Genomic DNA, 144,179 nt, shown 5'->3' on the forward strand with positions numbered 1-144,179 from the left:
GGTAGGTAAATTATTTATATTCTAAGTGGGTACTGAGACAACCCGTCCTTACAATTTTATAAGTTTTTAAAATGTGAATTTACGAGAATGCCCTAGAGGCGAGGGTATTAACTTTCGTCGACCACTGTATAGTTAGATATACGAAATATTCCTTTATCGTACTCCAGAAGTACTCGACATTGTGAACGCATAGACGCAAGCATAATTGAAATCGGAACTACGATAGAGGTTTTGTGGCACTAAAAATTCGAAAAGTACTTTTGTAAAGATTACTATATATTATTTTATATATTTCTCATAATTATTATATTATTATTTTTAAAATTATTTTTGTGAGATTTGGGGGTAGTAAGAGTATTGGAAATGAGGGGAAACAGAGCAGAGGAAAGGGAGGGCGACATTGGTTGCCCAATCAGGAAATGAGAGGGAGGACCAATCGGAGTAGAGAGGGAAGTGAGGAACCAATCGCTGGGGAGATCAGGGAGGGAAGGGAGAGAGATGAGTGGCACCCAACCCAGACCTTCATTCCCTTGACCTGTATACCCAAAGCCCAACCAGCGGCGCCACTGGTTTCAAAGCATTTTCTGGTGGTTCTCCGGCAAATTAAGACTCCTCGTCACTTGGAATCATCTTAGGATCCTTCCCTCTACCCTTTTTCCTTCCAAACCCGAGGCATTTTGGCTCTTATTTTGTGAAGATCGAACCATGGATTTCATGGGTGATCGGCGGCAATCCACCCATTTCTAAAACACTTACCTTCAATCACCACCACCAAAACACTTCTCTAGAGGTTAGGAACAAAGCACAAACAGTTTTAGGGGCGATGGTGTTGCGGATTGATCGAATTGAAGAACACTCAAATTCTAGGGTTCCGTGGCGATTTGAGGCTTTTTCTGGCCAAATTGGACTTGGCCACATGTATAAACTTGTTCTAGTCATTGGGATCTTCATTTCTGTGAAATTTTAGAATTTTAGAAATAGTTGATTTTTTCGGCGAGTCGGGGTGGCCGACTACCGTGTGCATTTTCTAGTTTCGAAGCATTTTCTGGTGGTTCTCTGACAAATTAAGACTCCTCGTCACTTGGAATCATCCTAGGATCCTTCCCTCTACCCTTTTTCCTTCCAAACCCGAGGCATTTTGGCTCTTATTTCGTGAAGATCGAACCATGTACTTCGTGGGTGACCTGGGGCAATCCACCCATTTCGGAAACACTTACCTTCAATCACCACCACCAAAACACTTCTCTAGAGGTTAGGAACAAAGCACAAACAGTTTTAGGGGCGGTGGTGTTGCAGATTGATCGAATTGAAGAACACCCAAATTCTAGGGTTCCGGGGGGTTCGTGACGATTTGAGGCTTTTTTCTGGCCAAATTGGACTTGGCCACATGTATAAAACTTGCTCTAGTCATTGGGATCTTCATTTCTGTGAAATTTTAGAATTTTAGAAATAGATGATTTTTTCGGCGAGTCAGGGTGGCCGACTGCCGTGTGCATTTTCTAGTTTCGAAGCATTTTCTGGTGGTTCTCCGGCAAATTAAGACTCCTCGTCATTTGGAATCATCCTAGGATCCTTCCTTCTACCCTTTTTCCTTCCAAACCCGAGGTATTTTGGCTCTTATTTCGTGAAGATCGAACCATGGACTTCGTGGGTGACCCGGCGGCAATCCACCCATTTCTGAAACACTTACCTTCAATCATCACCACCAAAACACTTCTCTGGCGTTAAGAACAAAGCACAAACGATTTTAGGGGCGGTGGTGTTGCAGATTGATCGAATTGAAGAACACCTAAATTCTAGGGTTCCGGGGGGTTCGTGGTGATTTGAGGCTTTTTTCTGGCCAAATTGGACTTGGCCACATGTATAAAACTTGCTCTAGTCATTGGGATCTTCATTTCTATGAAATTTAAGAATTTTAGAAATAGTTGATTTTTTCGGCGAGTCGGGGTGGCCGACCGCCGTTTGCGGTAGCGAGTGGGCCAAGGCATCCCCTGACCTTCCTAAGCTAAGTTTGATGCCCCAATTCTATATGTGAAGTCCAATTGATGAAATCTCATCATTTGATCCTTATATGAATCGACGATCCGACCATTGGATCATCACCAAACTTTAATACATTATATTACGTAATATTTAAGGACAATAGGAACTTACGGATTAGGAATCCGACGTACGAATATTCCTGAAATGGATTTGTAAGTTCGTAAAATAAAATGTTGGCCACCACTTAATTTTAGCAATTGGCGGAGATCCGACCATTGGATCATTTCAAAACTTTAGGATGTTGTTCTATAAACTTATTGAAAATCTTGGGAAGTTACAAATTGGAAATCTGAGATGCAAATCTTCCAGATCGTGTAACGTAGGGTTATGGACCTTACAGTCGACCTTTCACCAACGGTTGACTTTTGGTCAATGGGTTTCAAACCATTCTAGAACGTACTTGAGGATGTGTTTTATGTAAGTTACATGTTCTATTGATAAGAAATCTGAGACGTGATTTGATAATTGTTTTAGGCGCTGATCATTCGTGACACCTTAATATTCGTGCTAGGGAGTTGTAGCGCGGACCTCAGGTGAGTGGGTCTTTTCCTTTTTATAGTATGTATATATGATTGATAGTTTCCACAAATGCTTTTGAATTGATTCATGCACTTCATGCCATGATTAAATTATGTTATAAGAAATGTTGCACTGTTGTGAAATACCAAGATGATCCTACGGGATGTGCAGGTAAGTTCAGGTAAGTTTATTATGATAATTGAATTGTATGGCATGCTCATATTCATATAGTTCGCTCATCATTGCTACACCGGTGTTCGTGCTCACCTCGGGCCAGGGTCAGTCCTTCACGTGATGTTCACCTCGCACCCCATGCTCGCCTTGGATCTAAGTAGGTGCTAGTCCTGTTGTATAGGTCGCATTAGGCGACTCCGACTCGTAGGTGACGCGCATAGCGCTAGTCTTCACGTGATCGTAGCATTAGAGCGTATATCATTACACCTTGCCTTATCGTACATGTCACATTAGGTGACTCCGACACGTGTGTTAGCATAGATGGATGAGCAATAGGTGCAGTCGTACAGGTCACATTAAGTGACTCCAACTTGCATGCTAATATAGATTGTTGAGCTTATGATTATATTCATATTGCCTTTGAGATATTATGTTGTGGTATATTTTTGGATTTATTGATGGCATGCATTTGATTTCATACTTATACGTAGTATGATTTTCAAGAAACTATACTTGTTTTACGGCGATGGGTTACAATGTTTTCAGAAAGGTTTTTATAAAATTTTATTTTCAGGCTCACTCACCCTTGTTTTTAGCCACTCTAGGTTTTAGCAGCTGAACTATCTTATCGACGATGATTCTTGGAAAATCTCAATATAGGTGGCTACCTTTGAGGATATAATCCTTATTCTATCTTACTGTATTTTACTTATTCTTTGACATCACGTGTAAAATGGGTTCATTCCTACTCACAACGCACTCTTGTATTTAGACACTTTTATGTTTAAATTTATTTACATTTTCTACATCACTACACTTTATGGCTTCGTCACCTTCTAAGTGTCGGCCAGCACAACTCAATTCGGAGTCCTAGTGGATATTTTGGGTCCGGGTGTGTCAGGTACTAACATATAGATAGGTAAATTATTTTCTATGAAAAGAAAAAAAACAACCATTATTTTGTACATTTTTTTTACACAAATTATTTGTCCATGTTTCAACGTAAAACACCATAACATTTTTATTTATATTATATATTGCATGATAATAAGGTAAGTTAGTATCACGATAAAACAATTGTTATTAAAAAAACATTGAGATAAGAAAGCCTAATCAAATAATAGGTTAATTGGCATTTAATTGCATCGAAAACAATAAAATGAAAATTTTATTATTAATCATAAGTCAAACCTAACTCACGTTACACTCTATGAGGGTATTTTAGGAACATGAGAATTATAAAAACTGACATACCAAGCTTGTTAAGGAAATTTGCTTTGTTGGACTCTTGTAAATGGGATTTAAATAAAAAAAAATAAAGAGGATGAGTATTAAGTGAGAGAAAATAAGTATTAAGGGGGAAATTGACATTTTCAGAAAGAAAATACGGTTAACGTTGGCAATTAAGCAATGCCAAATGCCTACTTTAATGTGCTTCTTAAAATATTGCTATGAATCTCTCTTCTAAAACTATAAATGATGTATTTGATTATTCTTGCAAAAGCAGCAAAATACACTTGAGGAGCATAAATCTATTGCAACAATAGCTTCACTTGATGCACAAATAAACATTACGAAAATAACTGTGGTTAGTGGAAGCTGTAAATGATAATTGGGAATAAGAAAAAATCATCTATGAAAAAAGAAATTTAAAAAAAATAATCATGACATCCCTTTTAAAATGGATCATGGAATGGGATTAGGAAAAAAGGAGGATTCTCTTTGTGAGGATTTCCAGGATCACTTCATCGTGTTCGTTCATCATACATCGTGCGATCAGTACTATTTGTGTTCAATTTTAAATAAAAGATTCAAAATGATTTCTGGCCACATGATAATAGATGAACGGACACAGAAGTAACCTCTAGAATCCTTACAAAGAGAATTCGACTAAGATCCCATTCCAGGAAAAAAAGCCTAAAAGCTTAAAAGGTGAAAGCAAAGAAAGAATGGCGCAGACAAGGATGACAGTCCTTTGGATTCATTGTGGTCTCTGTCAATTGAAAAGGGCGTGAAGTGAGATGAGTAGACATATCCCATGCTGCTTCTCTCTGCTGGTTCTCACCATCCTCTACTGTTTTCATTATTCATTCCAACACATGTGACTGGTGTCCTTGAATCTATTGAAGGTACCTTCCCTTTGAATTCTTATTTGGGTAACATTGTCACTCCGATATGTATTGGCAAACTACTGATTTAACTCATGCAGCTAGACGATAATGTTTTATCTTATAGTTATAGTTATACTCTCTTGTTTTGGTTATCAAACTTTCATTGGTGAATGTGAGGTGAATACTCAATACTAAACTATCTGCTTTGAATCCCTCAAAGCTGATACAAATCCAAACCCAAGTACACGGAAAAATGACAAGTTCAAAAGGCATATTTATCAAGATGCTCTCAAATAATACACTAAGCATCTCTGTACCTTATATTTTGTAACTAATTCGTCAACTTTGTTCATTGAATTATTAACTTTTGAGTACATGATACTCGATATGTACATATTATTGATATTATGTCGAGTCGATGTCATAGAGCAAAGATTATAGCCAATGGACGAAAGTTGGATGCAGTACAATAGTTAATGTGATAGATAATGTGAGATCTGAAATGAACATTATAAAAGTAGGAGCAAAGTCTTATAAAAGTGGTTAGCTATAAGTCATAGTCATTAATTAAAAGTCAAATTTAACTAAATATTTAGCTTGGCATTGCTGAAGATGCTCTTAAACAGTTCGCCAGAATGTTGGAAATAATTGAATATCTAATACTTGGGAATTGGATCCACTCCTGAGCAGGAGATCAGGATTCTCTTGATTCAATAACACAGGTTGTTGGATGTTGATCCAACGGTTACAAATAAGAAATTCCTCTAAAAGTTATAATAATTATAATCGTTTGATCAAAATCCAACTGCTTGTGTTAGTGAATCAGGAGAATCCTGATCTCCTACTCAGGAGAGGATCCAATTCCATACTTGAGGGCTTCTGCCAATGTTCCTCCTGTCAAATTCAAGTATAAGTGTAGAACCTTGTATTCCTGCAGCTTGAAGATAAACTTGTTCGTTTTCATTTTCTTTCTCCCCATGTACGTATAAAATAAATCATATATATCAAAACTGATACTGGATGTGACATCAGTTGTGAATGATATAGAGAGGATTACATAAGCATATATATATATATATATATATATATATATATATATGTGGACCCATTATTCTCTACAGCTTCTTACATGTGAACTCCCTTTTTCACCTGTGCACATGCAATAGTACTCTTGCTAGTTAGGTAATATGCACTACATGTGAACTTTTTTATTTCTTGTCTTTTTTACCCAGCTCCAATGGTAAAGGCCATTTTTTGTAGAGGACAGATTTTATTCACAGGCTCGCTGACTCGCTGACTCGCTGACTAGCCAGTTCTGTTTTTTGTGGTAATTGGTAAGACATATCACTCGCATTTGGATTACTGGGTACCACTGATAATTGCAACCAGCTGCCATCGGTAATAATATATTTTGCATAATAATGTGACATACTGTCATATATAAGTTACTACAGCTAGCTCGTTATCGATAGGCACCTACTTCATTCGTAGGACAATACTATGAAAGTAACATGCACATCTTTAGAGCTTACCAAATTCGTAAGGGATACAATTTAATGGACTATGATTAATCTATACCTACTCCGATCTGAAATATATTTACCTAGTAGTACAAGGTTGAACTTGTAAATTTACATATAGAAAAGTCTGTTTCTTTTTTACAACATATTGACAATACATATAACATTCACGCACCAGACAATCTAATAAGAGGACTGTAGGATTCATTTTACGGGATAAATAACTATCAAACGTTATTCCACTCACATGGGGATATTAACCTTTTAATTCTCTATGTGATAATTAGATGAAAATCAAGAGATATTCATATTAAAATATACTTGGGATTGGGCTTTTCAGTCTTTGTACGCTCTTCCCAACCACTATATTAGGAGGCTTTGGAAAAGAGAGAAAACACACAAAAAAACACAAACTTTTCCACAGTTCAAATATTCTAGTTAGGTCTTTAGGGCTATCACTTTCAGCCCTAGGTCTTGGGTGGCGAAAACCAAGGGCCAACTCGACATACCGTAGCCAACCCAACGACATGCGAGGTTCTAGATGTGCACGAAGGGTCAAAGCCGTTGTTCATGTTTGTAGGAGCGTGTTGAGATTCAAGCTTCCGCATAAAAGGTACACACGTCCTTCCAAATTTATTTATAGTCTTCCAACAGTGGAATCAGAGCCACTCACACACTCCTCGCATGAAAGCATGAGATATATATATATATATATATATATATATATATGAATATGCCATGTATAAAAACCATGAAAGCATGAAATATATATGAATATGCCATGAATGCTCGTCTTTAAAATTTTCGTTCTTGCCATGCTTATTTTTTTTTTGGGTTTTAATGCTTGGGTTATGTTCTTTACATTCATATGAGACTATGTTTAAAATTTGGTAAAGAAAAACCAAGTGGTTAGAGAGATATGCGAAACCCTAGTTACGTAATAGCATGAAAAACGATTTTTTTCAAGGTTTTTGCGACCCTTATTTCGTGTGGTTAGAGTTGTTTTTGAAATTCGCCAAAGAATACTTAATTGTAGATGGTAATCTGATCTTTCTAACAACATAAAATATGCATAAAACGGATGTATATTCGCTAAGTTATGGCCTCTGTAAACAGGCCTCGCAAGAGTGAAAAATCTGGAAATTCCATATTTCTTGGAGGAAGATGATGAACAATGGTTCATCTTTTCCACTCTCGACCTGAGCAAGTACGAGTACAACACAAGGCTTTTGTGGATGTTAGCTATACCGTTGAATTCATCTCAAGGAGTTCAATCCAACAGAGGTCAAAAGAACTGCATCGGACCGTCAGAAGGAGGCGTGTGTATGTCACGCGGCACCCACGGCAAGTGGGTTCGCGCAACATTATATTAATTAATTAAAAAATAATAATTTTTGCACCGCCGCTTTGGGCGACGCGTGGGCCATGTTTTTGGGACACGGCTGGCGAGTGAATCATTGTGGTTCACTGACCTATATAGGTGTATATTTAGGTTTGGTATTAGAGATTGTTGATGCACAAAATTAGTGAGGACTTTGGTACAACAGAAAGTATTAAGTTTGTAATCTTCGCTAGATTGCTCCGGTCACTAGTATAGATAAATATGTAAATTGATAGAGATAGGGAAGCAAACACAAGATGTACGTGGTTCACCCAGATTGGCTACGTCCACGAAGTAGATGAGTTCTCATTAATTGTGAAGGGTTTACACAAGTACATAGGTTCAAGCTCTCCTTTAGTGAGTACAAGTGAATGATTTAGTACAAATGACATTAGGAAATATTATGAGAGAATGATCTCTATTTATATAAGAGAGTTTCTAGTTTCATTCTAACATTGACACATGTCATGTTGTGATTGGCTTCTGATGTTGACACGTGTCGCGCTATGATTGGCTTATGATGTCGACACGTGTTGCATTGTGATTGGCCTCCTGGTTGGAGGGAAACTCTTCTGGGTCCTTGATAGTATAACGTTGACCGGTGCTCAGTAGTTTCGGGATTTGTCAAGTATGGTACAAACAGTGCTCCCCTGAGTTCCCGAGTGAGGGAAGCTCCTCGGTTGGGGACTTGGAAGATCCAAGCCATTGAGTAATCACGAAACTTCAAAGTACCAAAGTGTGGTATCATTTTCACTTGCCTTATCTGTCTCATATGTAGATGTGGTATCTTCTCTGGAAGTACTTTTTCTTCATCCAGGGGTGGTATCTTTAATCGATGAAGATGTACAAGGTAATGTATCAATTTCACTTGAAGCTTACTTGTAGTTTCAGGCTTGGTCAAGTACGATACAAAACCCTATAGTAGGAGTCCCCCAAGTCGCCGAGCTAGGAGATTTGCTGAAAGAGGTAACAGACAAGGTAAGCAATCAGACTTCCAAGCAAACAACCTGGATCGGAGGTTCGACTTCAGCTTCCGGTTGATTGTTCTCCTTCTTTTTGTGTCGTAAACAGCAACAAGGATAAGGATAAGCAAATGGAGAAGAGATGATATGAGATACTTTTGCTTTTGAAGAAGTAACTTTCCACAGGCTTATTCTTGAACTGGGCTGGAGGCTTTTCTGGTTTCCTCCAGAGTATAAGGCCGACTCAAGAATTTGAGGGTCAAAACAAGTCCATTAAATCTTGAGTACGTTTGACCCTGATGATATGGGATACTTTTTCTTTTGACAAAGTAGTGGATGTATCGGCACGTGTTCTTTTATGCTTGTCTCCACATGCTTCCTTGTATCCTTCTCACTTGCCCTATATGTTCCTCAGGCAAATGTGGTATCGTCTCTGGAAGCATAGGATGTTGAAGATGAGTACTCGAGAGCAATGCCAGGTAAGTAATCAGGCAAGGGGTTCTAGGCAGTCAGTTCCTGACTGGAAGCTTGATTCCAAGTGCTGACTGATTGCTCTCTTTCTCCTTGTCTTGCAGGTAAGAACAAGGCCAAAGGAAAAGACAGGGAAAAAGCATGATATGGGATACTCTTGCTTTTAACCCTGACGATATGAGATACTCTTACTCTGGTGTGGCTGGTTTGCATAGGTATTATTGGGAGGGAAGAAAGCTAAGTATTTCGAGAGGCTTCGTTGGGAGTGCCCTATCAGATATGAGGAAGGGTTGAGCATTTTTGCAAGTCTGCCTGTCCGTAGAGGATAGAGGTCGACATATATAGAAGTCTCCCTAACAACAAGTAGTAATGTTATTCTTTTACCCTTCTTGGTCATAGTAATGTAATGGGAGCTGCAAGCTTCACGTGTTTTAACTTTGTCAGAGCACTTTGAAAAAGTGGTATGTGGTATCTGGAAACTGATGTTGCGTGTGAAGATTGCAGACAAGCTTTATCCAAGGAAATCTGGCTCTCGAAGTTCAGAGAGCGATGCCTCTTCGGTTTTCGAACAAGCAATCCTGTCGGGGATCTGACTCTCGAGATTCGGAGAACGGTACCTCTTCGATTTTTGAGAAAGCAATCCTGTTGGGAGTCTGGCTCTTGAGATTCGGAGAGCGTTGCCTCTTCGATTTTTGAGAAAGTAATCCTGTTGGGAGTCTGGCTCTCGAGATTCGAAGGGCGGTGCCTCTTCGATTTTTGAGCAAGTAATAATGCTATTCCTTTACCCTTCTTGGTCATAGTAATGTAGTGGGAGCTACAAGCTTCACGTGTTTTAACTTTGTCAGAGCACTTTGAAAAAGTGGTATGTGGTATCTGGAAAGCTGATGTTGCGTGTGAAGATTGCAGACAAGCTTTATCCAAGGAAATCTGGCTCTCGAAGTTCGGAGAGCGATGCCTCTTCAGTTTTTGAACAAGCAATCCTGTCAGGGATCTGGCTCTCGAGATTCGGAGAATGGTACCTCTTCGATTTTTGAGAAAGCAATCCTGTTGGGAGTCTGGCTCTTGAGATTCGGATAGCGGTGCCTTTTCGATTTTTGAGAAAGTAATCCTGTTGGGAGTCTGGCTCTTGAGATTCGGAGGGCGGTGCCTCTTCGATTTTTGAGCAAGTAATAATGCTATTCCTTTACCCTTCTTGGTCATAGCAACGTAGTGGGAGCTGCAAGCTTCACATGTTTTAACTTTGTCAGAGCGCTTTGAAAAAGTGGTCCGTGGTATCTAGAAAGCTGATGTTGCGTGTGAAGATTGCAGACAAGCTTTATCCAAGGAAATCTAGCTCTCGAAGTTCGGAGAGCGGTGCCTCTTCGGTTTTCGAACAAGCAATCCTGTCGGGGATCTGGCTCTCGAGATTCAAAGAACGGTGCCTCTTCGATTTTTGAGAAAGCAATCCTGTTAGGAGTCTGACTCTTAAGATTTGGAGAGCAATGTCTCTTCGATTTTTGAGAAAGTAATCATGTTGGGAGTCTGGCTCTCGAGATTCGGAGAGTGGTTCCTCTTCGATTTTTAAGCAAGTAATCTTGTTGGGAGTGTTTTCTCGAATGTGAGTAAAGGTTGGGCATTTTTGCCAGTCTGCCTTGCCACGGAGCACGGAGGTTGACACATATTGGGACTTTTTAGTTATCAAGCAGTGGTGTTGTTCCTTTACCCTTGTGGGTAATAGTAGGGTAGCTGGACCTTCAAAATTTATGTGTCTAAACTTTGTCAGAGATCTTTGGCAAAGTTATCTGTGGTACCCAATGAGCTAATGTTGCATGTGGAAAATGGTGCCTCTTCGAAATCCGGAGAGTGGTGCCTCTTTGGAATTCGGAGTGTGATGCCACTTCGATTTTTAAATCAACGGCCCTGTTGCCCTTTCTTTTATAAGGGCATCAATTGTGTGCAAAGAGTACATTCAGAGAGTTATTGCTTGTAGGAATTTTCCCCTTACTTCAGAGATTTATTGCACCTCATTTCTCCTTCATCATTTCTAAGAATGTCTGGCCCATCCGACCGTCGTTTTGACTTGAACTTTGGTGAAGAGGCAGCCATGCCTTCTCAAGACAACATAAGGCGCTCATCCTTCTTATCCCCTACTGGTCATCTTACCGTTGGGGACTCTGTGATGAAGAATGATATGACCGCTGCGGTGGTGGCCAGGAACCTTCTCACTCCCAAAGATAACATACTACTTTCCAAAAGATCTGATGAGTTGGTTGTTAAGGATTCTCTGGCTCTCAGTGTTCAGTGTGCAGGTTTTGTGTCTAATATAGCCCAACGCTTATTTGCTCGAACCCGCCAAGTTAAATCATTGACGGCTAAAGTGATAAGTCTCAAACAGGAGATCAGAGGCTCAAGCATGAGAATAAACAGTTGCACAGACTCGCACATGACTATGCTACAAACATGAAGAGGAAGCTCGACCAGTTGCAGAAATCTGATGGTCAGATTTTACTTGATCATCAGAGGTTTGTGGGTTTGTTCTAAAGGCATTTATTGCCTTTGTTTTCTGGGGCTGTACCGCGTAATGAAGCTCCAAATGATCAACCTTCGGTGCCTCCTCCTTCTGGGGTTCTGCCTAGTACTGAGGCTCCGAATAATCTCCCTCTGGTGCCTCATCGATCTGGGGTTCTGCCTACTGCTGAGACTTCTCCTAAGCAACCTTTGTGAAGGCTCCCTCTTGTTTGTTTATTTTGATTCATGTATATGTACATATTTGTAACTTATCGAAGATATCAATAAACAAGCTTTGCTTCATTTCAACGTATTGTGTTAAATACATCAAGGCCTTCTTCACTAAGTTCTTTGAATTTTTCCTTTTGTTGAAGCTTGTATGTTGAAGCTTTGTGAGTGAAGCATGTAGGTTGAGGTAGTGCTCCCTTAATTTCCCGAGTGAGGAAACTTCTCGTTTGGAGACTTGAAAAATCCAAGTCACTGAGTGGTCGTGAGACTTCCGAGTATCAAGGTGCAGTAGCATATGGTAGGAGTTCCCCAAGTCTCCGGTCGAGGGAGTTGACGAATGAGGCATTTCCTTTCTAAGTGGCAGCCCAAATTCTTTCTTCATATATATTTGTTATGAAAGTTTTAGGCCCAAAGAAGAGGAGGCCTAGGAATTTTTTTTTTTTTGAATTTTTGAATTTTTGAATTTTTGAATTTTTGAATTTTTGAATTTTTGAATTTTTGAATTTTTGAATTTTCGAATTTCCAAATTTTTGAAATTTCGAATTTCCGAAAAAAAAAATTATATATATATATATATATATTTTAAAGCTTTGTAGGTGAAGCTTTGGTGTTGAAGCTTTGTAGGTGAAGCTTTGAGGTTGAAGCTTTGTTGGGCACCATGAATTGATTTTGCTTCACACTATCTTGATCAAGATAGTGTGAAGCTTTTGTAGGTGAAGCTTTGTAGGTGAAGCTTTTGTGGGTGAAGCTTTTGTGGGTCAAGCTTTTATGGGTGAAGCTTGTGTAGGTCAAGCTTTGTTGGGCACCATGAATTGATTTTGCTTCACACTATGTTGATCAAGATAGTGTGAAGCTTTTGAGAATTTGTAGTTGTCCTCCATTGATGAAGCTTTTGTTGGTGAAGCTTTGGAGTTGAAGCTTTGTAGGTGAAGCTTTGGAGTTGAAGCTTTTGTTGGTGAAGCTTTTGTTGGGTACCATGAATTGATTTTGCTTCACACTATCTTGATCAAGATAATGTGAAGCTTTTGAGAATTTATTGTTGTCCTCCATTGATGAAGCTTTTGTTGGGTACCATGAATTGATTTTGCTTCACACTATCTTGATCAAGATAGAGTGAAGCTTTTGAGAATTTGTAGTTGTCCTCCATTGATGAAACTTTGTTGAATTTCCCTTCTTTTTTTTTTTTAGGAAACTAAAAATTTGAAAATGTGGGAGAGACAACATATACAAATTTTGCTTCCACACTGTTGAGCAAGAGATTGTGATGCAAGCCACACCTTGTAGTAGTCGAAGGTTTGGATGAACCATATAAATATGAATTTGCTTCAAAGGTCTGAGAATTGTAGTTGCCTTCCATTGATGAAGCTTTTGTTGGCACCATAAATTGGTTTTACTTCACACTGTCTTGATCAAGAGTGTGTGAAGCTTTTGAGAATTGTGGTTGAACTCCTTTGATGAAGCTTTTGTTGGCACCATAAATTGGTTTTGCTTCACACTGTCTTGATCAAGAGAGTGTGAAGCTTTTGAGAATTGTGGTTGCCCTCCATTGATGAAGCTCTTGTTGGCACCATAAATTGGTTTTGCTTCACACTGTCTTGATCAAGAGTGTGTAAAGCTTTTGAGAATTGTGATTGAACTCTTTTGATGAAGCTCTTGTTGGCACCATAAATTGGTTTTGCTTCACACTGTCTTGATCAAGAGTGTGTGAAGCTTTTGAGAATTGTGGTTGCCCTCCATTGATGAAGCTCTTGTTGGCACCATAAATTGGTTTTGCTTCACACTGTCTTGATCAAGAGTGTGTGAAGCTTCTGAGAATTGTGGTTGCCCTTCATTGATGAAGCTCTTGTTGGCACCATAAATTGGTTTTGCTTCACACTGTCCTGATCAAGAGTGTGTAAAGCTTTTGAGAATTGTGGTTGAACTCCTTTGATGAATCTTTTGTTGGCACCAGAAATTGGTTTTGCTTCACACTGTCTGGATCAAGAGTGTGTGAAGCTTTTGAGAATTGTGGTTGCCCTCCCATTGATGAAGCTCTTGTTGGCACCATAAATTGGTTTTGCTTCACACTGTCTTGATCAAGAGTGTGTGAAGCTTTCTACGAGTTGTAGTGTTTGCATTGTTACAGAGGGGAAATGTTTGAAGCAGATGCAAGAGAGCTGAATCGCTTGATCTTCGTATGCCATGCACTGAAGTTGCTATTGGCTTGCAATAAGACTTTAATGGCAACTATAACTCTTGTTAGGCATAAGTGCTCCTCTAGTTGAGTTGTCAAGCTTGGGGGTTTTTGATTATTTGTGAATGCTAGGAGTTCACATGTACAAGTTGTACCACTCGTCTTCTAGTAGGTGGAATGAATGGTGAGTTGTTTTCATCACTTGGTTGGTGGTACGAAGGTGAGTTCCTTTTCCCCTGGTTGGTGGCATGAATGGTAAGTTGCCAAATGATATTAGAGTACGGGTTGTACATTTCATCACCTGGTTGGTGGCATGAAGATGAGTTCCTTCTTCACCTGGTTGGTGGCATGAGTGGCAAGTTGCCAAATGATATTAGAGTACGAGTTGTACATTTCATCACCTGGTTGGTGGCATGAAGGAGAGTACAGGTTGTACATTTCATCACCTGGTTTGTGGCATGAAGATGAGTTCCTTCTTCACCTGGTTGGTGGCATGAGTGGCAAGTTGCCAAATGATATTAGAGTACGGGTTGTACATTTCATCACCTGGTTGGTGGCATGAAGGAGAGTACGGGTTGTACATTTCATCAACTGGTTGGTGGCATGAATGGCAAGTTGCCAAATGATATTAGAGTACGGGTTGTACATTTCATCACCTGGTTGGTGGCATGAAGGAGAGTACAGGTTGTACATTTCATCACCTGGTTGGTGGCATGAAGATGAGTTCCTTCTTCACTTGGTTGGTGGCATAAGTGGCAAGTTGCCAAATGATATTAGAGTACGGGTTGTAAATTTCATCACCTGGTTGGTGACATGAAGATGAGTTCCTTCTTCACCTTTCATCACCTGGTTGGTGAGAATAAGGGCAAGGTGTCTAGGCACATTGTAACAAGTGTCGAATGACACAAAATATGTTGAACCCTTTCAAAGCACAGTTGGCTTATGTATGAATGTGTTAGAATGTATGATTAAACGAATATACTATGAAGCTGTTCGTTTATTTATATAGTCTTGTTGACATATACTTAGGCTTTGTTTCATGTTGGAAGCATTCATGTTGAAGCTTTGAACCCGAGTGTTTCATTGCTAGGAATGTAAGAGGATTAGGATCAAGTTGTCTAAATCATCTCTTTATTGAATTCATGCCAAATAGTCTTCGTTACATAGGATGCCGACCGGCTGAAGCTTAACACTTGTACAATGTGAGTTTACTTGTAATAGTACTTCAAGTGATCAGCGTTCCATGGATGGCCAAGGGTCTTGCCATCGAAGCTTCTAAGCTTGTAGGAGCCAGGGTGACTGATGCCAACAACTTCAAACGGTCCATCCCAGTTTGGACTAAGTGTTCCTTCACTCGGGACTCTGTCGCAGAGTAATCTTTTCTTCAATACCCAGTCCCCCACTTTGAAAGAACGAGGTTTGACCCTTGAGTCATAGTAGTTGGAGATGCGCTACTTGTAGGCGATATTCCTCAAGTGAGCCTGGTTTCCGTGTTCCTCGACTAGATCTAAGTTAAGGGTAAGTTGTTTGTCATTTTCATTTTGCACGTAGTTTTGGACTCGGAACGTTGCTTGCTCAAGCTCAACTAGGACAAGTGCCTTTGTACCAAAGGCAAGTGAGAATGGGGTTTCTCCTGTTGATGTCCGATACGAAGTGCGGTATGACCAAAGAACTTGGTGTATAAATTCTAGCCAACAACCTTTAGCCTTGTCCAAGCTGGTTTTCAAAGTTCGCTTGATTATTTTGTTGATGGCTTCAACTTGTCCATTAGACTAGGGATGAGCTGGGGAGGCAAAACATAAGTTGATGTTGAACTTAGAGCAGAACATCCTGAACTTATTGTTGTCGAACTGTCGCCCGTTGTCAGTGACTATGGCATTGGGAATGCCAAATCTGCAAAGGATGTTCTTCTATACGAAGTCTTCTATTTTTTCCTCAGTAATGGTTGCCAAATGTTCTATTTCGGCCCACTTTGTGAAATAGTCAACTGCAACAATTGCATAGCGAACCTTGCCCTTCCCTGTAGGCATTGGGCCGATCAAATCAAGTCCCCATTGGGCGAAGGGCCAAGGGCTGATCATAGGAGTGAGCGGCTCGGGAGGGGAATGAGGAATAGTTGCGTAGCGTTGACACTTATCACATGAGCGGGATATTCTGATGGCATCTTGGTAGAGTGTTAGCCAGTAATATCCTTGGCGAAAAGCCTTGTGTGCTAGGGATCGAGATCCAGCATGATCTCCGCAGACTCCTTCATGTATTTCCCGAAAGACAGTTTCCGCCTCTGCTGGCGTAAGGCATCTTAGGTATGGTAGGTTAAAACCCCGCTTGTAGAGTTGGTCATTAATGATCAAGTAACAGGTAGCCTTGTATCGAATCTGCTTAGCTTGAACTTTGTCATTTGGAAGGATGTCATGAGCAAGGAATCTATAAATCGGGGTAATCCAACTATCTCCTTGTTGTAAGTTGCACACTTCCGCAGCCATGGTGCTTGGTGCTGCCAACAATTCGATCTGAATTTTTCTCCTAATCTTGTCTTCCATCGCTGAGGCAAGGCGAGCCAAAGCATCTACATAACTGTTTACCACTCGAGGAATTTGGGTGATCTGGTAGTGGAAGTGCTTGAGCAACAATTGTGTTTGTGCTAGATATGCTGCCATGGAGCTATCCTTAGCGTCAAAGTTGTTGGTGACCTGGTTAACCACCAATTGGGAGTCACTAAAGATATCAATTTGTTTAACCCTAAGGTGTTTGGCCAAACGTAAGCTTGCTATGAGGGCTTCATATTCGGCCTCATTGTTCGATGCCTGGAATTTGAAACGAAGAGCATACTCCACAACCCTTTTGGTTGGACGAGCCATCAACATATAGACTCCATGCTGGGGCTGTTGGTTCTATTTTCTGAGCTTCCGAGGGTAATGAAACCACTTTTTTAGGCATAGAAACAATGTCAACAGGATATGTGAAGTCGACGATGAAGTCTGGGACTTCTTGGCCCTTTTCAGCTGGCTTTGGTTGGTAAGAAATGTCAAACTCACCCAATGCTATCGCCCATTTGATCATTCACCCGGAGGTGTCAGGACTTTGGAGTATCTGTCGAAGAGGATGATTGGTAAGCACGATGATGGAGTATGCTTGGAAGTAAAGGTGAAGTTTTCGAGCAGACATGACCAATGCTAGAACCAATTTCTCAATGTTGGAGTATCGTGTCTCTGCATCTTGTAAGGCCTTGCTAGCGTAGTAGACAGGCCGTTCAACATTACCATCCTTTCGAATGAGAACGAAACTTACTGCTGAAGCCGATACCGACAGATAGATAATGAGAGTGTCACCAACCTCAGGTTTGCAGAGCAAATGGGCTTTACTCATGTAGTCTTTGAGGTTCTTGAATGCCTCAGCACATTCATCAGTCCATGTAATGTACTTTTTACTTCCCTTAAGTGCTTTGAAGAAAGAAGCACATCTGTCTATGGCCTTAGAGATGAACCTAGTTAAGGCTGCCACCTTGCCAGTAAGGCTCTGGATGTCTTTTGAAGTTACCGGTTCCTTCATGTTGAGGATTGCTTTGATCTTCTCGGGATTAGTCTCAATGCCTTGTTGGCTTATCATGAAACCTAAGAATTTGCCAGAGCCTACGCCGAAGACACATTTATTGGGGTTCAACCTCATTCGATACTTCTTCAGAATGGTGAAAGTTTCAGATAGGTTGGTGATGTGTTGGTCATCATGTTTGCTCTTAACTAGCATATCATCAATGTAAACTTCTATGCTTTTCCCAATCTGTTCGACGAACATTGAATTGACCAGTCTCTGATAAGTCGCTCCTGCATTCTTTAGGCCACAAGGCATGACTTTATAGCAATATAGGCCTCTGTCAGTAGTGAAGGTTGTGTGTTCTTGGTCTGGAGGGTTCATGAGGATTTGGTTGTATCCTGAGTAAGCATCCATGAAGCTTAGAAGTTCACATCCTGCCATAGAGTCTATAAGTCTGTCTATGAGAGGAAGAGGAAAACTATCCTTTGGGCATCCTTTGTTTAAGTCGGTGTAATCGACACACATTCTCCATAAAACCTTTTGGAGCAGGAGACTTTCCTTGGTCGGATTCTTCTTAACAAGGACAACATTTGCTACCCACGTTGGATAATTGACTTCGCGGATGAAGCCTATGCCTTTGAGTTTTTCAACTTCTACCTTCATTGCCTCGTACCGTTCAGCGTCATAAGATCTTCGTTTCTGTCTCATTGGCTTGGTTTTGGGGTCAATACTTAAGCGATGACAGATGATATCGGGAGAGATGTCTGGCATGTCCTCGTATGACCAGGCAAAGACCTCAGTGTTCTCTTGCAAAAAAGAGATCAACGCCAACCGAATGGGTGGTGACAAGGTGGTGCCAAGCTTCACCATGCAATCTGGATAATCTTTTGAGATAGAGACCTTCTCCAACTCTTCAGCGGGTTGTGCTTGCTGGGTGAAAAAGTCATCTCGAGGATCGTCGGGTTGACTGTTGCCACCTTGAAGATCCAAGTTGGCTTCGTCTGGGCTGGTCTTTATGACTTGGTCATGTATAGAAAAAGGGTTTCCTTGGGCACAGGTAGGTGTTGTTGCTTGACCGAAGTGTTGTAACATGATCGTGCACTAAGTTGATCTCCTCTGATGTAACCATTGCCATAAGGGGTTGGAAATTTCATCAACAACATATGTGTAGATACCATGGCCTTCAGATCATTGATGCATGTGCGTCTGAAGATGACATTGTATGCCGTTGGGCAATCAACCACCAGGAAGTTAGTGGTAATGGTAGCTGTGTAAGGGCATATACCAATGATGAAAGGTAAGTGTATGCTCCCCAAAGGTTTCACGATATCACCGGAGAAGCTTATCATAGGGGAAATGGAGCGATCGAGTAAGTGTTCAGCTACATTAAGTGCCCTGAAAGCTTCAGCAAACATGATATTGACCGAAGCCCCCGTGTCTACCAGGATTCATCGTACTTCAAAGTTGGCTATATGAGCTTCCACGATGAATGGGTCGTTGTGAGGATAGATGATACCTCTTTCTTCCTCAGGGTATAAACATATTGGATCCCAGTTAGGCTTTTGATGCTTACCTCCCCTGATGTCTTCCACGTGAAACACTTGGTAGCTAGACCTTAAAGCACGATCGCTATTTTTCATGGCCCTGTTGGAAGATTTAGAAATGGGTATGCCACCACTTATGGAATATATCACATTCACCTGGCGTTGGTTACGATTACCCATTAAAGGGTGAAGGAGGAATTGATCAATTTTTCCTTTTCGTGCCAAAGCTTCAATATGATCACGAAGGGTGATACACTTCTCGCCGTCATGGCCGTTATGCTCGTGGTAGCAGCAAAACGTGCCCGTGTTCTTCGTGGGCTTATAATCCGAGTGCCTTGGCTTTGGCTTCGATATCAGGTGTGCTATGCTGGGGTAAATGGCCACGCATGTGGCGTTCAAAGGTGTGTATGCCTCATACCTCGGGGTAGGGGTTGTCCTGACACGTGCTTGACCCACTGTGTTGACTGCCTGGGGTCGGGGATTATCATGGTGATACCCTTGGTTATCGTGGTAGTGTCCCTTACTCCTTTTACTAAAATGAGACTGGTGAGGATGGAAATCTTTCCTTTTGCCCTAAGATTGATATGTCTGTTGACTTGGCAAAGTATTAAGTAAGGCAGGGGAAGGCACCGCTGCCGTTTGGAAGGTCGAGGTCTTCTCATTTGGTTGGATCTGGCTTCCACTCCCTACTTGCTGATAAGGGGTGGTTGTGGGGAGTTTCCATTGATATGTCCTTGCCTCGGTGGAGGCATGGTTGTAAGCCTGTGCCATCACCTCAGAGTAAGTCTTCCAAGTGTTGGCACTGATCATGTACTTGAAGAAACAATCACGTAGGCCTGCCGTGAAGGCCTTGAAGGCGGTCTTGTCATCTGCCTCAGCGCAGCGATAATACTCATGGCTGAAATGACCAGCATACTCTCGTAGTGACTCGTCCGGCTTCTGGCGAATAGTGTACAAGTCATCTGCAGAATGCAAGCGATCGGTCTGGAAGATGTGTTGAGAGACAAATAGTTTCCTCAGTTCCTCAAATGAGTCTACTGTCTCAGGTGGAAGAAGGCAATACCAGTTTAGAGCTCCGCCAGATAGGGTGGAGGGGAAGAGAAGACATCGCTCTTCGTCGGTATGCATCCGATATGCCATGGTGGACTCAAAGAGGTTAAGGTGTTCAATTGGGTCCTCCCTTCCAGTATAGAGTTGTAAACCAAGCTTTTGTTTTGTCTTAGCTTGAAGGGGGGTGTCGAGGATCCTCCTTGTGAGAAAGCCAGGCCTGGGTTGGTTCCAGTCAGGTATCTCGGCCTGACGTTCGGCCTTCAACTTGTTTACTTCCTCAAGGAGCTGTAGGACAAGGGGATCTTGAGTGGAGTCATGTACCACTGGGGTTTTCTTTCGTAAATCTCCATCGCTTCTTGGAAGTAGGAAAGTTTGAGCAAGGGCGTGTGATTTTTCCTTGGACTCGCCGTACTGACTTCTAAGGCGAGTCTATCGGAATACCTCAGAGTCCCCTGTACCTTCATGTTCCTCTAGGACATGTCGTTCCTTCCCTAGATTAGCAGCTGGCCTGGGTCATGGGAGGGGACCGAGTCTTTCAGAAACCCTTGGGTCATTGATCTTCGAGCATATGTGGAAGGGATTCTCTCGACGTTGTTTTAGGAAGTCTCGGCAATCACGATAAACGGCTTTCGATCCTTCCAACCCTTCTGCAAGGAGGTGTCTTCCTCCACTTCTCCTGCTTCGGGTCAAAGCAGCTAGGTTGAGAGAAGTCTCATGTTGATCAATGTTTTGATGATTAGCTCGCTCCTCATCAGGGATACCCATGTCGAAGGAAGGTGACCCTCTGTGTTGGGGGGCACCCAAATGACGGTTGATGTCCACAGGGGCAACGAGCTCGTGTGTTTGAGTACGCCTAGTTTCATGGAGCTTCTCATACTGCTCCTGGAGCACCTCATTCTTCATTGCTATCTTGTTGTTCTGAGCTTCTAGCTCATCGACTTTAGCTTGAAGAGCAACCATCTTTCCTTCTTTCTTTTATTGTTTCGCACTAGGTGCAAGAGGGGTGTCATTCTGTGTGCTGTGGCTTCCTTCGCTCCCCATGTTGGAGAGGGATGCCTAGTTAAAAGAGAGTGTACGAATGGTGGAAACCAGCTTGACAAAGCTGAAGAGAGTGGGAATAAGTGTCTTTCCCACAGACGGCGCCAAATGTTGATGCACAAAATCAATGAGGACTTTGGTACAATAGAAAGTGTTAAGTTTGTAACCTTCGCTAGATTGCTTCGGTCACTAGTATGGATAAGTATGTAAATTGATAGAGATAGGGAAGCAAACACAAGATGTACGTGGTTCACCCAGATTGGCTACGTCCACGGAGTAGATAAGTTCTCATTAATTGTGAAGGGTTTACACAAGTACATAGGTTCAAGCTCTCCTTTAGTGAGTACAAGTGAATGATTTAGTACAAATGACATTAGGAAATATTGTGAGAGAATGATCTCTATTTATAGAAGAGAGTTTCTAGTTTCATTCTAACATTGAAACGTGTCGTGTTATGATTAGCTTTTGATGTTGACACGTGTCGCGCTATGATTGGCTTCTGATGTCGACACGTGTCGCACTGTGATTGGCCTCCTGGTTGGAGGGAAACTCTTCTAGGTCCTTGACAGTATAACGTTGACCGGTGCTCAGTAGTTTTGGGATTGGTCAAGTATGGTACAAACAGAGACGTTTTTAATTTACTAAAATTAAGGAAACGTTCTTATTTAACCTTTAAAAATATCCAACACATGCCAAGATTCTAGGAAAATAAAAAAGAGATAATGTCGATCAAATTTGCTCATGTTGATTGAGCATTTTAAATTAGAAAGGAATATTCTTTAGGAGAATATTTAAAAATGATTACCTAATTAATAAAAATAAAAAACTAAAAAATTATACTGGGGTTCACTAATAGTCACCTCTTATTAGATGTGATGTCTAGAAAAAGTCTTTAAGGAGACACTTTGGGTGTCAAAGAGGTTTGGTTTTTAAATGCTTTGCGCTGCCACCCATCTCGGATTTTACCTGGCCACACTTACGGGAGCCCACATGTCGAGCCCATTGTCTAAAAACCCTAATCGTTGTGCACTCAATTGGATGTTGCATGAAAAATTGATAAGCTTAAAACATAATAAAGTTTAAATAAGATTTATTTAAAAAATAATTAGAAAATATGATCTTGACTCTTAGAATTGAATGGTAATTACGAGTGACTTAGCGGATTTTTCAATTTCAACCTAGGAGAAAAAGTGAAATATTTTCTAATGAGTATTTTGAAATAAATCAATGTAAGATGTGTAATTAATAATTCCAAAATTGTTTCTCCCTTGTAAAAAGAAATGGTTGCCAAAAATGTTGTTACTGATTTGACCAAAGGAGAAAAGCTGGTTGGAACTGGCATAAGAAGATCCAATATCTTCTCAATGAACAAGAGCTCTTGGAGCCTTTGGATGATTCAATGGATAAGCTTGATCTTGAGAGAGATGGAACCACCGTGACTCAGCATACGGCTAGAGTAAGGTCTTATGAATCTTGGTTCAAGAAAGATCAAAGTGCACGCTTTACTATGTTAAGCAACGTGCATGATGATCTTATTGGTGAGTATGAAGGGTACTTGACTACTAAGGAGATGTGGGATCAGTTGGCAAAGCAGTTAGAAAGCTTTTTGGAAAGGTTGTTTGAGCTACTCAACCGTTAGAGTTAATCCACTCTGACATCTATGGACCAATGAGTGTGAAGGCCCATCATGGCCTCTTATTTTCTGAATTTGATTGACAATTACACGCGATATTGTTATGTGTACTTGATCGCTCATCGTTATGAAGCTTTAGATTGTTTCAAATGCTTCGTAGCTGAAGTTGAGAATAAAAAAAGTGAAGACTGTAAAAACTCTTCACACTAATCATGGACGCAAGTATTTGTCTGACCAATTCAAGGTTTTTTGTGAAAGTAAAGGGATACGCACACAACTTTCTGTTCCTTACACGTAACAACAAAATGACGTTGCTGAAAAGAGAAACAGAAATGTATTAGACATGGTCAGATCTATGATGGCGCAGGTAAATCTCCCCATACCTTTCTAGGGTGATGCATTGTTAATTGCGACGTATATACTTAACTGGTCCTTAACAGGTTGGGTCACTTTACCCAACGGGAAAAGTGACCCGACCCGTTATGACCTGTTATGACTCGTTAAGAAAAATATTTATTTTTTTCTTAAATTTGCACATACCACACATTGCCACATAAATATTACTTCAAAACATTAAAACACATTTATCATTTAAGTACTACATCTACACTCGAAAATAAGTGCCTAATAAAAAAATAATACATACACTACTATTCTATTACAAATATTAAATGTGCAAGGATATGCAAAATGAAAAAGTTTTTATGTCCAAGGTTGTGAAGTCTTTCTCAAAAGTTTAAACCTCAATTTACAAAATCCTCGATTTACATCGGTCATCATGAAATTGTATTGGAACTTTGGCTTGATCTCAGCCGATCCAATGGTCATCAATTTTTTAAATTTAATTTAATATATATATATAATTATATTATATAATTATTATAGTTTTTAGGGGTATAAAATTGTTAAATTAATATATATAATTATTATAGTTTATTCCTACTTTTATTTAAGTATAACATAAGATTTTGTGATATCCACTAGTGTAAATATTTTAAATTAAAGATCGAATTCATTCTTTGTATTCATATAGGGTCAAGGAGTGTAGCTGTAAAAAATCATCAAAATCGGAGTTAAAATAACCGTTAAATCGTGATTTTCGTTTTATAACCGTTGAAAAGTTTTGTCCCGTTACTTGATCTCTGAATGTTTGTTTTTTGCAATTTTTGGCGTATGCGATTTCGAAGTATATACAAACATGTTTGACGGTTGGATCTAGTTTCGTAGAATGCGTGTATCTCATCAAAATAATAGATTTACTAACACTTAAAAGTTTATTCGTACTTTCATTAAGTATAACATAAGATTTTTTTGTATCCACTAGTGTAAATATTTTAAATTGAAGATCGAATTCAATCATTGTATTCATATAGGTCAAGGAGTGTAGCTGTAAAAAAATCATAAAAATCGGAGTTACAATGACCGTTAAATCGTGATTTTTCTTTTTATAACCGTAAAAAAGTTTTGTCTTGTTCCTTGATCTCTGAATGTTTTTTTTTTGCAATTTTTGGCGTATGCGATCTCGAAGTATATACAAACATATTTGACGGTTGGATCATTGAAACTAGTTTCGTAGAATGAGTATCCTATCAAAACAATAGATTCACTAATACTTAAGAGTTTATTCATACTTTCATTAAGTATAACACTAGTGTAAATATTTTAAATTGAAGATCGAATTCATTCATTGTATTCATATAGGGTCAAGGAGTGTTGCTGTAAAAAATCATCAAAATTGGAGTTAAAATAACCGTTAAATCGTGATTTTTCGTTTATAACCGTCGAAAAGGTTTGTCCCGTTACTTTATCTATGAATGTTTTTTTTTTGCAATTTTTAGCGTATACGATCTCGAAGTATATACAAACATGTTTGATGGTTGGATCATTAAAACTAGTTTCGTAGAATGAGTATCCCATCAAAACAATAGATTCACTAATACTTAAGAGTTTATTCATACTTTCATTAAGTATAACATAAGATTTTGTGATATCCACTAGTGTAAATATTTTAAATTGAAGATCGAATTCATTCATTGTATTCATATAGGATTAAGGAGTGTAGCTATAAAAAATAATCAAAATCGGAGTTAAAATAACCGTTAAATCGTGATTTTTCGTTTATAACCATCGAAAAGTTTTGTTTCTTTACTTGATCTCTGAATGTTTGTTTTTTGCGATTTTTTGTTGATACGATCTCGAAGTATATACAAACAAGTTTGACGGTTGGATCGTTGAAATTAGTTTTGTATAATTTGTATCCCATCAAGTTCAATGGTGTGTGTATATATATATATATATATATATTTATTTATTAAGTAGATTTAAATCTATTTATTTTGTATGTATAATTGACCGGTACACGGAGTAGTACATCACGTGTCATTATAAAAATAGTGGGATATGTCATATGTGTGATAAAAAGTTAATAACTTAAAAAAAAAAAAATTCTCACCACTTTTATTAATTTTCATTTTTCCCTCCCTTCTTTTTCTTCAAATGGCAGCAGCCTACCCATCTTTCCCTTTCTTTTTTTGTTTCCTTTTCAGGTTTTCTTATAATTTTCATTTCCTTCCCTTTTTCTTCAAATGGTGTGGCAGGAATGGAATGGAATTATGGAATCAATGGATGCATATTAATTAATAATTATTATAGTTTTTATAAAATTTAATTTAAAATTTAATATATATATATATATATATATAATTATTATAGTTAATATTTTGGGGGTATAATTATTATAGTATATATAATTATTATAATTATTATAGTTAATTTAATATATATATATATATATATATATATTATAGTTTTTAGGGGTATAAAATTGTTAAATTAATATATATATATATATATATAATTATTATAGTATTTTTTTAGGGTTATAAAATTATAAAATTAATATTCTGCTTATCGTGTGTCGTGTTACCCACGTGTATACCCGAATCAACCCGTTATCTTAACAGGTGCTATCAGGTTACCCGATAACGACCCGATTCGTTATCGTGTCGACCCAAACACTTATTAATTTCGTGTCGTGTCGTGTCGGGTTATCGGGTCGTGTCAGGAATTGCCAGGCCTACCTATGCCTCTACAGTAGGAAGTCTAATGTATGCGATGTTTTGCACGCATCTAGACATTTGCCATGCTGTGGGCATGGTAAACCGCTATCAAAGTAATCCTAGACAAATTCATTGGCAAGTCGTCAAGAGGATTATGAAATACCTGCAAGGAACAAAAAACTTAGACCTACGTTACCAAAGAGGAGATATGAAGTTGAGAAGATATAGTGATGCAGACTGGGCAAGCGATTAAGATGAATGTAAGTCCACCTCAGGTTATGCTTTTGTCCTTGGAGGTGGAATTGTTTCTTGGTATAACAAGAAACAAACTTGTTTTGCTCTGTCCACAATGGAGTCAAAAAATGTTGCCATTGGATAAGCTGTTCAAGAAGCTAATTGACTTAGGAGGTTTCTTCGATAGACGAGAGTTACAGCTTATGCTCAATAAGTTGTACTTGTCTACTGTGATAGTACTTTGGCCTAAGCATATAGATACATGATATCATTTCTTTAGGAACAAGGTTACCAAGGGTGAAGTAGTGTTGAAACATATATCAACCAACAATATGCTTACTAATCCCATGACTAAACCCATAATTAGAAACTCATTTATGACTCATGTAAAGAATATGGGTTTATGTAGGGTTTGGTGTGTTTTTTCTTTGTATTTGACATTATTATTGAATAAAAAGGCATTGAAGTTTTTCATTTCATATTTATTTATTTTTGAAATGTTTGTTTACACATCTTTACGAGTGTCACCAAGCTAGAATCGATTTTTTACACGCACGATTGGCCCTAGTGCTGAGATAGCGAGTAGGATGAGACATTTGTATCCTCATTGCATTGGACTGCGAGACCGAACATGTGTATGTTGAACGTACCAATATGCATAAGGTAAACGTCACCTTAGAAATGTCTAAGATGAGACTAAACAGAAGTCGAACATGAAATTTGTTTCATGTTGAAGTTTGTAAAGCCAGATATAAGTATCTAAGTGGGCACGGAGAAGGTGACTAGGCTAGAAGACTTAGGTTAGGCGCTTGTGTAACGACTAGACCAAGATCCGTATGGTGTATGTCTAATGGACATGTGACACACTCACTGAAATGAAGATACACCATAGCATACAAATCATATTGTATATGCTACAACCGACTAATAGTGAGAGTGATGAATTGATACCTGCTTCAATCACTGTGTGAACCACAAGGAATCTATTCCACCTTTATGCCTTTTAGCATGTTTATCTAAGATGATCAAGTTAGCTACTGTCCTAAGAGGTGTGTCTTGGCAAGCAGTTAAACCAAATTAGACTGACATGAGAGCTTAAGGAAGACAGTTCAAAGATAACACCATGTCATGTGATTCATTAGCTGCGCGGCGTCTTTTGATATATGTTATCAAACATAAAACATGGATACATGATACTTGTGAAACATGACATTGTTTTTTTATTTCATAACGAGGGATAACAAATGTTAAGTCTAGTGTGTGATGAACAGTCTGGGGTATAAAACGATGAACTTCTGAGTGATGCATTGTTGTTAGTTTAGTGATAGCTTAATGTCAATGCTCCTGGTTACGTATGTTCTTTCTTGCAAGGTCGCGCGTCCTATTTCCTGTATGAGGAGATAAACTATAATGGATGTGAACTAAGTGTGTTGATTGAGACTATGCCACACCATATATGGGTGAGTGAGAGATGTAGGATTTATCTTATGGGATAAATAAATATCAAAGGATATTCTACCCACATGAGGATATTAACATCCTAATTATCTATGTGATGATTAGATGAAAATAAAGGGATATTCATATTAGAATATACTTGAGATTTTCATGGGCTTTTCAATCATTGTAGTCTCTTCCCAACCACTATATAAGGAGGCTTTAAGGAAGAGAGAAAACACACAAAAAAGCACAAGCTTTTTCACAATTCAAATATTCTAGTTAGATCTTTAGGGCTATCACTTTAGGCCCTAGGTCTTGGGAGGTGAAAACCAAAGGGCAACTCCACATACCGTAGCCAACTCGATGACCTGCCAGGTTCCAAACGTGCACGAAGTGTCAGAGCAATTGTTTATGTTTGTAAGAGCGTATTGAGATTCAAGCTTCTACATAAAAGGTACACACGTCATTCCGAATTTATTTATAGTCTTCCAACAAGAACATTTCGCTTATTTCATATGGTTTTTGTATTTGTATCACAAATGAAACCCGATTATCGACATAGAATGGTTTGATTGTCTTCCATAACAATCATGTACAAAGTCAAAGTCACAAGCAGGCTCGGGGTGACTTAACAACATTTTTAGCGTGTGATTACATTAGGGAAGATCTCGGATCAAAGTAAATTGGGAAAGTACTAAAGATTAGTCTATGTTCATTCACAAGCTCATACAGTAGTATATGCAAGAGGGATACAAACGCAAATGACAAATGTGTGTGTACAATTGTCAATGAAAAGTGAAGTGAAAGATATTTATCCCTCTTAACAAATCTTACATTTGTCCATTTGATCATATGCTTTAGGTTACGGATGTGACGACCCATCCCTAATTTTCCTATGTAATTTCTCCCCGAATATGTAATTTGACGATTATACCCTTAGTGGCAAATGATGTGGACGTGTTTATTTCTTCCTTGGTTATTATCTTGCTATCACATTTAAATTTTACACTTTATTACGAGGGTACGAGCATTTTACCCTTGTAAAATATACTATTTCTGATAGTTATAGATTTCCTTTTACTATAGGAAATCCAAAACCCTATCCCTAGTATCCTATTTCCAACCCGTGCACCCCATTATTAAACCAACCAATCACTTCTCATAATTTACTCTTCAATCCCGTCAGTTCCCTCCTACATTCTACCCAATCAGAAAAAGCAAAGAAAATTTCAAAACCTCTCTCTCTTATTTATCTTTCTTTCCCGTGAACTCTCTTTTCCTCTACAACTCCATGAGTGAGCTCTAAAGCTCGTAGATCGAACGAACAAACTACATCATCATGCTCATCTCGGTCCCACGATCCCTAGTTCGCGTGTTGACCGAGTTTTGGACGTCCAACTCAGAAGGTCCGACTCGGCGAGTTCAATACAACGATTTTCAGGCCATTCATGGCTTAGGTAAGCTTCAAGAAACCCTTAGAGCCTTCATTTCACTTCTATGGGTTGTTGTTGATCCTTTGTTTGTGCTTTGAACATGTGGTTTTACCTAGAAACTCGAGGAGAATGTGAACCTGCACATTTTTCATTCCAGAACCGTGGCCATTTGGTCACTTTCAAACCAATTTTCTGGTCAACCTCGACCACAACTGGACTTCTTCTAGGTACAAACTTGTTCTCTACATTCCTAACTTCATAATGTCTTTTGAATCACTGAGTTTGGTTAAGTAACGAGTTAGAAATCAACTCTGGAAGTTAGGAAGAAAATTTACGTTTCTAGAAAAATTGTAACCGTGGTTGTTTGACCACTTTCAGGCCAAATTTTTTATTAACTCGGACTATATTGGAACTTTCTATGAATTGGGATCGGTAGACCACATTTCTAGCTTAAATTTGCCTTTTGTAGAAGTGAATTTGGTTGAGAATTGAGCTCGTTAGGAGCTCTGGAAGTTAGGCTAAAAATCTACAAAACTGTAGATTTTCGCGTGGAAGACGAGTACAATGTACTCATGGGGCGCGTGGACTGCGCGTGGGTTTTCTGGTAGCCACTTTGGGTGGCAGGTGGAGGCGCATCGGCCTCCGGCCTGCGCGTGGTTGACACGTGTGAGTTAGTGTCGTCGAGTAGATCGATTTCATATATTTACACCCTAGGTTTGAGCAAACTATGGGGGTTTTCTTTAGGTTTCCGTTATATGTTTTAATTAATGTTATTTTAGTTATTTAACATATAGGGGAAACTTATCCCGAGGATTTTCGAGGTCAAGCTAGGCTCGGCGGTTACGACCCAGCGACGTACTTGTGAGTGGGCAGTTGTTTTATACCTATATATATTTATAATTTCCATAAATACGTATTTACTTCACTTTTACGCCTATATTGCCTAGTATCATTATTGTGATATAAATTGTGAATAATGCTGCTATATGGTTGTGATAATACTGTCATGGCATTCATACATATTTGTACATGCTCATCTTGCTGCACCCGGTATTAGTACTCGCCCCAAGGCCAGGGCCAGTCCTTCATGTGTATGTTCACATCCGCACCGTTCGCTCACGTTGGATCCAAGTTTAGGTGCCAGTCCTGTCGGGTAGATTGCACTAGGCAATCCGACTTGTATGTGATGTGCTTTTGCACCAGTCTTCACGTGATCGTGGTACTAGAGCATATTGATTACACCCAGTCATGTTCGTGTCAGAAACCATATGTTTGAACTTGTGCGTCAGCTTAGATGGATGAGCACTTAGTTATAATTGATTATCATATGATTATTATTGTGGCATATGATACATCATTTACTTGGCATATTTCTGATTATTATATTGGATTTCATACTTACGTAGTATGTTTTAAGGAAACTATACTTGTTTTATGGCGAGGGGTTAGTATATTCAAAGATAAAGGTCTTCTTATAAGCATTGTTTTGCTGACCCACTCAACTTTATTTTTTTTTTTCGCCCCTCCAGGACCTAGATAGCTGTACTCTTTGTGGCATTCGAGGAATCCCGGCAGTTTTGACATTCCCTTCTATTTTAGACGTACGAACTTATCACTATCATGTAATAAATGTACTTTTGTTGCTTTGACTACTCTTCTGTAGTCTCACTGTCTATTACGCTCTGAATAATTGTAGTGGGTTCAACCCATGAATTGCGCACTCTTTCACTGTTTAGTTCTAATTAGTTTTAATTTTATTCACTTTTTGCATCACTTACCCTTATGGTTACGTCACCTCACGATGATGGTCAGCATGCTTCGACCTTCCTAGGTCGTGGTGTATCAGTTTGGTATCAGAGCATAGGTTTAGACAGTCATGCACTTCCTAGTGTGTTTTAATTCTTGTTTTCTTATGTTAGAGCCATGCCACCTCATAGAGAGCCACGTTCTCCAGCTGAGAATAACTTTCCGGACTTTGGGCAGTTTGGTGAAGCTATCGCCACTGCTATTCAGTCTTCACTCCGTCCTACCCCAAGGAATACTCTGGATATTGTATCTCGCCTGAAGATTAATGATTTCTTTGGTAATGAGGGATCAGAGAAGTCAGAGATATGGTTCGATCATGTGGAGAAAACTTTTCGAGTTATGTACAGAGAGGGTAATCTTTCCCTAGAGAGATAGGTCGAGACAGCGACCTAGTTCTTTCGATTGGGAGCAGAATCTTGGTGGGATCACGAGAGGAGATCATTATTTGCTGCGGATGCTATAGATTGGGATGTTTTCAAACGGTTGTTCCAGACCAGATTTATTCCTCCTAAGTATTTGGATAGTAAGAAGAATGAGTTCACAGACCTGAGGCAGGGCAATATGTCAGCCACTGAGTATCATGGAAGGTTCACAAACTTATCTCGTTATTGCCCCGAGACTGCTGCTAATCCCCGGGAGATGCTTCGTTTGTTTAAGAAGGGAACTTGCAAGAAATGGCGTACTATAGCAACCTTTACTCCCTGTGCTACTTATCATGAGTTATTCGAGATCTTGCTTCGGATTGAAGATTCGGAGAATGCTCCTGACGAGGAGGATGAGGATGTTGGCGGGAATGTCCAGAGGTACAATAACAGAAGACGATCGTCACTTAGCCTGAGAAGGGCTCAAAATTTTAAAATGAAGTACAATAACAGAAGACGATCGTCACTTAGCCTGAGGTACAATAACAGAGGTACAATAACAGCTCTGGATCCTCTAGCAGGGGTTCTAACTCCAGTATACCTCAGAAATGAGGCAGGTCCGCTGGTGGTTCTCATTTTCAGAATCAAGGAAACTCCAGCAGTTCAGGTGTTCAGTTTTGTCACAGGTGTAACACTCGTCACTATGGCAAGTGTAAGAGGAGAAGCAGAAGATGTTTCACTTGCGAACAGATAGGGCATATGGCTTATAATTGTGCTCAGAATCAGAAGAATCAGCCTGCTAATCTACCACCTGCAGTCCCCCTGCAACAGCTTCCAGCACCTGGAAACCGTCAGCAGTTAGGCCACGGTGGAGCTTTCCATTACCAATGGGGCGTAGTCTCGAATCAGGGAGGACCATACCAGTATACACCTGAGGTTCCCTATGATCAGGGAGGCTATCAGCAGACTCAGGGAGGTTATCCACAGTTCCAGGGAGATTATACACCGTATCAAGGCGGCGGAGCACAGTTGTATACTGGAGGGCAATATTAGAACCTAGACGTAGCGTTTAACAGTGGAAATTCAAGCAGACAGACAAATCCACCCCAACAGGGCCGAGGTAATCAGGGTCAAGGTAATCAGACTCAAGCTAACAGAGGTCGTGGAGGCAGACATCAAGTTCAGGGGAGAGTTAACAACATATCCCTTCAAGATGCTCCAGCGAATCTGAACTTGATCATGGGTACGTTGAATGCTCTAGGCCATTTTGCTAAAGTTTTAATTGATTCTGATGCTACACATTCAGTTATTTCCCATAAGTTTGCTCAAACGACTCAACCACATCCTACTTCACTCGACTACGAGTTAGAGTTCTCTAAGCCTAAGGGTGAAATCTGTTATGTTAATTGGGAATATCAAGGATGTCTTATCCTTATCGAAGATGTAGTCTTGCCAGCTAATCTTGTTCCTTTGGATATCATTGATTTTGACGTTATCTTAGGCATGGATTGGTTACACTACAATCGTGCCAAGTTGGACTATTATGAGAAAGTTGTTACTTTTCACCGACCAGACATGCCTACTGTCACATTTATCGGTGAGTGCGGTGGTCTAAAGCACGGAGTTATCACTGCCATGAGGGTGAGATGACTGTTGAATAAAGGTTGTCAAGGTTACTTAGCTCATGTTATGCTAGCGGAGGAGACTACTGCATCTGTGGAAGACTTCGGAGTAGTTAGACACTTTCCCGATGTTTTTCCTGAGGAATTACCTGGTTTACCCTCAGATCGTGAAGTGGAGCTCACCATCGATCTACTTCCAGGTACTAATCATATTTCTCTTGCACCTTATCGTATAGCTCTCGCATAGTTAAGGGAACTTAAAACTCAGTTGCAAGAGTTAGTTGATAAGGGCTTCATTCAGCCAAGCACTTCCCCGTGGGGAGCTCTAGTTTTGTTTGTACGGAAGAAAGATGGAACTTTGAGGTTATGCATCGATTACAGGCAGTTGAATCGGGTGACGATTAAAAACCGTTATTCGTTACCTCATATTGATGACATCTTCAATCAGCTTAAAGGTGTTTGTGTGTTCTAGAAGATTGATCTGAGGTCTGATTACTATCAATTGAATATCAGAAGCAACGACGTTCCGAAGACAGATTTCAAAACTCGATATGGTCATTACGAGTTCCTAGTGATGCCATTTGGATGGACTAATGCACCAGCAGCTTTCATGAACCTAATGAATCAGTATTCCATCCATATCTCAACAGGTTCGTCATTGTTTTCATAGATGACATTTTGGTGTATTCGAAGAATGAAACTGATCATGTCAGGCATCTGCATTTGGTTCTAAATACGATAAGGGCAAATCGGTTTTATGCTAAGTTCTGCAAATGTTAGTTTTGGCTGGATCAAGTGTCATTTTTAAGGCACGTGGTATCAGCTCAGGCTGTGCTTGTGGATCCTTAGAAAATAGCAGCTATGGGAAATTGGGAACAACCTCGGACAGTTATGGAAGTCCAAAGCTTTCTTAGTCTTGCTGGTTATTATCGACGCTTCGTGAAAGACTTTTCGACCATAGCACTACCTATGACAAAATTGACTAGAAAAAATGTTCATTTTGTGTGAAGTAGTGAGTGTGAGCAGAGTTTCCAGCAGTTAAAGTACCTTCTCACTCAAGCATCTATCTTAGCACTTCCCGATAATGGTGGGAACTTCGAGATCTACAATGATACGTCTCTGAATGGTCTTGGTTGTGTGTTAATGTAGCATGATAAAGTGATTGCTTATGCATCGCGGCAGTTAAAGCCCCATGAGAAGAACTATCATACTCATGATCTCGAGTTGGAGCGATCATCTTTACTTCAAAAATTTGGAGGCACTATCTTTATGGGGAAAAATGTAAGATCTTCACTGATCATAAAAGCCTTAAATACATTTTCAATTAGCCGAACCTCAATCTCCGGCAGCAGAGGTGGGTAGAGTTACTCAGTGATTATGATTGCACCATTGAGTATCACTCAGGTCGTGCCAATTCAATAGCTGATGCTCTTAGTAAGAAGTCTCATGGCCAACTTAATGCTTTTTATGCTAGTCGCATTCTTATTTTGACTGACCTGAGATCCACTGGAGTAGCTTTGAAAGAGGGTCGTCGGAGGGCCCTAATTGCCAATTTTCAGATTAGACTGGTTTTGTTGGATCGTGTTCTTGAAGCTCAGATGAACGATACAAAATCTCGTGAATTGATTCAAGCAGTGTCGGATAGGAGAAAGAAAGACCTCTAGATTAGAGATCCTGGAGGCATGCTTATGCAAGGCGAACGGATGTATGTACCGAATGTTGAGGAACTAAAGAAAGACATATTGGATGAAGTGCATATTTCTGCTTATGCCATGCACCCTGGGAGCACTAAGATGTATCATACCATCCATCACTTCTACTATTGGCCAGGTATGAAAAGAGAAGTTGCATAGTATGTTAGTTGTTGTGAAATTTGCCAGTAGGTTAAGGTAGAAAGGAAAAAGTCGTTTGGATTGCTGCAACCACTCCCGATACCTCTGTGGAAATGGGAAGATATTACGATGGATTTCATGTACAAGTTACCTCGTACACGAAATGATTACGATGGTATCTGAGTGGTGGTTGATCAACTTACCAAGTCAGTGCATTTCATACCTGTTCGTGAGAATTACTCGTTGAGTTAGTTGGCCGAACGGTTCATCTCTGAAGTGGTTAGGTACCACGAAGTTCCAATTAGTATCATTTATGATCTGGATCCTCGATTTACTTCGAAGTTCTGGGTAGCTTTTCAAGAAGCTTTGGGATCGAGATTACTCTACAACACCGCCTATCATCCTCAAACTGATGGGCAGTTAGAGAGAACTATCCAGACTTTGGAAGATATGTTGAGTTTGTCAATTCTACAGTTTGGAGACGTTTGGCACAAACGCTTACTGTTGATAGAGTTTGCATACAACAACAGCTTCCATTCTAGTATTAGTATGGCACCGTTTGAAACGTTGTATGGGAAACCATGTCGTACTCCACTTTGTTGGTCCGAGGTCGGCGAACGAGTTTTAGTGGGCCCTGAGATCGTGGAGGAGACAACGCATGATAAAGGCTAACCTGAAAGCGGCCCAGAATGGGCAGAAGAGTATCACCGACAAACATTCTACCGACAGAGTTTATGAGGTTGGTGATTGGGTATTCTTGAAATTATCGTCGTGGAAAGGTGTTGTGCGATTAGGCAAGAGAGGAAACTCAGCCCTAGGTACATCGGGCCGTACCAGATCATTAAACGAGTTGGGGAAGTTGCTTATCGACTTGCATTGCCACCAGAGTTGGCGAGAGTGCATAATGTGTTTCATGTATCGATGCTACGGAAGTACGTTTCTGATCCGTCACACATAATCCTTCCTCAGCCACTGGAGATCAATCCAGATTTGACCTATGATGAGGTTCCAGTGACTATCCTTGATTGGAAAGATAAGGTTCTTAGGAACAAGACCGTGCGGATGGTGAAGGTTTTGTGAAGGAACCACTCAGTGGAGGAAGCCACTTGGGAGACAAAAGAGCGTATGCGAGATATGTATCCACGTTTATTTTATGGCTTTGATGGTAGTCAGTATTGAAATTTTGGGGATGAAATTTTTATAAAGGGGTAGATTGTGACGACTCGTCCCTAATTTTTCTATGTAATTTCTCCTCGAATATGTAATTTGACGATTATATCCTTAGTGGCAAATGACGTGGACGTGTTTATTTCTTCCTTGGTTATTATCTCACTATCACATTTAGATTTGACATGTTATTACGAGGGTACGAGTATTTTACCCTTCTAAAATATATTATTTCTGATAGTTTTAGATTTCCTTTTACTATAGGAAATCCAAAACCCTATCCCTAGTATCCTATTTAGCCAACCCGTGCACCCCATTATTACACCAACCAATCACTTTTCATAATTTACTCTCCAATCCCGTCAGTTTCCTCCTACACTCTACCTAATTAGAAAAAGCTAAGAAAATTTCAAAACCTCTCTCTCTTCTTTCTCTCTCTCTCCCGTGAACTCTCTCTTCCTTTGCAACTCCATGAGCGAGCTCCAAAACTCGTAGATCGAACAAATAAACTACATCATCATGCTTATCTCAGTCCCACGATCCCTAGTTCGCATGTTGACCGAGTTTTGGACGTCCAACTCGGAAGGTCCGACTCGGCGAGTTCGATATAACGATTTTCAGGCCATTCATGGCTTAGGTAAGCTTCGAGAAACCCTTAGAGCCTTCATTTCACTTCTATGGGTTGTTGTTGATCCTTTGTTTGTGCTTTGGACATGGTTTTACCTAAAAACTCGAGGAGAAGGTGAACCTGCACATTTTTCATTTCAGAACCGTGGCCATTTGGTCACTTTCAAACCAATTTTTTGGTCAACCTCGACCACAACTGGACTTCTTCTAGGTACAAACTTGTTCTCTACATTCCAAACTTCATAATGGCTTTTGAATCACTGAGTTTGGTTAAGTAACGAGTTAGAAATCAACTTTGGAAGTTAGGAAGAAAATTTAAGTTTCTGGAAAAATTGTAACTGTGGTCGTTTGGCCACTTTCAGTCCAAATTTCTGATTAACAAGTCATATTGGAACTTTCTGTGAATTGGGATCGGTAGACCACATTCCTAGAGCTTTAATTTGGCTTTTGTAGAAGTGAATTTGGTTGAGAATCGAGCTCGTTAGGAGCTCTGGAAGTTAGGCAAAAAATCTGCAAAACTGCAAATTTTCGCGAGGAAGGCAAGTACAGTGTACTCGCGGGCTTCGTGGACCGCGTATGGGTTTTCTGGCAGCCACTTTGGGCGGCGCGTGGGGGCGCGTCTGGCCTCCAGCCGGTGCGTGGGGGCGTGTCTGGCCTCCGGCCAGTGCGTGGGGGCGCGTCTAGCCTCCGGCCGGCGCGTGGTTGACACGTGTGTGTTCGTGTCGTCGAGTAGATCGATTTCATATATTTACACCCTTGGTTTGAGCAAACTATGGGGGTTTTCTTTAGGTTTCCGTTATGTGTTTTAATTAATGTTATTTTAGTTATTTAACATATAGGGGAAACTTATCCTGACGATTTTCGAGGTCAAGCTAGGCTCAGGGGCTACGACCCAGAGATGTACTTGTGAATGGGCAGTTGTTTTATACCTGTATATATATATTTATAGTTTCCATAAATGCGTATTTACTTCACTTTTACGCCTATATTGCCTAGTATCATTATTGTGATATAAATTGTGAATAATGCTGCTATATGGTTGTGATATTACTGTCATGGCATTCATACATATTTGTACATGCTCATCTTGCTGCACCCGGTATTAGTACTCGCCCCAAGGCCAGGGCCAGTCCTTCATGTGTATGTTCACATCCGCACCGTTCGCTCACGTTGGATCCAAGTTTAGGTGCCAGTCCTGTCGGGTAGATTGCACTAGGCAATCCGACTTGTATGTGATGTGCTTTTGCACCAGTCTTCACGTGATCGTGGTACTAGAGCATATTGATTACACCCAGTCATGTTCGTGTCAGAAACCATATGTTCGAACTTGTGCGTCAACTTAGATGGATGAGCACTTAGTTATAATTGATTATCATATGATTATTACTGTGGCATATGATACATCATTTACTTGGCATATTTCTGATTATTATATTGGATTTCATACTTACGTAGTATGTTTTAAGGAAACTATACTTGTTTTATGGCGAGGGGTTAGTATATTCAAAGATAAAGGTTTTCTTATAAGCATTGTTTTGCTGACCCACTCAACTTTTTTTTTTTTTCGCCCCTTCAGGACCTAGATAGCTGTACTCTTTGTGGCATTCGAGGAATCCCGGCAGTTTTGACATTCCCTTCTATTTTAGACGTACGAACTTATCACTATCATGTAATAAATGTACTTTTGTTGCTTTGACTACTCTTCTGTAGTCTCACTGTCTATTACGCTCTGAATAATTGTAGTGGGTTCAACCCATGAATTGCGCACTCTTTCACTGTTTAGTTCTAATTAGTTTTAATTTTATTCACTTTTTGCATTACTTACCCTTATGGTTATGTCACCTCACGATGATGGTCAGCATGCTTCGACCTTCCTAGGTCGTGGTGTGTCAATGGAGTTGGTGGATATAAGTACTGGTTTGGTACTAAGGTGCTTCTATAAAAAGTGGGTATCAAAAAAAGCTGAGCTCAAAAAGGTATTTGGTAAACACTTAAAAACAGCTTATTTTCACAATTTTTGGTGAAAAAAAAAACTGAAAACGTGAAGCAGCAAAAATGAGCTTATTCTCACAGCACAGCAGAAGCAGTTTTTTTTTTTTTTCAAAGCACAACAATACCAAACATGCCCTAATTCACAGTTCAACTAAACTTTGTCCTACAATAGATATGAGTTTAGCCATTAGATTAGGAGAATAAAGATTTTTTTTTTCTTCTCTTTTGTCAATAATAATTGAATAAGAAAAATTTCAAGACATGTACAAAAGGGTATGAAAAAACATAAAATATGAGGCTTGATTCAAAGTGAGACCCAAGATACATTGCCTTGTTTACCTTGCCTCTCGATCAATTTGAATCAACCTATATGTAGGCATTGAATCTTTACTAGGAAAATAATAATTTTTACTCCAAAATGAATTGTGGTATGAGACTTAAAAGTGCAACTACTTAAAGAAAAACTAGCAAATGGCCACACACAAAGCGTGTGTGTAAATTTTTTATTTTTGTTTTTAAATAAAAGGAGAGAGGAGGAGAGTAAAGAGAGAATGTGGGAGTAAGGAGAGAGCTTCAATTTTTATTTTTAATTTTTAATTAGAGATATGTTGGAATTACATGTAGGTGCGGATTTGAAAAAGAAAAAAAAAAGCAAAATTTTAGGTGTAGAAAATTACATTTTTGCCCATATTTCTTATTCATATTTATTTTTAATTGGAGAGTTAAAATGGTAATTTCATGAATTTTGATTGATAATTTTATGTTCGAAGTTTTGGCATGTTTGGCAAATGATTATTGAGTCTTATGTTGGCCCAAGGGCCGAATTAGTAGAATCATAAAGAAAGTAGGCCCAAAGATTTAATTAGTTAAGCCCACGGGCCGAAGTAATAAACAAAGATTCTTAAAAACCCTAGCCCAAGGACTGAACAGCTATTAAAAAAAATTATTAAAAACCCTAGCCACCACCTTGCTTATATTCGTTGTTACCGATAGGACCTAGCGTTTCTGGTCGACCAACAGAGAGAGAGAGAGGGCGGCGGAGCTAAAGTCACTAGCAGCTGCATATACACTACAAGCCCGCAATCATGGGGCGTATGCACAGCAGAGGGTTCGTTCTGTTCTCATTCTCTGAACAAGGCTCTGTGAGCCGATGATTTGTGCTCTTTGAGCCGTTGATTTGACTGGGATTGATCCATTTATCATGGTGGCTTTTGTGTTTTGTGGTGTTTTGCAGAAAGGGTATTTCAGCTTCGGCTTTGCCGTACAAGAGGACCCCACCTAGCTGGTTGAAGATCTCTACACAGGATGTGAGAAAACCCCAACTCTTTAACTCTTGAATTAGTTTGGGTTGTTTTAGGTTTTTGTTTGGTTGATGAGAATATGGGTTGTGTTTAGATTTGTTTGGCTGATGAGAAAATGGACTAAAGTTCGATTATTTAGCTCAATTTTGTTCTCCATTGTTGGAAAATCTAGGTTCATTGCCATTTGGTTTCGGATGTTAAAAGATTTAAACTGATTTTATGATTTCATTTTATGGGTAGTATTTTATAATTTTGGCAACCAGGCCGCACTTTGTTGTTTAATCTGTTTCTGATGTGCTGTTTGTATTGATTGACTGCTGAAGATCTACAATTGATCTTGTTGAAGCTAATAAAACATGGAGTTTGATATCGCTCTAGTATGTAAAAAATGATAATTTAATTAGCAACGAACGTATAGTTTTGTTTCTTATATTCCGCTACTTCTTTGTGATGTAGTTAATTTTAGTTTCTATGTTATGTTGCCTTATTATCTTTTTATGTTGTTGGGTTGTAGTTCCGTGTTTTTTTATACATTTTATAGTAATCCAATCTTCAATTGTTTGTTTCTGTGTTCTGTGTTCACTCAATCAATTTTATTTGGTCTCTTAATACACAATGAATGGTGACACGACTTTGTGTCTACTGCGTGCCATATTCCATTTAATCTTCATTGACTGAATGGAAGTTTGGTTATTTTTAACTCCTGATTGTTCCAGAGGAATCATTCTTACTGCAGTAGACCAAAAACTTCTATTTGTGTTTTGTGCATTATGGTTTAATTGCTTATCAGGTTGTTTTTTGCCTTTTAGGTTGAGGAGAACATCTGTAAGTTTGCCAAGAAGGGTCTGACACCCTCTCAAATTGGTGTTATTCTTCGTGATTCTCACGGTATTGCTCAGGTGAAGAGTGTCACTGGCAGCAAGATCTTGCGTATTCTGAAGGCTCATGGTGCGTATCTTGAATTTATTTTCATAATAACATCTTTATTCGTAGGAGAAATTTTGAAAATGATATCTTATACTTTCTTTTGGTGTGTTAGGTCTTGCCCCTGAAATTCCTGAGGATCTTTACCACCTGATCAAGAAGGCTGTCTCAATCAGGAAGCATTTGGAGAGGAACAGGAAGGACAAGGATTCTAAATTTAGACTGATTCTGGTTGAGAGCAGAATCCATCGCCTTGCTCGTTACTACAAGAAGACAAAGAAGCTTCCACCAGTCTGGAAGTAGTAAGTACCTTTTTGGTTTTAGATTTTTTTTTTTTTTTTTTTTTTGTATTCCATTTTAAATAATCATAGATTTCATTAATCTTACTTGAAGATACGCAGATGGGTCATTGCGTTCAAAACACTTCAGAATTTTATCAGAATAGTTGAGTAATAAACACTGCCATAGGTCAGCTAAATCAAACTTTGGATATGGGGCCCAGTAGTTTAATCTTTGATGCGGTTTTACAAATCTTGGATTTAGTTCATGTATTCTATAAGTAATAAACCACTGCCCTAACCAAATTCTGTACTGTATTATGTAAACTAATTCGTTTTCTGGTGTTCTTACGTATCCAAAATTGGAATACCTTATTAAAAGTGGTAATCTAATATTTGTTCCCTTGAAGAAAGAAATTTGAGTCATGTCAAGTGTTGGTTTTCCTCCTAATTCATACTTATGCTTGTTATACAAGTAATAAATCATTGTTAGGCTGAAGCGGGCCTCACGGTGAAATTGTTGTTGTTCCGTGTCTTCTACTATAAGTTTACATCTCAACTGTCGTGTCATTTGCAATGAAATTTTAGCGGCTACCTTGAATGCTTACTCCTTTGTTCTGTTGTTTGCAGTGAATCGACCACCGCCAGCACTCTTGTGGCTTAGGAAGGATATGATTGGCAACAGTTTTGGGTGCTCCTGTTAATGTACTTTTTAAGAGAGTAGTACTTATGCTTTAATGTCTTATTTTCTTTTATTTGCTTCAAGTTGGATGACTTAATTCAGAATCCTGTGGAACACTCCTTCGTTGCGATGCGCGTTTTGGATATTTTTCTCATATTCATCTGCATAATTGTGCTATTTCTTTAGTTTTCCATAGGGAGTTGATTTTGGTCACACCATATATGAGAAATCAAACAAAAGCGATCAGAGTTCTCTGCCTACACTTACACCCGGGTTTTCTATTCAAACTCTTCAATTGGGTGTGGCCATATTCGATTTACTTAAAAGAGTAAACTATTGATGTTCATCGGCATCCGGATGCAGTGTTAAATGAGCAAGGAGGTCATAGAAACTTCTTTTTGAACGACTTCACTTAAAGTTGTTTGGGAGCATATGCTCCTATCAACTTAACATAGGACATACAGAAGAAGTACTTTGATCCTATTAGACGGGGAAGGGTGAAGAAGCTAGGATAGAAGGTTAAAGTTCAAGAGAGTAGAATGCGTTTAGGAACGTGGAATATAGGAACCTTAACGGGAAAATCTATGGAAGTAGTGGAAGTTATGGTGAGGAGAATGATAAATATTATGTGCCCACAAGAAATTAAATAGGTTGACATTAAGGCAAAGAATCTAGAAAATTCAAGTTTTAAACTTTGGTATTCGGGCACCAAAAAAACGAGAAACGGTGTTGGCATTATCGTGGACAAGACCTTGACACAAGATGTTGTAGATGTCAAGAGGGTAGGAGATAGAATCATGGCAATCAATATTGTAATAGGACAAGAACGCATCAATGTGATTAGTGCGTACGCACCTCAAGTAGGGTTGGATACGAGTTTGAAGGAGAAATTTTGGGAAGACCTTAGAGACTTAGTGCAAGGAATGGCTTAGACGAAAAAGGTATTTATAGAAGGAGATTTAAATGGACACGTGGGCAAGGAGACGGGCAACTATGGAGGTTTTCATGGTGGCCATAGTTTTGGGGAGAGAAACAAGGATGGGGAAGCTATCTTGGATTTTGCAATGGCATATGATCTCTTCTTAGCAAACACCTTCTTTAAGAAGAGAGAAGAACATGTGATCACCTACAAGAGTGGGTCGTAAAAAACACAAATAGATTTTCTTCTAATGAGGAAAGGGGACCGTATAACTTGTAAAGATTGCAAAGTTATACCGGGAGAGAGCTTGGCTAATCAACATCGCTTGTTGGTAATGGATGTACATATCAAAAAAGAGAGAAAAAAGAACAAGACTTGGAAGTGCCCAAGGACTAGATGGTGGAATCTAAAAGGAGAAAAACAAGTCATTTTCAAAGAGAAAGTAATCACCCAATGCGTGTGATATAAAGAAGGGGAAGTTAGCCAAATGTGGGATTTCATGGCTAGTTGTATCCGAAAAGTAGCAAAAGATGGATTAGGAGAGTCCAAGGGCTTTGCTCCACACCAAAAGGAATCTTGGTGGTGGAATGAGGAGGTACAAACAAAGGTGAAGGCTAAGAAGGAATGTTGTAAAGCCTTATACAAGGACATGACCGATGAAAATGGTGAAAGGTAAAGAAGAGCGAAGCAAGAGGCGAAGAAAGTTGTGAGAGAAGCTAAGCTAGCGACTTATGACGATATGTATAAGCGACTAGATACCGAAGAATGAGAGTTGGATATCTATAAACTAGCTAAAGCAAAGGAAAAGAAGACAAGGGACCTAAACCAAGTGAGGTGCATCAAGGATGAGGATGGAAAGGTTCTTGCTACAGAGAACGCGGTCAAAGACAGATGGAGGGGTTATTTTCATAATCTTTTCAATGAAGGACATGAAAGGAGTACCTCTTTAGGGGAGTTAAGTAACTCAGAAGAGTGTAGAAACTACTCATTTTACCGCCGAATCAGGAAGGAAGAAGTGGTTGTAACTTTGAAAAAGATGAAGCATAGAAAAGCAGTGGGTCCAGATGATATACCGATCGAAGTGTGGAAGGTTTTGGGAGATACGGGTATAGTATAGCTCACTGACATTTTCAATAGGATTTTGAAAACGAAGAAGATGCCAAATGAGTGGTGAAAGAGTACTTTGGTGCCTATCTACAAGAATAAGGGCGACGTACAAAATTGCATGAACAATAGGGGTATTAAGCTAATGAGCCATACAATGAAGCTCTGGAGAGAGTCATTAAGCATAGATTGAGGCAAGAGACACGAGTTTCGGACAACCAATTCGGGTTCATACTAGGGCGCTCTATTATGGAGGCAATCTATCTCTTACGAAGATTGATGGAAAGATATAGAGATGGGAAAAATGATTTACACATGGTCTTTATAGATTTGGAAAAAGTGTATGATAGGGTCCTAAGAGACATTCTTTGGAAGATTTTAGAGAAGAAAGGAGTACGAGTAGCATATATCCAAGCTATAAAGGATATGTATGATGGAGCAAGGACTGCCGTAAGAACTCATGAAGGATAAACAAAAAGCTTCCCTATAACTGTAGGGTTACATCAAGGCTCATCCTTAAGTCCATACCTTTTTGCATTGGTAATGGATGAGTTAACATGACATATTCAAGATGATATTCCTTACTGTATGCTTTTCGCAGACGATATAGTGTTGATAGATGAAACTCAGGAATAGGTAAATGCGAAGCTTAACCTTTGGAGAGAAGTGTTAGAATCTAAAGGTCTACGCCTAAGCCGATCAAAGACAAAATATATGGAGTGCAAGTTCAGTGTAAATAGAGGCCAAAATAATGTTAGGTGAGGATCGGAGATCAGGAAATACCAAAGAGCGACCGCTTTTGCTACCTATGATCTATCTTGCAAAATAATGGAGAATTAGATGGAAACCTTAATCATAGAATATAAGCTGGATGGATGAAGTGGAAGAGTGCATCTGGCGTGTTGTGTGACCACCGTATGCCACTGAAGCTCAAGGGAAAATTTTATAGGATGACAATAAGGCTGGCGATGCTGTATGGTACATAATGTTGGAGGGTGAAGCATCAACATGTACATAAAATAGGTGTAGCGGAGATGAGGATGCTTCGTTGGATGTGTGGGCACACGAGAAAAGATAAGATTAGGAATGAGGATATCCGAGGTAAAGTAGGAGTAGCTGAAATTGAAGGAAAGATGAAAGAAAATCGGTTACGGTGGTTTGGACATCTGCAAAGAAGGCCTACTGATGCTCTAGTTCGAAGATGTGACTACGAGACAGAAGTTCAGAGCTAAAGGGGTAGAGGAAAACCTAGGAAAACTTTGGAAGAAACCCTAAGAAAAGACTTAGAGTACTTGGATCTAACAGAGAATATGACACAAAACCGAGCACAATAGCGTTCTAGGATTCATATAGCCGACCCCACTTAATGGGAAAATACTTTGTTATTGTTGTTGTTTCAATTTACCCTCTATTATTTAATCCACGTTAATCACTATTTTTTCCATGCTATATAATTAGCTTGTATTGTCTTTAGTGTAACGTAAGAGAGATGGATGATTTTTTTACTTTTTGTCGACAACATGCATGATACTTAACCGTGATATTTTGATTTAATTCCTTTACAATCTCATGAGCAAATGTGAGATTTGTGGATGCTTAAAACATATTAAGAAATATCTCCTATTCCTCAACTTTTTCAAATTTTTTAAAATAAATTTCTAATTGAATACAGTTTTAAATTATTTTAAAATTCGAATTGAATACATTTTGAATCGCTTAAAATTCTGATTGAACATACTTTGAATTGTAAATAATCACTTAAAATCCTATTTAAATATCCCTAAATCTATTATAAGAATTAAAATCTCCTAAATTTTCAATCGGATGCACCCTCCTAAGTATTTAATTCACTAACGCAACAGCTCAAAAAAATAAAATAAAATAAAAAATTGTTGACAAGAAACTCTCTTAATACAATACTTTCTTTTTTTTGGCGGGAAGGAGGATATGAACTCCAAGTCCAACTGGGTTTTGGAGTTTATCTGGTATAAATAGCTGGGATTAGGACTTAGGCCATCTCCAACCGAAGGCTGGCCAGAGGGCTCGTTTGAGCCCTCTAGCCCTCCAAGATTCCCCAAGATATAAATATTTTAATGAACAGTACAGGGCCATATTTGCCTCCGTCTCCAACCGAGGGCCAGAGGACCAAAGGGCTCGTTTTAGCCCTGTCACAAAAAACCGTATCCAACCGAGGGCCAAACATAATTTATTATTTAAATTTAAAAACTACAACAACTTAAATTTAAAAACAACTTATATTTAAACACTACAAATTAAATTTAAAAACAACATTAACTTAAATTTAAAAATTACAACGACTTAAATTTAATATCCATAATCAATATTATCTTCATCATCCGCCATTGTAGGAGTATAGTCAGAGATAAACAATTGCCGCCGAGCCATAATTTCTTTTTTTTTCCTATCAAAATAGGCCTTACTCATTGGAGTGTAATTCGAAGTGTTCCTTTCCATATTCTTATCATCCATCTCTTCTTGTATTTGTTTGGCTCGCTCTTCATGTCTACACTTCCTTTCTTCCGCCTCACGGGCATTTTGCTCCGCCAGTAATCGAAATGAGGCCGCCACTTCATGTTGAGCGGCGTAATCAGCATTTGCCTTGCCCTTTTCCCTCAACCTTCGAGCCTTGTTTCGTCCCATAGGCCTAGGTAAAGAAATTTCGGACGGAGTCGGATTTTCTACCCTTGTTTGTTGAATGGTAGGAGATCCATCTTCATTCATATCTACAGATGGGGATGCAGCTTCCAAAGGATCCACTCTATGTTGAGGTGGATCTTCAAATAACACCCACCCTTTACAAATTTCCCAACAACCGTGAAACTGAAAGGGTTTTGAGCTGCCCTCCATATACAATTCCTCCGCTTGGCGTACCTAGAAAATATAATTAAAAAAAATTTAGGAAATTAATTCACGAAATTAATGTAATATAATTAAACATTTAAAATAAACTGTAAAAACACTAACTTCGTCATAGTAATTGGCGCCGCTTTCATGTCTACTTGCTGCTGCTAATAGTGCTTGATGACATTTATTCAAACTTGGATGAAGATGTTTCTTCCATCTTGAAGAACAACTTTCGTGGTTTCGGGTATTCGGTGGAATGGTGCATTCGTAGAACTCTAAGTATTTTTTGGACACACGAGTCCAAACACCTTCACTTGTTTGAGAAATCCCCCTCACACTATCTTCTGAGATCCATCTATAAGCCTTGCAAAGAGCTTCATCTTCTTTTCGGGTCCAAGCCCTACCTTTCATTGCAGATGAGACCATTTTTTTTTTGAAAAAAAATGAAGGAAATATTGAAGGAAATATTGCAAATGAAATGAAGAAATATTATAGATGAAGGAAATATTGAAAAATTGAAACAAATATTATAGATGAAGGAAATATTGGAAAATATATTGAAGGAAATATTGAAAAATTGAAACAAATATTATAGATGAAGGAAATATTAGAAAATATATTGAAGGAAATATTGAGAAATATATTGAAGGAAATATTGAAAAATATTGAAGAAGGAAATATTGCAAATGAAGTGAAGAATTGAAAGAACTTCACCATATTTATAGAAGAAAAAAATGTTTAAAATAAATTTAAAAATAAAAAATAAAAAATAAAAAATAAAAACCAACGGCTAGTTCAACGGCTAGCTAACTCAGCTAGCCGTTACATTCAAAAATATTTCAAACTATTAAAAAAAAAAAAAGCTCTTCAATGCTGTCGGTTTTAACCGACAGCAATAGGAAACATTAAAAAAAAAATAGCCAGCCCTCCAACCCTCCAGCCCTCTCCGATCCCGTGGGGCCCTCCCAGATTCCAGAGCCCTCTGGCCTAGCCCTCGGTTGGAGACGGTTTTAGGGCTATTTTCGGCCCTCTGGCCCTCTGGACCCTTCGGTTGGAGATGGCCTTAGGAAACTGCAAACCCTAGTTCCCCAATTTCCTCTAGATTTTCCCGCCGTATCCAAACATGAGGCCGATACTGATGAAGGGGCACGAAAGGCCCTTGACCTTCCTCAAGTACAACAGGGACAGCTACCTCCTCTTCTCTTGCGCCAAGGATCACAAACCCACCGTCTGGTTCGCCGACAATGGCGAGCACCTCGGCACCTACCGCGGCCACAATGGCGCCGTTTGGTGCTGCGACGTTTCCCGGGACTCCTCCCGCCTCATCACTGGCAGCGCTGATCAGACCGCCAAGCTCTGGGACGTTCAGACCGGCCGACTGCTCTTCACCTTCAACTTTGACTCCCCGGCCAGGGCTGTTGACTTATCCGTCGGGGATCGGCTGGCTGTTATCACCACCGACCCCTTCATGGGGGTCACTTCCGCGATTCACGTCAAGCGCATTGACAGAGACCCCGAAGATCGTAACAATAATCTCCTCTTATTTGCCTTGCCCTGTTTTTAGTTTATACAACGAAATTGAATACGATGTTTATTCTTACAACTTAAGCTAAACTAATTCGAATGCAATTTTGAATGAAGACTTCGTATTTAACATTTTATTTTCTACTTGTATTGTCTCGACAAGCTAAGTTTCAAATGAAGACTTCGTATTTGACATTTTATTTTATTCTCAATTGGGATACTTTGGATGTGGTCCCTAGTTATCAATATTCTTTGATTGAAAACTTGTTAGTTTTTAGTTTTTTTATTGAGGTCCCTGACATTAATGTAATAATGTAAGTTACTATATTTTTTAAATTAAAAATTAAAAATTGAAATTTGTAATTGTTTATATTAATGAGATTTTAAATAAAACCCATAATTTATGGGATTAAAAATAATAAAATATAAATTATACTCTCTATTAATGAGATTTGAAAAGGGCGCGCGCATAAGAAAAAGGAGAGTTTTTTCCAATTTAGAAGATTTCTTTTACGTGGTTGGATCATAAGTGTAGCTGGATAATTCGGTTGTCTTCTGATTTTGGGGAAATGGTGATTTTTCATTTTTGCATTGTTGCCCCGTGTATATAGCTGAGATTTCGGATTTAGTCAAATTAGGCGCTCAATCAATTGATATAATGCCATTTACTTGCCGTTTTATTTATTCTTTAACTTTTGTTATTGTGATGTAATTCGGCAACTCATTCTTATTGGGCGGTTATATTTTTCTCTTAATTTTGTTTGACATTATTATTTGATCAAAGACAGCACTGTTTATACTCAAAAACTGATTAAATAAACAGTGTAAATAATAGTTGTTTTTTATTTAAGAGCGGTGGGTTGCAAGGTAGATATAAAGGTGGGATAAAATTGAAGTGGCAAGGGTGGGAAAAAGATTTATAATTTGTGGTAGAAAAACATAAGAAAGATAGAAGAGTGTAAGACAAGGATGGATTGACCTCATCTGGATTTTTTTTTATAATTAATTCAGGACTTGCATGGTAATTTGTGTTGTGTTTAAGGAATTTTGTGTATTATGATTTGACACACCCCGACCCGGAATGTCCACTAGGATCCCGAATTGAGCCGTGCTGGCCGACACCTGAAAGGTGATGAAACCATAAAGTGTGATAATGTATAAAATGTGAATAAATTAAAATCTAAAAATTCTCAAGTACACGAGTGCGCGGTGAGCGGGTCTGGACCCATTTTACACGTGATACAGAGCATAAGTAAAGTACAGTAAGGTAAGATAATGATTATACCATCAAAAGAAGCCACCTACACTGGGAAGTGCCACAAATCCTCGTCGATACGGAACTCTGCTACTAGAACCTGGAGGGGTACAAAAACAGAAAATGTGAGTGAGTGAAACAAAACTCTTCAAACCAATTCCAACTACCAAGATAGTAGCACCTCGCCGCAATATAGTAGCACCTCGCCGCAATACCTGTTTAATTTCCCAGAAAATAATAGGCATGACTATAAATCAAAACCATAACCAAAATGATAGTCTTACGGTTATGCTACGTCAAATATCTTAACAGGAATGAGTAACCCAGGTGAAATAAACCAATAGGAAGGCATGTTAGCCGGATCCACCCATCATGTACGGTTGAATCAATATCTCATCCCATATATGTTAGCATCTCATCACATATCTCATCATAAATATATATTAGCATCTCATCATATATCATCACATATATGCTAGCATCTCATCACATATCTCATCATAAATATATGCTAGCATTTCATCACATATCTCATCATAAATATATGCTAGCATTTCATCACATATCTCATCATAAATATATGCTAGCATCTCATCATATATCATCACATATATGCTAGCATCTCATCACATATAGGCTAGCATCTCATTACATATTTCATCAAATATATGCTAGCATCTCATCATATATCATCACATATATACTAGCATCTCATCACATATAGGCTAGCATCTCTTTACATATTTCATCACATATAGGCTAGCATCTCATTGCATATCTCATCATAAATATATGCTAGCATCTCATCATATATCATCACATATATGCTAGCATCTCATCACATGTAGGCTAGCATCTCATTACATATCTCATCATAAATATATGCTAGCATCTCATCATATATCATCACATATATGCTAGCATCTCATCATATATAGGCTAGCATCTCATTCCATGTTTCATCACATATAGGCTAGCATCTCATTACATATCTCATCATAAATATATGCTAGCATCTCATTACATATATGCTAACTCATAAGTCGGAGTCACCTCTAGTGACTTGTACGACTTATTCATATCTCATCACATATCTCATCAATCATGGTTAGCATATAAGTCGGAGTCACCCATAGTGACCTGTACGACTTATCCATATCTCATCACTTACTCACTACCATCACTATCATCAACATGTACTCACCTAAAGCTTACCTGGGCGTCCACAGCATCATTTGGCACTTCGAAGCATTCACAATAATTAGGTACAAGTAATACACATATGAATATGTCATGATGCAATCTAAAACTCAACTATAATATAGTATTTTCAAGTATATATATAACATGGCGTGAAATGCATAATCTGTAACGTCCCATTTCCAAACTATTTATTTTCGGGAATAATTATCAGTGATGAGCCCAATTAGACACTAGTTTAATTAACTAACATTACTTATGTTTCCTTACTTCAATTCCTTGATTCTTCACACATTGATTTATGAACAACAATTAACTACCAAATCATAATGTTAATTCTCACATTTTTCACCAATGTCCCTCACATTGTTCAATTCCCCAAACAAGGCTATTGTCTCATTTATTATATGGCTGCATCTAACGTCTTGTTAGACTACCTACGTACCCTAAACAAGGATCAAGTCATTCGTAGTTCACAATAGTACTTCAAAGCATTCACAATAATTACACGCAATAAGCAATTTTATAAATGTTGTGGAATTGTCACACACACACACACACACACACACACACACACACACACACATATATATATATATAATGTACGATAAAAAGGAAAAGACCCACTTACCTGAGGTCTGCGCTATGACTCCCTAGCATGCATATCGAGACATCATGAACCATCGTCGCCTATGACCAATTATCAATTCACATTTCAAAGTTCTTACCGATAAAATACATAATTTACATAAAACACATTGCTATGTAATTCAATTTGGAAGATCCGCATAACGGATTTCCGATCCGTTGCTTCCAAAGATCCACATTATACTTCTAGAACAACATTCTAAAGTTTCATTATGATCCAACGGTCGGATCTCCGCCAATTGCCAAAACCAAGTGGCGGTCAATATTTTATTTTATGAACTTACAATTCCAATTCAGGAAGATCCGTATAACGGATTCTTGATCCGTAAATTCCTATGATCTTCAAATATTATGTATTATAACATATTAAAGTTTGGTGACAATCCAACGGTCGGATCATCGATTCATATTTTTACCAAGTAACATATCATAAGGAATTTAGGTTCAACCGATCAACCAATGTCATACTAACATCAAAACTGAACTCAAGACATCCGATTTAGCATAAAAATAATATCGACGGCCCTCTAGCCACGCACGCGCCACCATGGGTGGCGGTTGGCCGTCCTGACTCGCCGGAAAAATCAACTATTTCTAAAAATTCTCAAACTTCACAATAATGAAGATCTCATTGAGTGGAACAACTTTTATACATGTGATTAAGGCTAATTTGGTCGTGAAGAGCTCCAATGTCACTCAAATCCGCCGAAAACCCTAGAATGGGTGTTCTTCGATTCTCCTTTCTCGGCGTTCCAACGTCCCTACAAACATTTGGGTCCTGTTCCTAGGTCCAAGGGGAGTTGATTAAGGGTGGTAATGGGTGGTGAAACTTGCCGGAAATGAGGAATCGCCGTTGAGCAGCTCCGGTGCTCCGGTGAAATTCCTCTCGGGTTAGGACCTAAAAACCCTTAAATATAGATGGAGATGGTAGAGGGAAGGGTGTGGAAGAGGTTGCAGGTGATGAAGGAGTGAAACTTGCTTGAAAAATGGCGGAGGACCGCCGAAAATCCACCCCGGTCGAAGCCGAGTTTTCTGTATATGTATGGCTACGTGAAGAGGAAGGGAAAGCTGAGAGCTTTCCTCTCTCCTCTCCTAATTGGTTGAAAAATTATTATTTTATTCTTTTCTCATCTAATTGGTCCCTATTTTCTATCCTTGAGGCTGATTGGTTTCTTTCCCACAAGGTGGGAGTTCAATAATTTAGTAATATGAAATGTAAGTAACCAATTTCAAATGTCCGTAACTATACCATTATAATCCGGACTCACAAACGGCTTTTGCCTATGCGTTCGTACCATCGAGTACTACGCAAATACACCAAAAGCATAAGTCATACGTTCTTCTAGACGATGGTCAACAGAAATCAAAATCCTTGCCTCTAGACATTGTGTCAATTCCCTCGATTAAAAATAAATAATAAAAAAAATGAAATTTTAGGAACGGGTTGTCACATGATCTGTTTGTTTTGCAGGTTGTCTTTGTGTTAGAATTGCAACAGTGTATGCAACTTTTCAATCTTTAAACTGTTTCAGGGTAAGATTTAGATAAAAAAATAGTTGGCTGAAAATTTGAAAGAATGTGTTGGCTTTGTTTTTGTTGAACCAATTTGAAAGCTGTGTGTAGGTCAATAGTTTGAATGTTTTTTCAAGTTTTAAACAAGCGTTTGTTTTCTTTTTTGTTAACTAATTTGAAAGTTGTGCATAGACGGTCAACTGTGGCCAGATCTATTGATAAAACATATCCACCGAATTGGAAATATAAAATTGTCAAAAATGAACAAAATTGGTTTATAATGGCAAAATATTTTCCAAAATAGTAGAATGTGAACAAATATATAATAAAGAGCAAGTAGAAAAACGATACTTACCAATATTGACAATGGATTGTTTGGAGAAAATGTTGTACATGATATTTTTATTGCCTCTATTTGTATCTTGAATTTTGCAATAGGGATATATAAAGATGTGATTGTCCTATATATATTTTGGTAAATCATTTTTGTTATGTCCTTCTGTTGTCATGCTTGCTCTGGATTCTACAGGTTTTTTTTTAAGTTTATTTGGTTGCTGGAAAAAAAACTGTGAAATGAAGGGCTTCAGAGTTTGATCATTTGTGCCTCAAATTTGGTAAGGTTTCTTTCCCCTATATAATTTTGATTGGTACTTACAGATTTTCATCATAAATTATTGTATTCTCTTGCAATTTTTTACGCTTATGTAAACTTCACTAGATAACTCAATTTCAATTAAGAAAGAGGAAGAGAAGAACTGGATTCAGCTAGCAATAAAGCAATTGGAAGCAAATAGAGTTCTTTGATTAATAAACTCGTAGAGTTAAAAATTGTGTTACCTCCAAAAACTAAATACATCTCCCGCTTCCAGCAAACTTATAGGGAACTTTGTCATCATATGTTTGAAATCACCTATATAGGTCAATAAACTTTTAATAACACATGATTGATATTGGTATATAGACCCAACATCTTTAGCTAATGTTATAGTTTTAGACATAAAAATTGATTGTACATATCAGTTTTAAATCTTTCAACCATGTCATTCAACACATGCCACAAACTGTCATTATTTTTAAACTCTATGCAAAGGAATTTACATACAACCCAATGGTCCAAAGTTTCCATCTTCCCTACAACAATTACCCGTAAGCATCCATATCCAGTTCAAATTTTGATCCTTTAGATCAAAATTTTAACCTTTAATTATTGACATTGCTTAATTTAGTTGTAATTTAAAGTTCTGATTTTTTCAGTTTTTGTTATTTCCTTTACAAAACAGCTTTGATTTTCCATATGACTACTTTGTCAGGCTTCCAAAAGATCTCCGTCTCTGTGTGAGTAGGGTTTTTTCGATCTGTATGAATTCCCCAACCATCTGTTAGACCGTTATGCCTACATGTTTGTTCCTTGCTATAAATATGATGAACACATAAAAATATCTGTAGAACTTTTTACAAATTTTATACACTTTTAAAACCTTCAGCAATGCACAGGCACAATTACTATTTTCTCCATAACACAAATGCTTTTGTGAATCGCACGATAGTAATCCGAATGAGGCTGAAATGCCTATGTAGTCTTATTGGCCTCCGAAAGAATGACCTGCCATAACAAAGCTACATGCTGGTCTTTTTTTTTGTTCCTTAATATGTTAAAAAAAATGTCGAAGTGTGGGGTTTAACCTTATCCTTCAGATCACTTGTTTTACGTTAGTTTAGGACATTTAGGTCAAATTCCTTGTGGGATAATCTTGCCTTCATCATCATTCCATCTCTCTCGGACTCTCGGGGCTTCGCAAAATCTCGTAACATTCATGTGGGCGTCTGTCACCCACAATAACATTCGAGTTCTACGCTACTACCGTGTTCTCCTTCCACGTAGCCCTAAATCTCCTCCTCCTCCTCCTCCTCTCACCCTTTCCAGCTTTCCTGCTCTCGTTTTCATGGACAACAGCAATCGCAACGTCAGCAGCAGCAGTACCTCCAGAAGGTAGTTTCTTCCCCCTCCCATTTCCTCTCCTATCCTGTTTGGTTGCTGAGAAAATGGGGAACGAGTTCAGATTAAACAAAATCAGAATTGTGACTTTCCATTGTTTTCTGAGAAATTTATTCGACTTTTTCATTGTTTCAATCAATTCACCATTTTTTGGGGAATTTCTCGATAAAAGTTGGGAAAATTTTATTTTTTTCCCATTTAACGGCAGAGGAATAATGGAGTTTGTGCTTACCTATAACAATACTGTGAAAGTCTGATTGTGTATTTTTGTGGGCAGCTGTGGAGGAGGAAGAGATTGGGAGGTGAAAAGTCATAGAGAAACATCGAGGGGACGCGGTGGCGGCGGAGGTGGTGGCTCCGGCAAAGATAAAATTGACGCACTTGGTAGATTATTGTAAGCACTACACTAGCCTATCTGTTAATTATTGTTAGGGTAATGCAGCTTAATGGCATAGTTTATATAAACTCTAGCCTCTCTGTTACCTTTTTAGGACGCGTATATTGCGCCATATGGCGGGTGAGTTGAGTTTGAATATGCGAAGCGATGGATATGTGAAGGTTAATGATCTGTTAAAGCTAAACATAAAGACATTTGCTAATATTCCGTTGAGATCACATACTATTGATGAGATTAAGGAGGTTAGTGATCAGTTCTTGATAGTCCTTTATTTCTTAAATGAACTGCGTAAGGAGGATGCTTAATTATGTTCTGCATCTTTATTAGGCTGTCAGAAAGGATAATAAGCAGCGCTTCGGCCTCTTGGAAGAAAATGGGGAACTTTTGATACGTGCAAACCAAGGCCACACAACAACGGTAATTTATCTTGAATATCTGTTTTGAGTCGCTTCATGGAGATGCAAGACCTTTTGTTAATTGCTTGAATTGTCAACTGTTTCCATAGAGTACTGTTTTACTGCTTTAGTCGCACACTATCCAAGTAGTTTTTGTCTGTGTAATCTTGTGAAATCACAGCAAGGTATTAACTCGTTTCTCTTTGCATAATCTTGTGAAAGCACAGCCAGGTTAGAGTCTTTCTGTAAGTGGAATCTTTGTTAAGACTTGAAAATTTGGTGAAGCTGGAGAATTGTTTCCTTACGCTCTAAGACTGGATGTCCTTTCATTATTTTTTCTTGAGCTCTGCGTTTCAGATCATTATGTACATACTTATGGAATACTTAACAAATCAGAATTTAGTTCTCCAGTTTATTTGTGCTGTGCATTTATAGATTATGGATCCACCAAAAATGCTAGCTTAAGAATGGCATTGTATTTACCATTTTTTGCGTTGTGCATTTTTGGATTGAGCATCCATCTATACTTGTTGGCTTTAAACATTATATGTTAATATCTGCTCTGCGTGTATATTGACAGATAGTTGAATCTGAAAGATTGTTGATGCCAATCCTTTCATCTGAAGAAGTTCCAGGTTTATCTTTTAGTGTGCAATCTTATTGTGTTCTTAGCACATAATTTCTCAGTCCAGAATGAAGAGTTGTGTGCGTTTCTATGGAAACTGTACCTCTTTGTTTGTTTCACTGCTTTTCTTTCCCTTTGATTTGCAGTGTGCGTGCATGGGACCTACAGGAAGAATTTGGAATCGATATTAGGCTCCGGTCTAAAGACAATGAAAAGATTGCATGTTCACTTTTCACGTGGCTTGCCAACAGATGGGCAAGTGATTAGCGGTAATGTGTTTGATTAGGATTATTGATTTGTAAATTTTTCTATTCATGAACCTGTGATGATGAACCGTCTTTCGTTTATAATCGCACATGAATAACAACACTTGTCTGGGGAGGACCATTTGTGGACCCAATTTCTAAAACTTGGCACTTATCTATGCAATTTTTTGTAGACTTTTACGTATGTTTGCCATTTTGAAAGGTTTAAAATTTTCTCTTAGTTCATCAACTCTGTTGCAAGTTGTATACAAAGTTTACTTTAGTGAAGGAACAAATGAAGTAATACTGTTCACAGGTGGTGAACCTATTGAAGTATGTGATACAAGTTGTCCACCTTTGAGTCTAACCTCGATGAATTTTGCATTTTGTGGTCACCGACTTTTTCAGAATTTTAGATTTCTTAAAAGTTTTTAGTCATTCTCTAGTCTTTTAACTGGTAATAACTATCATGACTTAATGAGCTATAGTGGCAATGATTCTGAAGATATGCAAAAGTTATTCATATGAATCCAAGACACATTTTTCGTCTTACTGTAATAACTTGTTTGATTTGTGTTCTTGTAGGTATGAGGCGCAATGTAAATGTTTTGATCTATCTCGATGTTAAAAAAGCTTTAGAAGGTATAGTTTTACAAACCATTCATTATCAAAGTTGAGAATTTTCTTTTACATTTGTCATGAACCCAAGCACCTATGATTTCTTGTAATTTTCATTGCAGAGGGAATGAAGTTTTACATTTCAGAGAACAAGGTGATCTTGACTGAAGGTTTTGATGGTGTTATTCCTGTCAAGTACTTTGAGAAAATAGAATCATGGCCCGATAGAAAGCCGATACCTTTCTCAACCTAAATCGGTTGGATGCAATTGTTCCATTTCTCTGTTTCATTTCCGACCCGTTGGAGGATTGTAGCAACAACTAAATGAGATGCTACGATTCTGTTTTTCGTAACATATGTAAAGCCGGTTGTAGTCAGCAATTTTCTTATCAATGGAAATCAAAATTGATGCTTTTGATGTTAGATTGATGTCTTTGTGTCTACACAACTAGAAGACTGCTTTTCTTATGTAATCAAAGTGGAGTGAAGAGACTTATGGAAAGCATCCAGAATCAAGATTTAGGGTTTCTTGTAAAATGGAGACTTATGGACACGGGGTGTGCTGCTGAGGCGTTATCCTAAACAAACGAATAAAGCGCCGTGAGATCATGAAAAGCCAATGAACTATGTTGGAAAACTAGTTTGTAGGGGCTTCTCTGTGGAGAGAAACTCCTCCAAAAATTGATGTATGCCATCATGTGCAGCGAGCACACAGTATTCTTTAGTAAAAGGCGAAAGAATAGTTCGCTTTGTTCCCATCGTGATGGTTTTGCTTCTGTTCCATGTGGGATTTTGAGAAACAACAACAATTATCCAATACCTTAATAGCACACTAACATTTTAGGATGACCTTTTAAACATTTTAAGGTTCTCATCTGAAGTCTTAAGAGGTGGACATCAAAACAACACAGAAGATGAAGAACAAGGTTTCGACAGAGCAAATAATAGGTGACAATTGACTCCAATAAAGGCACATTTGGAATGGATTATGCAAGAAGCACTTCTGGCTATAGACATTTTGTGACAAGTACTTTTATTAGTAGCATGTTAAAAAATTTCTTTAAAATGTGCTTCATGAAAAACACTTGAAAGTGTTTCACGAAGATGTGCTTCACCATGAAACATTTATCCAAAAAGTACTAAAAACTATTTTCATGACCAATAAGTATTTGAATGTCCTTGATAACCATTTCGTTTTTTTATTTTATTTTTAGTTTTATAGATAGAGGGGACGTAAAGGAAATGAAGTATGAAAAAGAGTGAATGACATATGGTGGGAGAGTTGTAGACAAAACTACCACCAAAAGCTAAACAACATCGACATCTCTTCAGTGCACTCTTATCACTTGATTCTCGTCCAAGACCACCAGAAGCGGATATTAGAGTTGGTTATTGCAACTCACGACACTGTTTCTGAAAAAAGCTTAAAGTTAATAAATGCCTATTAATCCTCTCCTCGTCTTATAAATTGGAGCTCACGACTCTATGCATGTTATTTTATTAACTATAACAATATTGACATAAAGACACAAATGAAAGAATACTAAAGAGCGGGGATGTACTTTAAGCATACAATGGTATGGGTTGGCCAAGTGCTTGACGAAGTGTCTCACCGAAAAACTGCATTTTTTTTTTATTTTATATTTTGTTTGGCATTGTGCACACTATTATTGGATGCAATGAGGATAGAGTTCTGCATCCTCATCTACTTAATTGTGCCCCGGTGAACTAACGTTCTAGCTGGGCCCTGCTCTCCCACATCATTTGCCTCGTATCTCAAGCACAAAATTGAAAAGCAAAAACTAAAAACGAAACATAACCTTAAATTTCGAGCAGAACAACGTTAGAATTTGATTGTCCAACCTCCAAAAACAAATCAAACAATCCATGAATCTCTTCTAAACATATTATCCGGCAAAAGAATAGGTAGTGCTCGCATATTGAGTTTCATTTGTAATCGTGCAAGGAATGTTCCTAACATAAAACTTTAAATAACTGAAATTTGTAGGGCTTCTCTTGTGAGAGAAATCCCTTGAAAAAATTAACATATGCCACTGAGATCACGAAAATCCGTGACCTCACATTTTCTGGTCGACCAAATTCCACCATCGTTAAGAAACTACCAAATACAACTGCACCGGGGTTGCATTTCTCCGTATGGTGAGTAATTGAGGAATATTAAAAGCATATGTGTCTTTTCATTCTGTGAGAGAAGAGGAAACAAAATCTATGGTCAGCAACATGAAGCAATCGTCGTAATCAGTTTTGAATTTAAGCAAAATGTTTACGAGACTAACTAATGATGTGGTATGTCAAACGGCTTTTGAGAGGAAGTGCAATGGTGGAGAAGGCGGGAGGACGTTTAAGGAGCTTTTGTGGAAGTATGTAGAGTTACTGGGAATAATCAATATCGGGGACTATATATCCCGTGGCTTTCTTGGTTGAGCCATTTCAATGGTTTGGAGGCCAAGATAGACAAAGGTGACTAAGCAGTTTGATGACTTTATAGTTCAAAGACTGGATATCATGACAAATTGAAAGGATTTTGTCGAAGTTTTGCTTGCAATTCAGAAAGAAAACTTGACTCAAGTACAACTTTCAAAACATTACCAGTGGAGACACTAAACATATTAAAGTGTAATCTAATTGGAGACAACGGTAGCTAATTACATTAGGATCATCAAGCTTCAAGTAATCTTGATCGAGGAAAAAAGACAACTTAGTTTTAGACATAAGCGCACGATCAACCAAGTGCATGTAAACAAGCATAGGTTATGAGTAATGATCTTAGCGGTTTTTATCTCAACTTTTAGGTTTCGTTTCACTTTTAGTTTTTATCCTCATAGGGATTTTGAGTGTGATTCCAATAATGTCAAGTAGAAGGAAGAGAAAAGGAAAAAGGAAACTCGATCGTTTTGAGTTGTTTACATTTTGGCAGAGAGAGATATGGTTGAGGCGTCGTGTCCTATGCGGTGCAAATCTTAGGAGGATTTATCATTCAGGACGGGAGATTCTCTTGTGGAATAAGAGATAAAGTGAAGATTGCTCAAACTCAAGTGCAGTTAATGCGGGGATCCCGAAGAGATGCAGATGCAAGGCAACAAGATGAGGAAACAATTCGCATTTGGGTTGCAGAGATTAGAGATACTGCTTATGATTTGGAGGATATCACAGATTTCTACTTCCATATGCAGAAATAGTAAACCGGTGAAGAGTTGCTGGATTTCAATTGTGATTTTATCATCATATTAAGGTAATATATGAGCAGAAATTTTCTCCACAACGTACTTTAACCTGGTTCCCATATCCTTCTGTAGTCCCGATCATATTCTTTTTTTCCCTACATTCATAAAGTTTTTTAGTGCTTCAAATAAAGTTGTTGGTCAGGATCATGAATCAGTTTAAATTGGAGGCTCCATATACCTCATCTCATCTTAGTGCTTCTTCGATTCTTGCGGATGTCAAACCTGCATCGCTTGGTGTACAAGAAAAGGAGTATGCAGAGAATCTCTTTGAGTTACTCCAAGTTGCTCATCCGAATGGAATCAAAAGGAAATAGAATCTACTTTACGCGTCTCTACTGTTTGGATAGATAGCCTTTCAGATGAAGAATTTAGTGGAAGAATCACATCTACTCTCTTAGAAGCTTGCAGTGCAGATTATCATCACTTCTATATCATGGTAGTGCAAGAAACACACAGGACTCGTTTAAGCCTCCTTTGGTAGGTTCTTTTTTGTTTAACATTCATTACGGAGGGGATGAAGTTTTGTACATCGTAGACAACAAGATGATCTTGACTGAAGGTTTCAACAACGTTGTTACAGTCAACTACTTCGAGGAAACAAAATTACGGCCTCACAGAAGCAGGCACCTCTTTGAACATGGATCCGGAGAGGCATGAGCATTCGAGTTTTCCTTTCCCTTTTCGACCCATTCAATGGTTGTTTCAGGTTATTGCGATGTAGTTAGCTATTCCCTTATCTGTGTTCTTGAGGAATCTAAGTTACCAGAAATGTAGTTAATGTGTATTTGCAAAGTTGACAGAAATTAACTATATCGAAGCTTTCGCAAACAGAACCATAACGTCGTACTAAATTGTAGGGCTTCTTTTGTGGGAGAAATCCCTTGAAAAAATTGGCACATGCCACTTCATGCGGTACGCACACGGTATTCTTTAGTAAAAGACGAAAGAATAGTTCACTCCACTCACCGCCCGGCTACTAGGTTTGCAAATTTCAACGATCTCTTCTTTTGTAGGCGCATTCTCTTCTTTTGTATGTTCCGATGTGGGATTTGCTTTGCTAACTAATGACGTTTAAAGTTGAGATTTGAGGTAGTCGCATTTCTCCATTTAATCACATCACATGCTAAAGGGCATTAGGTTCAACAGCCATATCATTACTACTAGCCAAGTTGAAGGATGAAGAATCACATGACTTCGTGATTCTAACCGAAACCGTTCATATTATAAATTTCTATGTAACTATCATCTCTACAAAAAAAATTAATTAAAACTAAGGTCGTTTAGTCAATTAATTATAGCAAATAGATAGACGATTCGTAATTCATTCAACGAATCCATCTACCTGTTTTAATACAATTCAGTGATCAAACGATTTCATATTTAATTGATTTTTTTTGCAGAGATGATCTTCACAATGATTTATAATATGAACGGTTTTGATCATAAGTATAAAGTTCCGTGAATTAGCTACATAGTGAATTAGCTACGAGAAATCCCTTTAAAAAAAGGGTAAATCGTTAAAATGGTCTCTGAGATTTGCATAACTCATCACTTTGGTCCCTGAGATTTCAAATCGATAAAAGTGGTTGACTGGTCCGAGTGAAAACTTGAAAACTCACCGGAAACTGGGTAAACTTTAAACGTTCATAACTTCTTCAATACTCAACGAAATCAAGTGATTCAAAAATGAAAATCATACTTCTCAACGAGACGAAAAGTTCAAAAATGAAAATCATACTTCTCAACGAGACGAAGAGTTAGCCATAAAAAAAGGTACCATTATCTTTGTCTCATCGAGAAGTATGATTTTTGTTTTTGAATCACTTGATTTCGTTGAGTATTAAAGAAATTATGAACATTTAAAGTTTACCCAGTTTCTATTGAGTATTAAAGAAGTTATGAACGTTTAAAGTTTACCCAGTTTCTTTTCAAGTTTTCACTCCGACCAGTCAACTTTGAAACCATTTACGAAGCCTTGAAAATTGCCCAAACTTCCGACTAAGAGCTCAGGGACCAAAGTGATAAGTTATGTAAATCTCAAAGATCATTTTGACTATTTACCCTAAAAACACACAGTATTCTTTAGTAAAAGGCGAATGAATAATTCACTTTGTGCTCACCGTGCCGCTGCGTGCTTTGTCCGTACTGAATGGGTCTGCTTTTATACGCCTTTCTTCTGAGGATTCGTCCCAGTTCCTCGTCGATGTGGATTACTCATTCATTATCAGCAAGTCTGCCATTTGCTTTTGTTTTGTAGTAGCCTGGGTAAGTTCATTGAAATAATTTTTAACTAACAATCAATTAGAGCTTTTTTCAATTGGTTTGACTGTAATTTTTAAGCTCACGTGTTGGTTTGGTTGATTTTTAGTATCCTTTTATGCTGTATCTTTTTTTTTTTATTAACGGATTTTAAATTCTTAATCTAGCATACTCTTACTCATTATTTTACTTAGGGGTAGGCATAAAAAGCGTCAAACCGCAAAACCGCATCGAACCGTATGAAAAAAAACCAAAAAGAACTGTGTTGATCGGAAACGTCAACTTTGAGTCAAAAACCGAACCGAACCGTTTAAACTGATTCCGGTTCCGGTTTCAAATGAACAAGAACCGGCCAGAACCGAATCAAACTGTTTTATTAATAATAAATAAATAAATTATATATATATATATACACACAGGTCATGATATAATAGGTTGACAAATGAGTTTCACCAAGTTGCAAAGCATGGAATCCCATCCCAATTAGGTTTCACTCACTCACAATCAGACAGTCTCACTCACCTCACCCTCCTCACTCACGCAGCCTCACCCCTCTCATATCCCTATTCCCCTATTTCGCACATCCGAGATCCGACCCTCACCACGACCTCTCATCCAAAAATATCAACGATTCCTCAGGCAGCCCACAACCTCAGCTTTTGCAACAGCACTCTTCATCCTCCTTCCTCCATCCTTGGTATTTTCTCTATCTTTCTTATATTTGAAATTGAGATTAGGAATATGGATGGTTGAGTTCCACTGGATTTCCATTCTGTTTTACCTGCACTATATATGTATGATTAACACTGTCTATTGTCTAATTGAATCTTGTGACTCTTGTCCTGCATTTAGGGACATTTGTATATAGATGGTCTGTAGGGTTCAATAAGGGTGTTTTAAGTTCGTAGATTCTACAGAAATGTCATCGGCTTTAATCTGCCCCCTTTATTTAGGGCCATTTTGAGCTGGAATACTGTCAAAATGGTTTTCTTTGCTTAGTCTTTGGTGTGGGGTAGACTGTAGAGTCTTCACCTTTGAAATTTAAGGAAGTGGAGGTCTTCTTAGGTAAAGATTTTGTATATGAAAAAAACTTCTAGGAATTAGTTGTAGAGTCTTCACCTTCGAAATTTCAGAATTGCCTGGAATCTCTTCTTCTATGTGGTTCAGTTGGTTCAATTGGTTATGTGGTTCAGTTTCTGCGAAAGCTTCAGTTGTAGTAGAATTCAAAATTTTAGGAATAAAAACAATACTTTTCTTTAATTCTGTAACATCAAAAGAAATAAACAAGATAAATATATAACAATCATCCACCAGAGTCCCAGACTCACTTATCTATTTGAGGTTCACCTCCTTGAAAGGCATAAACAAAATGCCCCTCTGCTGCCTGTAACAAAAATGTGAAATGTAAGTCATATTGATGAAAGCATGAGGGTGATGAATAACACCCTATCTTAAACTAAAGTTTCAAGAAATAAGATGGAGCACCAGTAAAAGCTCAAGGAAAAACAACACTCTAATTGACAACACTATTGCCTGGGAAAAAATAAAGTGTTTAACTGTGCTGAAATTAGTACTTCATAGCATGTTTACCCCTTCTAACATGATTTGAAGGTTAATTAACAATTTGTTTTTTTTGGTTGCTCTGCAGTGGCACAACTGATGACAAAAATCAAGAATCGATCTTCACTGTGAGGAGACAATAAGATCTCATTAGTTCATCAATACCAAATCTATGACATGAATTGACCTCAAAGCTTCACTGTGAAACATTATGTGTTAAACCTGCAAGAGATGGATGCTCAACGGGGGTTGGAAGGTTATGGTAGGTTTATCCTTGTTTACTTTTTCCTATTTTATTTATTATGTTTCATTGTTTTGTTCAATGGTAGTGAATAGACTAGTAAGCTCTTTATGCACTTAATTCCATAATTGTGTTGTCTTGCAATGGATTTATGATGTCCTCTTTCGGGTCAATTTGTTTTTGTATGCAGCTGCGCTGAAGATCTTTTAGTGTATGTAAAAGCATTGGAAGACTATCTTCATCGAATTCCTCCTAATAGTTTCTCTAAGGTATAAAATGGTTTAATTGTAGATCTTCTCAGTATGGCCTCTTATCTCTTTTTGGAGTTTCATTTTAGATATATTTGTTACAAATGTTCGTTTATATTATTTTTCACTACAAATATTGTGTCGTGTTTTCTGCTACTATTATCAATAACCACGAGAAAGTAGAATGTAGCTTGTCCTTTAGGCAGTACAACATTTGCCTTGACTGCCTTTAAGTGATTGAGATCCATGCTAATTCAAGTCTTTCATGCTTCTGTTTGGTTGGAATTTTAACATGTTCTATGCTTTTGTTTAGTTTTATGATGTGGGCATGTTGTTCTCTCGTTCTAATCACTCAGTATATTCCTATAATTCAAAATATGTATGTTAGTGACATGGTTTTTGTTTTTTTTTTTTTGTCTATTTTAGGAATGACGAACCAATCAAAATCACATAGTTTTTGTTCTTCTTTTGCATCTGCTTCTTCATCATCACCTTCGTCATTACCGGGTCCAACACCATCACTACCAACTCAAACCCTATCCCAACCACCAACAACACCACAACCCCAACCACCAACTCCACCCCAGGCACAATCACCAACTCAACCAAGTGGTATTCCTCCATTGCCTCTTATTGGGAACAGTAGGCGTAGGGCAAAGGTATGGGACCATTTTGTTGAATATGATGACATAGAAAACATTGTGAAGCCAGATGGGACCAAAGAAACAATAATTAGAAGGAGAGCTAGGTGTAAGCATTGTTCTACTACCTTTGCTGCTAACCCTTCTGGAAATGGTACTTCAACCGTTACAAAACATATTGAGGGAGGAAGATGTAAGAGTTATCCGAGAATAAATTAGGATAAAAGGCAAAAGATTTTGTCTTTTGATGATGGTGTTGGTACTCTTATGGCTAGGGGGAATACAAAAGAAGATTGCATAAAGGCGTTGGTACAAACGGTTGTCTTAGATGAGTTGCAGTTTTCACATGTTGAAGGGAGAGGGTTTAAGTTTTTCTGTAGTGTTGTTTGCCCCCATTTTTATCCACCATCTCGTAGAACACTTGCGAGACACTTTGTCCTCATGTCTGATGAAATGAAAGAAAAATTGAAAACAGAGTTAGCCTCACATAGAGTTAGCTTCACAACCGACACATGGACAAGTCTTCAAAAGGTAAACTACATGGTGATAACGGCACATTTCATAGATAGTAATTGGAAGATACACAAAAGAATACTAAACTTTTGTGTCATAGCTAATCACAAGGGGAACTGCATTGGAAAACTTCTTGAGGTTTGTTTGCTAGATTGGGGTTTGGAGAATGTACTAACCATCACGGTCGATAATGCTTCTTCAAACAAGGTGGCAATAGATTATTTGAAGACAAAGATGTGTGTCATTGGCAAAATTCATGAATGATACTTGAGGGAAATCATATGCATGTCAGGTGTTGTGCTCATATTGTTAACTTGATAGTTCAAGATGGTTTGATGACGTTAGATAAATCCATCTTAGCTATTAGGAATGTGTTGGTGTATGTAACGTCCTCCACAAAGGGTGGAAACTTTTAGGAGTTGTGTTAAGAAGGAGAAAATTGAATGCAAGGGTCTTGTTTTTTTAGATGTGCCAACTAGGTGGAATTCCACCTATTTGATGTTAACGAATGCATTGAAAGTTGAAAAAGCTTTTGTGAGAATGGGAGATGATGAGATTGCATACTTGTCATGGTTTGGTGAAGATGTGCCGGGAGAAGAAGAACGAGTGGGTGGACCTTCCAATGGTAAAAAGAGGTATGTGCCACCAAATATGGAAGATTGGAGCAATGCCGCTATCTTTGTCAATTTTTTGAAAGTGTTCTATCAAATGACATTGAAGATGAGTGTTACTTTACATCTGGCTTGTCATAGTACTTTTTTTTATTTGCTTGCAATTGACGAAGAAATAGTTGATTTGTTCGTTGAAGAAGATATGTTATTAACTCAAACCTACACAAGTTTGATATTGCATGAAATGGCACTAAGCATGAAGGCGAAATTTGATAAGTATTGGGGTGATCTTATTAAAGTGAATCATTTTCTGTTTGTGGGACTTGTGCTTGATCCAAGATATAAACTGGGCTATGTGCCACATATTTTGAAGCGTCGTGGTTGTAGTATTGATGAAGCCATGGCTAAGAAGGATGAGATAAAAAGCTTAGTCTTCAAACTATATGATGAGTATGTTCCTTCTTCTAACCAACCAAGTGGTTCTAGTGCTAATAGTTGTTCTAATACTACTAGTACTACAACTACTATTGGTGGGGCTGATCCAAAAAAACATGGAAGGGGGAAAAACGAGCAGAAATGGATGAAAGTTGGATAAAAGAAGTTGAAGCAAGTAATGCTGTGCTCTCGGACCATGAATTTGATAGGTACTTGTTAGATCGTAATGAAAAAGTGGAAGTGGGTCAAGATTTTGATATTTTAAATTGGTGGAAATTGAATGGTGTTAAATACCCAGTGTTGGCACTAATTGCAAAGGAAGTTCTTGCAATTCCGGTCTCAACGGTAGCTTCAGAATCTGCCTTTAGCACAGGAGGAAGGATTGTGAACTCATATCGTTCTTTGTTGACTCCTCTAATGGTAGAGATGTTAATTTGTACTCAAAACTGGTTGATGTCCGATAACATCTCAATTTTAGACGATGAGACAATCTTGGCAGATATAGAGTTTTATGAAGCACTTGAAACAGGTATGAATATTTATTTTTCATTAATTTTTTTTTTCTCTTGTTTTGTTGCATGCTTGCTTTCTTATTTTCTAATGAGTTCTTGATTTTTATATGTTCAAGAAAAAAGGAATGGTGGCACATCTAGCATTGGGGATTCATAAACTATTTAGTCCTAACTTATCACCTTTTACTAGTGATGGTATGTAACTTTAATTTTTTAGCACCTTCCTTGTTAATTTGAGTTGTAAGATATATAATTTTGAATTCAACAATAAGATATATGGGATAACTGGTACATGAGTTTTGAGGAGGTTTGGTCGTTGTGTTCATTGAATTCATGTTCTTGTTCTTTGAGGAGGCTGATGTCACTATAGGTTGGACCAACCCCACTTTTTTCTTTTCTTTTCTTTTTGTGTTTTGGTTGATTAAACTGAGTATGGTTAGGGTGAGGGTTTGGTTGCAGAGAAAGCAGACTTGAAGAGAGAGAGAGAGAGGAGATCATATGGGATAGTCAAATTATTTGAGATCATGTTTTGTATAGCTAGTGTAATGAATACAAATTATATGGTGCTCAAAACTTTGTCGACCATGCTTCCTTTTTGAAATAAGTTGTTTGGTTATGCTTGCTCTTTGAAATAAGTTGTTTGATTTGATTAATATGTTGTTTGATTTGATTATATGTTATTTGATTGTGTACAGAGCTGCTGTTTGAAAAAGAATCAGCGACTGCCAATTAGCAAGGACATTTGGATTTTTGTTTTTGCTTCTTCTTGCTGCCAATATCAAGAGACCAATGCATATTTCCTTTAATGCAATTTCAATATTTCTTTTTGCTTACTGATGTTGTTGCTGCCAATTTCATGATACTAATGTAATGCTACTTGAGTTCTTCATTTTTTTGTTTGTTGACTAACTGACCAATGCATATTTCTATTAGTTGTCTCTTTTTATTGACTTGGTGCCACTACCAAAGACATTTGCATTAGAAAAGATGTGTTGTATGCAACTTTATATAATCAGTTTTAGACACTGTTCTAAAAATCCCCGTCTAGCGCCGCCTAGGCGCTAGGCCCCAGCCCACCGCCCCGATTAATGCCTAGGCCCCAGCCCACCGCCTAGACCACCTAGGCACCCGCCTAGCCTGCCCAGGCACCCGCCTAACCCGCCTAGCCCGCCTAGGTTGCAACTCACTTAGACAGAAAATACATAACTTTCATTTTGCATTTTGTTTTTTTCTAATAAATTGTAAGAGACTTGTTGCATACTTGAATGAACAAACATTATATTCTTATTTCACATGTTTTCATTATGTTCCAATACTTCATAATATATATGCATTCTGTTTTGTAGTTTATGATGAAATTATATGTATTTCAAGTAGAAGCAGACACTTATTTACCTGAAATATGATAGATTTACTTAAATCCGCATAGTCCGCCTAGGCCCCGCCTAGCCGCCTAGGCGCTAGGCCCCAGCCCGCTGCCCGACTAGCGCCTAGCGATTTTTAGAACCTTGGTTTTAGAAGATGTATTTGAATGCATGATGATGTGGTGTTCAAATAATTTAGTATTCAGAACCGAAAACCGGCAAGAACCGAATCGGAACCGGTGTAAACCGAACCGTACGGTTCTAGTAATAAATTTAAACAGAACCGCACCGAATCAAATCGTTGATATTTTCCGATTCCGGTTCCATTTTAGAGGTGGAACCGCACCGAACCGCACCGTGCCCACCCTAATTTTACTCACTCACTACTACACTAACACTCTAGAATAATGTATATTAAAGAAAGAAATAGAGGACAAGTTCCAAGTACCGTATAGGTTTGAAAGTAGAAGATATAGTATTTATGAAAGAAAGTATTTCCTTTTAATATTACCATTTTCTTGGGAGATTAGAGATCACTTTCTCTGCCTAACTATTTCGTCATCTACTTTCAATTAGGACAATATTTTGGAGTTATCATCCATTTCTTTTAGTATGCCTTGAAACTAGGGAGTTATCATATCCAAGCAGTCATCTCTAACAAATGCTTACTTGAATTCTCATATTTTATTTTGGAATAATATTATTCATCACTAAAAGTGTCTCTATTTACCGTCTCTAATATTATTCAATTCTATCTATACAAGAGTAGCCCTCACTGTCTTAATAGGCTTTTGGTTTATTGGGCTAGGAATGAATGACATATGTCTGAGTTGAGTGAGCAGAAGCGAGTCACTAACTCGCAATCTTGAACCACAAGTGGACGTGCCAATAACAATTTTCCAAAACAATATTGCTTTTACTATATTGAGACGGCTAATTTGTTCTCTTGTGATTTCCTTGGTGAGAAAAATCAAAGTTCAGTTTGATATGATCATCGTCAACAAACAAACAATGATATCATTTATCTCCCGACCTCTTTTTTTTTTAGGAAACAGAGAGATATTCTGTTTGGTTGATGAGAAAATCGACTGTACAGTTCAATCTGGTTTTGATGATTCGTACCACGGGAAAAAGGATACGAAATTACTTGGCTTCTCTTGGTTTTGAATAAATAGAAAAACAGACTAATGCCATGCCAGGAATTAGGTTAGCGGCAATCGTCTAAGTATTGTATTAGGTGTGGCCTCGTAAAGGGTCTCTTAACCAAAGTTCTAAAAAACGCTAGGCGTTAGTCGGGTGGTGAGTTGAAGCCTAGCACCTAAGCAACTAGGCATGGGCCTAAGTGAGAATTGCGACTTAAACAAGTGCCTAGATGAGTCTAGACGGTTTAGTCAGGCACCTAGGTGGGCTAAGAGGACACCTAAATAGGTCTAGGCGCCATTTTTTAGTTTTCAAACGCTTAGGGTGCGTTTGGTACGTGGGACGGGACGAGGCGTTCCGTCCCGCGTTTGGTGCGCCAAAAATGGGTGGAACGGGCTGTTCCACGGGACAGATTTTGAGTGTTTTTGCGTTCCACCTCCCCCCTGGAACGGGTTTGTTCCACGTTTGTGGAACGCAATGTTTTACCATTTTAAGACAAATATACCCCATGTCTTTTTCAAAAATTACACCTTCGTTCCGTCCCGTCCCGTCCCATTCCGTTCCGTTCCGTCTGCGTACCAAACGCACCCTATCGTGGCAATGACCAGCCGCCTGGCACCTAGGCAGGATTCAATCAATTATTCAATACCGTCTACGGACGCATGTATGACAAGTTAAATCAGGCACACACACCAAACACAATTTCTCAGAAGTGTCCAAATGGAAAGCCAATATTGAGGCACATCAAATAATTGAATTGTTAGAGAGGACGGCCCCTCTCCAAAGAACACATAATGACAGGCAATAAACGTCTAAGATGCAAAACAAACTAACACCACGATTAAAACATACGTCGAATCGGCATAGAAGAAAACTCCTTACACTTTGAAGCTTTCCCAGCATGTTCCGGACTACTTGTCAAATGATGCCGGTACAAGACCGAAGACAACTGTATGCTTGACGCTTTCCCACCTTTTCCGTTCTGCATGCTCCGCCAAAGCTTGATGATTTTTTTTTTTTTTACCTAAAGTATGTTATGCTGCCGTACTGTCAATCTGGACTATTAATTACAGTTTCTTGTTGAATGTGTGCTCTGATTAACAGTGTAGATAACATAGCGTGCCAGATATCTGAGAAAAGAATATTACCTTTCTCGAACTTCTTGCAAAATAATCTTAACGATTCAATGTTCCTGCAACTTATTAGCCAGGACACAAACTAATAGTTTATAATAGAATGCATTCTTGCCCAAGCATTTAAAGAAAGTTTAACAACGAGCCAAGCGTATTCTTGCCTTCGTGTAGAACTTAATTTGGCAGGGCATGAGAATGATTACAGGAAATAAATGAATTGTCATGAAAAGCAAATCATCTAGTTTCTGCCAGAGCACTGCTGTTATACATTCTACTTATGCAAATGCTATCAATCTTTACTTACGCTACTTGCATACCGGAAAAGTCCAACCTTGCATTTGGACTATGAAATCATCTTTGTCATAATTCACCTACTAAACAAAGACAATCCACAGTGTTCAAAAACCATATCATGCACAACGAAATGTGTCATAAAAGATGAAAGAGTTACTTGAGATAGTTTTAAGTTTTAACATACGTATAACGACAAACAGGTCTTTCAAAATCGGACAGGTAAAGTCTGTAACAAAAGAAATTGACAACAAAAGGAAGATATATGAATAAATGTCTACAAGTTTTTCAGTTTCCGCTTTATTAAGTACTTCTATATTCATCGTCTTTCAACAAAAGAAGAAAACCAAACAGTTAATAAGGACCCTAAATGGGGAGAGAACAAAATGCTAGAGAGATTCATATAAAAATATCTCTTCGGTTAACTATGTCATTTAGGGGGAAACAGTAAACTACTCTAAGGTAGAAACTACAAAGAAACATAACACTTAAGTTTATTTCTCCTGTAATATACCAAATTCCTATTATGATTTTTCATTCATTCCTTGAAGATTCAAACGTGGAATGTAAAGCCCGGCAGAACATATAACTTGAGCACCTCAGATGTCATGTGTATTAATGACAATATAAACCAGAAAGTAAAAGAAAACTGAAGAGCGAACCTGATATGCAAGAATGATCAGTCATTGACTCTAAGCAACAAAACGGCATGCAGGGTTAGTCTTGCCGTTGAGCTGCGTGACATACTTAAGCTGGTTCTAAAAGGTCAGAGGGCAGAGAGCTGCAAAATTAACCATAAAACCGCAGCAGAAGAATTTGATGGACATCAATTCTACACAATGCATTTTATGAAATACTAATAAGTTATTACACAAAAACAAAGTGTGATTCACTTCATGTAGTAGTAAGGAACCAAACTATCCTGTGGTATTTTATTGATTGCATGGCAATAATACACGTTCACCAATTAGCATATGCTCTATCAGCCATGAATTCTACAACGCTGTAGCTCCAACAATTACATTCCAAGAAAAAAATAAAGAGATGGTCCTCGTTTTCGCTCAATACAGCATGGAGTGCTTAGAAAACAATGTCCCCCAGCCACAAAACTTCTTCACCGTAGTTCACAAGGTTTCCTCCTCATATGGCATTACATCATTATGATATATGGAAAAACGATACAGGGGCAATGACAGAAATGTTAAAAACAATCATATGAATTATAATGAACAAGAATTCAAAGGGGTCGACCACACAATCAAAAGAATTTTATCATCCAGAAGCCTTCTTCCCACCAGAGTAGTAACTGAGGTACCACCGAACAAATTTCTTCAGCCCTGTCTGCAGATCTGTTGTGGGCTTATACCCAAGTTCCCTCTGAGCGGAACTGATGTTTGCGTGCGTAAACTGAACATCCCCATTACGCGGCAACTTCATTATATTTCTCTTAGCCTTTACCTTCAAAAGCCTCTCCAAAATGGTCACAAGATCCGTAACTGGCACAGGCGATGTGTTCCCCAAATTGAAAACCCGCAATTGGGCAGGCCCCTTCTTCTTTCCCCCACTCCCAGTACTCTTCTCAGCAGTATCCAATGACGCCAAGCATCCCTTCACAATATCATCAATGTAGGTAAAATCCCTCGCAACGGTGCCATGATTAGCCGCCTCAAAGATTGGAATGGTTTTCCCCTTCAATATATCCCTCGTGAAAAAGAAGTATGCCATATCAGGCCTTCCCCAGGGGCCATAAACAGTAAAGAACCGTAACCCGGTAAGGGAAAGGCCATAGATATGGTTGTAAGTGTGCGCAATTTCCTCACCGGCTTTCTTGGTAGCGGCATAGAGACTAGCCGGCTGGTCAGTCCGGTCTCTTTCCGAAAAGGGTACCTTAGTATTCAAACCATAAACAGAACTAGAACTTGCCCAAACAATTGCAGGTTGTGGATTTGCATTTTTACAAACTTCAAGAAGATTAACAAGACCAGCTATATTACTATGAACATATGAGCCTGGGTTTTCCATGGCATACCTCACACCGGCTTGGGCGGCCAAATGCATCACATGGGTGAACGCCACCACCTCGAAGAGCTTGCTCAGCAAAGTGACGTCGTTTATGTCGCCTTCCACAATGAACACCCCACTCCGCTCCAAAAGCGCTTGCCGAGCCCTCTTCAACGAAGGGTCGTAGTAGTCATTGAAGCAATCCAGACCAAGGACCCCGTCTCCGCGGCGTTTGAGCGCCGCCGACACGTGAGTCCCGACAAAGCCCGCCGCGCCGGTGACGAGGACCGAGATTCCGTGGCGGGAACGGACTCTGGCGGATGACCTGACCTTTTTTTCCCAGGCGGGTCCGCCCCAGTTGTAGGTTCTGAGAGAGCGGCGGGAGGGATCGGATGGCAGAGAATTGGAGGACGGCGAGCGGAAGAAGAAGATCAAGATCATGCCGAGGAAGACGAAGGACCAGAACGTGAGTTTGGCGAGCGAGCCGTGCCAGCGGAGGCGGTGAATATACGGCGACTTGTCCATCTTGAACTTTCCGGGCGTCGACGGACTGTTGTCGAGATGGGTCATCTTCAATGGCGAATGCGTGCAAAACCCAGGTCTCGGATTACTGAATTTCGGCCGGGAAGCTTGGGATTCGGGTCCGCTTCAGGGTTTGACGAACTGGGGTCGTCGAGATTTCTTCTGAATATGGCGGCGGCGGCGGTTGCAGATAAGAAAAAGTAAGCTCCTTTCAGCTCCTTTCCATGTTGTGATTTGGTAAAGGGGGAATTTCTGGTTTCTTGGAGAGATAGGTTGGTGGCGGTGGCAGCAGTTTCTCTTCTTTTATGCAGAAAGAGTAAAAAACAAAGTTCAAAGATTTTGATTTGGGTTAATGATTTGTGTTTAATCCCCGTTTAGAGAGAGAAAGAGAGGAGAGAGAGAGAGATGGAGAACAGAGGACAAAGAACTGCAATATTTAATGGAGATCAAACAAGACAAAACAAGTGTTTAAATTTAATTAAAATCGGTTAATCTGATGGTGGTTTTCTGCAAAGATAGCTTGTTTTGGTTTTATTTTTCAGTTGATAGATTTGGGGCTCATTTTTGCAAACAATTCAGAGATGATTGTTCTGAATCAAAAGAAAGAAATTTCAAATATTATGGTTTTTTTGTTTGTTTTTAGGCTGTCAAAATTCAAAGATTAGTTTAATGGAGGAAGGAGAAAGGTGGTTTACCCAAATTTGAAGGTGGAAGTTTAACATTTGATTGGATAGGAACACCTCTAAATTTTTGCCCCCATTTATTTTGGGGGGCGGCATTTTTGTGTGGGAGTTGTCTCTATATTTGGGTTGATGGTGTGGATGACATTTTTTTCTCTTTTTGCTCGCTTGGGATTTTGACTCAATGAGGCTAATTATAAACAGGTTTTTAGGGTCCGGTTGTTGTGCTAGATGGCATTGCGCCTTAGGGCTAGGATAGGATTAACGGAGACTTGTAAGACATAACTTGTAACCTATGTATAAGGATGAATTAGGTAACACACCCTATTGTGAATTCATAAACACAACAAAAAACGGACTGAACTCAAGTCTATTTTAATTAGCCACAAGCTATCCCATCCAACTCACCAAACAGAGCCTTAAGGCATCAAAGATGCAAATGTAAAAGTTATACTTACATTTCATTTTTACATTTGTCAAACTCTAATGGGAGATATGCAAATTTGGTCTCATTTGGAGGAATTCACCTCCAAAAGATATATGAATTTTTATTTACATCTTTTAGTCAAGATGGGTGTTTACCATCTCTCACATTATAAGAGAAAATTTTCATTGTGTCGAGAACACGAGTGGTACACCACGTATCATTTTATAAGTGGAGGGAGTTTTATTTTTTAAGTTGTTAATTTTTTAACATAAGTATCTCACCAGTTGTATAGTGACACGTAGTGTACCACTTCGTATTTTGGGTACACTAAAAAATCTCTCCCACTAGAGAGCTTTCCGACCTAAAAAAATAATGTAAAACGCCATTCCAAAGCAATTTACATCTTTCATTGGAGATGTTCTTTGTCACAGCCCGTCCCGAATTAAAGTTATCGATAACGTAAATTGACGAAATTGCCCTTGAACGGTTGGTGGTAGTGTGTGTAAATGGGCTAAGGTTTGGACTCAATCAAAATTTTAAAGTTTTAGTTGTTTGGTTGGTGACCCAATTTGGACCACACACACATAAAAGTACCTTTCTCTCTCTTCTCTCCCGTGCTCTCTCCCTCGAACTCACTCTCTCTCCTTTTCTCTGGTATGGATTAACAACAAACTAGACGAAAGTTTGCAGATCGAGGGTTTAAAGGACACCATTGTGTTTCTGAGGTTCATACGAGTTGAATGGTACCATTTTTAGGTAAGAACTTCTTCGAAAACTCGTGAAAACCCTAACCCGATTTATGTCACTATTCATGCAATCGTAAAATCGTGTGTTTTTGGGGATTTCAAGCTTACAGGTAACTTAAGGAGGTCCTCACGAGGCTCAAAGTGGTTCGTTGGAAGAATTTGGACGTCAGATTATCGAGAATGACGGGTTTTAAGATTTGCCGGAATATCGAGGCTTTTTCCAACTAGTTTCTAGGGTTTCAGGGGCTTGACTTAGGTATGGTTTTGTTCGTCTTGGTGAGATCTTCAAATTGGTTCAAAATTCATGGAATTTGGTTAAGAAATGAAGAAGATAAGGTTTTGAAATAAATTCCAGAAACCGGCGAAGTCACCGGCGTCCAGCGACTCGTCAGAGAAGACAAGGGCATATTCCATCAGTTTTGACGGAATATGCTAACGGCATTAGATGACACCGTTAATAATTGACGGTATATGCTTGCTTTTGAACGGAATATTCCTAACGGCGTTGCCGCCGTCAGTGTGCTTGGCACGTGCCCGCACGTGGGCGGAGCGTTTGGCCATGCTTTGGCCGGCACATGGCGGCACGTGGGTGGTCGGAAAATGTTTCTAAAAATATGGGGATGTTCGTGAGGTTGTGTAGATCACGTTGGTATATTCAAACATCCCATTGATGTTTGAGCAATGTATGAGAAATTATTAGTTAGTATTGGTTATGTGCTTTAAATTAACGTTTTTATAGTTGTTTCACATATAGGAGAGACTTATCCCGAGGACAAGCGCAGTCAAGGGCGACTTGGGAGCTACGACCATTCGACATACCAGTGAGTGGGCTTTTGGTTTTCAGTATATATTAATATACTTGATATTTTCCCAGAATATGCATTTAAATGAGTTATGCTTTGAAAATGCCATGCCTATTGATTTATGCTTAAACCATGAGTTAGAATTGTAAGCATAAATATAATTGTGGTGCTATGGACACTCAGGTAAGCCCAGGTAAGTTTATGAATTGTGAATGTGAATAACGGTTGTGACTAATTGAGAAGCATAGAGCTCATAAATCTGCACCCCGGTGTTAGTGATTAGCCAGAGATATGGCACATGCTTGTATATAATGTCACATTCCGCACCCTATGCTCACATTGGATCCAATTTAGGTGCATAGTCCTGTCGTACAGACCATCATAGGTGGTTCCGACTCGTAGGTGACTAGCGATTTATCGCCCAGCTATCATGAAAGCATAGTATTGAGCATAATTATATTACACTCAGTCTTGTCATACAGACCCTTTTAGTGGTTCTGACTTGTGTGCAGTGTAGTGCCGTATAGGTCATTTGTAGTTACTCCAGCTAGATTGACTAATGAGCTATGATTTCAGCCGTACAGACTTCTGCAGGGGTTTCGGCTAATATGTTATTTTCCATGAATTTATTCTCACCTGAATTACTTATTCTATTTTATGTTTTGACATGGCATACTTATGAATATGGTTATGTGAAGCATGATTTGAATTGAGATATATATATATATATATATGCATATGTTTATATTTTATTTCTGGAAAAATTATACAGGTTTTACGGCGAGGGGTTAGAACTTTTGAGAAATGAAATGATTTTTGAAAAGCTTTGTTTTTGCCCACTCACATTTTCTTTTTTGCCCCCCTCCAGGTTTTAGGTAGACTTGCTGTTGGTGGCGTACAAGGATCTCGGCGGTTTTGACAGAATAAAATATTTGTAGGACATCTTCTGGTACTGTATAACGTACTTGTCCTACTGGACTGCACCTAGACTTTCTATGCACTGATTAGGGGTATTTACACTTGTATTTCACTCATAGCACTTCCTGTTTATAAGTGTACATTAGTAGCTTTCGGTTTTTATTTATTCGTATATTTCTTATCTTTATTGCTTTCGCACTGTGCACATGGCTACGTCACCCTCACGTGACAGCCAGCATGTCTCGATCTCGATCGGAGTGTGTCATTCTTAGCTCCTAAATGCAAAATAAACCAAAAGAAAAAATAACTGATTTTCAATTTCTCTTTTCTTTTTTGAAATAAACAGTTTTTTTTTTTTTTTTTTTGATGAACGGTTTTTTAGTTTCTCTTTATTGAAAGAGAAGTGATTTATCTACAATTTTTTTCCTTTGACGCCTATGTTTATTTTCTAGATTTGAATAGAATTAATTAAAAGAATTTTTATTGCACTCCACATCTCACAATATCTTAACGCAGTAATATATTGTTATAAGAACTATGGTATTTTATGTGAGATATATATACATGCCGCTTCATTTACATATAAAATGTGAATAATAAGTCAAATGTGCTTGAAAAAGAAACACTAATGTGCATAGAAAAATGTATGGCGGAGAACTTAGTCAACAAAAATAGGAATTTGGTTTGTGGTGTCTCTTAAGTTGGAAATTTCAACTTTATATTTTGGGTATGGAGCTACCTCGCTTTACGGAGACTGATTCTCATTAATATACACTAGATCCCTATATAATAAGCTTTGCATGGTTATTATCCTTTGCATCAGCGTCTGAGATCTCTCTTATCATACACAAGCACACACACAGATCAAGCACACACTCACGTACACACAGATTCAAATGGAGCGTTCAATGCGTCTTGTTTCAATCGCTTTCGTTTTTGTCCTGCTTTTGGCCGCTACCGGTAATTATACCTCTTTTTAATAATTAATTTTTTATGATGTTTCGATTAAAGCATCTTATTCAACAACAAAATTTGATCCTTAGAGATGGGGCCAATGGGTGTTAAGGCAAGGACTGAGTCAAGCAAGGCAGTTGAGGGAAAGATCTGTGAGTTTCCGAGCACATTGTTCAAGGGGTTGTGCTTTTCGTCTAACAACTGTAAACACACCTGCAGAAAGGAGCAATTCACCAGAGGCAAATGTAGTCTCCTCACCCGTACATGCATGTGCACAAAAAAGTGCTAATTAATTTGTTAAAAAGAAATGTAATCTGTGTAGAGACCGTGCTTGTGTAATGTGATGGATTGATATGACCCTGTATCCACATGGTTGCTTTTGCTAATTAATTGAATGACCCTGCATGGATCATTATTCATATGTCTAGTGTAGTGTTTTCACCGCATCTCATGTACTTTTAATCACCTATTATCCTGTATGTTTTTCTTCAAGGTTATTATTAACATTCCAAATGGTCACCGACTCTTTTTTTAATCACCTTATATGTTGTATCACCCTTGTTCGAAGAACATTGAAAAATATCTCCCACTAGAGAGCTTTCCACCAACAAAAAATGTGAAATGCCATTCCAAGGCAATTTGCATCTTCAGTTGAGGAGATGCTCTAGCCCCCAAAAGCAAAAAAATTAAAATTATTTTTATTGCACTCGACATCTCACAATGTCTTAACAACAAAATTAAACAATAATATGACTACAAAAAATAAAAATGTGAAATTTCGCTTAAAATATGCAAATTTTGGGATGAGGAATTGCAATTTTCTCATAAAAGGGAGAGTTATGGTAATAATTACATAGAGTAATCTGCAATCAATCACTACAATAATTGAATCAACCATGGGAGTTTCTCTACATTTCTTCATATTGACTCCATCGGACTAAATTTTCAATGAAATCGTAAGTTTCCTAACACTACGTCATATTCTTGCCTAGATGTTACAAAGTCCACCCAAACTATATAATTTATACAATTACTAATTATTAAACCTCAAACACAGAGAGTTGTAAGCCTAAAATTTGTTCTGTATATTATAATTTGAGTAAAATTGTAGTTAGATCAACATGTCACGCGTTATTTACTTCACATCACATACCAAAATTTGTCCTAAGAGTGAAAGCAATTGGTATATGTAATGTGCCAATGTGGTCAGTGGTCACTTGTAACAAAAAAAAAAAGATCATGTCTCTATCTATCTTCTATTAACATATTACACAAATAATAAAACTAACAAAATTGAAGAATTTCAAAGGGAGAGTGGTCCAATATTTTAATTTTAATGTTCCTCTACAACTTGTCCAATGTTTTAATTTTAATGTTTTTTTCCTTGGATTATTTAGTTGATCATAATTATGTTGGTTTCATATAAATACATAATGATTGTAAGTTGTATTTCAAAGCATTTTTTTATAGTCACTTAGTACTACGGTCTATTAGTATTTTTCTTCACTTGTAAGTAAGAAGTCTTATGTTCGATTCTCGCCAAAGATGAATTTGAACTATATTATTACTAGCTCATTATGAGGCTAAGACCATCCCCTGCTCTTAGTATAGATAATATCGATTATTAAAAATAAAATAAAAAATAAAACATTGTTTTACATATTTATTTAAATTTTCGATTTTGTGGCAGGTGAGCTTAAAATTCGATCTTAAGCTGATTGTGATTGTCATGTGTGATTGTTCAACGCTTTTATATGCAATTGCACATTGATGTGGCAAAGAAGCTTTTCTATCCTTATCGTTATCATGACAGACGGACTTACTTACATCGTGTGAGAAGTGAGATAGACACAAATGATACATATCATAGTAGATGCGTATATCAACCTTGTCATCGGTTTATCATTTTCATTTTTATGCCACATTGTTCGAAGTATACTTTGCTCTTACTTAAAAGAACACATTTTTTTAAGACAAGTTACAACTCCAGTAGTGGATCCAAGATTTGAATCTTGGAGGGTCCCATTGTTAAACACAATGTTTTTTTAGATAGTAATAGGGCGTAAAAAGAAAAAATCAGTTTATTCACTTGGTCGGCTTGTTGTGCACATGTCAACGAATATTGGAATATGATGAAGCAATTTGATAAGTGATATACAAAGAACTTGTTGAGTGATGTTGACGCAACATGTCGGGATATGTCTAACATGCATTATATCAAATATTTAGTAGGCCGCGTCATTACCTCTAAGGCTAAAATTATCATGTCAATAACTTTCTATGATATGATAAATTTTTGGATGAAATTTTAACGGACGGAGTTTTGTGAAATCAATTTTAAATTTCAAGAGGTGTTAATATAATTTCAAAATTCTCAACAAGTTTTTATAAAAATACAAAAAACTTCAATATAACATTCGGAGGGTCCTCGGAAGACCGAAACGTGTATGTTTTCCAAACTTGGGTGGTCCTGAGACTACCTTGGTTCCTATTTCCATCCACCCCTGACAGTTCCAGTGCACAATTTTTTTCTTTTGTGTTTATAATGAGTTGTTTTTGCGTACATAAGATACTGCGATTTGCTCGGAAAAAAAAAAAAAAAGACTTGTAGGAAGAGAAAATGCAAGGAGAGAGTCAAATGTGACTAGTACTAGTAATGAAAGGACTTACTTGAAATGAAGGCAAAAGCATATTTCCAAGAAGTATTATTGGTATCTTATAGTGCAATTTATGGCATGCCAAGGCTAGCATGTATCATGTGGGTTGATAACAATCTCAACTCAAAATGTAGGAATAGTGATGGTGAAGAAATCACACCTATATTTGTGCCCCACCTTCCCTACAACAGCATACTCTTTAATTATGATAATACATTGCAATGCACTCTTACATTTTGAAAAGAGAACAACCATTTCCAACCCCTTTTTATCTGCCTTTTTTCTTGGCTATTGCTGTTTGCTATTAGGGAATAACATTTTTCCCTTCTTTTCTTTATTCCTTTGTTAGCCCTTATGTAAAGAATAAAACCTTGAGAAGAACTTTTAGGTGAAAATTTCTATGTCACGTGACAAGATGAGCGACATACATTCTCGAGTTGAAATTTATTACTTGTTAAAAGTTTCTACTTGTGATTCACCTAAGTTCTTTAACAAGTGTTATGTCAAAGCATCATTCAATTTTTTCTCAATAAACCCTTGTTACTTCTCCATACACCATTTACACAATAACTCCGTGCATTTTTTTTTTATCAAAAGAAATAACTTCATTAAATAAACTTCAACATTACATCATACACCAGGTCTAACCGGATACGAAAAACAAAAAGTTCGAAATGGAAAACTGTTGAAGCATATGTCTCACATCAGAAAAATTCATTAAATTAAAATTGCACATCGGAAGACTGTTGATTCACTACTAAATGAATCAAGGTCTTTTGCAAAAAAAACTCCACACCTATAAAATTGCACATGTGATCAAGTTTGAGATAATATCAACACTTAATCGTAAAATTAGTCAAGTCCAAGCAACTCAAAACCACTAAAATCGTAAAATAATCCATAAACCCGAAGAACTACAGTCATCAATCTCACGTCACATCATATAACCAAGAAGAATATGTAAAACAAGATGCCATAAATCGTAGCACAGCAACCAAAATATGCCAAGAACACTGCAACTTGAAGTACTTTTGATCCTCAAGATTCAGTGTGCATTGTTGAAAAAGAAAGTCATCATCTCCTGATCTTTTCCACCAAGGTCATTGAATTAAAGGAAAACTAATGAAAAGGGCTTGAAAACTTTGAGTTTTAATGATAAGGACAAAATAAAGGGTAAAGTGAATAGTACCAGGATTGACTTTTTAGTGTAAAAATGTGGTTTTTCGTTAAAGTGAACAGTACCGGGTGCTTTTCGTTAAAATTCCCTTGAATTAAATGATCCGAATCTTTAATATTTCATCCAACAACAACAACAACAACAATAAAGCATTTTCCCACTAAGTGGGGTCGGCTATGTGAATCTTAGAACGCCATTGCGCTCGGTTTTGTGTCATGTCCTCCGTTAGATCCAAGTACTCTAAGTCTTTTCTTAGGGTCTCTTCCAAAGTTTTCCTAGGTCTTCCTCTACCCCTTCGGCCCTGAACCTCTGTCCCGTAGTCACATCTTCGAACTGGAGCGTCAGTAGGCCTTCTTTGCACATGTCCAACCCACTCATTCCTAATTTTATCATTTCTCGTGAGCCCACACCTCCAACGAAGCATCCTCATCTTCGATACACCCATTTTGTATACGTGTTGATGCTTCACCGCCCAAAAATTATTTCATGCAACGACAAAAAATTATTATAACTTTTAAGGCATCAAAACATGTGGGCTATTGAATGAAATTTTAAAGGTTTGGATTACTTAATCCAGTGACCTTGGTGGAAATGACTATTGAAAATGTGAAATAGTTACTCGGTCATTGTGGTAAATTAACTTATTAAATTGTTAATGAGTACTTATTAAGACCTATTTAGTTTGATCTCATTTTACGCCATCATCGTCACTACCACCTTACCTTTATATTATGATAATATCAAATTAAACGGATCTTAACAAACAACCATTAACAACTCAATAGATTTATAGGAAAATTAATGAAAATTGCTTGAAAACTTTGAGTTTTAATGATAAGGACAAAATAAAAGGTAAAGTGAATAGTACCAGGATTGACTTTTTAGTGTAAAAATATAATTTTTCGTTAAAATGAACAGTACCGGGTGCTTTTCGTTAAAGTTCCCTAGATTTATTTGCCCCATCGGACAATCACCACCGTCTGCATGTGAAACTGATGCAAAAGAAGACAGAGGAACACGTCTTGTTAGTCCTTTTTGTTTAATAAGCTGGCATCGTGCTCCATGCCCTGCAATTTAATCTAAGCAGCTAGCTGGACACGGACACGGACACGGACACGTGATTAAATCTACCCCGCCCCCAACTTGTAGTTTATTGATAAAGTATATTGCAATCATGCCCTACACCCTCACAATTTAGTGGATATGTGGATTCTGGACGGTGCTCCTGCAAACCTATGTACCATGCAGGGCCTAACAAAATGTGCTTTTGGGTGGACTGTCGGTTTAGAGTTTGCCCCAAGACAAATCTGATGCCATTTATCACATGTAAAGGTAGACCAGAGGAAGGGTTTACAAATCCGTAACCAGTATCTTAACTGGTTAAAAACATTTATTTATACGCTCGAGAGTCGATACGAGATTTTGCTTGGCACCTGTATCAAAAAAAACGGTAGTTCGTAGATCGTGAGAAGCTTATATCTAAACTGGTTAAAGAGCATTCAATATGTGCTCGATAGTCAAACGCAAGATTTACTTTTCCAGTTACCTTTTTATAAAAAGAAAGAAATGGTGGTTCTGGAAATTGTAAAGAGCTAGTAGCTCAACTCGTCAAGAATATTCATCCGTACGTTCGGAAGTCAAACACAAGAAAGAAAGAGTAGTTTGAAGATTGTAAAAAACTTGTAACTCAACTAGTTAAGATCATTCATCATACGTTCAAGAATTGAACATAAAATTCTTCTTTCTCCCAATATCAACTCGTATAAAAAATAAAAAAAGGGTCAGCAGATCCAAGCACTAATTGCTAATTCAATAATATTGAGTAGAATAAGATCACAATCTTAGAAAAACTAATTAATCCAATAATATCGAGTAGAATAAGACCACAATCTTAGAAAAACTAATTAATGTGCTCTACTTGAAAAATGTAAGCATCCAAAATTACATCTGCATTGCTTTGTCCAATGCTTGGTAAACTTCCCAAGGACTTGAAAGCAACCAGGGAATGTTTTACTGGTACAACCGGGATCCTTGATGGTAACCGGAAAATCTCCACAGGCAGCAAGAGAGAATGCCATGGCCTGTCTGTGGTCGTTGTACATGTTCATTCATGTCGCATTTAGTTTTTCCGGCGGTATGATCATGCAGTAATCTGATCCTTCTTCAACCGTTGCTCCGGCTGAAATTTTTGCGTCCGAAAATGTTAGAGAAAAGGTTTAGGAATATCAAGTACGAGGAAAGTCATTAGATTACTTGAATTTTGTATGCATAATTCACAACTATTTTCACAAATCGTCTAATAGATAGTTGTAACTACGAATTTGGAAATAAATTATTCGAAAACATCTAAATATGTTCAATCTGAAATTTGTTTTATGCATACGCTGAATTAAACAAAAATATATTGGTGTGTGCAAAATACCACAGCCCTCAACAGTGACAGTTCCTCTGATGACAGCAGCACCAGCTAGGAAGTAACTTGCACTCGAAGCATCACCTTCGACAAAAGCATTCCCAGGAGACCTGGTATATTCTTTTTATTTTGTTACACACAAGAAAACAATATTTCTCACAGCGGTTCGGCTAAATAAAACATACTTTGTACTTTTGACCGCCTTGGACGAAAAATCAATCTAAAATATCGTTATGTTGCAATGTGACACCAAAGTGTTCCATCACTTTCAAAGTCATCTCCACAAAAGGACTAGAAACGAGTCTATTGACAATGTCAATTTCGATGTCTCCAAGAGCCAAAGGAGACGCCATAAGCAAAGAAGTCCAGTATACGCTACTAACTGATCCAGAGAGCTTCACCTGAAAACAATATATAATAAAGTTTGAATTAAACTGATGAATCTCATCGCCTCTGCAGGCCAAAATAGGAGTGGATTCGGATAGGAAAATCAGGATTTTGGCATGCAAGGCAGCAAATTTTTATTTTTATTTTTATTTTTATGGTTTTACATTGCATTTGATCAAAAACTTACCAGTTAAACAACAACCATTAATATAAAAGACGAGCAAACCACACCCTTTCCCCTGGAAGGCCTCCCTTTCCAATCACACGGACAGGAGGGCAGTTTGTTCCAAGAAAACAATCAGCATCCGCACCAAGCTGCTTAAGACCAGCGACCATATCTCCAATTGGCCTCTCCCTCATTCCGGGCACCCTATCAAGTACATTGCTGTTCCAGCAGTTCCAAGAAAAAGCTGAACACTTGAACTCAATCTCTTGATTCATTCCCTGAGGGAAACCGACCACCACAACCCTCCACGAACGCTCGTTTGTGTGCCTTATCTTCTTCCACATTTATCCCAATGATTTTCAGTACACCAATCATATAATGAATATCATCACTATCTAGCAAGTTGTTCCCTGAACTATACAACAATAGTTGTGTCTACCAGGATAATATCGTCTTCTGTCCAATTACTTGATCCCCAAGTAAATTTCAGATTCCAAAACACTCAAGATACTGGTTTATCTTGTATCCCTTCTAGTTCAGCCTCCTTTTAAGTTGTCATCAAGAAAGAAATGGTTGACAACTACATCCTTAGTGAAAGAAATGTCGAGTGTTTTAATGTTATGTAGCACTCATTGCTACGTGGTACTCAGTGTCGAGTCTTTTAATGCTACGTAGTGTGGATGCAAATTTCTTCCTCCTTGATCTTGGACAAAGTTGCACTTACAAAACAATTAGCACCTTAGGGTCAAGGCCAAGAGCCTCACGCGCCCACGATGAATGGGGGGGCTTTGGCAGAGGAACCTCCGATGCCAAAGTTAGAATTTAGAGAGAAAAGTGTTTAGAAAGTATTAGGAATTTTGCAAGTGTGTTGGAATGATCTTTTAGTGAAAATGGGAGCCTATTTATAGGGATAGGCCGGCCCTCTTTGAAGGAGTGGCCGGCCATTAGGTTAGGTTTTTGGGTTTAATTTTGGTTTAATTAGCCAATTTATTATGATTAATTGGCTAATTAAATATAAAGGGAATGTTTTGGTGGTTATGAAATTAATTGGCTAGCTAATTAGTGTAATTAAAAGGGAGAAATGATAAAAAAAAAAAAAAAAAGGGTAGAAAGTATGGTGGACTCCTTTTTGAATGGGGATGGCCGGCCTTTGACTTGTTTTTGGGGTTGAATGGGTGATTTAATTGACAATTAGGGGATTGATTAGGCAATTAATCCCTTAATTAGTCAATTATTATGTTTTTAAAGGAAGATTTTAGGAAATATGAAAGGAATATATTATTTTGCTAATTGATTAGCTAAATAATGAAATAGAAAATATATGGAATAAATTAGGTTTTGGGAATTACTTTATAGAAAGGATTTGATGAAATATGTTTTTAATTGTTACCTATTTTTGGCACTTTTGACTTGGTTGAAGGATGGTTGCCCGCTGCTTACGCGTAGGAATCCCGTTGTACCGCAAGGGTATTTTTGTCCTTTTTTGTTCAAAAATCCACATGTTGCATTGTGATTATTTTTAGCTCCACACGTAGCACTCAGTGTCGAGTGTTTTAGCCGTTAAATTTGATTTCCACAAATATTATATTTTCAATATCAAACATTAATTTTTCGTAACACTCAATGCTATGTATATGTGTCTTCTAATTGGAAGACATTTTGCCTCATACGGATTCAAAGAAAGGTGCTAATGGGATAATTATACAAACAAAAAATGAATTTAAACTAGCGACCCTTAAAATTAACTAAAATCAGCTAATTAAACCGCCACAATCTTTACGGTGCCCGAGATTTCTCTGGTGGGCTGCAACACTATCTGTCACTGTTGACGGCTTCTCTGCTGTAGAAGCTGAAGCTCTAACCGAACGAACCATCCAACTATCCACCAACCCGTTTTTCAGCTTCAAACTCAAAGAACCTGAGCAACCCAGAAACTGACTTCAACGGGAGTAACAAGGATTTGGCCATCTCTCTCTCTCTCTCTCTCTCTCTCTCTCCAGAAAAGGTAATGAAGCGTACATCTGCTACAGCAATATAGTGTCGCAATCTCGCACCAAAATAAAAAGGGCGGAAGCGATGACCGAACAGCCATGAATGTTGTTCAATTTCGAAATGTTCAGATTAAGAAATGCACACTGCATTATGTAAAGAAAGACTCTTGAACGGAAACAGCAGAATTGCATAGCAAATTTACAAGTGATGCAAATTCTTTGAACCAAATACTTAACAAACCGAGCAATGTATGCCTTTCTTGACATCAAGTTTGTCCCAAAGAGAGGTACAAAAGAAGACCCACGAACCAAATCATGAATCACTATTATTGGGTAGAATCAGATCACAAATATAGAAACAATAACGAGCTCAACTTGCAAATACAAATCATCCAAAATTACAGGGGAATAAAGAGAAACTGAAACAAGTGTGGCTTCCATCTGCACTTCTTTCGCTGTAGAGGCACAAGGACGATCCCTCTCTCTCCCTATCTACAGATAAATATATCTTATAACCGCTGTTCAATGCTTGGTAAACTTCCTGAGGACTTCAAAGTAATCGGGGAATGTTTTTCTGGTACAACCGGGATCCTTGATAGTAACTGGAATGTCTCCACAGGCAGCAAGAGAGAAAGCCATGGCCATTCGGTGGTCATCATACGTGTCTATTGCTGTCACGTTTAATTTTTCTGGCGGTGTGATTATGCAGTAATCTGGTCCCTCTTCAACAGTTGCTCCCAGCTGAAATTTAGGTCCGAAAAATGTTAGAGAAGTAATAAGCATATGAAGGTGTGGGAATATCAAGTGTGAGGGCAGCCAACTAAAACGAACCTTTCTTAGTTCAGTGCATATGGCAATCATCCTTTCTGTCTCCTTCACTCTCCAACTTGCCACTGATGATAAGAACTCAAGAAGTCAAAGCAGACCTTTGTGATTGTTTTCACATGCTATTTTTTAAAAATATGAACTACTTTTAAAACCATGAGCATTCTGCTCAGATACGCAAAAAGATTAATCTTGAATGATATATGTATCAGCAAGGGCCTCAACCCGGAAAATATTCATCCTCACTTCTAACTGTTAAGAAAAAGATTTTTCTACTTTCATCTTACCGAAGGAGCCTCCATATTTTAGCATGGGTCCATTAACCACGAGATTGATTTGTTACTTGTCTATTTACCAGTTCTAAACACCTATGCGGACTCCACCCACCCTTTTTCTTTATTGTCTACTAACAACGAAAATATTATGCACAAGCCATTCACAGGAAAAGACTAGACCATACCATCTCTTATGGCAGTTTGTCCATCAGCAAAAAGAGCAACTACAGCAAGAGTCATGGCAACATCTGGCATTTTGTTCATGTTGACGTCAACAGCTTTCAAGTGTTTTCCTCCAGAAGAAAGTCGTTGAGGTCCTGTAACTGTGACAGAATTCTCTGTCCACGTAACTTTAGCACCCATCTTTTCAAGAACTTCAGCGAACTTTACATCTCCCTTGATTAAGAGAAACCAAAAAGGTTATAAGATGTCATATTTTCTCAAAGTGATAACTCTTTTTCAAAAACCATTGATGGTTGGAAATGTGTAATTACGATCGGGAAATAGGTTGGCCCATCAATCTGAAAATCTATCATTCATACACTGGGAAGTGAACAGAATAAGAAGATATTGGTCCCAGAAATTACCTGTAAACTGCTTGTCCCACAGCCTTCAACAGTGACAGTCCCACCAGTGACAGCAGCACCAGCTAGAAAGTAACTAGCACTTGAAGCATCGCCTTCGACAAAAGCATTTCCAGGAGACCTGATAGATATATTTTTCATTTTGTTACACAATGCAATCATATATCACATAGTGGTTCAGCAATATATTGAATAAAACATACTTGTACTTTTGACCTCCTCGGATCAAAAACCGATCCCAACTATCACTGTGTTCCACTGAGACCCCAAAGCGTTCCATCAACTTCAAAGTCATTTCCACATACGGAATGGAAATTAGTTTATCAATAATCTCTATTTCAACATCTCCAAGGGCCAAAGGAGCTGCCATAAGCAAAGCAGTCAAGTACTGACTACTAATTGATCCAGAGAGCTTCACCTGAAACAACAGATAAAGTGTGGATTGAATTGATTAAGTGCATCAAAACTGCAGGCATTACAGAACAACCATAAATGTACAAGATAATGCAAACCACACCTTCCCCCCTGGAAGGCCTCCCTTTCCAATCACACGGACAGGAGGGCAGTTTGTTCCAAGAAAACAATCAGCATCCGCACCAAGCTGCTTAAGACCATCAACTAAGTCTCCGATTGGTCTCTCCCTCATTCGGGGCACCCCATCAAGTACATACCTGAAACAGATTCAATATTATAGGAAAACCTTTTAAAATACAATATCAGTCTGTACTACCATATTCAAGGTTACTAAAATCATTTAACATCACAAAGTTGGGTGATGCAGAATGTAATAGAAACAAAAATCTGCGGAATGAGGAAGGAATCACACTTCTAGTCAACATGGAAATAGGACAAACCTAGCATGTCCACCAGCAGCAACAACTGCAGCAGTCAATGGCCGCATTGCTGTTCCAGCATTTCCAAGGAATAGTTGCACTTCATCTACTGATTCATTACTCAAAGGAAACCGACCACCACAACCCTCCACAACCGCTCGCCTGTTTTCCTTGTCCTCTTCAACATTCAGCCCAAGGGTTTTCAATGCACCAAGCATATAATGAATATCTTCACTATCTAACAAGTTGTCAACAACAGTTGTTCCCTGACAATAGCATAAAAAAAATATATAAAAAAAATAATAATCATGTTAACCGGGATGCTTTAATACATAAGGAAATCTTGAAACACATGTATGAAGTGATAAGAAGTATCATCAATCACTCTATGGAGCAATATATTTCATTCTCTCTAATAATGCAACTTGGATAACATCACCCTAATAACTGAATTTTCTTTTTAGATTTCTTATCAACCAAACAGAACCATGTCTAATTAGTGGACGAAACATTCCCGAGATCGAACCATGTCTAATTAGTGAACAAAACATTCCCGATCATTCGATCTCCTCAAGTAAATTTGAGATACCATGGCACTCAGTGTTCAATAATTTTCAATCCTTCTAGTCAATCTCTTTTTTAACAAGGTATCATTCTTTTCTGGTCTGTAATCTAACAGAACACTAAATCCTCGAAATCGAAAAACAAACACACGAACCCAAATCCACAAAATCTCTCCAATTTCTTCCCCTTTCAGCAACAACTACTAATCACACTACAACAAAAACTCAAATTTTTTATATCATCGTATCACAATTAGTTGCAAAGCAACAATCTTTACATACCTCAGAGAGAGCAGCAATCAGCAGAATTCGATTCGACAACGACTTGGAACCCGGCAACTTTATGGTGCCCGAGATTTCTTGGATGGGTTGCAGCACAATCTCCGGAACCGTGGACGGCTTCTCTGCTGTGGCAACTGAAGCTGCAACTGTAAGCGGATCGACCCTGACTTTACCGACGGTCCAACTGCCCACAAGCCCATTTTTCAGCTTCAAACTCAAAGAATTTGAGGAACCCAGAAACTGGGACTTCAATGGGAGAAAATTTGATGATCTGGGCATTTGGGATTTGGAAACATTGGGCAAAAGATTGATGCTTTGAGCTCCATTGCTGCAGATTTTGCTCACTTGGGCCATCTCTCTCTCAAAAAATCTCTTTTGAGAGTTGTCTAAATTGGTGTCTCTACAATTGTGGGAGCTTGGCGGAAGGGAAAGTTGGGGGTTTTGGTGAGAATGGTCGTAGGTAGGGATTGATGGACTCTAACAATTCACCAACCAATTCTGCCACCAGAAGTTTGAAAAAGAGATGGGGGAGATGGAGACGAGGGTGGTAGGTGTGCTTGCCTTTGTGCTTGGAAGGGTTGTACGTTGTGCTTTAAAATGGTGCACTCTGACTTCTTTGAGAGAGAGTATAGAGTTTGAAAGGAATTTGTACGCTAGTTGGGTTGGTAGGGGCTGCTATAGAAAGTGTCAGAGTCTCTCACCGACCCTTTTTATTCATAGAAAAGAACTTCATTAAAAATAAAAGCCTCTAGGGCTATAGCAGGTAATTTTTCCCTCGATCTGTTAACAAGACATGTAAATAATACAAAATAACGGATTTTGAATCAACACGATAATTAATTGGAGTCATTATCAAGTCGCACAATAAGAACCCGTTAATAACGGTTCCTTAACAGGTTTACACGAACGTGACACGCGAATAACTCATTTTGACACGTTAAAAAAATTAATTTTTTAAATATGTATTATTGTATTATTATTATATAAAATTTTTAAAATTTTAAGTTTTATTTATTTATGTATTTTTATAGTATATTATAGACAAAAAGTGAGATTACAAATTATAAAAACACATTAAAAATAAAAAATATCGAATAATTTAAAAATACAATACACAGTAAAAAAATTATAATAATTAATTTACAAGTGCAAAAAATGTGAAAAAATATCCAAATGCTCGTAATCGCATCATCTACGCTTTGAGGATGGGTGCATTGTCATTTGAAATTTTAAAACCATACAAACCCTCATGAATAGTATTTTTAAAGGAGCTCAAAATAAATAAAATAATCATGAATGTAAGCATATATAAACGCTTGTGATTGCATCATCTACACTTAGACGATGGTTACATGGGGCGGAGGTTGTCCTACATTACTTGGTTGGAGCACTCTCTTGGGTGAAATAGTAAAAGCAAAAAGTTTAGCATACGTTCTTGCCGGGAAAGTTTACATGTGTCGGTCTGCCACCGAAATCCAGATGCCAAAGGGATATTTAACTATGGAATAATACATTTCACAAAACGGCATTATCATTACTAGATTGGATAGGGGTAGTGGCATTTCGTACAAAATATGTAACTTATACCATCATTCGTAGAGCTAGAGGCAGATTCTTTAGCACTTGCGCTTTCATTATGGATTAACTAGCATAAAAGAGAATCGAACCCCTTGAGTTAACCGTTGTAAAAGAATCAGAAATTGAACCTTTGGCACCTCGTCCGTATCTCGGTCTTACCTAGCGTAAAAGATAATCGAATCCCTTGAGTTAACCGTTATAAAGGAATTTGAAATTGAACCTTTGGCGACTCGTCCGTATCGTCTCTCATGCCGTATCCATTCTCGTTTAGGTCGACCCCCCTCCTCGTAGACTCTATTTGGGCATTCCTTAAACAAGCAACCTACCACTGACTTGCTATCACCTATCTTCCCCTCCTCCTACTAAGGCAAACATTGAGCCCAAGGAACACGCTTTCTTAAGCGTGGTTAGCCCACTCTTACCCTGAGTGCTAGCCCCTTCGTGCTAGGAGCATGACGAACCCTTCCTGTGGTATATCCGCCGGTCGTTTAGATTTTTAAAACCTTCCAAATCTCATGAATAGTATTTTTATATGAGTGAAAATTTCATAAATTTAATAATAACTATTGTAGGAGTGAAAAATGTAAAAAAAATATATATATATACAATCATGCGTAATGACAAGCTTCACAACTTTCGTGAAGGGGACAACTCAGAAATCCGACACCATAATCCACAAACCTTAGATTTAAATTTAACCGTCCATTGTCGTTTATATTTTATTCTACTCACCAAATTTCATTTTTTAGATTTTCATTATTTATTGATTTAAAATATATTTTCTTTAACGAGTAACGGGTCGGCTCATATTGCCTGATAATATTAACGGGTCAATTTCGTGTCGGGTCATATTATCCGTTTACTTTAACGGGTGTTACAAGACATGACTCGTTAAGATATCGTGTATGACACAAAAACGACACGAACACGGAAAGCATGACACGAATGTCAGGTCTACTTAGGGCTACCAGTTTAGGTATAATCAAACAAGAAGGCATGATGAGCAGCCTTAGGAAGAGTTCTATCCCAAACATGAAAATCAGAAATAGAGTAACCAACACTAGTTATTGCATTCGCCAGAAAGTTGGCCTCCCTGAAGACATGCACCAACAAATGTCCTAAAAAAAAAACCCGCAAGCCAACGAATATTTTCCAGAATGAGCTTCAGTCTCCAAGGGGGGTTATAAGCACCACGTATGGAGTCAATCACGAACTTCGAATCTTTCTCAACTATAATACAAGATAAACCTCTAAACTTTGCCATCCCGAAGAGCTAGACATTCCGCCACAAAGATAGTATTCTGACCAATAAACCGACAATGGGATCCCATTTCTTATTTCTAATCACAAATCCAGCAGGCGCACTTTGCGGAGCCATCAAAATTAAGTTTAACAACGCCAGCTTTCGGAGGGGACTACCGGATAGAAGATGAAGATTGATGTCTTCTTCCATCTTAATCATCAGGATTATTATCGTTACCAGTGATGAAATCTCATTTAAAGTTAAGAGCAACCTTAACAATCCTTACAAAGTTTGGATTTTTGTTTTGAAACACAGGCAGATTCCACCATTTCCAAATTTGCCAGCAAATTAGTAAAGCTTTACTAAGATCACATAATCCTTCGTCAGCTCTGTGAGCTAGAACATTAAGCCAGTCATTAAATAAGAAAGACTGATTTAGCCTTAAGTTATTAGAGACAGCTTGACAATTCCAACAGTCTAGGAAAACTACAATTTATGAATAATTGGGATCTGCTTTCATCCTCCAAGTTACACATACATAGGGCAGATAGCTGGAATATTATTGACATGTCTTGTAAGTCTGTCTCTTATATGGAGCCTTCCTAGGATAAGTAGCCAACTAAAACTTTTCACTTTATGAGGCAGCTTAAGATTCCACATTTTCTTTAAAAGTTTTCTAGCATTTGCATTATTATTATCATATTTTTGGATCCAAGTTACCGACTTAATTGAGAACTTACCATTACCATTTGGCCTCCAACAACAAGAATCATCTTGGGGAATCAAGGGGAGAGGGATATTACATATTTTATTTACAATGTCCTCCTCTACCACCAACCATAGTTGGTCTCTGTCCCATTGGCCATTATTAATGAACTGACTTACTTTTAAGCTCTTATCCAAATCATTGGTGGCAACAATACTAGAAAGTGGGAAAGGAAAAACCCAGTTATGGGTCTAGAAGTAGATGTTATCTCCATTTCCCACAACCCACCTCAGCCCTAGTTTAATGACGTCTCTAGCTTTAAGGATACCTTTCCAAGCACATGAATGATTATGTCTTATCTTGGTGTGAAGGATATCCTCCTGATTTAAGTATTTTTTCTTGACAATCTGAACCCTCAAATTCTGGTTATCAGTAAGGACTTTCCAACCTAACATTGCTAAACAAGCATTGTTAAAATGAATAGTTCTCCTAACACTTAAAACTCCTATTCTCCTTGGGACAACAAACTTTATTACAAGTCACAGGGACCAGCTTGCAATTTTTTCCCCAAAAAAGCTTTCTACTTTCGCTATCTATAATGTTAGTAATCTTCTCAGGATACTTAAAACATGACATAGTATGGTTGGGAACACCTAACAAATTAGCTTTTATAAGAGTTAGGCTTCCGGCTTTAGAGAGGGTATTTGCCTTCCAGCCAGAAAGTTTATTTTTAATCTTGATTATAAGCTCCATAGCATTAACCTGGTCCTTCTAGAATATGATATTGTGAATACCTAGATACCTAACAATGACGGTTTTATGTTGAATATGAAGAATATTAACAATTTCATTTCTAGTATGATTAAGTGTGTTATTTGAGAAATATAGAGAAGATTTATGAAAATTTATTTTTTAACTTGAAGCGTGAAAAACCTTATCCAACACATTAGCAATCATTTGCAAAAATAAGACAATCATCTACAAACATAGGATTTGTGATTCTAAAACCTCTAGGGCAGTTAACAAGCCAACATTACTTCTAGAAGATTTTCCCATCTTATCTAAATGTCTAAATAAGGGTTCCATACAAAGGATGAAGATATATGGAGATAGAGGATCTCCTTGCCTGATACCTCTAAAGGATAGAAATAACCATGAGACTTATCATTAATAAGTAAAGAAAATGACGTAGAAGTAATACTCCATGATAAGATTGATCCAGTGAACATTAAAACCATATTCAATAAGCATAACTTTGATATAACCCCAGCTGAGAAAATCATAGGCCTTTTCAAGGTCAAGTTCAGCAGCCATTGCACCACTTTTTACCCTTTTTGCCTTTAAAAGAGGAAAACATCTCATGAGCAATGAGAATATTATCCTAGATGGATATTCCTGAAGCAAAAGCTCCCTGGTTTCTGGAGATGCAACTGTTTAATAAAGGTTTAAGTCTATTCACCAATATTTTAATGATAATCATGTATGTGACATTACAAAGGCTAATTGGTCTAAAGCTAGACTTAAACAACCTAAGACTTGATTCATTGTCGAAAAAAATCCTTAACTAAGTTAAACACCAAGGGGCCAACAAGATCCCAACAATTTTGATAGAAGGAAGCATGAATTCCATTTAATGTCGGCACTTTCAAAGCACCAATGCTTTTAACAGCATCAAAAGCCTCACTTTCAAGGATAGGGCTATTTAAATAACCATTTTGTTTAGCACTTATACAAGGTTCAATGATATCAACGAAATTATCTAGCACTATTGGGGAAGGCATGTTAGAAGCAGAGAACCTATTTTTAAAATCATCAACAAATGCTCTCTCTATCCCATCTCCCTTCCACCACTAAATTCCTTGGTTATCTTTTATTTTATTAATTTCATTTCTTTTCCTTCTTATGTGGCCACCGTTTGGAAATACTTAGGGCTGGTTTGGTATTGCTGTGCTTTGAAAAAAAGCTGCTGTGAGAATAAACGGCTGTGCTGTGAGAATAAGCGGCTGTGAAATAAAGCCAGTAGAGTGTTTGGTAAACTTTTTTGTGAAAGTGCTTTTGGAAAAAAAAAAGTAGGATGATAGTGTCTTTTCATTAAAGGAGCACTGTAGCTCCGTGTGCTTTGAAAAACTGGCTTTTTTTCAAAGCAGCAAATAGCAGCTTCAGCTTTTCCTTTGATTTTCAGCTTATTCTCACAGCAGCTTCCAAAATAAGCCCTTTTTTTTCAGTTTACCAAACACAAAAATGACCCTCAGCTTTTTTTCACAGTGGCTTTTTTTAAAATCACCTCAATCCCAAACGGGACCTTAGTCTTGTCACCAAGTTGTAGCCAATTATTTCTAGCTTTTTGTGCCCAAAAAATCTCCTCCTCATTCTTTAAAACTTCACTTAGTTGTTTTTTATTGCAAGCCCTTTATCAAAAAGATTACTCGGATAAAAAAACATTCATAATTTCATGCTGAACCTTATTTAGGTCCCAAATGAGACCTTTCTTCTTAATAAATTCCCAAACACTTTCTTATTCCAATTTCTAACCAGAAATTTAAAAGTCCCAAAATATTCTCTAATCTTATCACAAGGATTACCAGAGATGTTTTGACTCTTAAGCTTTACTTACAACGGTTTTAAAATTCGGATGGGAGAGCCATATAGCTTTAAACTTAAAGGTACTCGCACCCAGGTTATTAACACTATTATAGCTATTAGTGTCAAGTAAGATTGGACTATGATTAGACCCAAAAAATAGGATAGTTACGGAGATTTGCATTAGGGAACAAGTTGAGCCAGCTCATATTAGCAACAGCCCTATCAAGCCTCTCGAAGATAATAGTACTATTCTTATGATCATTGTACCAGGAAAATGGCACACCAGAGGCAGGGATAAAGATTAAATTTCCATCATTAAGGAAGCTATTGAAATTTATCATGTGATTATTGGCATTTTTGTCACCTCCCACCTGTTCTCCAATATTCATAATATTATTGAAATCACCAAGAAGCATCCAAGACTAGTTAAAATCATTACTTGAAATTAGATTAATAATTTCATTCCACAGTTGAGATTGAATATTCTTTTGCGGATACGCATACACACAAGAAATAAAGGAAAACTAATGAAAAGGGCTTGAAAACTTTGAGTTTTAATGATAAGGACAAAATAAAGGGTAAAATGAATAGTACCAGGATTGACTTTTTAGTGTAAAAATGTGGTTTTTCGTTAAAGTGAACAGTACCGGGTACTTTTCGTTAAAGTTCCCAAGAAATAATTCTCATAACTTTTTTCCATGACTTCACAATGAATAAATCTAGAACAATGGGCAAGCACATTTAAATTAATATTAAGATCATTCCAGCACAAACAAAGGCCTCAAGCCCTACCATCACCTATAGCAAAAAAAAAAAAAAAAAAACAAAAGAAATTTAAAGAACCACTTAGACAATAACGCACCTATACCACTATCCAGGTCAGACTTCGGTTCAACAATACAAAAAACATCTAAAGCATTTAAACAACGAAGAAAATTAAATTGATTGGCAAAACTTCATTAGTGAACATCCTCCAAGTTATAACTCGGACCCGCTCCTTTTTTAGCCTCACTTCTTATCATCTCCCTATTACCTCCAATCTGCACTTGTTCAATCACTCCCTCTTCAATTTCCATGAACACTTCTTCTCCAGTTTCAAGATCAGTTACCTCCTTAACACATTTACCCTTACTTTCACTCTCATTAGCTTGCTCAGCAACACCACTCTTCCCACCAGCAATCCCAGTATCAGAACCTCCATAAGCCATAAGACACCATTTAGACACAAGATCAGAACGCAACACCCAAATTTTATTACCCCTAACTACATTATCATAGCTTCGACCATCTTCGCTATCTAAACTTCTTCCCCTATTTGCACTTCTACCTCTCATCACAAGCACCGGAGTCCATCCTTTCTCTTCCTTAAGTTGCTCCTGAGTGCTATCACCACGAGCATGAACCTTTCCTTCAGCGAAGCTAAACTCATCAACTAAAATGTGCTGAGGGAACAACAACATAACTCCATCATGAAGCTCCTCCTTAGTCTCCTCACTAATTGGGAAATCAGTAGGACATACAAATGGCCCATCCTCAAAAATCCTATCAACTAAAAGACATCCATCATTATCAAAATCCATTAGGCAAGAGTGTCTCTCAGTGTGCTTTCTTCCACAATAAAAACAAACTTCAAATAGTTTTTCATAACTCAACAAGAGGGGACACTCCTCATCATCATTCACTATCAGAAGCCTCTTAAGTGGCAGCCTCAAATCCACTTCAAGTAAAACTCTAACAAATAAACCATTTAGACTAGGGATAGTGGTCTCACCCGCTCTAATAAACCATTGCTTACTCTAAGCATCACCCTAAAGCAAACACTCAAGTCACTTTCAAGCCCTAATTTCTTACTGCAATTGTCACTTAGAGGAATTTTCAACCACTTAATTAGCAAACTAGTTAACTTAGCTCCAATTAGAGAGAGATAAAACATGCATGCAACCACCAATTAGCAAAACTAAATGAAAGAATTGGGTAAAACCCTAACCATAGAAAAATTTCCCCCTTTTCCCCTTTTCCCCCTCTCGACTCTCATCTCTCTCTCCTAAAGAACACGCTTCTCACTCATATGACCAAAATCCTTACCATTCTCACCGACCCCTTTTATTAGCGGGGGATTATAAGAGTTTCACTTCATAATTTTTCTTTCATATACAATGATGATATTGAGACATTACTTAGTATGACGGTTTATTGGCATTCTTCTTAATTTGTAAGTAAGATGTTTTAGATTTGATTTTTGCTGAAGGCGAATTTGAACCACATTATTGTTAGTTGATTGTAAGGCTTAACCCACTCCCCTACCTCCTTAGTGTAGATAATATCGTTTGTTAAAAAAAAAAAAAACGATATTGAGACTAAGAATTGAGCTTAGAAAACATGATAGATTGGCATGGAATTAAGAAGCTTACGGTGGAACCAAATTTTGCACTTACAGTACAATTGATTTTAAATGCAAAAATGGCTAATCACCTTTTGGTAAGTTTAGTATTGAATTGTCATGCTCAAAGTAGGTCTTGTGAAATTTTGTTGTTGATGATTTGGCTCGTTTGGATCTGTCATGCAGTTTGGGTCCAGTCTATTTTGAGCAAGTTCCTCCTTCTAGTCGGATGTTAGTAATAGATGTAGCTGAGATCTCCTGGTTTCGTGATATTCTTATATAATCTTTTATTTTCTTTAGCGCTTATTCACCGTTGTCAACCAAAAAAAAAACATGATAGATTGATCATAATTTGGTATCAACTTCGTGATGGATCACATGACATTCTAATGGGTCAATCTTAATTTGATATCAAACTCCTCATTCATTGAAGTCGAATTTAGTAATACTACTAAATTGTAATACTAGTATTTTTTTTTTCTTTCGATTTTTCAAAGGATATTCGAATTAGAGATTTCTCATAACATTGAAAAAAAAAGTACATATTGTTGAGGCCTTCGCAATGTGACAAGGATACTTACCACCTACGGTTGAATAATTGAATATTAAGGATAATGCTAGGGAGATCAAATTTTTAAACCAAATAATGTGTCACTCAATAGGAAATAAACACGTTAATCAACACTTATGTAATAATTTAATCATCATATCCACATCATTTGATTTACAAAATTTAATTTAAAAATTTGATCTATCTAACCCGAGTATTTAATATGCACTGACCACAATGTTGTCGAACAATATGCACTATAATTTTGAAGATTGGTCGTGACCTACACGTGCTAGCATGGCACGTGTTGTGCCAACAACACCATACGTGCATTGATTTACATGTGCAACCAACTTCTTAATTGAATTATATAATTATTTTTTTCATGGAATTGAACTATGTCATTGGAAAATTGAAAAAAACGACAAATGTACGCACGTGTTTTTCGCTTAAACATGTGAAAAGAACCTATCAAATTGCTCTACAATTAAAAAAAAAAAAACATGCATAAAGATAACACATTGCATCAATTAAATTTAATAAATCTTGTCCTCCATGCACTTTTTATTAATGTATTTTTCAATTTGCATTTGACCATACGATTACATTATTAAGTTAAAGATTATATGTTTGAATCTCATAAATGATGACTTCAAAACTAATTCATTATCTCAATCTTTAGTGTACATTGTATCATTTAAAAGCAAAACCTGATATTTTTATTAGTATTATAACTACTCACTTATAAATTGCATTGTATCTTGTCAAATTTCCAATTTTATATTCTTCAACATGTATAAAGGGAGACTATTTTCCTCTCCATCTTTTAGCTTATCACACTCTTCTTAATTTTGATAATCAAATTGAATAAATCAAACAAAAACAATGATCAAGATCAAACATGAGTGTATGAAAAGTTAAAAAAAAGTATAAATTTATCATTTTCCAAACTAGAAATGAAGTAAAAGAATGAAATTAAATTGGTGATACGCCATAATTTCTTCAAAAATGTAGGAATAAATCTTGGGAACTTTAACGAAAAGCACCCGGTACTGTTCACTTTAACGAAAAACCACATTTTTACACTAAAAAGTCAATCCTGGTACTATTCACTTTACCCTTTATTTTGTCCTTATCATTAAAACTCAAAGTTTTCAAGCCCTTTTCATTAGTTTTCCTATAAATCTTGGCATGCAAACACAGGCTTCTTCCGGGGTCCGGAGTAATCTTGGGTCACTTTGTGTGGGGCATGGCCATGTCATTTACACCCAAGTCTCTCAAAATCAAGGTCGTCAAATTAGAAAATGTTGTTCTGCCCCCACACACCCAAAAATAAAAAATAAAAAATACTTTGCACATAATATATATATATATATATATATATATATATTGTCATAATAATGTGGTCTAAATTTGCTTTTAGTAAAAATCGAATATAAGACCTCTCATTTACAAATGAAGAAGAATATCACTACACTGTAATACTAAGTGGATCGCATAACTTCAAAGTTCTTATAAGGTCTGTGCATTTGGGTTGGTATAATCGCATGCCATAATATATATTTTTATTGTTTGGTAGTAGATAGATGCAAGGCATAAAGAGATTTAGGTGACAAATACTAAGCACGCGAGCATCTTACTCTATAATTCAATGGTATGTACGTGTCATTTGTCAATATCCAGGGTTATGTCATTACCTTGCTTTACCAACAAACACTTCAAGACTCAGGAGGAGGAATATAATATAAGCATACAGTATATTCCAAGGCTCACCACCACTATCTTTTTCACTAGAAAAAGATTATCTTCGGATTCTTTTCATCAAATTCATCAAATCAATCAAGTTGGGCTCTTGAAATTTGATTCAATGACTACAAACATGAGGTTCTTTTAAAAGTTATAATAAGTCTAACCGTTTGATCAAATTTCAAGAACCCAGATAAGATGATTGGGTGAATATGGTGGAAGTTGAATCCCTTTCCTTTTTCACCATTGTTGTGATTTGGCTCGACAAAATATCTAGGTCAAATAGGTATAAATTTTCAATTGGTGTTCAGAAAAGAGAAAAGTAATGTGCACAGGTTATTTCCCATAAAAGTTGGGAAATATGTTTTTCTTTGTAGTCCCAATCAGTTTAGGATTATGAAATAAGTTAGTTTTCTCTATTCTAAAAGGAGAGCCAAGAGTGATAGAGAGATCTAAAGCAAGTTTTGGGGTTTTGCATAAGGGCTTTTAATAAGTTCTTGATACCGAGTTGTTATTCTACATATTGCAGGTGATTTCGCAAGAGAGATTAGGCAATGTTCGATGAACCTTGCTAAATTCTTTGTGTTTGTGTGTAGCGTGTTTACTTTATTGTTCATATATCCACATAGCATCATCTTATAAGTTGGCATAATACCGGAGATTGTCGATAAACAAGATCAACTAAGGGAGATAAAAATCAACCATTTAGATATCGAGTAACAATTTATTTATTTGATATACTTAAATAACTAAAAGTTGGAAATATGTTTTTCTTTGTAATTCCAAATCAGTTTAGGATTAGGAAATAAGTTAGTCTTTCCTATTCTAAAAGAATTTAATAATCATCTACTTGTAAGGCATGTAACCATGGTCTATGGACTATAAATAGGCTTGTTGGGTGTTGTTTATTGACACGAATAGGGAACAGAATACAAGCAGCTAAGAAAAAACAAGGATAGAGACTAGAGAGCCAAGAGTGATAGAGAGATCTAAAACAAGGTTTTGGGTTGAGCATAAGGGTTTTCATTAAGTTCTTGTAATCAAGTTGTTATTCTACGTATTGCAGGTGATTTCTCAAGAGAGATCAAGCGAAGAGTAGGCAATGTTCGTTGAACCTCACTAAATTCTGTGTTTATGGGTGGCATGTTTACTTTATTGTTCATATATTCGCATAACACCATCTTATAAGTTTGCATAATAGCGGAAACTCTCAATAAACAAGATCAACTAGGGGGGATTAAAATCAACAATAATATCAAATAAATCAACAATTTAAGTATCAAGTAACAGTTTATTTATTTGATACACTTATTTGATACACTTAGATGACTAAATAACTTCTTATTCGAATGATTTTTTTTTTTTTTTGTAAAGATGATCTTCAAATAAAGATTAAAGAATTAAATAGTTCCAATTATAAAATACGATATTTGCAAGTGGAATGAGCTCATCCCCTTTAAAGAAGTGCAAGTATTATTCCGAAGAGAACATGCCCAATAGGTGAGTATGCTGGGATTCTCTGAGCACCTTCATGCTTAAACTGGGTCCATTGCAATTTGCCAACAACAAACTTGACTCTCAATTCAACTCCAGGGAAAAAGATATTGGAGGGAAGGAAACCACCAACCAGCCTGTCTTCTCTTGCACTCAACTTTTGCTAACCCATAACCCATGACATGACATGACTCCATTCCAAACCATATCAAATTATCAACCTAGTTTTTGGTGGTAGAAATAGAAAAAGACAAACAATATGGATAGGCAAGCTGAGGGCATACACCTTCAACTACCACAAACTTTAAGGGTCAACATTTGCCCTTCATTACCCACATGTGGGACCCCCTCCTATTAGACATGGATAGGAGGTAGTTCCCAGACCAGAAATGTGGATATCACCCTACTGATTTTTGAATGGCTTGAAACAAATATCCACTATCCAAATCCAATCCTATCCAATCCAATCCAATCAAATTCACTAATTTGGTACTAATCAGAAGGGTAGAGATTTATTCAACTGAAAAATTAACTCTTTTACTTGCAGCATTCCCATAGCTTTCTTAAGTTACAAAGTGAAGAAAGTGAGATGGAAAAAGTGAAACTCAATCATTAAGCACACAGCATTACAAAACTCAAGATTGGTCCAAGAGTTGTTACAAATAACATGACCCTAACCCTCCCCCTCTCTCTCTTTTTGATCTATGTTGCTTTCATTCAAGAATTATACGCAACAACGTGAAGAAAAAAAATATTTTTATTATTAAAACAGAAGAGACCGTACCCGCGAAACAAATCACAGGAATATGACCTCTTTACCCTGATGATGATCTCCAACCGAAACCAAATCTGCAAAATATCCAGTTATCTTAACTGCTAACTTCTTTTGCTGCAGCAACAACTGCCTCAACAGTGATGCCATACTCCTTGTATATTTTTCCAGCCGGTGCACTTGCCCCAAATTTATCGATTCCAATCACCTTTCCTTTGCTTCCAACAATCTTGTGCCACCCGAATGTTGATCCAGCCTCAAGGCTAACCCTAGCTGTTACCGCAGCCGGCAAGACACTTTCCTTGTAGTCATCTGATTGATCATCAAAGAGTTCCCAAGAAACAAAGGAGACAACTCTAACAGTCTTCCCTTCTTTTCTGAGCTCATCGCCAGCTTTGGCAACAATTTCCAACTCAGATCCAGTTGCCATCAAAATGACATCTGGCTTGTTACCGGAAGAGTTGTCTGATATTGTGTAGCCTCCCTTCTCAACTCCCTCAATGGAAGTTCCAGGAAGATTGGGCAACTTTTGTCGAGAGAGGGCAAGGATGGATGGTCTTTTCCTGTTAAGGACTGCAACCCTGTATGCCCCAGCAGTCTCATTCCCATCAGCTGGGCGGAGCATCAAAATGTTGGGCATTGCCCGGAAACTTGCCAAGTGCTCAATCGGCTGATGGGTTGGTCCATCTTCTCCAAGACCAATTGAATCGTGGGTCATAACATAGATAACTCCAGCCTCTGACAAGGCAGAGATCCTTATGGCAGCTCTCATGTAGTCAGTGAAAACAAAGAAAGTGGCACAGTAAGGAATCAGGCCAGGGCTGTGAAGGGCAATCCCATTGCAGATGGCTCCCATTCCATGCTCTCTTACACCAAACCTTACATTGCGCTCTTCTGGGGTATTCTTCTGGAAGTCTCCAAAACTTTTCAGTAAAGTCATGTTAGAAGAAGCAAGATCTGCACTTCCTCCAATAAGACCGGGAAGAACCTTAGAAAGGGCATTAAGGTTCGCTTGAGATAAATTTCGGGTAGCGTCAGCTGGGGACTCAGGAGTGTACCTCTGGAAAATTGCAATCAAGAGGTCTTATAAGATGACCTTCATATCTTAAACAGATACGTTAATATACAAAATGGTTGTAACAGACCAAGTTAGTTCTACCCCACTAGACAGTAACCAAATGCAGGGCCCTGAAAAAATTAGGGTGTGATATCAATGCCATCCAGAATGCTTTCCCCAACATGTTTGTGCTCATTTCCAAATAGCTCAAGTATAAAATATCTAAATAAGCTAAGATGAGCAATAAAAAAAAAGTTCTACTCACCGGGAGTGCTTTTTCCCAACCAGCAGGTAGCTCACCCTTAACGATGGACTTCAGCTCTGCAGCTTCCTCTGCGTACTTCTTCTCATATTCTGCAAACTTGGCATTCCATTCAACTTCAAGTGCAGAACCTTCAGCGGTATGGCGGCTCCAGTGACTAAGATAGAAACAAGATGATGAGTAATTAATGCTAAGAGACTGATTAAAGATAGAAATTAAAACGGAGTGGTCCTTACCTTTTAACATCCTCTGGCACGTGGAAAGGCTCATATGGCCATCCAAGGTTCTTCCTGGTAGCATCAACTTCCTTGGAACCAAGTGCAGCACCATGAACACTGTATGAGTTTGCTTTGTTTGGGGATCCAAAACCAATGGTGGTTGTCACCTAAAAAATGCAAAAGTTCAACACGACATTGATTAGTATGAAATCAAAGTGAACCCTTGCAACTAGACATGTTCTGGAAAAAGAAAAAAAAAAACACTTTCAGCAGACAATGCCAGAATGCATATTTGGATAAATCAAATACCACAAATTGTAGACACTTTTAAGTGAACTATAACAGTTAATAGACAAATGGTTTTCCATCCTATCACATCCAAATGAACATATTTGATAATCTAGAAAGAAGGCAGCATATATCTGACCTTTATCAAAGTGGGTTTGTCCGTGACAGCCTTTGCTTCCTTAATGGCAGCTCGAATCTCATCATACCCAGTGTTTCCATTCTTCACCCAGATAACATGCCACCCAAGACCCTCAAAACGGGTGTCAACACTTTCGGTGAATGCAATCTCAGTGTCTCCATCAATGGAAATGTGGTTGTCATCATAGAAGGCTATCAGCTTCCCAAGCCCCCAGTGCCCTGCAAGAGAAGCAGCTTCATTTGAAATACCCTCCATTTGACAGCCATCACCCAATATACAGTATCTGCATTGAAACAGCAACAAAACCGCTAAGCAAAACCAAAGCATTAAAGATTTACATCAAAACAGCAGAAGCTAGAAAACAAGAGTTCAAACGTTAAGGTAATCTTACGTGTAGTGGTCGACGATCTCACTGTCTGGCTTGTTGTAACGTGCAGCCAAGTGCTTCTCAGCAAGAGCCAAACCAACAGCATTCGCAATACCTTGCCCCAAGGGACCTACATAAAATGAAAATACACGTAAGAATACCAGCTAATGCTATTAATTGTTTTCCTTTATTAAGAGTAATCAAATTAACCATCAAGCTCAGAACTACTCAATTAAATATCGAAAATGGAAGAGAAACTAACCGGTTGTGACTTCAACACCGGGTGTCTCAAAGTTCTCAGGGTGTCCAGGGGTCTTGCTTCCCCATTGACGGAAACTCTTCAAATCTTCTTCCTACTCGTTGATCCAAAATCAAATCATCAGCTTATAACCAACATTCAGTCAATCATACGAAATCAATCGGATAATTAACAAAGCTAACAGTAATCATACATTAATTTACATGTGGAGTGCTGGATGCAACTCTAATGGAACAAAAGGCTACATGCATTATGAATTTCCCAAACAAACATGCAGAACCAAATCTAATGCACGTGTGTAGAGAGAGAAAGCTAGAGAAAGAGAGAGAATATCAGAAAATTAAGCTCAAAGCTAAAACATTTCTCCAGCAGTGATCCAATTCTCCACCCAAAACACCAAAGTTCAATCCAAATCCACAAAACCCAAATCAATTTTCAACTCAAAAACACAAAATACACAAAACCCAGAAAAATGAAGCATAAGAAACCCACCTTTACACTGTCGTATCCGGCAAGGTGCAGCAGAGCATACTGCAACATACATCCGTGTCCAGCAGACAACACGAACCGGTCACGGTTGAACCAGTAGGGGTTCTTGGGGTTGTACCTCATGATTTCGTCGTACAAAATATGACCCATTGGAGCACATCCCATGGGCAAACCCGGGTGACCCGAATTGGCCTTCTCCACAGCGTCAATCGCCAAGAACCGGATCGTATTCACCGACTTCTCCACCAACGACGTCTCCGTGGTCTTGTCCAGAGTCTCGACCGCGGCAGCCCGGACCGGCCGGTTGGCCCCAAACCTGCGGCGCGGGAGGCGGGAAGACGACGGCGATGACGAAGAAGAAGCCGATTTGAGGCCGGAGAAAGTGGGGAGTGTGAGGGTTGTGGAGAGGGAGACCCGGTCGGAGGTGGAGTTGGAGCCGTGGTGGGAAATGGCTCGGGCCAGGAGGGCCTGGGACAGAGTAACGGATGAAGATGAAGTCATGGCTGCTGCTCTGTGGTTCTGGCTATGGCTCAGAGGAGAGAGAGAGAGACTATGTGAGAGTGAGAGAGAGAGAGAGAGAGAGAGAGAGAGAGAGAGAGACTATGTGAGAGTCTGAGAGACCGGTTGGAGAGCTCTTTGGTTTTATTGGGATAGCAGAGCCGGGGCTTTTGAGCTTCTCGTCTGCACAAGAGACAGGTAGAGAGATGGGCTGACCGTTAGATTTGGGGAAGGTCCGATCTGTGCCGTTGACTGAGGGTAGGAGTTAGGAAATGCTCTGCCTTCCATTTATTTTCACCATCCAAAGCAAATTGGGACATTTATTTTTGGAGTTTTTGAAATTTAATCCCTCAATAAGATTAAAATTTAAAAAAAAACCTGGTGTTAGATTAAATATTAATTTTAATCCCTAATGTGCCCTTAATTCAAAATAATTAATGTGCATTTTATTTAATGTCTCCCATTAAATATTTAAATTTATTAATACACAAATTTTAATTTATTTTTTTACCAAAAAAGAGTTTTTTTAATTTATTAATTTTATTTAACATTCTTCAAACTTGAAAGACTCAATTAATGTACCTAAATGTTAGTACCGAAATATATTATATTGAACTAATATATTTAAATGTTAGTACCGAAATGTATGTACCTAAATATATGCACCAAAATGTATTAATACTAAATTAATGTACCTAAATGTATGTACCGAAATGTATGCACTGAAATGTTAGTACCGAAAATATATTATATTGAATTAATGTACCTAAATGTTTGTATCGAAATGTATGTACCGAAATATGTGTACCTAAATGTATGCACCGAAATGTATTATAATGAATTTAATATACCTAAATGAAGAAGATAATGTACATCAAAATATATTGCATAACAAAAATTAGTTTATCTAAATGTTCACAACAAAATATATTACGATAAATGAAATGAAAATAAAAATTATAATGAAATACAATTAATACATTAAAAATTAGAAAGAAAAAGATAAATAATTAAAAAATCAAAATATAATTAATAAATTAGGTTATTAATGTATCAAGGGACTAAAATTAGATTTTGATCTTACTCATAGTTTTAATCAAAAAGTCATCTTTGCCAAGGATTAAAATGAAGTTTTCTATTTATTTTTACATTTTTCTAACTTTTCGTGTTGTATGGAAAATCAATTTAAGGTTGTTTGAAAATGTTTTTAAAATGATAAAAAGTGCTTATAGTGAAATAGATTTTAGGTTTCCAAAGCAATTGAAATGTTTTTTAAAGGAACTAATAAATATGTGCTTCTTGTAAGAAGCACTTAAAATGTTTTTCTAGGATCCACTTGAATTTTACTAAGTATTAGTTTCATTTTACTAAGTATTAGTTTCAAAAATATTTTCATCAAAACCGTTTTCAGTCATTTTAAAAATGCTTCTAAACGAGCCCTTAATTTGAAAGAAATTATTTTGATTTGGTTGTTCCACCTTGGTTTGTCCGATGGCTATTCTTTGTATGGATTTTTATGATTGGTAATTTTAGGATATAGTTGCTATCTTAGTGGTGGTTAGATTGGGCACACAATCATAAAACGGAAACATTTTTTCCTGACTTTCAAGTGGCGGTAATGTTTATCACATTATTTATAGAAAACTGTTATTAGCATTTTAAAAATCTTATATTTTCCTTTCTAAATATAAAAAGTTTGAAGTGCCAAATGAAAATTTTGGAGTGCCAATAATAATTTCCTATTTATATCGTTAGATAAGTTTAAATGTCGAGATTTATATAATGGATAGACACAAATCTCTAAATTTAAACTGTTTTTAGATCTTAATTGAGATGAAAGAGGGGATTAATCATGGATGGGATAAGGAACTCATAATTTAAAACAAAAAAAATTCAGATTAATTAGCTAATCATAAAGATTGAATCTTTACAAAACTGTAAAATTGAGAAGTAAAAATCTGGGTCATATTATTTTGTTGACAATAAAATCATACAACCTTAGATATAATCATACAACAAACATAGAGGGAAACAAATTAAAAACCTTAGAAGTGTAATTAGCAGGCAGCTTAATGGAAGCACTGAAAATCTGATGATGATAGAGGTCCTAAGAAACAACTCCAGACCCTGCAAATATACATAGCCACCAAAAACCAAACAAAGACAACAGCTTTAAGATCAAAAGACCCATGATATGTCGCCAATTCAAAAACCCAGAAACCAAAAAATCAAAACCCTTTCACATGATTCTCAAGACAGAAACCCAATAGGGAAACGATTACAAACCTGTTCGTTCGTCTAGTGAGAGATGGACGGATTTCCCATCTCTAAGGATCATCAAATTGTCAAGAAAAATAGAACAAAATTTGAAAACAAATGGGTAGCAATCAATTAAAAAAACAGACCCAATCACAATACACAATCACACCCAATTTTTGTGATAAAAATTCAAAAATTTCAGAGACTTGGAACCCAAAACAACAAAATTGATAAAAAAAAAACCAATAATAATTTCAAATCTGCAAAACCAAATCAAAGAGGAGCAGGATGAGGACTAGCAGGACAAGGATAAGAGAGCAAGACTAGGATGAGGGAGCAGGAGAAGCAGGACGAGTGAACTCTTTCAAAGACGGTCTTAGCAATCCCGTCATATTTGGGGGTGCTCACTAAGAACTCTTAGCGAGGGAGATAGTCGGAGCGAGTCCGATTGAATCCCACTTAACTTAATCCCGCTGCCTAACAAACATGGGATTAGACTAACAATTAGTCCAGTCCAGTCTAATAAAAGTTTGTGAGCCCAAACAAACACACCCTTATAATCTTAAAAATAAAAAAAAAAATAAAGCAAAATTAAGCTGCACTTGGCTGCGGGTCTACTCACATGATTCCATTTAAACAAAATTTAATTATGTTGTAAAAGTTGTATGGTGTATGCCCATATCCCACATGCATTAGTATACCCACATCCCACATGCATTTGGAAAAAGGTGAAAGGGATAGTGATATATTTGTTGTTATGTAATATTGTCAAAAGTAGCCATCATATCATTTTTAGATGTTCTCATGGGAGCAGCTCTATAGATAGAGTGATCCATGTGTTATCAAAACATATTGTGAAAGAAAGAATCAAATAAATAATATCAGTATATCTCCCTCCCTCTCTTTATCTGCCATCCTTTGTGTTATAGCTACTAAAGTTATAGTGTGATATTTTGCACTTGCTTTGCTCCTGTCTTTAGCAAAGGTTATTTCTCTAACTTTTGCCGCCATCCTTTGTGTTATAGCTACTAAAGTTATAGTGTGACATTTTGCACCTGCTTTGCTCCTGTCTTTAGCAAAGGTTATTTCTTTAACTTTTGCCGCCATCCTTTGTGTTATAGCTACTAAAGTTATAGTGTGACATTTTGCACCTGCTTTGCTCCTGTCTTTAGCAAAGGTTATTTCTCTAACTTTTGCCTATTTATAACATGTTATCAGCACGACTCTCTAACCATTTCTCATTTCCCTTCGCCGAAAGAAAAAGAAAAAGTTTCCTCCTAGGATTTTACTGTTCTTCTTCTTCCTTTGCCTCAACTGCTGGATATACCCTCGTGAAGAACTGTTTGCACCATGCCTGCTTCTCGTTCTCAATTTAACAATTACTTATATATTTGATTTCTTGTTTGTTGTAGTTCCTGATTACTAACATAATATTTATTTATGTTAATTTTACTGCGATCAAAGATGGTGCAGTATCATTGCCCATCTGCAGATTTAATTTTACTACAATTTTAGGTGGTGCGGTATAATCGTCCACCTTGCATATTTAAATTTGCCTGCTATTTAATTTTACTGCAATTTTAGGTGGTGTGGTATAATCGTTCATCCTACTCTGCATATTTAAATTTTCTTGTAGTTTGAGTGGTTCGAAATAATCGCCCATCCTACGCTTACGTCAATGAGAATGGTGCGGTACAATCGCCCTTCTCTCAATCATGTAAATCTTGAGCCTAAAGTTTCGAGTGCTTATCATTTTGGCTTGAAGATCAAAATCAAAAATTTGTAAGAACTAGAAGTTCTAACACTATATTTCTCTAGGAATACATATTATTGCAAGTTCTTACACATCTCATTTTTTTTTTTCAGAAAAGAAAATGGCAAACTTGGTAAAGTTTGATTTTGTTGCCTTGGACATTACTGGGAAGAACTACCTTACCTGGGTAGTGGATACCAAGATCCATCTGGAGGCAGGAAATCTTGGAGAAACCATTAGGGAGGAAAGCAGTGCATCCTCTCAAGATCGGGTGAAGGTCATGATCTTTATTCATCGCCACCTTGATGAATGACTAAAGAGTGAGTACCTAACAGTTGAAGATCCATTAGCTCTCTGGTATACATTGAGAAATAGATACAATCGCTAGAAAACGATGATTCTTCCAAGAGCTCGCTATGAGTGGACTCGCCTAAGGATCCAGGATTTTAAGTCAGTAGCTGAGTACAATTCTACGATGTTCAGAATTAGCTCATAGATGAAGCTATGTAGGAAAACCATCACTGAGGAATATATGCTGGAAAAGACTTTCAGCACCTTTCATGCTTCCAACGTGCTCCTGCAGCAACAGTATAGAGAGCAAGGCTTCACTGAATACAAACAGTTGATATCTGTGCTCCTAATAGCTGAACAAAACAATGAGCTCTTGATGAAGAATCATCTGTCCCGACCTACTGGATTGGCATCATTCCTAGAAATGAATGTTATTTCCTTTAAAGGGAATACCACATCCTCTCGTGGCAATAATTACAAACGAGGATGTGGCCACAAGCGAGGCCGGTGGAACGGGAAAGGCAAGAACCATGGTGTCTAGTTTCACAACCAGGTTTTAAGGTATAATTCTGGCTCGAGCTTCAAGAATGCAAATCCCCACAAAGGCAAATCTCATATGAACAACATTTCTAGAAACTCTGAAGGAGCCTACCATAGGTGTGGTGGCAATAGGCAATAGACGCGTACCTGTCGTACCCCAAAACAACTAGTGAATCTATATCAAGCCTCCCTCAAGGAGAAAGGTGTCGAGATCAATTTCCTCGATAGGCAAGACCAATGGATATACCTGATCCAGTGCTCAACTTATCAGGGCAGTTGAACACAACCTACCTAGATGTTTCAGACTTCATTATGGAAAGAAGGAATGAAGTGTACCGGTTCGATTGAATAATTTATGTTTGATGTATATTTTATTCTAAACTTGTAGTTTAAAACTCGCATTTCAATTTAATAAAAGTGGCATTTCAATTCCCTTTTATTATGAATAAGTTGTTTTTAACTGTGAAACCTTTTACTCATAAAGCATGGATAAAAACTTTGGTTAAACTCAAAACATAAGAAATGGCAGAGATATTTATCTTGTAGACAGCGCAACCACACATACAATACTTCGTGAACGAAAGTATTTCTCAAGCTTAATGCTTACAAAAGTAAGGGTAACAACAATATCAGGCCAATCAGATGTAATTGAAGGCTCAGGGAAAACCCAGATTATATTACCAAATGGAACAATATTGTCCATACAAAATGCGTTGTATGTTACTCGATCTACTCAAAATTTGTTGAGTTTCAAAGACATACGTTTAAATGGATACCACATTGAAACGAAAAAATGCAGAAAATGTGGAGTATCTATGCATTACCTCCAATGATACCCAGAAACGTATATTGGAGAAGTTGCGTGGTTTGTCGAATGGATTATATTATACATACATAAAGACAGTTGAATCACATACTGTCATGAACTAGAAGTTCATTGATTCAAAATTTTACATGCTTTGGCATGACCGTCTGGGCCATCTAGGATCCACCATGATACGTAGGATCATTACTAACTCTATGGACATCCATTATTGAGCAAACACATTGCTATCTCAAATGATAACCTTTGCAAGGCTTGTTCTCAAGGGAAGTTGGTAATTAGACCATCATAACTAAATGTTGATGCTGAATCCCCATCATTTTTTGCTAAGAATTCAAGGGGATATTTGTGGGCCTATTCAACCATCTTGTGGACCATTTCGATATTTTATGATTTTGGTTGATGCATCTACCCAATGGTCACATGTTTGTCTCTTGTCTACTCGAAATGTAGCTTTTGCGAGACTTCTTGCTTAGATAATTAAGTTGCGAGCACAGTTCCCAGATTACCCCATTAAGTCAATCCGACTTGATAACGCTGGTGAATTTACATCTCAAACCTTTGATGATTACTGCATGATATTGGGTATTGATGTTGAACACCCTGTTCCTCATGTCCATACTCAAAATGGTTTAGCAGAAGCATTGATCAAGCGGCTTCACTTAATAGCTCGCACTCTACTTATGAAAACAAAATTGCCAGTTTCTGCATGAGGATATGCCATTTTACATGCTACATCATTGGTTCGATTGAGACCTATAGCCAACTACCAATACTCCTCAGTACAACTCGTGTTTGGGTATTAGCCAAACATTTCACATTTACGAGTTTTTGGTTGTGCTATTTATGTGCCTATTGCTCCTCCACAACATACTAAAATGGGATCTTAGAGCAGACTGGGAATTTATGTGAATTTTGATTTACCATCTACATTAGATATTTAGAACCCTTGACAGGTGATATATTTACAGCTCGTTTTACATATTGTCATTTTGATGAGACAATCTTCCCGTCATTAGGGGGAGAAAAGACCGTTCTAGAAGAATGGCAAGAGCTGACATGGGTTGTTCCCACCTTATCTTATTTTGATCCACGAAGCACTCAATGTGAAAATGAAGTGAAAAGGATCGTTTACCTTCAAAGTATTGCTAATCAAATGCCAGATGCATTTAATGATGCTTCAAAAGTGACAAAGTGACATATACCAGTTGCAAATGCACCTATAAGAATGGATGTCCCTATTGGACAAAATAAAGTGGCAGCGAATGAATCATCTGGTGCACGCCTGAAGCGTGGTAGACCCTTAGGTTCAAGAGATTCAATCCCTCGAAAGAGAAAGACGAGGGCACAACTGAATTCAAATGAAATCATTCAAGAAAAGAAAATGAATGATAAATCCCCAATTCATGATTCTGAAAAAGAAAATGTCCTTGATAAGACACATGTCCCTGAAGAGACAGAAGTGCATGAAAGCAAAGAAATCTCCATAAATTATGCATGTACTAACGAATTGTGGGATTGAAATGAAATAATCATTGACGACATGTTCGCATTCTCAATAGCCAGTAAGATCATATTAAGCGATGATATTGAGCCCTGCTCTGTTGATGAATGTAAACAGGGACAAAATTGGCCTAAATGGAAAGTTGCAATCCATGCATAATTAAATTCCTTGGAAAGGCAAAGTGTTTTTGGATAGATAGTCCAAACCCCGCCTGATTTAAACCCCGTGGGTTACAAATGGGTATTCACAAGAAAGTGCAATGAGAAAAACAAGATTGCAAGATATAAAGCACGACTCCTTGCACAAGGTTTTTCACAAAGACCTGGAATTGATTGTGAGGAGACATACTTTCCTATAATGGACGCAATTACGTTCCATTACTTAATAACTTTAGTGGTTTCAAAAAAACTTGACATGCGACTTATGGATGTCATCACCGCGTATCTATATGGAGAATTAAATACTGACATATATATGAAAGTCCCAGAAGGACTTAAGTTGCCTGAAATGACTAACAAACCACGAGGTATGCTCTCAATAAAATTAAGGCGATCATTATATGGGCTGAAACAATCTGGACAAATGTGGTATAATCGTCTCAGTGAGTTTTTGATCAAAGAAGGACATATCAACAATGTCATTTGCCCTTGTGTGTTCATTAAGAAATCCAATTTTGGATTTGCTATAGTGGCAATATATGTCGGTGATATGAACTTAGTTGGAATTCCTGAAAAGCTCAATAAAACTGCTGAATATTTGAAAAACAAATTTGAAATGAAAGACCTTGGGAAAACAAAATATTGTCTCGGCCTGTAGATCGAGCATTGTGCTAGTGGAATTTTGGTTCACCAATCAGCTTATATTGAAAAAATCTTGAAGCGATTTAGAATGGACAAGGCTTATCCACTTAGCACGCCAATGGTCGTTCATTATTTGGACATTAAGAAAGATCCATTTCGTCTAAAAGAAGATGATGAAATGGTCATTGGTCCAAAAGTACCATATATGAGTGCAATAGGTGCTCGACCAGATATAGCTTTTTTAGTTAACCTGTTAGCAAGGTATAGCTCTGCTCTAACAATTCATCATTGGAAAGGAATCAAAGATGTTTTGCGATACCTTCGTGGGACAACAGACATGAGTTTCTTCTACTCAAAGAAATCCACAAATGACTAGATCCTTGCTGGATATGCAGATGCTGGTTTCCTCTCAGAACGCATAAAGCCTATTCACAAACTGGATATGTGTTCACTAATGGAGATACAACAATCTCATGGCGCTCAATAAAGCAAATACTTGCTTTACATGAAGTAAGTCGTGAATGTTCTTGGTTAAGATCAATGATCCATCATATCCAGAATTCATGTGGTCTAACTTCAAAGACAGAGACTCCAATTGTCATCCATGAAGATAATGCAGCCTGTATTGCCCAAATGAAGGAAGGATTTAACATGGGCGATAAGACTAAACACATATCTCCAAAGTTTTTTAGTGCATATGAGCTTCAGAAGGCTAAAGTTATTGAAGTCAGACAAATTCGTTCCAATGAAAATCTAGCAGACTTGTTCACCAAATCTCTACCAAAGTGCACATTTCAGAAGTTAGTGCAGGGAATCGGATTATGTCAACTTACTAATCAACTAAATTTGAAGAATGCAGAATCAGGAGGAGTATCCATGATACATGCATGTTATACTCTTTTTCCTTCGATTAGGATGTTTCCCACTGGGTTTTTCTTATCAAGGTTTTAACGAGGCAACATAAGCTTACATAAACACTATATCAACAATCAAGGTAAAGTTGTACTCTTTTTCCTTCGCTATAGTTTTTTCCAACTGGGTTTTTCCAAGTACGGTTTTAACAAGGCAACTGATGTTGATATGTGGGCATCCAAGGGGGAGTGTTGTAAAAGCTGTATGGTGTATGCCCACATCCCACATGCATTAGTATACCCACATCCCACATACATTTGGAAAAAGGTGAAAAGGATAGTGATACATTTGTTGTTATGTAATATTGTCAAAAGTAGCCATCATATCATTTTTGGATGTTCTCATGGGAGCAGCTCTATAAATAGAGTGATCCGTGTGTTATCAAAACACACTACGAAAGAAAGAATCAAATAAATAATATCATTATATCTTCCTCTCTCTCTTTATCTGCCATCCTTTGTATTATAGCTACTAAAGTTATAGTGTGATATTTTGCACCCGCTTTGCTCATGTCTTTAGTAAAGGTTATTTCTCTAACTTTTACCTATTTATAACAAATTATTAACTTTATATCAACCAATTCAACACTTCATTCCCCTTCCCTCCCTCAATCAATGCTGTCATCCGTGACAATTCTAGGAACTTTTCCTAGTGGAAGTGGAAGTGAAATGTACCTAGATTTTATTTAAACAAGAGCCTCCGTAATAAAACTCTTCACTAATTTGGAATGACCTAAAATTTGGTCATGTCATTAAATAAAGTTAGGAAGGTGCACTAAAGAAAGTTGAGGTTTCATCATAAAATTAATTGGTAATTTGTGGAGTAACCCAATTTACTTGTAAGCCCATGCAACCTTTCACCAATGTGAAACTCTTTTACCTTCACATTCTCACACACCCCCTCTCGTGTGGCGAATTTCAAGCCAAACACGTGGACAACACAAATTGGGTGACGTGGAGCACGTGAGGCCGTTGAGCTTCACATGTGGGCCAACCTAACTCTAATATCATGAAGAAAGTTGAGGTTCCACCATAAAACCAATTGGCAATATGAGGAGTAACCCAACTTACTTATAAAAGCTCATACAAAGCTTTTTATTTTCACCAATGTGGAACTCTTTTACCTTCACATTCTCGTATACAGAGCACTTGTTCAAACTAGGCCTGGGCACGAGCCGGGCATAATTTTGAAGGTACCGGAGCCTGGCCGGGTACATCATATTTCATTACAGGAATTGAACTGAACTCGGCCCGTTTCAAACGGGCCGGTCTGGGAAGGCCGAGTCCACGGTTCCTTTTTTTTTTTTTGGGAAAAAAACAATTATCGTTTTATTTAATTTGCTCCAGCAAGTTGCTCATCATATTGTCTGCTTAATTTGCAGTTTATCATTTTGTTTGCTCTCTACCTGGTATCACTATCGACATATTTGGAAAAAAAAAGAGGTAGAGGATGTGTTGATTACTGATTTACTATAGCCGAATCTTAGTAATATATTAGATAAATAAAAAGATATATTCTAAAATGGTTGAAATCATCATTCATTAGCCAAGCTAAGTCTGTGATGACATAAGCAATGTGATCATACCATCTTAAAAAAATCTGTTAACACTAAACTGTGATAGTAAGTTGAAACAATATTGCAGTAATTGCACAGATTCTATGATTTTACCACGACACTACCAATACCAACGTCCAAAATAACAACATATCCAAATTCCGAGAGTCCAAAATAACAATATTACATGACATCGTCCAAAATAACAACACATCGTCCAAGACTCCAAATTCATAGATTAACAAAAATTAAACCACATCCAACGTCCACGTTCCAACAACATTCCTCATTGAATCTGGAAGGAAAAATAGAATATAAACATGACATTTTTAACGTCCAACATCATATTATCCTCATTGAATCATTGAAATTTAAAGTTTATTCATTTGGCAATTCCTTTTCCTTTATTCGTTCGAGTTGTTTGAGGATCTTCAATTTCAGGAACACTTGGTGAGATTGTTGAACTTGTAGTTGTAGATATAGTATTTGCTGCTGCTCTTCTTCTTTTATATTCTACAACAAAGAACAAAAGCACATTAATTGTAAACCAATTATTATAAGGTTATAAACCAAACTATACAAAACAAAATAATTACCTTCTTCACACTCTTGATAAAATTCAAGTTCCATCGGACTTGCTTCATACTCAATGTTGCTAATTGGTTCACTTCTTAACCAGTTTTGGAGGCATATCAATGACTCCACTGTTTGAGGAAGGAGAGTTGATCTAAAGGGGTCAATTACTCTTTTTCCTGCACTAAATGCACTCTCACTGGCAACTGTTAACACTTGAATTTGCAACACATCTTTCGCTATCAAAGCAAGTGTGGGATATGTGCTCCTTCCTTTCAACTTCCACCATTTCAAAATGTCAAATGGTGAATCATGTGGTGCTTTCTCTAGAGTGTCAAGGAGATACCTATCCACCTCATGTGCAAACGCAATATCCCCGGTGTCTTCTAGTTCATTCTCCCAATCATCCATCATTTGATTAAATATCATTGGATTTTCTGTTGCCACACTAGAAGATGATTGTTTTACCCTTGAACAAGAAGTGTCAACAACTAAATCTTCTCTACCCTTTTATTGTGTTTGTGAACCGAAAGCTTGGTGAACATATTCACCACACATCGCCTTCAACAATGTCTTCACTTCATTACTTTTATGTTCAATCTCTTCTTCAAGAAGCTGTAATTGCTTTCTACACAAGTGCATGTAGTGCCTTAATTTGAACCTTGGGTCTAAGACAAGGGCAACTACAAATATTTGATTAAGGGACTCAATTGAACCAAAATACTTTCGATATTTGGCTCTCATGCTCATTGCCATATCACGTAGCACCAACTCTACAGTTCCTCCAGTTTGCATATATTTAGGCAAAAAAAGCTTTTCAATCTCATTTTCCACAGTAATGACATCATGAAGAACTATATTAGATGTGTGATACTTACTTGCACTAACTTTCAAAGTTACAAGATAGAAGGCCTTAAAAAATTTCACAAACACTTCTGCACCATCACAATCTTCCTCCTTAGGTGGTCCAGCCCTCCCTTTACTTACCACTTCTTCTCCTTCATCATTAAGCACCTTTTCCCTGAAATAGGTGGAGTATATATTGGCTTCATCATTTTTGTACATTTTTCAAATGTTTTGTTAAACTTCAAGCAAGATTCTAGAATCATGTATGTGCTATTCTACCTAGTAGGCACATCCATAACAACTAGACCCCTACTATCCAACTTCTCATTCTCCAAACATTTCTTGAAATAACTAAACCTTCGGGGACTTGATCTCACAAACCGCACGACATTTCTAAGAGTATCCACACTTGTATCCAATCTTTTCAACCCATCTTTCACCATCAAGTTGATATGAGCTAAGCACCTCACATGCATAAACTTGCCATTCATAATCATTTAAGTATTAGGCCATTTCTGCATTTTACGAACAACATACTCAATTGCCACCTTATTAGCCGATGCATTGTCAACTGAGATATACATCACATTTTCAATCTCCCACTCAACCAAACATTGCTCAATCAGCTTCCCTATTCCTTTGCCTTCATGACTTGAAATTAAACAAAAGTTTAGAATCCTTTTGTGCATATTCCATTCATCATCCACAAAATGAGCAGTTAGCACCATGTAGTTCAAATTTTGCACACTTGTCCATGTATCAGTAGTCAAGCTCACTTTATGCTTGTGTATCTCCCTTTTTAACTGATCTTTCATGGTGTTTGTACCATACTTGACCAATCCCGAAACTACTGAGCACCAGTTAACGTTATACCATCAAGGACCCAGAAGAGTTTCCCTCCAACCAGGAGGCCAATCACAGTGCGACACGTGTCGACATCAGAAGTCAATCATAGCACGACACGTGTTAACATCAAAAGCCAATCACAACACGACACGTGTCAATGTCAGAATGAAACTATAAACTATCTTCTATAAATAGAGATCATTCTCTCACAATATTTCTGAATGTCATTTGTACTAAATCATTCACTAGTACTCACTAAAGGAGAGCTTGAACCTATGTACTTGTGTAAACCCTTCACAATTAATGAGAACTCCCCTACTCCGTGGACGTAGCCAATCTGGGTGAACCACGTACATCTTGTATTTGCTTCCCTATCCCTATCCATTTACTTACTTATCCACACTAATGACTGGAGCAATCTAGCTAAGGTCACAAACTTAACACTTTCTGTTGTACCAAAGTCCTCGCTGATTTTGTGCATCAACATTTGGCGCCGTCTGTGGGAATGACACTTATTCCCACTTTCTTCAGCTTTGCCAAGTTGGTTTCCACCATTCATACACTCTCTTTTGACCAGGCATCCCTGTCCAACATGGGGAGCGAAGGAAGCCACAACATACAGAATGACACCCCTCTTGCACTTAGTGCGAAACAACGAAAGAAGGAAGGAAAGAGGGTTGCTCTTCAAGCTAAAGTTGATGAGTTAGAAGCTCAGAACAACAAGATAGCAATGAAGAATGAGGTCTTCCAGGAGCAGTATGAGAAGCTCTTTGAGACGTTCCACGAAACTAGACGTACTCAAACACTCGAGCTCGTTGCGCCTGTGGATATCAACCATCATCTGGGTGCCCCCAACACGGAGGGTCACCTCCCTTTGACATGGGTATCCCTGATGAGGAGAGAGCTAATCATCAAAACATTGATCAATATAAGACTTCTTTCAACCCAGATGCTTCGATCCGAAGTAGAAGAAGTGGAGGAAGACACCTCATTGCAGAAGGGTTGGAAGGATTGAAAGCCGTTTATCGTGACTGTCGAGACTTCCTAAAGCAACGTCGAGAAAATCCCCTCCACATATGCTCGAAGATCAATGACCCAAGGGTTTTTGAAAGACTCGGTCCCCTCCCACAACCCAGGCTAGCTGCCAATCTAGGGAAGGAACGACAGGTCCCAGAGGAACATGAAGGTATGAAGGACTTTGAGGTATTCCAACAGACTCACCTTAGAAGTCAGTACGGTGAGTCCAAGAAAAAACCACACGCCCTTGCTCAAACTTTCCTACTTCCAATAGGCGATGGAGACTTACGAAAGAAAATTCCAGTGGTACATGACTCCACTCAAGACCCTCTTATCTTACAACTCTTTGAGGAAGTAAACAAGTTAAGGGCCAAACGTCAGGTCGAGATACCTAATTGGAACCAACCCAGGCTTGGCCCTCTCACAAGAAGGATCCTCGACACCCCCTTCAAGCGAAGACAAAACAAAAGCTTGGTTTACAACTCTATACTGGAAGGGAGGATCCAATTGAAAACCTTAATCTCTTTGAGTCCACCGTGGCATATCGGATGCACACCGACGAAGATCGATGTCTTCTCTTCCTCTCCACCCTCTCTGGCAGAGCTCTAAACTGATGGCTTATACACTATTCGCCAGAACCCAGACGAGTCACTACGAGAGTATGCTGGTCGCTTCAGCCATGAAAATTCTCGCTGCGCTGAGGCAGATGACAAGACAACCCTCAAGGCTTTCACGGTAGGCTTACGTGATTGTTTCTTCAAGTACATGATCAATGCCAACACTTGGAAGACTTACTCTGAGGTGATGGCACAAGTTTACAACCACGCCTCCGCCGAAGCAATGACATACCAATGGAACCCCCATATGGTTAACCTCTATCAACAAATGGGAAGTGGAAGTCAAGTTCTACCAAGTGAGGAGATATTGGCCATTCAAACACCCATTGCATCATCTCCTGCCTTATTTAGCTACTCGCTAAGTCACCAAACGTATCTGTCTCTTGGTAAGAGGAACGATTTTTACTCTCAGCAAGCCCATTACAACAAGAGGGATAAAAGTTTGTATCAAAACAACCAGGGGTTAACTTACCGTCGATTATTATGACTATGGGGCCAAGCCTCACTCTTTCAAAGTGGAGGACTAGGTACTGCAGGAAATGCTATTATAAGAAGGCATACACATTACAAATGTTTTGACTCTCAACCGCTTGAGATCTTTTGTCACATAAGCCATTCGGCAAATATTTAAAGAAAGAATTCAGACAACTTCTTCTGAGTCTTTTGCGTTCCTAGCACTAGAACACTTGGTTTACTCTGACCTACCCTTATACTCCAACTCAGAGCTTCAACATGCGTACTTTGACACTTTAGTGAGTATGTGATACTAAGTGTTACAACCAACATGGTTCACATATCAAAAGCATGGATCCCTTCATGCATAGCAAAACATTCATAAGCATCATTCATATCAATCAACATAAACATTATACATTCCAACACATTCATACATAAACATCATACATTCCAACACATTCATACATAAATACAATGTGCCTCGACACCTTGCCCTTATTCTCACCAACCAAGTGATGAAATGTGAAGAAAGAACTCATCATCATGTCACCAACCAGGTGATGAAATGTACAACCCGTACTCTCCTTCATGCCACCAACCAGGTGATGAAATGTACAACCCGTACTCTAAAATCATTTGGTAACTTGCCACTCATGCCATCAATCAGGTGAATAAGGAATTCATCTTCATGCCACAAACCAGGTGATAAAATGTACAACCCGTACTTTCCTTCATGCCATCAACCAGGTGATGAAATGTACAACCCGTACTCTAATATCATTTGGCAACTTGCCACTCATGCCACCAACCAGGTGAAGAAGGAACTCATCTTTATGCCACCAACCAGGTGATGAAATGTACAACCCGTACTCTCCTTCATGCAACCAACCAAGTGATGAAATGTACAACTAGTACTCTAATATCATTTGGCAACTTGCCACTCATGCCACCAACCAAGTGAAAAAGGAACTCATCTTCATGCCACCAACCAGGTGATGAAATGTACAACCCATTCTCTAATATCATTTGGCAACTTGCCATTCATGCCACCAACCAGGTGCAGAAGGAACTCATCCTCGTGCCACCAACCAGGTTACCAGAAGACGAGTGGTATAACTTGTACATGTGAACTCCTAGCATTCACAAATATTAAAAAACCCTCAAGCTTGACAACTCAACTAGGGGAGCACTTATGCCCAACAAGAGTTATAGTCACCAACAAAGTCTTATTGCAAGCCAACAACAACTTCAATGCATGACATACGAAAATGAAGCTATTCAGCCTTTTTGCATCTGCTTCAAACATTTTCCCTCTGTAACAATACAAACACTACAACTTGTAGAAAGCTTCACACTCTTAATCAAGACAGTGTGAAGCAAAACCAATTTATGGTGCCAACAAGAGCTTCATCAAAGGAGTTTAACCACAATTCTCAAAAGCTTCACACACGTCTTGATTAAGACAGTGTGAAGCAAAACCAATTTATGGTGCCAACAAGAGTTTCATCAATGGAGGGCAACCACAATTCTCAAAAGCTTCACACACTTTTGATCAACACAGTGTGAAGCAAAACCAATTTATGGTGCCAACAAAAGCTTCATCAAAGGAGTTCAACCACAATTTTCAAAAGCTTCACACACTCTTGTTCAAGACAGTGTGAAGCAAAACCAATTTATGGTGCCAACAAGAGCTTCATCAATGGAGGGCAACCACAATTCTCAAAAGCTTCACACACTCTTAATCAAGACAGTGTGAAGCAAAACCAATTTATGGTGCCAACAAAAGCTTCATCAAAGGAGTTCAACCACAATTCTCAAAAGCTTCACACACTCTTGATCAAGACAGTGTGAAGCAAAACCAATTTATGGTGCCAACAAGAGCTTTATCAATAAAGGGCAACCACAATTCTCAAAAGCTTCACACACTCTTGATCAAGACAGTGTGAAGCAAAACCAATTTATGGTGCCAACAAAAGCTTCATCAATGGAGGGCAACTACAACTCTTAAAACTTCGAGGCAAATTCAAGACTGATTGAAGCAAATTCAATTTATATGGTTCATCCAAACTTTCGACTACTACAAGGTGTGGCTTGCATCACAATCTCTTTCTCAATAGTGTGGAAGCAAAATTTGTATATGTTGTCTCTCCCACATTTTCAAATTTCTAGTTTCCCAAAAAAAAAAGAAGGGAAATTCAACAAAGCTTCATCAATGGAAGACAACTACAAATTCTCAAAAGCTTCACACTATCTTGATCAAGATAGTGGGAAGCAAAATCAATTCGTGGTACCCAACAAAGCTTCACCACGAAAGCTTCATCAACGGAGGACAACTACAAATTCTCAAAAGCTTCACACTATCTTGATCAAGATAGTGTGAAGCAAAATCAATTCATGGTACCCAACAAAAGCTTCAACCCCAAAGCTTCACCTACAAAAGCTTCACCCACAATAGCTTCACCTATAAAAGCTTCACCCATAAAAGCTTCACCCATAAAAGCTTCACCCACCACAAAAGCTTCACCTACAAAAGCTTCACCCACAATAGCTTCACCCACAATAGCTTCACCTACAAAAGCTTCACCCATAAAAGCTTTACCAACAAAAGCTTCACCCACAAAAGCTTCACCCACCACAAAAGCTTCACCCACAATAACTTTATTTACAAAAGCTTCACTCATAAAAGCTTCACCCACCACAAAAGCTTCACCTACAAAAACTTCACCCACAATAGCTTCACCTACAAAAGCTTCACCAACAAAAGCTTCACCAACAAAAGCTTCACCCACCACAAAAGCTTCACCCACAAAAGCTCCATAAAAGCTTCACCATCAAAAGCTTCCCCCACAAAAGCTTCCCCCACCACAAAAGCTTCCCCCACAAATGCTTCCCCCACCACAAAAGCTTCACCAACAAAAGCTTCACCCACAAAAGCTTCACCTACAAAGCTTCAACACAAAAGCTTCAACTACAAAAGCTTCACACTATCTTGATCAAGATAGTGTGAAGCAAAATCAATTCATGGTACCCAACAAAGCTTCAACCTCAAAGCTTCACCTACAAAGCTTCACCTATAAAGCTTAAAATATATATATATATATATATTTTTTTTTTTTTTCGGAAATTCGAAAATTCAAAAATTTGGAAATTTGAAAATTCAGAAATTCGGAAATTCGAAAAAAAAAAAAAAAAAAAATTGCCTAGGCCTCCTCTTCTTTGGGCTTAACAACTTTCATAACAAATATATATGAAAGAGAAGTTTTGGGCTACCACTTAGAAAGGAAAATGGTGAAGTTTTGTTACTTTGGAAACTTGGCTACTAGCAAGACACGTCCTTCGTCAACTCCTTCGACCGGAGACTTGGGGGACTCCTACCATATGCTACTGCACCTTGATACTCGGAAGTCTCACAACCACTCAGTGACTTGGAATTTTTCAAGTCTCCAACCAAGAAGTTTTCCTCACTCGGGAAATTAAGGGAGCACTACCTAAACCTACATGCTTAACTCACAAAGCTTCAACATACAAGATTCAACAAAAGGAAAAATTCAAAAAACTTAGTGAAGAAGGCCTTGGTGTATTTAGCACAATACGTTGAAATGAAGCAAAGCTTGTTTGTTGATATCTTCGATAAGTTACAAATATGTACATATACATGAATCAAAATAAACAAACAAGAAGGAGCCTTCACAAAGGTTGCTAAGGAAAAGTCTTAGCAGTCAGCAGAGCCCCAGAAAGAGGAGGCACCAGAGGGTGATTATTCGGAACCTCAGTACTAGGCAGAACCCCAGAAGGAGGAGGTACCAATGCTTGACCATTTGGAGCTTCATTACGCGGTAGAGCCCCAGAAGACGAAGGCAATAAATGCCTTTGGAACAAACCCACAAACCTCTGATGATCAAGTAAAATCTAACCATCAGATTTCTGCAGCTGGTCGAGCTTCCTCTTCATGTTTGTAGCATAGTCATGTGTGAGCATGTGCAACTGTTTATTCTCATGCTTGAGCCCTCTGATATCCTGTTTGAGACTTATCACTTCAGCCGCCAATGATTCAACTTGGCGGGTTCGAGCAAGTAGGCGTTGGGCCATATTAGACACAGAACCTGCACACTGAACACTGAGAGCCAGAGAATCTTTAACAGCCAACTCACCAAACCGTTTGGAAAGTAGTCTGTTATCTTTGGGAGTGAGAAGGTTCCTGGCCACCACCGCAGTGGTTATATCATTCTTCATCACAGAGTCCCCAATGGTAAGAGGACCAGTAGGGGATAAGAAGGATGGGCGCCATATGTTGTCTTGAGAAGGCATGGCTGCCTCTTCACCAAAGTTCAAGTCAAAACGATGGTCGAATGTGCCAGACATTCTCAGAAATGATGAAGGGGAAATGAGGTGAAGGAAAATTTTGTCCTAGCTAAGAACATGTGAGAACATTTGAACACATATGCAAACTAATAACACATTAAAGTAGGCATGCATTTAAAACAATTCTAAAACCCATAACTTTCAAAGCCTAGTGAATGGTGAATCATAAGACTCTTTAACAATATTAAAGAGAGAGAAGGATTTAGAGATTCATTACCCTTGAAGCTCATCCTTGTTTGCACAAGGGATTCACCCAAGTGGAGGGCCTTCAAGTCACCTCCTAGCTCCTTGGATCTTCCTTGTGTTTTTCTTCCTTTTGATGCTCCTTTGCTCCTTGAGGATGTGAGGAAAGGATCTCCAAAAACACCAAAGATTTGGTGTCTCTAAGTCTCCACACCAAGGATGAGGTGTGAAGATGAAATGGATGACTTAGAGAAGAAAAGATTGCTAGCTAAATCTTCCCTAAGTGGCCGGCCTCTGTTAGAGAAAAATAGAGAAAATGTTTCTTTTCTTTTCTTCAAGAAAACCCTAATGAGAAAAAGCTATAAAGTTGACTTTATACTACATCACATGTGAGTGACAAACTTGTAATTAATTCAAGTTTGCATCCACTTACCCTTATGGCCGGCCTTGTCTTTGTTATTGGGCTAATTGCCCATTTTGTTTTAGTTGTCATACAACTTAAACATAATGGACCTTGTGGACCAAAACACTTTTGGGCCCCGAAACCCAAAACCAACTTAAAAGCCCAATACGAACCTTTCGTAAAATTAATTAACTAATTAATTAATCTTGACTATTCTCAATTAAACCATTTAATTGCTTATCCATCTCATTTATATTTCTTCACTTTCATCCTTACTCGGTGTACGATCCATTAGGTTCCAATTAGCGAGGCAGTGGGCGATTGTTACTCTTAACGATCGATTGTGAATTGAAACAACATTTCAATTCTCCCTTTGTTGAAGATTAGTGTTTGCTAATCTTCAGGGCTTCCTCAAACCATAAGTGACACCTAGCAGTATGTCATGGCTACCCAAGCTAAGTAGAAGTGGTTGGAGAACCTATCCAGTTACAATTACAAAGCAATACGGTCATTCTCTAATACAATACTCTTAATCACATTGTTTGAGTGATATTTTGTTTCATGTCTACTATCCAATGTGATACTTCTTTATATGATTCAATTGAATATGATTTGGAACAAACTTCCTAAGTCATATTCATATGCTTTGGCCAAAGACTCCCGAATCATATCTTAGAGTATTCTCCCTCCACCATGGAAGGTTAGAGATCCCTTGTTGTGCATTCATATGCCTACATGCCTAGATATCATAACCCCAACAATGCCATGGACAATCTTGATAGAATGCCTTTGACATGATCAAATATCAAAGACCTAACCATTAGACATCTATGATGCCTCAGGTCAAAAGACTACTTTGCATATTGCAACTAACAAGTTCTTACATGACATGTATGTTCGAACTCTCTTTTGATCGTAGTTCAGTGTACTCGATTACCTTTTCGAGCACCTACGTGTTTGTTTTAGTGTCCAACACTAAATGACTTAAGACTAGTCATACTCACGCTTGAGTTGACATAACACATACTAACTTTAGCGGATTGTCAATGTCCAATTGGCAATCCTATGGCTAGGAACATTTTAGGAATGAACATAAGAGAAAGGTCTCGTTAATCTAACTTACTTAGATCACTTTTCTTTCAGATTAAATACTTTCCTTGGATTCCCTTATTGCTTAAACACATGATACAATAAATAGTGATTAACAATAAGCTTTGCCCTTCATTAAACATATAATAGTTTAATACAATAAGTATTCCAAAAGCTATTACATCAAATGAGTGGCTTTGTGGGCATACTTCCAACATGAGGTGCAATAAATCTCTTAAGTAAGGGGAAAATTCCTACAAGCAATAACTCTCTGAATGTACTTCTTGCACATAATTGGTGCCCTTATAAAAGAAAGAGCAACAGGGTCGTTGGTTCAAAAATCGAAGAGGCACCACTCTTTGGATTCCGCAGAGGCACCACTTTCTACACGCAACATCAGCTCCTCGGGTACCACAGATAACTTTGCCAAAGATCTCTAACAAAGTTTAGACACATAAATTTTGAAGGTCCATCTACCCTACTATTACCCATAATGGTAAAGGAACAACACCATTGCTTGATAACTGGAAAGTCCCAATGTGTGTCAACCTTCGTGCTCCGTGGCAAGGCAGACTAGCAAAAATGCCCAACCTTTACTCACATTCGAGAAAACACTCCTAATACGATTGCTTGCTCAAAAATTGAAAAGGCACCGCTCTCTGAATCTTGAGAGCCAGACTCCCAACAGGATTACGTGCTCAAAAATCAAAGAGGCACCGCCCTCCGAATCTCGAGAGCCAGACTCCCAACATGATTACTTTCTAAAAAATCGAAGAGACGCTGCTCTCCGAATCTCAAGAGTTAGACTCCCAACAAGATTGCTTTCTCAAAAATCGAATAGGCACCGTTCTTTGAATCTCGAGAGCCAGATCCCCGACAAGATTGCTTATTCGAAAACTGAAGAGGCACCGCTCTCCGAACTTCAAGAGCCAGATTTCCTTGGATAAAGCTTGTCTGCAATCTTCATACGCAACAACAGCTTTCCAGATACCACATGCCACTTTTTCAAAGTGCTCTAACAAAGTTAAAACACGTGAAGCTTGCAGTTCCCATTGCATTGCTATGACCAAGAAGGGTAAAGGAATAACACTACTACTTGTTGTTAGGGAGACTCCTATATATGTCGACCTCCATCCTTCACAGCCAGGCAGACCTGCAAATAAAAAAAAGTGCTTAACTTTTCTTCACATCCGAGAGGGCACTCTCAGTAGAGTCTCTCGAAATACTCAGCTTCTTCCCCCCCCCGATAATACCTCTGCAAACAAGCCACACCAGAGCAAGAGTATCTCATATCATCAGGGTTAAAAGCAAGAGTATCCCATATCATGTTTTTTCCCTGTCTTTACCTTTGGCCTTGTTCTTACCTGCAAGATAAGGAGAAAGAGAGCAATCAGTCAGCACTTAGAATCAAGCTTCCAGTCAGGAACTAACTGCCTGAACCCCTTTGCCTGATTACTTACCTGGCATTGCTCTCGAGTAATCATCTTTAACATCTTTTGCTTCCAGAGAAGATACCACATCTGCCTGAGGAACATATAGGGTAAGTGAGAAGGATACAAGGAAGCATGTGGAGACAAGCGTAACAGAACACGTGGCGATACATCCACTACTTTGTCAACAGCAAAAGTATCCCATATCATCAGGGTCGAACGTACTCTAGATTTGATGGACTTGTTTTGACCCTCAAATTCTTGAGTTGGCCTTATACTCTGGAGGAAACCAGAAAAACCTCCAGCCCAATTTAAAAATAAGCCTGTGGAAAGTTACTTATTCAAAAACAAAAGTATCTCATATCATCTCTTCTCTATTTCCTTCTCCTTATCCTTGTTGCTGTTTACGACATAAGGAGAAGGAGAACAATCAACATGAAGCAGAAGTCGAACCTCCGATCCAGGTTGCTTGCTTGGAAGTTTGATTGCTTACCCTATCTGTTACCTCATTCGGCAAATCTCCTATCTCAGCGACTTGGGGGACTTCTACTATAGGGTTTGTATCGCACTTGACCAAGCCCGAAACTACAAGTAAGCTTCAAGTGAAATTGATACATTACCTTGTGCATCTTCATCGGTTAAAGATACCACCCCTGGATGGAGGAAAAGTACTTCCAGAGAAGATGTGACATCTACATATGAGACAGATAAGGCAAGTGAAAATGATACCACACTTCGGTACTTAGAAGTTTCGTGATTACTCAATGGCTTGGATTTTACAAGTCCCCAACCGAGGACCTTCCTTCACTCGGGAACTTAGGGGAGCATTGTTTGTACCTTACTTGACCAATCCCGAAACTACTGAGCATCGGTCAACGTTATACCATCAAGGACCCAGAAGAGTTTCCCTCAAACCAGGAGGCAAATCACAGCCCGACACGTGTCGACATCAGAAACCAATCATAGCGCGACACGTGTCAACATCAGAAGCCAATCACAACACGACACGTGTCAAAGTTAGAATGAAACTACAAACTCTTTTCTATAAATAGAGATCATTCTCTCATAATATTTCTGAATGTCATTTGTACTAAATCATTCACTAGTACTCACTAAAGGAGAGCTTGAACCTATGTACTTGTGTAAACCCTTCACAATTAATAAGAACTCCTTTATTCCGTGGACGTAGCCAATCTGGGTGAACCACATACATCTTGTGTTTGCTTCCCTGTCCCTATCCATTTACTTACTTATCCACACTAGTGACTGGAGCAATTTAGCGAAGGTCACAAACTTAACACTTTCTGTTGTACCAAAGTCCTCGCTAATTTTGTGCATCAACACATGGTATCATACATAGTGAATAAATTCCTCACAATAGTTCTCCGAGATGGAACATGCAATTTAGGCTGAACTTTCCATATCATCCGCCTAAACCCCTTACTCTCCACACAACTAAAAGCTACCTCTTCGATCACAATATACTCAACAATACCTTCCACTGCCTCTTCTTGGCTCCACCCTTTAGAAACAAGCATGTTATTAACGTCCCCAGAAGGTCCAGAACTGCCTAGAACCTTTTGCAACTCATCAGTTGGTTTATATGACTTGCAATGTTTATTGATATGTTTAATGTAAGTACTAGTTCCAGCCCCACTAGTATCACATGCAAAAAGGGACTTACAATGGTTACACTTAGCCTTCAATACTTGTACCTCCACCATCTCTTTCTTTCCATCCTTTTCTACTTCTTGTATTTCCGAGACGGTACACTTAGTGACATGATTCCAAACCTAAGATCTCTCAGAAGAAGATCTCTCTAGTGTAGCTAATATAGTTGGTTGTTTTGTCTTTGGAATAAATGGTGCTTTTCTTTTTCTGGAGGATGAGGGTTTTGGGGGAGGCATTGATGATTTTGACTATGTGGGTTGTGCTTGTGTTGGTGGTTGGGGAGGACATGGTGATGGTGATGTAGCCGTGGATGATGCTACATTAGTACTAAGGGTACTTTGGCTTTGAGATTGGGACATTATGTAAAAATCTGTAAAAATTAAATAATGAAAGTATATTCATTAATCAAACAAAGATATTTTGAAATATGCACACCAATTAATGATCAAAACAAGGAAGAAGCACGTTCACTGTTTTCCCACCATATAGTAATCAAAACACACACAGCTAAGCTCAGCACACAACACATAAATGCACTGCACAGAAGAAGCAAAAACTACAGTTCTGCACATATATGTGGTGCTTAGGTATGGGATAAACTACCCCCACGTCATATCTGGTTATGATACACATTACACACAGAATATGTTACACATTGGAATGATACACATTACACACACATAAGACATACTATATAGCAGAACATCTTCCTCAACCAATAACAGAACATCTTCCTCAACCAATTATATATACAAGTATCAAATTATCCTTTCCTCAAGAAAAAGAGGACTGCAACAATATGAGTATGCAAAACTTCGCAAATCTACAGGTAAAATTTCAAAATAAGTGCTTGAAAATTAGGGAGACAGACAAAAACTCCATAACCCCACGAAATTTCCGAAAAAAAAGGGACAACCCTTTTGACAAAACTGAATTTTGGGGTTTTTCCTGTTCACCTCAGATATCAATACTTGAAAGAATAACCCTACTAACTATTGAGCTGCGCATACAATTCAATCAAAACTCAAACCAAGATATTATATATATATATATATATATATATATATATATAATATTTACAAGTAATCAGCTAGATAATCAAACCCAAATCAGAAAAACTAAAAATATAGAGAATACTGAGAGGAAAAATGAAATAGGAGAAAAAAAAATCACCTTTCTTGGCCAACAGTGTCCCAAATCTGAGCCTTGATAAGCTTGGAATCAACAGTCAAAGTCTTAGTGGTGAACTCGACACCGATGGTAGACTTGGACTCCAAATTAAACTTGTTCCTGGTGAACCTAAGCAGGTTCGACTTTCCCACCCCAGAAAGTCTTGGTTACACCGATGGTAGTCTAGACGCCGATGGTAGACAGTAGTTGTCGAGGGAGTCGAGGCTCGAGGGAGTGACGGTGGAAACTGGAAAGGTGAGGCGTGGGAGTGAGAGAGTGAGTAGCAGGGTGCTTATGCTTGTCTGTGTGTGTGGCTTGCTTGTGGCTGGCCGAAGTCGTGTCAGAGAAGGTGGAGGAAGAAGTGGCGCCACGGATTTGAGAGAGCTGAGAGGGTTGGGGAGTGTTGGAGAGATCGAGATTCGAGAGTTACTGAGACTGATTCATTGAAGTCTGAAACTGATTTGGATTTTGGAAACCTAGGTTACAAATTAACGGTTCAGATTGAATGATAGGTTATCATTCAATCTCGACCGTTGATTATAATTAGAAACGAGCCGGTCCGGGGCCCCGTTTTTCTAAGGTTTAGGAACCAGCCCGCCCCGTAAATAACCATGGCCCGCCCAGTTTGTTCCCATAAAAAAGAGGACCCGACCTGTACTTGCCCCGAACCTACATTAGCCGCGGTTCCTCTACCCATTTGCCCACCTTTAGTTCAAACACCTTGTGACAAATCTCCATGCTACAAGCAAAGCTTCGAGTTTGGACATTCAGATGGGCAAGTGACACCTCTTGCCCCTTCGTGCATCCACCACCGCTCTTAAGTCTTTGTATTTGCCTCGTTCCTACTACTTGAAAAATATAGTAGAAGCGTAACTCAAGTAGTTAAGAACACCAAAGATCTTGTGTTTAAATCCCATCTTAAGTCTTTGTGTTTGCTTCGTTACCCAGTTGTTGATGCATTGTGAAACTTCTTTACGTCGATGGGTTACAACCATTCACATGTGCATGCATGGGTGACTTAACGTTTATCTCAACACAATAGAAGGATAACCAATCACCAAAATGCATAACAAAATTAAAGCGTGAATCTTGTCCAAGCAATACTTGTAAGGGGAGTGGTTTATGCACTCTCGTTTTCTACTTATGCACTCATCCCCTTTTCTAGCCATTAAATTGAATAACGAAGAATTAGTGGAATTCAATGATATAGCACACAACGTGGTAGGATAATAAAAAGTGAAAATAAAATGAACAATATTGGTATAAAAATAATAGATATGTCGGGTCCACTATTTCCTAATACGAGAAGAAATCTGAAAACCTTAAAAACTTTGCTTCTAGTACTAGCCTACGACGTAGACAACTACAAAAAAAAAGCGACACTCTTAAACAAGAGAAAACACTTAAAAAACGAGTTTACAACTCAATTTCAATATGATAATTGAAACAAATTCTACACCCCTTCTACCCCTATAAATACAAATATTTATAGGCTTACAATTTAAGTGAGAAATATGAAAAGACAAATGAAATAAACCCATAAAAAATAACTCCTAGAAAACTAAAAGATTTTAGTTAATACTAAAAATCTCGTAAGTGACAAATTTAAAGCAAGATACATGCATTATAGCTCTAAAATGCATGTATCTTATTATATTAGTTTAGTTCTAGCTGTCAATTATTTAATATAATAATGCCTTTGGTCCATGACCTACATCACTCACAATATATGATTTCACCAGATACACCAAGATTGTGGGAGAGATACATCCCTTTTTCCAAATTCTAACTACATTCAACAAAAAGGTTTGGTCACACACGAAAGAGGTTCCACCATAAAACTATTTGACAATATAAGAACTAGTCCATTTTACTTATAAACTCATGGAAGGCCTCTCCTTCCAACAATGTGTGATTCATTCTCAACCCCCACCCCCACACGTGTGACGAATTTTTAAGTCTAACATGTAGACGACACAAGTTGAGTGCGGAGCATGTGTGGGCTTCACTTCACATGTGAAACAACTTGCTCTGATATCATGAAAAAAAATTGAGATTTCATCATAAAACTAATTGCCAATATGAGAAGTAGCTCTATTTACTTATGAACACGTAAAAGGTCCCTCGATTGTTCCCATCAATGTGATATTCATTCTCAACAGCATATACATGCACCATACCCCACATCATCAAAACAATCACACTAAGACACCATAAGTTTTCTAAATTTTAAACACCAATTCATTTAGTATAAAACCTGACAAATTCTTAACAATCTTGTATAAGTAAAAATTCACTAAAAAGCTATATTTTAAGTTATTCAAAGATGGTGGGCTGCACACTAAGGAAATTCATTTACAAAAGTAAACTTTCCGCCAAATGGTCAAGACACTGCAAACTATACGGTGCGTTCGGAGAGAAAATCTGCCTTATCACCGAGTGTATACAAAGAACCTCCCGCATTTGGGGGCGACAAACAGAGTTCTTCTTTCAATCATTTGCAGTTATGGTACCACTCACTTCACAGGTTCTATTCTCAGTGATGTATTTGCAAAAAAACAGTGATGCCTATAGGGAGAGATGAAATAGTTCCCGTTTTCCCTTCTCTGTAAGACGAAGGGAAAAAATCAAACTGACGAATAAACCTCGTCCAATTTGAAATCTCACGTCAATTTGATTCGCTTATGGTTTGAAGCAGAGTTCATGATCCCTTCACTAGTCACGGAAAATGGAGCTGATGCTGATCGGAGAGAAGGTGACTTGTCTAGGTACACATTTCGTTCATCACCATTCCAATGCAATATGACTCGATTGGTGCAACAATGTGACCAGCTATCACCTAGACAGTATAATGAAACAACAGCCATGCAAAGTGATGACGGAAACTACTATATCGACCATTCAAACTGAGTGTTGAAGTTGGAGGTGGGAACTAACCGAGAATGGAACTTACCTAGTGCAAGACTTAAATGGAATGAACCTTCTACATGCTTAGTGGTCGCTTGATTGAATATGACAACCTGCCACATAAAACACGAGGCAAAATATTGGAGCCTGCAAGAAAAATTAAATAAAACCAGAATAACAAAGGTTTATTAAGAAGAAAATAATTAGGATGGTCACAAGAAATACGATCCAAAGAACATAGTAATATATGAGATACATGGCCACAACAGTATTTATATAGATTTATATTGTCAGTTGTAGAGTGTTGCAGATTTCACATCACGCAAGCTGTTCAATGCATGACAAAGTTAACGTGAATGACATTGATGAGTATCACACATTCATATCACACACAAATGTATTGTGGCAATCTAATGAGTAGCTCAGTAATTAATTCCAAATAACGTTTTAGCTCTTATAGTACACACAAAAGTCAAAACACAAGACGTACTAATTTGAAAATCTTAACCATTCTCCGGTTGCTGATAGTAGATCTGTCATCTATCCAAGATCTTCCTAACAAACTTGTCAAGTGATATTGACATATTTCAAAGAAGCCGTTTCATCACAGAAAGTGAAATCAAATATTGAAATGTAAGACTCTTCCCTTGCATTCAAAATGAGTAAACTAGTCTAGAATTCTTTTCAAGGACGAAAACTAATGCTTACTGCCATATTATATTTCTTTGCATGGTTCATCAACTTTAAGGCCATTCCACCAAGTAACCAAGTCCTGAGAGCCAACAACAACAACAACAACAAAGCCTTTTCCCACTAAGTGTGGTCGGCTATGTGAATCCTAGAACGCCATTGCGCTCGGTTTTGTGTCATGTTCTTTGTTAGATCCAAGTACTCTAAGTCTTTTCTTAGGGTCTCTTCCAAAGTTTTCTTAGGTCTTCCTCTACCCCTTCGGCCCTAAACCTCTGTTCCGTAGTCACATCTTCGAACTGGAGCGTCAGTAGGCCTTCTTTGCACATGTCCAACCCACTCATTCCTAATCTTATCCTTTCTCGTGAGCCCACACCTCCAACGAAGCATCCTCATCTCCGCTACACCCATTTTGTGTACGTGTTGATGCTTCACCGCCCAACATTCTGTGCCATATAGCATCGCCGACCCTATAAAATTTTCCCTTGAGCTTCAGTGGCATACGACGGTCACACAACACGCCGGATGCACTCTTCCACTTCATCCATCCCGCTTGTATTCCATATATTCTGTCTTTGATTGGCTTAGGCGAAGACCTTTAGATTCCAACACTTCTCTCCAAAGGTTAAGCTTCGCATTTACCCCTTCCTGAGTTTCATCTATCAACCCTATATCGTCTGCGTAAAGCATACACCGAGGAATAACATCTTGAATATGTCTTGTTAACTCATCCATTACCAATGCAAAAAGGTAAGGACTTAAGGATTGTTGATGCACAAAATCAGTGAGGACTTTGGTACAACAGAAAGTATTAAGTTTGTGACCTTCGCTAGATTGCTCCGGTCATTAGTGTGGATAAGTATGTAAAATGATAGAGACAGGAGAGCAAACACAAGATGTACGTGGTTCACCCAGATTAGCTACGTCCATGAAGTAGAGGAGTTCTCATTAATTGTGAAGGGTTTACACAAGTACATAGGTTCAAGCTCTCCTTTAGTGGGTACAAGTGAATGATTTAGTACAAATGGCATTAGGAAATATTTTGGGAGAATGATCTCCTTTTATAGAAGACAGTTTCTAGCCTTGTTCTGACATTGACATGTGTCGTGTTGTGATTGGCTTCCGATGTTGACACGTGTCGCGCTATGATTGGCTTCTGATGTCGACACGTGTCGCTCTGTGATTGGCCTCCTGGTTGGAGGGGAAGCTCCTCGGTTGGGAACTTGCAAGATCCAAGCCGTTGAGTAATCACGAAACTTCTAAGTACCGAAGTGTGGTATCGTCTTCACTTGCCTTATCTGTCTCATAGATAGATATGGCATCTTCTCTGGAAATACTCTTCCTCTGTCCAGGGGTGGTATCTTTAACTGGTGGAGATGCACAAGGTAATGTATCAATTTCACTTGAAGCTTACTTGTAGTTTCAGGAGTGGTCAAGCGCGATACAAACCATGTAGTAGGAGTCCCCCAAGTCGCCGAGCTAGGGGATCTGCTAAAAGAGGTGACAGACAAGGTAAGCAATCAGAGCTCCAAGTAATCAATCCCAGATCAAAAGTTTGATTTCGAGTTCCGACTGATTGTTCTCATTCTCCTTATCTTGCAGGCAGTATGAAGGATAAAGAGAAGAAAAGGAAAAGAGATCATATGAGATACTTTTGCTTTTGAAGAAGTAACTTTCCACAAGCTTATTCTTGAACTGGGCTGGAGGGTTTTCTGGTTACCTCCAGAGTATAAGGCCGACTGAAGAATTTGAGGGTCAAAACAAGTCCATCAAATCTAGAGTACGTTCGACCCTGCTGATATGGGATACTTTTGCTGTTGACAAAGTAGTGGAAGTATCGGCACGTGTTCTGTTACGCTTGTCTCCACATGCTTCCTTGTATCCTTCTCACTGGCCCTATCTGTTCCTCAGGCAGATGTGGTATCTTCTCTGGAAGCATAAGATGTTGAAGATGAGTACTCGAGAGCAATGCCAGGTAAGTAATCAGGTAAGGGGTTCCAGGCAGTCAGTTCCTGACTGGAAGCTTGATTCCAAGTGCTGACTGATTGCTCTCTTTCTCATTGTCTTGCAGGTAAGAACAAGGCCAAAGGAAAAGACAGGGAAAAAGCATGATATGGGATACTCTTGCTTTTAACCCTGATGATATGAGATATTCTTGCTCTGGTGTAGCTTGTTTGCAGAGGTATTATCGGGGGGAAAGAAAGCTGAGTATTTCGAGAGGCTTCGTTGGGAGTGCCCTCTCAGATATGAGGAAGGGTTGAGCATTTTTGCAGGTCTGCCTGTCCGTTGAGGATGGGGGTCGACATATATAAGAGTCTCCCTAACAAGTAGTAATGCTATTCCTTTACCTTTCTTGGTCATAGCACTGTAGTGGGAGCTGCCCGCTTCACGTGTTTTAACTCTGTCAGAGCACTTTGAAAAAGTGGTATGTGGTATCTGGAAAGATGATGTTACGTGTGAAGATTATAGACAAGCTTTATCCAAGGAGATCTGGCTCTCGAAGTTGAGAAAGCGATGCCTCTTCGGTTTTCGAACAAGCGATCCTGTCGAGGATCTGGCTCTCGAGATTCGGAGAACGGTGCCTCTTCGATTTTTGAGAAAGCAATCCTACTGGGAGTCTGGCTTTTGAAATTCAAAGAGCGGTGTCTCTTCAATTTTTGAGAAAGTAATCCTGTTGGGAGTGTGGCTCTCGAGATTCGGAGGGCGGTGCCTCTTCGAATTTGGAGCAAGCAATCTTGTTGGGAGTGTTTTCTCGAATGTGAGTAAAGGTTGGGCATTTTTGCTAGTCTACCTTGCCACGGAGCATAGAGGTTGACACACAGGGACTTTCCAATTATCCAGCAGTGGTGCTGTTCCTTTACCCTTGTGGGTAATAATATGGTAGCTAAATCTTCAAAATTTATGTGTCTAAACTTTGTTAGTGCTGTTTCTTTGCTATTCTTTTACCCTTCTTGGTCATAGCAATGTAGTGGGAGCTTCAAGCTTCACGTGTCTAAACTTTGTCAGAGATCTTTGGCAAAGTTATCTGTGGTACCCATGAACTGATGTTGCGTGTGGAAAGTAGATGATTGAACAGTAAGATTCACGTGCTTTCTACTTCACCAGAAATCTTCGACAGATTGCCCGTAATTTCTGCAAAGCTGAATGTGCATGTGACAGGTGCTGACAAGGCTGAGAAAGCAGGTGCCTCTTCGATTTCTAAGATCGGTCCTCGTGGTCTCTGAGCAGCCCATCTTTTGAGAAAGCAAACACCTCTTCGATCTCTAAAATCGGCCCTCGTGGTCTCTGAGCAACCCAGCTTTTGAGAAAGCAAACGCCTCTTCGATTTCTGAGCAGGTGCCTCTTCGATTTCTGAAGCTCGTTGAGTGCAGATTTTTATAGAGGCTGGCTTTAAGTTCCAAAGCACACTTGAATCTCCACCAGTAGAAGCTCTCTTCTTACACTTCTAAGATCTTGATTTGTCCGACCTCTTCTCTCTTCAACACCTTTGAAAATGTCTGGCCCTTCCGACCGTCGTTTTGACTTGAACCTTGGTGAAGAAGCAGCCGCGCCTTCTCCAGACAACATATGGCGCCCATCCTTCTTATCCCCTACTGGTCTTCTTACCGTTGGGGATTCTGTGATGAAGAATGATATGACCGCTGCGGTGGTGGCCAGGAACATTCTCACTCCCAAAGATAACAGACTTCTTTCCAAACAGTCTGATGAGTTGGTTGTTAAGGATTCTCTGGCTCTCAGTGTTCGATGTGCATGTTCTGTGTCGAATATGGTCCAACGCCTATTTGCTCGAACCCGCTAAGTTGAATCATTGGCAGCTGAAGTGATGAGTCTCAAGCAGGAGATTAGAGGGCGCAAGCATGAGAATAAACAGTTGCACATGCTCGCACATGACTATACTACAAACATGAAGAGGAAGCTTGACTAGGTGAAGGAATCTGATAGCCAGATTTTACTTGATCATCAGAGGTTTGTGGGTTTGTTCCAAAGGCATTTATTGCCTTCGTCTTCTGGGGTTGTACCGCGTAATGAAGCTTCAAATGATCAGCCTCCGATGCCCCTTCCTTCTAGGGTTCTGTCCAGTACTGAGGCTCTGAGTGATCACCCTCCGGTGCCTTCTCTTTCTGGGGCTCTACCGACTGCTGAGACTTCTCCTAAGCAACCTTTGTGAAGGCCCTCTCTTGTTTGTTTATTTTGACTCATGTATATGTACATATTTGTAACTTATCGGAGATATCAATAAATAAGCTTTGCTTCATTTCAACGTATTGTGTTAAATACACCAAAGCCTTCTTCACTAAGTTCTTTGAATTTTTCTTTTGTTGAAGCTTGTATGTTGAAGCTTTGTGAGTGAAGCATGTAGGTTGAGGTAGTGTTCCCTTAATTTCTCGAGTGAGGAAAACTTCTCAGTTGGAGACTTGAAAAATCCAAGTCACTGAGTAGGGTCGGCTATATGAATCTTAGAACGCCATTGTGCTCGGTCCTGTGTCATGTCCTCCGTTAGATCCAAGTACTCTAAGTCTTTTCTTAGAGTCTCTTCCAAAGTTTTCCTAGGTCTTCCTCTACCCCTTCGGCCCTGAACCTCTATCTCGTAGTCGCATCTTCTAACCGAAGTGTCAGTAGGCCTTCTTTGCACATGTCCAAACCTCCTCAAAATCTTGGCGGAAGTGAAGGGTAACACTATCAACAATCACAATCTTAACCTGAAAAACATTCGGAAGAAATTTAGTACTTCCAGGGATGACAGGTATATATAATACATACAATGATAACAAATGGGCAACCAATATCAGTTTACGGTGAACTATTCATCAGTCAAAAAGATAATAATAAAACTAAGCATGGTATAAAGTTATACACCAAGAAGTCCAATTAACTTATCAACAAAAAGAACAAACACACACATGATCCTATAAGAACATAGGAACTTCCTTGCGTATATGATTCTCTAAGATGTATCAAGGCACAATCTAAATCAATATGGTTATGCTATACCTACATCTTTATGCTCCAAGATGAATTTGTCTAAGTAATTTATCAGGGCAATTTGCTCTGTATAAGTGCAGACACGGAAATAAAATATGTTGTCCAAGATATCAGTGGGCTGAATTTCAACTTGGCAATCTCGATTTTTCTTCAAAAGCTCATTATAATTTGACATTTCCACTACGGAAGCTTCAGCAATTTGTAGAGCCCATTCCACCATAAAGCTGCCTTCTGTATCTAAGTATCATATAAGCACCATATTCTAAACACCAGATGCAACTGGAAATTGTGGTCAAACATAGAATACAGACAGCAAAAGGTTGACACTGACCGACATATACTGCCTTTCCACCTAGGCCACCCAAATCAACTGGAATTTGCACATTCACGGCAAGTTGAATCCTACAAAGCAAAGTATGCATTCAATGCCCTTGAAAACTAATGAAATGAACAGAAATAAAAAATCAGAGTGGAGAAACCATGTACCCCATCTGTGTTTTACCGATTCCCTGGTAGCCCACCTATTTATTTCAAACAAAAACCGAAAATACAATAAAAATCATTTCCTGGCCAAATGAAAGTTTGCTCCAGTTTGGTGCTCATAGATATGGAATGTAGACAAAAGTGTACAAATGGATGGCCATATCATACACATTACACCAAATAGGGTAAGAAAATAACAAACCAACTTCAGTAACTTCTTTGTAATTAATTCCCCCACCGAGGATGTTATCTAGATCAGCAGAAGATGTAGCGATGTGTGGAAATGACAGCTCTTCATGGAGCATTTCCCAAGCATTTTGTTCACCTAAAAGGGACAGAACAAAGTTGCTTTGTGACTTCAGTTTTCAAAATATACAAAAATGGTGGCATAAGATATATGTTCAAGTAATTGTTCCATTACGATAAAAACAAAAAAGTTGTAATGTAAATATAATGACTGAAGTTGCAGAAACAAACACAGACAAAATCCAATACCACAAAATAGTTACACAAAGACAAAAAGCACTGTAATTATTGCTGCACTTGTGATCAATGGTAATGCAAGACAACCAACGAAGAGGTAACTTCAGTTCAAAAAAATATACCAAAATGGAGGAAAAATGACAAGTGATCAAAGTATTATACGACTCAATGATGGTATGCAAAACGGAAACCAGTAATAGCCAGACTTATCTTAACTGAGGGTTACTGTATGGAAGTAGAAGCCACACCTATTTTGAGGTTATAACAGCTATCGACCATAGGTGACAAAAGAACATTTAACTGACATGGATATAACAAGTGCACATATTCTGTGCTGTATCATATACTGCACGGCATGGAAATCATACAGGAAGAACCACATTATTGCCCTAAATTTGATGAAAAATCATGGACAAATGGGGGTCAAAGCATTACTTGGCTCCTGTGAGCTTAATTGATGCCAGTTAAGTCATTGTATTTGGCTCGTGTGAACTTCCTAGTGAAGCCACAAGGCCATAAATAAGGACACTAGAAGGATAATGACATTCCGTATAACTGTGGAACACAAAGAATACAAATTCGTTTAAGGATAAGATAGTATAGGGTAGTGAGATGTTATATCGTCAAATTGTAAATTTGGATGATGGATTAGACAAATCTTTGTTTAAATGTATGTTCCTGCTTAACAATCTGGAACGAGAACATTTAACACGCGTATATAGATAAAAGAGATCATTACCGTTGACAATAGCATTGTTTTTATCTGGTTGGTCCAACCCACGATCGAGTGAGGCAACCTTCAGGATTTCAAGAGCTTCACTCTCTGGAATTTTCAGTTCTGTCCAACAAGGAATGCTGGAAAACTTTAACCATCACATCTGAAAACTTAACCAAAATACCAAAAAGGGACCAAAATCCATTGTAAAAAAAGTTCTATAACGCATCATAGAGAAAAATCTGCAAATTACACTACTCTGTTACTGCAGAACATCTACAACCAATTCAACCCATAATGCAAAGAAAACTTTAGGTTGTTTTTCAAAATGTTAATTACTATTTGTAGTATTTAAAAATCCTCTGCACTGTTTCATAAGAACCTTTGAACCACCACAACTAATCCATTTCATATAACAAAAATGAATACCCGTTTCAAATTTATATGGAAACTCGGAAGTATGGAGAAATTTTTCAAAGTGCTCATTATTTCATTGGGTGCTACACGTGTCATGAAATAAGTGACGGGACAAATAAAAATATAGGGTATTACTAGGGAAATTAAATTTTTAAACAATTTACAAACTAAATTATGTGTCACCAATAAAAATGAGCACGCTTATCAATGTTTAAGTAATAATGCAATCATCAAATTTCATATCATTTAGTTTACAAATATTGCCTATAAATTTAGTCTCTCTGGTATACCAGGGCCGGCCCTGAGAAATTGGGGCCCTAGGCGAGCCTTCGAGTGGGGCCCTGAAGTTCTTTGATACCCAACTCATTGTATATTTATATGTATAAGAAAAGATTTCGCTCAATACATGAAAAAGTTCATTTCTATATCAAAAATCATTAGAATTCATATCCAAACAATAAATATATGCAAACATTACTTAAATATTACACGTCTCGCGTTTTTAGACGTAAATGTATTAATTAAGTTTACATAATCTAACTTTTCAACCAATTCTTTTTCAATTGATAAAATAGCTAACCCATTCAATCTTTCTTGTGACATAGTTGATCGAAGATACGATTTGATCAACTTTAATTTTGAGAAACTTCTTTCTGCAGAGGCAACTGTAACTAGTATGGTTAACAAAATACGATAAGCAACCCATGCATTTGGGAAACAACCATCCATTTGTCTTATATATTTTAGCACTTCCATTGCTTGATTTATTTCCTTCGGCAAAGTTTCTCTTAAGATTCTTAGCTCTATAAATAAGTCTTTTCCATCAATATCAGAATGCTCACCATGTTTCAGAAATCCTTCAAGATTGATACAAAAACTCTTCAAGCTATCATTGTCTACATCTTTTAACTTCTTCAAATTAAACAAAAGCCCAAAAGTTTCTTCATATTTCTGAAATTGTTCAAACCTGATATGAAGTGAAGTACGAGCTTGATCAACTATATAAATGAAGTAATCAACTCTAAAAGCTTCAATTGCTGATTGTGTTGCCGCTTCACTAGCACTCTCATCAAACTGTTTCTTTCTTCGAATGATGCGTTTCTCACGAAAAACGGGCTAATCTCCATCTCAATTGCTATTTTCTTAGCTTCATTCATTGCCTCTTCAAATCCAGTTTCTCTATACTGATCAATAACGGATATAAGCCCTTTCAATTGATCAATAGCAACATCAATATGCATGTCTTCTTTTTGAAGAGTTTTGCTAACAGTATTAATAGCTGATAGGAGCATATTTATGCGCCTTAGTTAGCTAGTTCTTATGCATTTATGTTGTGTTTTCTTTGTTAAAGTAGTCTTTTAAGCTATTTTCATGTGTTTTCAGGTTTTAGAGACAAAGTGAGCAAAATGATGCAATTTGGAGCATTTTGGAGCAAAATTGGGCTAGAATGG

At 38.2% G+C, this 144,179-nt stretch overlaps 9 protein-coding genes, 2 non-coding genes and 1 pseudogene across 12 annotated transcripts; 4 read left to right on the forward strand and 8 right to left on the reverse strand.

Moving 5' to 3' along the window:
* The first annotated feature begins 34,524 nt into the window (after nt 1-34,524).
* On the forward strand, nt 34,525-35,733 carry LOC126602028 (uncharacterized). The gene is made up of 3 exons (XM_050268845.1): nt 34,525-34,651; nt 35,006-35,222; nt 35,433-35,733. Exons 1-3 carry the CDS (start codon nt 34,525-34,527, stop codon nt 35,731-35,733), a joined length of 645 nt encoding a protein of 214 aa, XP_050124802.1.
* A 3,647-nt stretch (nt 35,734-39,380) lies between these two features.
* LOC126613681 (40S ribosomal protein S13) lies at nt 39,381-41,801 on the forward strand. Its single transcript, XM_050281262.1, has 5 exons — nt 39,381-39,547; nt 39,674-39,746; nt 40,550-40,688; nt 40,780-40,966; nt 41,573-41,801. The coding sequence occupies exons 1-5, from the start codon at nt 39,525-39,527 to the stop codon at nt 41,604-41,606; spliced, it is 456 nt and encodes a 151-aa protein (XP_050137219.1). The 5' UTR covers nt 39,381-39,524; the 3' UTR covers nt 41,607-41,801.
* Nucleotides 41,802-45,267: 3,466 nt separating this feature from the next.
* On the forward strand, nt 45,268-48,241 carry LOC126586741 (eukaryotic translation initiation factor 3 subunit I-like). Its single transcript, XM_050251684.1, has 2 exons — nt 45,268-45,664; nt 47,585-48,241. The coding sequence occupies exon 2, from the start codon at nt 47,636-47,638 to the stop codon at nt 48,074-48,076; it is 441 nt and encodes a 146-aa protein (XP_050107641.1). The 5' UTR covers nt 45,268-45,664; nt 47,585-47,635; the 3' UTR covers nt 48,077-48,241.
* On the reverse strand, nt 45,939-47,241 carry LOC126586734 (uncharacterized). The gene is made up of 2 exons (XM_050251676.1): nt 46,633-47,241; nt 45,939-46,539 (listed from the first exon to the last, which is right to left on the reverse strand). The coding sequence occupies exons 1-2, from the start codon at nt 46,936-46,938 to the stop codon at nt 45,973-45,975; spliced, it is 873 nt and encodes a 290-aa protein (XP_050107633.1). The 5' UTR covers nt 46,939-47,241; the 3' UTR covers nt 45,939-45,972.
* A 6,141-nt stretch (nt 48,242-54,382) lies between the features above and the next one.
* On the forward strand, nt 54,383-57,350 carry LOC126614099 (uncharacterized). The gene is made up of 8 exons (XM_050281746.1): nt 54,383-54,641; nt 54,925-55,041; nt 55,139-55,286; nt 55,372-55,461; nt 56,020-56,074; nt 56,211-56,333; nt 56,895-56,951; nt 57,050-57,350. Exons 1-8 carry the CDS (start codon nt 54,466-54,468, stop codon nt 57,178-57,180), a joined length of 897 nt encoding a protein of 298 aa, XP_050137703.1. The 5' UTR covers nt 54,383-54,465; the 3' UTR covers nt 57,181-57,350.
* A 228-nt stretch (nt 57,351-57,578) lies between these two features.
* LOC126614110 (U5 spliceosomal RNA) lies at nt 57,579-57,696 on the reverse strand. The gene has a single exon (XR_007620279.1). It is a non-coding gene; the product is annotated as a U5 spliceosomal RNA (small nuclear RNA).
* Nucleotides 57,697-61,030: 3,334 nt separating this feature from the next.
* Nucleotides 61,031-61,148, reverse strand: LOC126614113 (U5 spliceosomal RNA). The gene has a single exon (XR_007620282.1). It is a non-coding gene; the product is annotated as a U5 spliceosomal RNA (small nuclear RNA).
* A 10,871-nt stretch (nt 61,149-72,019) lies between these two features.
* On the reverse strand, nt 72,020-74,392 carry LOC126604132 (UDP-glucuronate 4-epimerase 3). Its single transcript, XM_050271252.1, has one exon. The coding sequence runs from the start codon at nt 73,689-73,691 to the stop codon at nt 72,393-72,395; it is 1,299 nt and encodes a 432-aa protein (XP_050127209.1). The 5' UTR covers nt 73,692-74,392; the 3' UTR covers nt 72,020-72,392.
* A 10,241-nt stretch (nt 74,393-84,633) lies between these two features.
* On the reverse strand, nt 84,634-85,315 carry LOC126602037 (3-phosphoshikimate 1-carboxyvinyltransferase 2-like). Its single transcript, XM_050268854.1, has 2 exons — nt 85,037-85,315; nt 84,634-84,819 (listed from the first exon to the last, which is right to left on the reverse strand). Exons 1-2 carry the CDS (start codon nt 85,313-85,315, stop codon nt 84,634-84,636), a joined length of 465 nt encoding a protein of 154 aa, XP_050124811.1.
* Nucleotides 85,316-87,177: 1,862 nt separating this feature from the next.
* LOC126599762 (3-phosphoshikimate 1-carboxyvinyltransferase 2) lies at nt 87,178-90,978 on the reverse strand. 2 transcript variants are annotated; one of them, XM_050266213.1, is made up of 8 exons: nt 90,325-90,973; nt 89,501-89,745; nt 89,164-89,317; nt 88,850-89,064; nt 88,650-88,767; nt 88,248-88,458; nt 87,794-87,855; nt 87,178-87,703 (listed from the first exon to the last, which is right to left on the reverse strand). In XM_050266213.1, exons 1-8 carry the CDS (start codon nt 90,676-90,678, stop codon nt 87,485-87,487), a joined length of 1,578 nt encoding a protein of 525 aa, XP_050122170.1. In that variant the 5' UTR covers nt 90,679-90,973; the 3' UTR covers nt 87,178-87,484. The 2 variants fall into 2 exon arrangements, with proteins under 2 accessions (XP_050122170.1, XP_050122162.1); XM_050266205.1 differs by having other exon boundaries at nt 87,178-87,855; nt 90,325-90,978.
* Nucleotides 90,979-103,194: 12,216 nt separating this feature from the next.
* Nucleotides 103,195-107,102, reverse strand: LOC126599756 (transketolase, chloroplastic). The gene is made up of 7 exons (XM_050266193.1): nt 106,459-107,102; nt 105,970-106,060; nt 105,732-105,837; nt 105,341-105,623; nt 104,932-105,080; nt 104,699-104,852; nt 103,195-104,436 (listed from the first exon to the last, which is right to left on the reverse strand). Exons 1-7 carry the CDS (start codon nt 106,954-106,956, stop codon nt 103,474-103,476), a joined length of 2,244 nt encoding a protein of 747 aa, XP_050122150.1. The 5' UTR covers nt 106,957-107,102; the 3' UTR covers nt 103,195-103,473.
* Nucleotides 107,103-134,658: 27,556 nt separating this feature from the next.
* LOC126599847 (DNA repair protein RAD51 homolog 3-like) overlaps nt 134,659-144,179 on the reverse strand; it is a 15,405-nt pseudogene continuing 5,884 nt past the window's right edge.

Source organism: Malus sylvestris, chromosome 2 (genome assembly GCF_916048215.2).
Source record: "Malus sylvestris chromosome 2, drMalSylv7.2, whole genome shotgun sequence".
NCBI lineage: Eukaryota > Viridiplantae > Streptophyta > Magnoliopsida > Rosales > Rosaceae > Malus > Malus sylvestris.

What these genes read in the sequence shown, in the direction of transcription:
- LOC126602028 (XM_050268845.1), top strand. Translation starts at nt 34,525, where the DNA reads ATGTATGTACCGAATGTTGAGGAACTAAAGAAAGACATATTGGATGAA. An exon ending in TCACTTCTACTATTGGCCAG is followed by an intron (nt 34,652 to 35,005) that starts GTATGAAAAGAG and finishes AGTTCTGGGTAG; the next exon opens with CTTTTCAAGAAGCTTTGGGA. An exon ending in ATGGCACCGTTTGAAACGTT is followed by an intron (nt 35,223 to 35,432) that starts GTATGGGAAACC and finishes CGTCGTGGAAAG; the next exon opens with GTGTTGTGCGATTAGGCAAG.
- LOC126613681 (XM_050281262.1), top strand. Translation starts at nt 39,525, where the DNA reads ATGGGGCGTATGCACAGCAGAGG. An exon ending in TGAAGATCTCTACACAGGAT is followed by an intron (nt 39,747 to 40,549) that starts GTGAGAAAACCC and finishes TTTGCCTTTTAG; the next exon opens with GTTGAGGAGAACATCTGTAA. An exon ending in GCGTATTCTGAAGGCTCATG is followed by an intron (nt 40,689 to 40,779) that starts GTGCGTATCTTG and finishes TTGGTGTGTTAG; the next exon opens with GTCTTGCCCCTGAAATTCCT.
- LOC126586734 (XM_050251676.1), bottom strand. Translation starts at nt 46,938, where the DNA reads ATGGTCTCATCTGCAATGAAAGGTAGGGCTTGGACCCGAAAAGAAGAT. An exon ending in GCGCCAATTACTATGACGAA is followed by an intron (nt 46,540 to 46,632) that starts GTTAGTGTTTTT and finishes TATATTTTCTAG; the next exon opens with GTACGCCAAGCGGAGGAATT.
- LOC126586741 (XM_050251684.1), top strand. Translation starts at nt 47,636, where the DNA reads ATGAGGCCGATACTGATGAAGGGGCACGAAAGGCCCTTGACCTTCCTC.
- LOC126614099 (XM_050281746.1), top strand. Translation starts at nt 54,466, where the DNA reads ATGTGGGCGTCTGTCACCCACAATAACATTCGAGTTCTACGCTACTAC. An exon ending in AGCAGCAGTACCTCCAGAAG is followed by an intron (nt 54,642 to 54,924) that starts GTAGTTTCTTCC and finishes TTTTGTGGGCAG; the next exon opens with CTGTGGAGGAGGAAGAGATT. An exon ending in CTATTGATGAGATTAAGGAG is followed by an intron (nt 55,287 to 55,371) that starts GTTAGTGATCAG and finishes CATCTTTATTAG; the next exon opens with GCTGTCAGAAAGGATAATAA.
- LOC126604132 (XM_050271252.1), bottom strand. Translation starts at nt 73,691, where the DNA reads ATGACCCATCTCGACAACAGTCCGTCGACGCCCGGAAAGTTCAAGATG.
- LOC126602037 (XM_050268854.1), bottom strand. Translation starts at nt 85,315, where the DNA reads ATGTGGAAGAAGATAAGGCACACAAACGAGCGTTCGTGGAGGGTTGTG. An exon ending in GAGGCCTTCCAGGGGAAAGG is followed by an intron (nt 84,820 to 85,036) that starts GTGTGGTTTGCT and finishes TATTGTTTTCAG; the next exon opens with GTGAAGCTCTCTGGATCAGT.
- LOC126599762 (XM_050266205.1), bottom strand. Translation starts at nt 90,678, where the DNA reads ATGGCCCAAGTGAGCAAAATCTGCAGCAATGGAGCTCAAAGCATCAAT. An exon ending in TGATTGCTGCTCTCTCTGAG is followed by an intron (nt 89,746 to 90,324) that starts GTATGTAAAGAT and finishes TGCTATTGTCAG; the next exon opens with GGAACAACTGTTGTTGACAA. An exon ending in ACAAACTGCCATAAGAGATG is followed by an intron (nt 87,856 to 88,247) that starts GTATGGTCTAGT and finishes TCTTATCATCAG; the next exon opens with TGGCAAGTTGGAGAGTGAAG.
- LOC126599756 (XM_050266193.1), bottom strand. Translation starts at nt 106,956, where the DNA reads ATGACTTCATCTTCATCCGTTACTCTGTCCCAGGCCCTCCTGGCCCGA. An exon ending in GAGATCGTCGACCACTACAC is followed by an intron (nt 105,624 to 105,731) that starts GTAAGATTACCT and finishes GTTTCAATGCAG; the next exon opens with ATACTGTATATTGGGTGATG. An exon ending in GTGCCAGAGGATGTTAAAAG is followed by an intron (nt 104,853 to 104,931) that starts GTAAGGACCACT and finishes TTTCTATCTTAG; the next exon opens with TCACTGGAGCCGCCATACCG.